Raw genomic sequence first — 124,541 nt, forward strand, 5'->3', positions numbered from 1 at the left:
ATTGTCCAATATTTTGAGAGATATTCTAGTAATTAGTTTTTTAATTTGTTATATTCAGGATATATGGATACCTATAAGATTATTAACCAAATTTTTGTATAACTCTTTAATCAAGTGCAAACACTGACTCTTAGTATCAATAGAAAGTTTAGGAAAAGGGTAGAAAACCAAAGACTGTTAGGCAGTGCTAGGAACAGCCAAGAATAGAGACTAAGAATGATCTGCTTAGGATACTGTCAACACTGTTAGACCCACAATTCTTCTGCTTCCCAGTGAATTATGTCTGGTAGTTCAAGTGTCTGCTAAGAGCAGGGAAAGAGACTTTCTGTTCCCCTCTGTCCTAAGGGACAATCTTTATTTTCCATGTCTTGGAGTCTTCCGTTCAATAGGATTTGGGTTTTGAGATACTATTATGATGATTTTTTTTTTAGCCACTGTTTATTTATGGTAAAAGAGACTATATTGAAGGACCTTCAGTGTTTCCCAAGCTTGATAATCTGTTAAAATGAAAACATTAGGTAATAATACTATAAAGTAGACATAGTACACAATTCAACATTAATCATGACATCCTTTTCAGACTCCCTTTCCGATACTTTGTTTTATATACTTTTCACGTGTTGACATGTGGAAACCTATCTTTTGACTTTAGATTTTATTGCTCTGTGCACATCATCTATGATTCAGTAAATTTTAACTGCAACTATAAATAACTCAATATATCTATATATGCACAATGATTTTATTATCCCTGCAAGCTAGTATAGCTCTACTTGTCATAAAATAGACTAGTTTCAGATTTGCAAGACTCATATTTATTAATTTACAAGTCAACACACATTAAGTATCTGCTCGATTTTCAGAGTGGAGTAGCATTTAAAGAAAAATAAATTGTTTGTTGATAGACAGGGAAAAACATATGGTATATAGAGCTCTTCAAATTATAAATCAGAGTAGAATTAAACCAAATTTTGCTTTGTGATTTTTGGCGTAAACATTATTCTCAGTCTCAGTGAAACATCTGTAAAATGGGAATTATATATTCTATTAACAGGGTTTGGTAAAGATTGAAGATTATCTAGGTAAGTCTTTTAGCATATTTTATTAATAGCTATGTTGTATACACCTGAAACCAGTAAGAAGTAAAACAAGATGTACTTACTCTTAAGTGTATTTTTTAAATGTTATAGAAATTATGATAAGAGAAAAATTTAAGAACTGAGGTGATCAAAAAGTCTTTGTGCAAGAACTGAAGCATGAAAGATGATTGGTAGATTTGGAGGATTGTTACTCTAGAAATAGTGACACTAAAATATCTTGAAACATTTTAGGAGAAATTTGACAGGAAAAATTCTGAATTTAATTTCAGAGCTGTTGACTTTGAAGGAATTAGGGGCACCTGAGTAGCTCAGTCAGTTAATCTTGATCTTGGCTGAGGTCATGAGGCTCATGAGTTCAAGCCTGCATCAGGCTTTTCTGTTTCTCCTTCTCTCTGCCCTTACCCTACTTGTGCCATCTCTCTCTGTCTCAAAATAAATAAATAAACATATTTTTTTTAAAAAATGCATTTAGATAAAAATGTAGAGTAGAATGTAAGGCATTATTGCAGTTTTGGTGAGGAGATGAAACAAGAAAAAATGTACAGTAGAAAGTTAGGCATACTAGAGTTTTGGTGAGAAGATGAGCTACAAAAATAAATTTAGCAGTTTTCAGTATAGAGATGACAATTGAAGGATGAGTTCTCTGAGGGATATGATGCTGAGAAGGAACAGAGCTCCAAAGTAATTTTGAAAGTCAATAAAACATATTATTTTTTTGCTGTTCTATCTTTTAAGATCTAGCTCAATATTGCCTTGACAATCATGAAAAATATGAAAAGTCCACTTTCAGAAAGTGAATATTGCTCCTCCTTAAAATTCTATTTGGAAAGCAAAGATGTAAATCTAGTTGTATTTTAACCAATATACTGGGGCAAAGAAATATTTCATTTATAGATCAGGTAGGTACATTTATTTTTCTAAAGTGATTTTCCTCCCACAATACTGAATATCTTCTGTATAAGAAATCTTTGAGGAACAGAAAAGTATGTTTATTTTTAGTAATGTCCACTTTCTAAAAAATGTCAAAGGCAAACTTTAAACTAAAGAGAATGTATTAGTTTCATGACCCTGAATTATAACTGACTAATTTCCAATAAAAACTTTTTGAATGCAGATAATTCCATTTTCTTATAGATTCTTATTTAGCAATTAATTGTGATTAGAGATAGCCATATTTATATTCAGTGCTTGTTCATAAGACAAGTTGTGTCTTTGAAATATGGATATCATAAAGATTGATATAGTCAACTGTTTCATTCATGATTAATTACTTTTAAGTTGCAGAAGTAATTTCAAGATTAGGGAACTGATCTGGGGCACCTGAATGGCACATTTTGTATCTCAGCTTATGATTGCTCGGAATATTTTTTCATCCAGGGATGTCCAGATTGTGGATTGTAATACATAGATGATTTGGAGTGTCAGTATATATGAAAAGGTGTAGTTGAAAAAAATTGAAAACAAGAAAGTTAGGCATTCTAACATTTATATCTGGATTAAGCCAGATAAGCAAAAATTTAGTTTTGAAATACCATGTTGTTTTAAAATTATTTATGGATTAATATTAATTATACTAAACATACTTTTGGCATTTTTAAATTAGGCTTATATGGGGGCCAATAGAAAAACCACACCAATGAAGCTCATTGCCTTAGAAACTCTGAACAATATGATGTAGTTTTGGTTACCTGAGTTTTATTTTAAAAATGCACCTGAAATAAAATATTTACACCCTAAGTACAAGGAATTGGTGTAAACTTCCTGAACAGATGGCTTTATTTTAGCTAATGAACTCTAGGAATTATATAAATGATTATGACTTTCATGTGGCATAAATTACCAGAGAGCATAGAACATATTTTATGGTTATTGATCTCAAATATTCAAGGAATTATGTCATCATTTTTGTGTTATCATCAATCCTGATTTCTTCTAATTGTATTTATTGTCTTGTTCTTATCATTCACTAATTATAAATATCATATTTTGTGATGTTTAATACATTTATATAAGCTCTCAAATTCTTTTTGTTATCACTGAGAGTTGTTTGTAAATAAATAAATAAGGCTACTTGCTAATGCACTCATTAATATTTACTGAGTATTTACTACTTGATAGACTACAATATGAGGAATACGAGGCCATATTCTAAGTGGTTTGGAATATTGAAAGATTCTTAGTAAGATAGTTGGCAGATATAAACAAATATTTGTAAAACAAATTAGAAAAGAAAGACATGAGAGAACATAACATACCATACCATATGGAGTTTTAGAGATAACAGAAATTGCTAATAGCTAGGAAAAGAGGTATGGAAAAGTTAAAAAAAATCTTCATAATAGTGAGACCATAAGTCTTGCTCTCTAAGAAGTAGTAAAATTTAAATACCAGTACTGTGCTAATTGGAATAAAATTCTTATAAATATGGTATATAGTTTACTTCTAAAAATGTTAACTTACATTTCTTACAGGTAGCAGCCTGTCCAAGTTTAATAAGGTAAATGAGAGAAATAAATTTCTTCTTACAAATTTTTGCAGGATAACCTTTCTTTTTTTTTTTTTTCACAATTTAGTTTTATTTTTTTATTATTATATTTTTTTTACAAATAGTTTATTGTCAAATTAGTTTCTACATAACACTCAGTGCTCATCCCCAAAGTGCCCTCCTCCATGCCCATCCCCCCCTCCCCCCCACATCCATCAGTCCTCAGTTTTTGTCAGCATTCAAGAGTCTCTCATGGTTTGCCTCTCTCCCTTTCCCCCACCATTTCCGCCCTTCTTCTCCCCCTTGTTCCTCCGTCAAGTTCCTCCTAATCCTCCTATACGTGCACACATATGATATTTGTCCTTCTCTGCCTGACTTATTTCGCTCAGCATAACACCCTCAAGGTCCATCCATGTTGCTACACATGGCCAGATTTCATTGTTTCTCATTGCCATGTAGTATTCCATGGTATAGATAAACCACATCTTCTTGATCCATTCATCTGTTGATGGACACTTAGGCTCTTTCCATGTTTTAGCTATTGTGGAGAGTGCTGCTATGAACATTGGGGTACATGTGCTCCTATGCCTCAGCATTTCTGTATCCCTTGGGTAAATTCCTAGCAGTGCTATTGCTGGGTCATAAGGGAGTTCTATTGTTAGTTTCCTGAGGAACCTCCACACTGTTTTCCAGAGGGGCTGTACCAGTTTACATTCCCACCAACAGTGTAGGAGGGTGCCCGTTTCTCCACATCCTCGCCAGCATCTAGAGTTCTCTGATTTGCTCATTTTAGCCACTCTGACTGGCGTGAGGTGGTGCAGGATAACCTTTCTAACAGCAGAGATAATGTTTTATTTTCTTTGGGGCTTTGTATTAGGTTTAGTTAAGTTTATTAATTGACTTTATCTAAATTTATTGTTTATTTTATGATGGACATGCTGTACTATATTATGGAGGATACAAATATAATGAAAGTAAAAACAAAGATAACCAAATGGTAAGTTACATATGACTTAATGTTCATTGTCTTAAACATTTTAATTAAAATAATTTAAGGGATGCCAAGGTAGCTCAGTCAGTTAATCATCTGACTTCAGCTCAGGTTGCAATTCATGAGTTGTAGCCCTACATCAGGCTGTGTGCTGTCAGCACAGAGCCTGCTTCATATCCTCTGTCTCCCTCTTTCTTGGCCTTTCCCCGCTTGCTCTCTTTCTCAAACATGGAGAAACATTAAAAAAACAAGTGTACAAAATACAACTTAATAGAAAAAACAACCAAGTGGCTAAAACTCCAGATACAAAATTCTTTAATGTCATTCCATTATGGCTAAAATTAATAAAAAGAAAATAAGAACAGTCCACCTATGTCTTATTATTTTTTTAATTTAGAACACCAGATAGCAGACATTAAGAGGATACAGTATTAAAAGAAGAAAACAAAAATCAAACAAAAACTATCTGAAAAATGAAGACTCATCCTTGAAATCTGTAGCATTGTGATGTTCAATGAAAAACTATCCTATTTCATCTTCCAAGACTTTTACTTTTTAAATTATATTGTCAAAGGTTTTGATGTGGACTACTTCTTTAAATCATGATTGATTTTTGTTTTGAGTTTTTATGAAATTCTTGTTTGCATTTTTATAAATCATGTGACATAATCCACTACAGTTGCCTGGAGTATATAATCTTAGCCACATACATGAGAAAAATAAATTTGTAATAAATTAACATACAAGCAAAATTATTTCTTTTCTTTTTTTTAAATAGCTTATTGTCAAGTTGGTTTCCATAAAACATCAAAATTATTTCTTTCTCCCTTTGTAAGAAAAGAAAAGAAAACAAAAGACACAGAAAGTCACCATTTGTATATTTCTTATTTTAAGACATGTTTATATTAAATAAATGGTACTTTGATTGGTTACATTGTAGTTGTGGACCCTGGGTCTTCTTCTAAATGATAAAAGAAAAGTTAAATCAAGTTACAATTATTGTCAATACGTTCTTTTTTTATCAAAGATAAGTAAAACCTGATGGTTCTCTTAAATAGCTTCAAGCATACATGATTTTACCTTATTTTGAGACTTTCAGTGAAAGCATTCAAAGTAAATGTCATACACATGACAATTTTCATCACACTCCCCAGATGCACTAGAAAGCTCAGCTCTCTCATGTGATTTAATGAGGGGAATATCATTGCTATAATGACGTGGCACAGGATTGCCAAAGAGAATGATTTCAACAGATTTTGTTTATCACCTTCCACCCTTGATATACGTTCTATTTTATTTCTTTTTGTTTTTTAAAAATTTATGTATTGTTTAATTTACCTCCAAGTTAGCATATAGTATGGCAATGATTTTAGGAGTAGATTCCTTAATGCTCCTCACCCATTTAGCTCATCTCCCGTTCCACAAGCCCTCCAGCAATCCTTTGTTTGTTCACCATATTTTAGAGTCTTTTATGTTTTGTCCTCCTCCCTGTTTTTATATTACTTTTGCTTGCAATCCCTTATGTTCATCTGTTTTGTATCTTAAATTCCACATATGAGTGAAGTCATATGGTATTTGTCTTTGTTTAACTGACTAATTTTGCTTACCGTAATACCCTCTAGTTCCATCCACATAATTGCAGATGGAAAGATTTCATTATTTTTAATTGCTGAGTAATACTCCACCGTGTATACATAACACATCTTTATTAATTCGTTGATGGGCATTTGGGCTTTTTCCATACTTTTGCTATTTTTGAAGGCACTGCTATAAACACTGTGGTGCATGTTCCCCTTCGAAACAGCACACCTGTATCACTTGAGTAAACACCTAGTAGTGCAATTGCTGGGTTGTAGGGTAATTCTATTTTTAATTTTTTGAGGAACCTCCATACTGTTTTCCAGAGTGATTGCACCAGTTTGCGTTCCAACCAGCAATAAAACAGTTCTTCTTTCTCTGTATCCTCACCAAAATCTGTTGCTGCCTGACTTGTTAATTTTAGCCATTCTGACAGGTGTGAGCTTGTATTTCATTGTAGTTTTGATTTGTATTTCTCTGATGATGAGTGATGCTGAGCATTTTTTATATGTCTGTTCACCATCTGGATGTCTTCTTTGGAGAAGTGCCTATTCATGTCTTTTGCCCATTTCCTCACTGGATTATTTGTTTTTGGGGGGTTGTCAAATGCTTTCCCTTCATCTATTGAGAGTTTCATGTGGTTCTTGTCCTTTCTTTTATTGATGTGATATATCACATTGATTGTTTTGTGGATATTGACCCAGCCCTGCATGACAGGTATAAATCTCACTTAGTCGTGGTGAATAATTCTTTTAATGTGTTGTTGGATCCAGTTGACTAGTATTCTGTTGAGGATTTTTGCATCCATGTTCATCAGGGAAACTGGTCTATAGTTCTCCTTTTTAGTAGGGTCTTTGGTTTTGAAATCAAGGTAATTCTGGCTTCACAGAAAGAGTTTGTAAATTTTCCTTTCATTTCTATTTTTTGGAACAGCTTCAAAAGAATAGATGTCAACTCTTTTTTCCCTGCAAAACCATCCGGCCCTGAACTCTTGTTTTCTGGGAGATTTTTTTATTACTAATTTGATTTCTTTACCGGTTATGGGTCTGTTCAAATTTTATATTTCTTCCTGTTTCAGTTTTGGTAGTTTATATGTTTCCCGGAATTTGTCCATTTCTTCCAGATTGCCCATTTTATTGGTGTATAATTGCTCATAACATTCTTATTTTTGTTTGTACTTCTGCAGTGTGGGTTGCGATCTTTCTCTTTCGTTCTTAATTTTATTTATTTGGGTACTTTCCTTTTCTTTTGATACACATTTATATTTATATGATATGTATATTAAATACACACACACACAATGGAGTATTACTCGGAAAGAAAAAAGAACGAAATCTTTGCCTTTTACAATAATGTGGATGGAACTAGAGGGTATTATGCTAAGCAAAATTAGTCAGAGAAAGACAAATATCATATGAGTTCATTCATTTGTGGAATTTAAGATACTAAACAGATGAATATAAGGGAAGGTAAGCATAAATTATACAAAAACAAGGAGGGGGACAAAACATAAAAGACCCTTAAATATGGAGAACAAACTGAGGGTTACTGGAAGGGTTATGGGTGGTGGATGGGCTAAATGGCTAAGGGGAATTAAGAAAGATACTTGTTGGGATGGGCACTGGGTGTTATACATAGGGTATGAATCACTGGAGTCTACTCCTGAAATAATTATTGCACTGTAGGCTACTAACTTGGATGTAAGTTTTAAAAAAAGAAAAAAGAAAATGTTTAATTTTAGGCTTCCATTTTGTATCATCTTTTGAACACCGTCCATTTTTCAGTAAAAAAAACCTATGTAGTCCTTCCTGGCTGCTTGAGGCTTGGCCACCATCATGAACAACATAGTAACTATCCAGACCACAAAGTTCATAACCAACCGGTTACTTCAGCAAAACAAATGGTCACTGATATTCTTCATCTTGGAAAAGCATCAAAACCCAAGACAGAAGTTCCAAAAAACTGGCCAAAATGTGTAAGATCACGGCAGATGTCTTCTTTGTATTTAGATTCAGAATTCATTTTGGCATTGGCAAGACAACTGTCTTTGGCATGATTTATGATTCTTTGGGTTATGCAAAGAAAAATGAACCCGAACATAGACTTGCCAGACATGCCTTCAGGAGAAGAAGCAGACCTCCAGAAGACAGTGAAAGGAGCAGTAGAGCAGAATGAAGAAAGTCAGAGGGACAGAAAACACCAGTGTTGGTGCTGGTAAAAAAAAAAAAGAAAGAAAAAAAAAGCTGGCAATTGGACAACAGAAGGCATAAAGATTCTTTTATCTGTGGTGATTGGGCAGAGTTTTCATGTGAAGATAGTGAACTAAGGATTAAAAAAAACTTATGTAAATTTACAGCCACAAAAATCAAACAATATAAAACAAAATAATAAAGGAATGACTTTGATTTTAAAAGATTCTTCCACTTACGAGGAAAACTAGAGTTGATGCTACTTGTCATATATGCCTATGAAAAATTTTTAATATCTCTTCATGAATAATATACTTAATTATCCAAATTTATTTTAAGTTGTGATGATTACTTAATATGAAACTTGTTTTACTTACTTCTGCTTTTATAGTTCTTTGGATATGTGTTCTCTAATGAGTGAACCATTTAGATGAATAAAAAATCCACCCAGAATTTAGGGGACTCAAATCTCCTTATTTAGTTAATGATATTTGACCTTCTATTTTAAGTTGGCGCATACAGCTAATAGATTATAGTATCTCTGAAAAAATTGTTTTGTTTGTAAAAAACTTGTTATTATAAAATCTCTAGGACCAGACTGTTCTTTGGTGAATTCTACCAAACAGTTGCAGAAGAAGTAATACCAGTTCCAATAAAAAATTCCAGGATAGGTAAGCATAGGAAGCCCTTCCTATTTCTTTTTATGATCCAGTATTACCCAGATACAAAAATCAGGCAAATATATTACAGGAAATTTTTTAAAAAACAGCCAATATCTTCATGAAAATAGACCTTAAAATCCTTAAGAAAATAGAGCAAATGCAACCAACAATATTGAAAAAAATATTGAAATATTGAAAATAACAATATTAAAAAAATGGATTTTTCTGGGAACAGACTTTTTTCTATACTTATAAATCAGTCAAGGAAATTCACTAGTTTGACAAACCAAACAGGAAGAATCATTTGGCCGTCTCAATAAATACTGAAAAAATTTTTTAAGAAATTTCAATATCCATTACGACAAACTAAGAAAATAAAGTAATTGCTTCGATGTGATAAAGAGCATCTATCAACAAACAAACAAACAAAAAACCTCTACAAACAGTATTCTTAATGGTGAAAGATTAAATGTTTCCCTCTCTGATCAAGAGCAAGGCAAGGATGACTGCTCAAATTGCTCCATTTAACATTTTACTGGATGTCCTAATAAGTTCAATAAAGCAAGGAAAAGGAATGGTAGGCAAATGGATTGAAATTAAACAATAAAGATTTCTCAATAAAAAGATGACATACCTGATCATCTATGTAAAAGTCACAATGATTCTACAAAATATTATGGGAACTTACTATGTAAGTTTAGCAAAATTATAGGATTGATATATATTACAGGGTTGATATATAAAATTCAACCGTTTTTCTATATTCTAACACTGAATATTTGAATTTGCAATAAGAAAATATCATTTAAACTACCACCATAAAACATAAAACACTTATGTATAAATATTAAATGTATTTGAGCGCATGGGTGGCTCAGTCAGTTAAGTGTCCGACTTTGGCTCAGGTCATGATCTTGCAGTTTGTAAGTTCGAGCCCTTTGTTGGGTTCAGTGCTGACAGCTCAGAGCCTGGAGCCTGCTTCGGATTTTGTGTCTCCCTCTCTTTTTCCCCTCTGCCTCTTGTAGTCTGTCTGTCTGTCTCTCTCTCTCAAAAATAAATAAATATTTTAAAAAATTTAAAGAAGAAAGTGTGGACAATATCTGCATGCTGAAAAATTCTGATGAAAGAAATCAAGGCCTAAATGGAATATATACCATGTTAATGGATTGAAAAACTTATAATATATAAGTTATATACTTATAATATATAAAATTTTCCTAAACTCACTTATAGATTCTATGTAATCCCAGGTAAAATCCCAGCAGGAATTTTAAGTAAAAGTAAGGAAACTTATTCTAAAATATACATGAGAAAAAGAGAACTAAAATAGACAAAACAACTCTAGAAAGGAACAAAACTAGAAGACTCGTCCTTCTGGATTACATAAGTAATTGTGAAGCAACAGACAGTATGGTCTTTAAGAAGGCTAGACATACAGATCACTGGAAAGAGTGGAGAGTCCAAAATGGACCCACACATATATGAACATTCTTTATTTATTTATTTTAAATGTTTTATTTCTAGGAGAGAGAGAGAGAGAGACAGCGTGAGCAGGGGAGGGTCAGAGAGAGAGGGAGTCACAGACTGAAACAGGCTCCAGGCTCTGAGCTGGCAGTCAGCACAGAGCCCGACGCGGGGCTCGAACCCACGAACCACGAGATCATGACCTAAGCGAAAGTCGGACGCTTAACTGACTAAGCCACCCAGGCGCCCCATGAACATTCTTTAAACAAAGGCGAAAAGATACTTAATGGATAAAGGATAGCTTGTTTTTTAACAATATTTCTGTGACAAATAGTTATTTATGTGCATGAAAATTAAAGTTTGCCAGAACTTCCACAGCATAAAAATTAAATGAACAAAGAATATGGTACTAAAATTATAAAACTTAAAACCAGAAAATTTCTAGAAAAGGAGAAAATATATATGAACATGAATAAGCACAGATTTCCTACATATGACACCAAAAGAATGAACCAATTAGTTTTTAAGCTTATTTTATTAAGAGAGAGAAGGAGAGGATGATCAGGGGAGGGGCAGAGACAGGAAGAGAGAATCCCAAGAAGGTTCCATGCCTTCAGTGCAGAGCCTGATGTGGGGTTCAATCTCACAAAGAGTGAGATCATGACCTAAGCCAAAATTAAGAGTCAGTGCTACCATCTTAGCCATTCAGGCACCCCTGAACTCATAAACAAACAGACAAATATTGGTCTTAAAACGTTAAAAACAACTGTTCTTCAAAAGACATTGTTAAGAGAATGAGTAACCAAGCCATAGAACATGGAAAAATATTTGCAAATTGTATATGTAATAAAATAATATAAAATTTTACTTAGCTATATGTAACACAATATATATGCCATAATTACATTACATATATATGTCAGTTACATGATCACTCATCTGATCCGTATGTAATAAACTATGTACATATAGGTCTTAAATGTATAATTTTCTCATGTATTTATGTATATATAATTATTATGTGTGTATTGAATTATATAACTGAGGATGAAATTTACACATAAATATTAAATATATTCATATTATAACATGTCAAATGTATGAAATATATATCTATACTTTCACATATATTTTACATATATTATGTAAATATAAATATGTACTTTGTAGGCTCATCATGCTAACTTGTACATTAACAGTTGAAAGGAGCCCTTGATTTAAGGTTTTAAATTTATACATTTAAATCATGATTTTAATCTCTGCTGCTTATATTTAATATCTACTGTCTCATTAGTTTTATATCTTTTTCTTTGCTCTCTAAATTCTAGGAAAGCATCTCAATTTATCTTTTATTTTCTTTGATTTAAATTTGCCAATATAAAAACTAACAACAATGGAAAGTTTTAAAATTTTTAAAAAAATTTTTTAGTTTATTTTTTGAGAGCAAGAGAGGAGGGGAGGGGCAGAGAGAGAGAGAGAGCCCAAGCAGGGTTCATGCTTTCAGCCCAGAACCCAACACAGAGCTCGAACTCATGAACCGTGAGATCCTGACCTGAGCTGAAATCAAGAGTGAGATGCTTAACCAACTGGATTCACCTAGCCCCGGGAATACTTTTAAAGGGATGCATATACCAATTAATAAAAGAAAAAGTATAAAAGTTTAAACCAAGATAGCAAATTTGAGAGTAAGAAAAATACATGAAAAAAGAGTCTCATTTTTATGATGGACTGTCAAAAACTTATTTTAAGTTTGACAATGTTAGATAAATTTTGTTTCTCCAAACAATATTGGCTTGATACCACCTGAATCTTGATAATAGTTCAGGGTGAGTTCTCAGCATTTGTGGTTTGGAATATTTATCCTTTTTCTAAAGTTTTAAAAAATATTTTAGTCAGAAATTAATAGAGACCACTAATAGGACTCCATTAAAAACAAATCTTTATATTTGTTTTATTTTTTTGAGGTTTTTATTTTGCCATTTGGCTCTTTATGAATCCTATTGTTCCATTTTTGTTTTACTTTTAGATAAATATTCACTTGTTATCTCATTGTCTTGATTAAAATAATTTATGCAGAATTTTAATTCCTTCAATATCTAAAGACATGAGTTAACATTTTTCCTGTGGAATATCTCCTGGATCTCAAACTTCATAAAATGTGTATATTTCTAATTGCATCACTAAGACTTTTTGCTTCAACAACATATTATTAGTCAGTAAATATATTATTAGCAATGCATTTATTAAGTAGTACAAATAAAGGAGGATAATATACCACATATGATCTGATGGGTGTATACTTATAAGCATTACTTGAAAAATTAAATGTAAATCCAATACTAAAAGTAAACTTGGATATCTTTTGATGGATAGAGACCAAGATAAATTGTATTTAAGAGTGGAAATGAAAGGCTCTTGCTAGGCCTTTATTGTAGAATATTGTATCCGTGAAAACAGGAACCTGAGTTTGGATTTTATTGTTTCTAAGGGTACCCAAATTTCACGTCAAGCTTCAAATTTCTCTAGAGTTACCTCAGGCTTGAAGTGTTCTCACTTGAAAATAAGATAGGGAAAGCAAAAAATTAACCATGTGTTCTTCTCAGCGCTTGCTCCACTCAGCTTTAGGTCTTTTCCTCTGTGCCTCAAAGAAGGTTTCTCCATGCTCATGATATCCTCCATTAACAGGAAGCATCTATTTCCTGTTTCTCAGTGTTTCTTTGGATTAGTGTCAGGGGGTGTCTTCTATAGTTCTCGTTCAGCATCTGTTTTAGGCAGGTGCTATGTCCCTGGGTCTCAAGGATGGCCACAATGATCTTACTCCGTACCCAGATGAAGAGACTTTTCCAGTGGTCTGGGCCCAAGACGTATTCCTGCCATTTCCTTCCGCTTCAATAGGTTTTCTTTACCTATTCCACAAAGACACTAATGTTTACTGTATTTTCTTAGAGTTTTAAGGTCTTTGCCCTGTGGCGGAGTTATGGGAGAAGGTAGAATATGTCTTTATTACAGTGACAGCCATCTCCTACTGTAGCTGCCTCCCCAGGGAGGATTTATCTATACTCTTCTCTCAGACCTCATTCTTATGCATAAGGAAAGCTTGTGAACAGGTGTAAATTTCCTTTATGTCTTTGGCTTCCAGGAGTATTCTTCTGATAGCCCATACTTAGCATTTAGCAATTTATTACAAATTTTAGCTGGAATCTCCTTTGTGGTGTGTATGGCACTGGTGTCCATATAATCCAGGTAAGTAAATGTTAATGTTCTGTGTCTCCTTACATTCTTCTAAAATATTTTTTTATCTTTTTATTTTTTTAAGAGAGGAAGAGAGACAGAGCACAAGCAGGAAGGGGCAGAATAAGAGGGAGACAGAATCCGAAGTAGGCTCCAGGCTCTTGAGCAATCAGCACAGGGCCCGACACAGGGCTTGAACTCACAAGCTGTGAGATCTTGACCTGAGCCAAAGTTGAACACTTAACTGACTGAGTCACCCAGGTGCCTCATGCATTCTTTTTTTTTTTATATTTTTTTTAATGTTTTATTTATTTTTGAGAGAAAGGGACAGCATGAGCAGAAGAAGGACAGAAAGGGAGGCACAGAATCCAAAGACAGGCTCCAGGCTCTGAGCTAGCTATTAGCAAAGAGCCCGACGTGGGGCTCAAACCCAGAAACTGCGAGATCATGACCTCAGCTGAAGCCAGAGTCTGCAACCTACAGAGCCACCCAGGCGCGCCTCATGCATTCTTCTAATTTAACTTGGAATTCACATTAGTAGGTTTACCTGTAAACCCATCAACTAACTGCCAGATGCGTTTAAAAAAGTTGTATTTTTACATATCCAATTTTTTTGTTGTTATTTTAAAGTGCTAGCATTGTGATCTTTCCAGATTTCTATATTCCAAGCAAAAGCCAGAATCTCCACATTTTGAAGTGTGAGTAAAATGAACTACTTTTTGAAAAGTCATGTTGCCAAAATTGATTTACCAATAAATAGGAATTCTTAACTTAGTGTTCAAGGAAGTTGTTGATGTATTATTTCTTCCAAAATATGCCTTGGTACAAGTTCTCAGTTTATTTCTGGTAATCTGGTGGCTATCCAAAACACTATCAGAGGTTTTCTGAGATATTTTCCTTGATTAGCTGGAAAACAGTGGAATAGTTAGCTATGTGTTTTATAGGTGACATATGACACATGGACTTTTCCTGGATTAAGGTTTTTTAAATATAATTCAAATAATGTAGTCCAAACCTAAAGTTAACCCCAGCTATTAGTCTGACTTTATATTGGAGCTGTTGATTCTCAGATGTTTAGAGGAAATAAATACAATGTTATTATTGTACCCTTTGTTTTATATATTCTGAAAACATCAGGAAAATTTGCTAATAATATAAAATTGTATCACTATGGCCTGTATTTTCATTTTAACTGAACACTTTTTTTATTGTGTCATAAATAATTTAATAACCTAAGATTTTTGTACCCAGTGCAAAGTTTCACACACTTTATGAGACAATGATTGTAGAAAAGGGAGTATCATTTATCTTCTTATCCTGCTTAATGCAGAGTTGGCATTTGATAGCTTATAAACAAGTTAGAACAGTCATAAAAATTTTCAAAAGGTAGAAATGTGAGAGAATGGGAAGAAAGGTTTAGTTCAATGGTTATTCATTGGCTTAGAAAACTTACAAGTTAAATAGGCTTTGAGCCTGTATTTTCCTCCTGAAAACTAATATTTCATGACAGTTTCTGATAAGGGTGAATATTAAAAGGAATATTGGAAAATACCTGGTATCATCTTAATTGAAGGTTTAGAAAGGTTATGTCTTGGAGATGCTAGCTCATAAGGACTACTTTATTACCTTTAAAAATTAATATTTATTGACTTAAAATTCACTTTACTAATTGCCAGTTAATAAATATTTTGTGACTTAGATTACATGGGTAAAGAAATAAGATGCTAAAGTGTTAGCCCATGTTTCATTAAGAATTTACTATCATTGTTTTAAAACCTTTACATATTTAGAATTGGAAATTTGTTAAACATGGAGTTCTATGCAATTTTTACTGATTGTTCATTCTTAACAATGTAGAAATTTCCTCAGAAGGATTTAGAAAGCAAGTTTCTAAGCCGGCTTCACTGTTCTTAGCTTATTTGCCAAAGAAATATGACCTTAAATCTCTAGTAAATATTTAGAAGAAGGTAAATCTCATAAATGCTAACTAAATGAGATTAATTTTAGACCAGCCTCTAGTCACTTTATTTTTATTTTTCTCTACTATTATTTATGATACTTCTTTTTCAGGAATGTGTACATTAAATAGCCAGTCCAGAGAAATCATGGTCTGTTTAAATTCATTAGTCTTTTGTCATTGCCTATTTTCAGTATGTGAATGAGTATTCCGTGTTTTAAAACCAGTTTTTTCCAGGGCCACTTGAGTGGCTTATTTGGTTAAGCATCTGGAGGTCATGATCTCAGGGTTCAAGAGTGCTAGTCACATGCTGGCTCTGTGTTGACAGTGTGGCTCCAGCTTGGGATTCTCTCTCTATTTCTCTCTCTCTGTCCCTTTCCCACTCTCTCTTTCTCTTCAAATAAATAAATAAGCTTTAAAAAAAGTCTACCTTTTTCCTACAATAAATCTTCTAGATTCAAAATATGGAAATAGAGTAAAGAATATTACAGCATTAACTAGTTGGAAATTTTAGGGCTGTTTTCAGGAACTAGATAGTATTTTTATTGATATTTGCAATATAATTTCAATGATATTTACAATATTTAGAATGAATTATAAAGATTATTCTCAAATTAATTTTAATTAGTAAAATATGTAAACTTCATAGCACTGATGGTATTACAGACAAAATATGTTTTTACATATAATATGATTGAAATTTAATAGGTAGAAGGCTATTTTATTTATTTGTTCCAGTGATGATTAAATGATAGGTTTTAAAAATTAACTTATTAGGATTTCTCTGAAAACTTATATTTGAAATGAAGCAGCCCTTCCATATTTAAGTCCACAATTCACATTTCAAGAATGCAGATTTGAAAATAAAACACAGATAACCTTTTCCTACAAAGGTGCCAAGCATGAATGAGACCTCTTTTCATTTTCCTTTCCTTTTTACAGTCATTTATAGTGATACTATTAGGATTTTTATTATTTTTATTATCTTAATAAGAATAGTCCCAGGACTTAATAGTCCCAGATGTTCATACCATATATGTGTACCTATGGTTTTCTGATTTATGAAAATACTTGACAAGCTATATAATGGAAGGCCAGAGAAGGTAATAAATAATACACATAATCCAATTAGCAGCCTCTTGATGCAGAGTGGACACATTTAGCATTTCATCACTGAAATTTATTATTCAATAGTCAATGTCTATTCTTACCATCTATATTAAATGTGTATAAAGTGCTCTAATTAATAGAATCAAATGTTCACTGACTCAAGGAAGGTAGATTATTTGTCTCTCATCGTATAGTTCAGAGGAAAGTTAATGATCTAGGGTGAAGAGGTAGTTTTTGTTTGTTTGCTTCAAGCTTTTTATTTAAATTTTAGTTAGTTAACAGTAGTGTAATATTAGTTTCAGTAGAATTTAGTGATTCATTGCTTACATATAACACCCAGTGCTCATCATAGCAGTGTTCCCCTTAATAGCCATCACCCATGTAGCACATCCCCCCACCCACATTCCCTGCAGCAACCATCAGTTTGTTTTCTGTAGTTCTGTAGTTTTCTGTTTTATGGTTTGTCTCTCTCTTTTTTCCCCATGTTCATGTTTTGTTTATTAAATTCCAGATATGAGTGAAATCATATGGTATGTGTCTTTCTTTGACTGACCTATTGATTCACATGGCATAATATATTCTTTTTTAATATTTATTTATTTTTCAGAGACAGAAAGTGTGAGCAGAGGAGGGGCAAAAAGAGAGGGGAACAGAGGATCTGAAGTGGGCTCTGTGCTGACCACAGCTAGCCTGATGCAGGTCTTGAACTCACTAACAGTGACATCATGACCTGAGCCGAAGTCAGATGTTCAACCAACTGAGCCACTCAGGCAGCCCACATAATATATTCTAGCTCCATCCACATCATTGCAAATGGCAAATTTCCATTCTTTTTTATAGCTGTGTGTATGTGTGTGTGTGTGTGTGTGTGTGTGTGTGTGTATACACCATATATTCTTTATCTGTTCATCAGTAGGTGGACATTTGGGCTCTTAACATAATTTGCTATTGTTGATAATGTTGTTATAAACATTGGGGTGCCTGTGTCCCCTCGAATCAGTATTTTTGTATCCTTTGGGTAAACACCTAGTAGTGCAGATGCTGAATTGTAGGATAGTTCTATTTTTAACTTTTTGAGGAACCTCTGTACTGTTTTCTAGAGTGACTGTACCAGTTTGCATTTCCACCAACAGTATAAGAGAGTTCCCCTTTCTCCACATATTCACCAACATCTGTTGTCTCCTCAGTTTTTAAGTTTAGCCATTCTGACAAGTGTGAAGTAATCTTATTGTGGTTTTGATTTGTATTTCCCTGATGAGGAGTGATGTTGAGCATCTTTTTCATGCGTCTGTTAGCCACCTGGATGTCTTCCTTAGAAAACCGTCTCTTCATGTCTTCTGCCCATTTCATCACTGGACTTTTGGTTTTTTGGCTGTTGAGTTTGAGAAGTCCTTCATAGATTTTTGGATACTAACCCTTTACCAGATATGTCATTTGCAAATATCTTCTCCCATTCCAAAGGTTGCCTTTTAGTTTTACTGATTGTTTTCTCTGCTGTGCAGAAGCTCTTTATTTTGATGAAGTCCCAGTAGTTTATTTTTGCTTTTGTTTCTCTTGTCTCTGGAGACATGTCAGTAAGAAGTTGCTAAGGCCAAGGTCAAAAATGTTGCTGCCTATGTTCTTCTCTATGCTTTTGATGATTTCCTGTCTTACATTTAGGTCTTTCATCCATTTTAAACTTACTATTGTGTATTGTGTAAGAAAGGGCCCAGTTTTATTCTTCTGCATGTTACTGTCTAGTTTTCCCAACAGCATTTGTTGAAGAGACTTTTCCCATTGGATAGTCTTTCCTGCTTTGTCAAAGATTAATTCGCCATATAATTGTGGGCTCATTTCTGAGTTTTCTCTTCTGTTCTATTGATATATTTGTCTGTTTTTGTGTCAGTAGCACGTTGTTGTGAGTACTATGACTTGAAGTCTGTAATTGTAATGCCTCCAGCTTTGCTTTGCTTTTCCAAGATTGCTTTGACTATTTGGGGTCTTTTTTGATTCCATACAAATTTTTGGATTGTTTATTCTTCCTCTGTGAAAAGTGCTGATATTTTGATGAAGATTGCATTAAATGTGAAGAGTATTTTGGATAGCACAGACGTTTTAACAATATTTATTCTTCTGGGCACCTGGGTGACCCAGTTGGTTAAATGTCTGTCTCTTGATTTTGGCTCAGGTCATTATCTTATGGTTCCTGAGATTGAGTCCAGCATTGCACTCTGTGATGACGGTGTAGAGCCTGCCTTAGATTCTCTCTCTCCCTTTGTCTCTGCCCCTCCCCCACTTGTGCACTGCATGATTGTGCTCTCTCAAAGTAAAGAAACCTATATATATATATATAGGCATATATTATATATATATGTATATATATATAGGCATATATTATATATATATGTATATATATATAGGCATGGAATGTCTTTCCATTTCTTTGGGTCATCTTTTCTTTCTTCAGTGTTTTCTAGCTTTCAGAGTATAGGTCTTTTACCTCTTTGGTTAATTTTATTCCTAGGTATCTAACTGGTTTTGGTGCAATTGTAAATCAGATTGTAAATTATATTAGTTATAACCCAAAGTGTATGTTTCATATGCATGATTTAACCACCATATGTTGGAAATTATGAGATGCACATTAGAAAGTCTAAATAGAAAAAAAAAATCCATAAAGACAGTAGTTGAACACTAATCTGTTCTGTTTAGTAAAAGTGTCAATCACCAAGTATGTTTCCATTTCACTGTTGTGCTGGCAACACTGAGTGTGCTTAGGATTCTAGTCTGTTTCTCTGCCCCTCCCTCCCTCATGCATGTGTGCTCTCTCTCTTTTTCTCTCTCTATCTCTCTCAAAAATAAATAAATAAACCTGTAAAGAAACTGTTCAAGGCAAAGGCCAGCTCACAGCACCAGACATGGGAACCTGGATATGAAATAAAAGGCATGAAACTTTCAAATCACATAAAACTTTTTAAATCAAGAAGACAAAAAGTATCACTTAAAATATGTCTACACATAAAAGAAAATCTACAAAATGATTAATTAAAACTTGACAGATTTACAGTTTCAGTTCAAAGATGTGAGAAACTGGAGTGTTTGATTTTACTCTTAGAAGAGAACAAAAAAAAATCAGACACATTGCTAATTATTTTGAACCAATCAAAATTTAAATTGCAGGGAAAACAACTTATCTGACTTTTCAGATTGATCCATATTGTTGCATGAATCAGTATTCATAACCTCTGTTGCTGAGTACTATGCCAGGTATTGATGGACACCTTGGTTGTTTCCAATTTGGTGAAATTATAAAGTTTCTATAATTGGTGTAGAAAATTTATAATCAACTTGTCTATATTTATTTGCTGGGATTTTTATTGAGATATTATTGAATATGTAAATATAATTGTGATGAACGACCAGTTTAATAAGTTTGAGTTTTCTAATCCATGAATACAGTTTATTTCTCCATTTATTTATGAGTTCAACTTCTTTGATCAATATTTTGTTGTTTTTAGAATAGAGATTCTGCAAATATTTGTTAGATTTATACCCAAATATTCATTTTTCATGCTATCATAAATTATCTATCCATTTATATCTATAAAGATATATATCTATACAGATATATTTATTTTATATACATATCTTTAAATATATATTTAGATAAAATATCTAAAAATCTAAAAATAATATAAACATTTATATGTAGTATATTAATATATAAAATATATTAAGTTTCAGTTTCCAATTGCTGGTATGTAGGAACATGATTGACTTTTGTACATTGACCTTATATTCTGTGATCTTGCTACACTCGCATCTTGATTCTGAGAATTTTGAATGAATTTTCCATACACATAATTGTGTGCTATGTGGATAGAGAGTAATCACTCATAATTTCTTTTACATTGGACTTAGTTCTGCCCACTGAGACTATCTAGAATGATTCTAATGTTATTTCCATAGCACTGCTCTTTGTATATTGGAAGTTCTCCTTTATATTCCACTGAGTATTGACAGTAGTCCATGCATTCACTTCTTTTACTCTTTCTCTTTAAACTCCTGTCTCAAAAAACTAGTTACTGTACTTTGTGTGACCACATTATTTTACTATATATTTCTTTGAAAAGGTAGTGTCAATTTTGTGTGCAGAACTCAGACACTAAGTACTTCAAATTGTAATCTATGATAACAGAGCTGCAGTAATGTTATTAGACTCTGTTAGGGCATATAAATCTGACAGTGACTCTATGTGTATATATTTTTATTTCCCCTTTTTAAAGAGATTTAGTCTTAAAAACATTTACATATTTGCCCACAGTTTTATACGAATATGTAGTACAGGTGGCATTTGCACCCAGGTCTCTTATATCAGATCCTTTGCTCTTAAACACTATACTAGCTCAAACAAGTAATGTAATTGTTGCTGCAATTTTGCTGTATGAAATGGTGCTTACAATATAAATTTTGATAATTAAATTTGTGCTATAAATAAAAAATATAGATAAAATGTTGATTTTATTTCTGAATTACTCATTTATATATCTCTACTTTTATATGTTAGTCTTATGGATTTGCTTAGTCTTTCAACCTTAAAGTTAATAACAAGACACAGGAAATAACTTTTATTTAATCATTGCTTTTTATATTATTGTCTATTTTATATCTGTTTTATTTATCTTCCATGAAATATTATCTTCTAATTGTCAGTTTCTGCAAATGTTTTCCAGATCTGGCTTACCAGTATGTTTCTATGTTTTAGAAACGGTTTAAATTTCACACAGTTAGATAAGACAAGTATTCAAACAATATCTAAATAGTAAAAGAAATAAAATTATTAAAAGAAAGAAAACAATATAAATAAATACTTTTATATTCTTGATGTAGTTCATAACTTCCAGAAATCAAAGGCTGTCTCAGGGCACAATTATTAATTAACTTAGATTCCTAGACAGAAATATTTATGCAACTATTTTCAAGGTTAAGGCTTTTTCCAATGCATGTTGAACAGAAGTTTATTAAATACTGACAGGCTGATGAAGGTGCAATAAAACTTTATGAGTAGCTCAATATAAAGCTAAGCAGTTTCCTTGATCGTTACTTTAACAGCCTTACCCAGCTCTGGTACGACATAGCAAACAGAACAGGCTATGAAATAAGGTAAGTTTACAGATCATATTTCTTTGTTACTTTCATGTTTCTAAGTAATTATGTATTCCTTTAATTCATGTTATCAATATTTCTATTTTCACTTGTTTAAAAGAAAAAGGACAGCATATTTTCATTTGCCATTTTACACATATAGCCCTTGTACTAAAACAGGAGAAAACACTTTTAAATTTTTAAGATATGAGAATATTTTCTTTGCCCGGCTCTTCATTATAAGTGAATCAAAGCAGATTTTGTTTAACTACTTCATATAGAAAAAAAAAAGTAAGAATCAAAAAATATCTTAAAACGTGTGGTCATAGTATAAGATTTTATTTAAGAAAAATATCTGTAGGCACAGTAGAATGCTGCAGTTCTTAAACATTTCATCTTTTCTAGCAAATCTTTTTTACTTCAGTCATTAAACTACCATCTAGTAAAGTATTACTCATTTTTAAAATTAATATACACAGGAAAGACATCAATATACAATTTCCCCAAACGTGTTTTGTTTAAAACTACTGTGATGTAAATGTGATCAATGTAATTACCACCTACAGCATATGAACAATTTTAGTGCTGATTCTTATGAGTACTCACATGAGTAATTTAATTTTAATACATTAATTTTGGTCTGATTCTTCTAGATAAAATAGGGTTGCTTCATAACAATGTGCATTTTTGTTTTTAGACTTTTCTTAACAAAAGAAAATCACAATCTTTATTGGCTTCTGATACCAATGTAAGTTAGTGCGTGAGACAAACATTTGAAGTTAAATATTAAATGCACCGGTGTCGTTTCTCACATAACATTGAGCAGTTGGGTTTCATTTTCTCAACAGCCTTCTATATCCTCTGTCGCTTTGATTAAGTCTAGTTTACATTTGGGCTCTTTGAAGATTACAGATGCAATAAACAGCTTACATATGTTTAATAGAATATCATATGTTAAAATTGAATGCTAATCTTTAAACATTCATTCGTAAGATATATTTTAAAAAATGAATTGTGTTTATATGATATTAGGCTCTGAACTACTTTTATGATTATTGCTACTAAGAATAGAACAATCCAATTAAGGAAATTGACATTTGTATAAAAAAGGGAAGTAGATATGCTGTGTGGTATGAGGATAGATTAACTCTGCCTCTAAGAGTAGGAAAGAACTCACAGGGAACATAGCATTTGAACTGGGCATAAATTAGAAGTGACCTAGAAAATCAGATATGGAAGGATTGAAGAAAGACTAAACATGTACTAAGAAGATATGTTATCCAAAAAAGATGTTGCAGTGTTGGAGATAAGATTAAGGTATAATTCTGAAAATATTTTGAGGGTAGAACAAACAGGACTTTTGCATAAATGAATGAAAGAAGTTTTTAGGTTGGGGCAATGGGATATGAACTGATCTAGATAATTACAGAAAAGTCTAGGGTGAGAGGCCAAAAAATTATTTTAAAAACAGCAATTTATAATCACTATATTGTACATGTGAAACTGATATTATGCTGTATGTGAAGTAACTAAAATTTAAGTAAAATCTAAAAAAATAAAATCTGCAATTTATTAAAGCATTAACCATGGAAATTCTAAATTCCACCTGGATATATGACATTGAATTAAGATTTATATAAAAATCATAGAATACAGAAAAGCCAGGGAAACTTGAAGATGAAGAGAGATGAGAAATGTATGGTCAAAACTAAATCAAACAAATAAAACTTAAGATAATTACTGGAAAAAAGCCCTTCCCAATCTACACTTAAGTAACCTCTGTATGCTAACTCGAATGTATTATCGGAAAATAAGTACATGTGTTTGATATGAGAGTTTAGTATATTTTATTTGCATTCTGTGGGAGAAACTTGAAGGTCATGCAGTTCAAATCTTTTTTTTATGACATCTCCCAAATATATACTGTATACATATATAATTTTTCATAATATATTTATATTCTTTCTACATATATTTACATTCTTTTCCACAATATTATAACAAAGCAGTGTTGGAATTTGAGATACAATTCGAGTAGAAAGAACTGGAGATTTTGATTTTGAGACAATGACTTATTTTCTCTAAGCTTGAAGTTCCTGACAAGCCAAATTTGGATAACATCACCTCATTCCTAAAATTGTGAGAATTAGGGAACACAGTGCAAGTGTTAGGTTTCTTTCACTTGAGAAAGGCTCTAAAATGAGAGAGCAAGTCATATCTGTTTAGAGATCTTTTCTTCCTTTTTTTTTACCCTCTTTATGTTTCATCTTAGTTACTACAATAATGTGTATCACAAATTCACTCAGTTTATTAAATACTGCAAATGTTGTTTACATTTTTGCCAGTGTTTATTATTTTAGATTATAAACAGAGCCATTTGGAGCTCTGCTTGTGTTGTAGCTAAAAAGAGAGGAATGTATATATACTTTTATGATAATGATGGTGGTGTACTGTAACTAAATATTTTACATTTTTAAACATATATCTTTTCTTTCTTTAGATGGCAAGGAAGAAATTTTCTGGATTAGAAATCTCTCTGATTGTCCTTTTTGCTATAGTTACTATAATAGCTATTGCCCTAATTGCTGTTTTAGCAACTAGGACACCTGCTATTGAAGGTAAGTAATGTTAAAAAATACTTACACATTATAGTGAGGTTAAAGAAAGATTACTCAATATTAGTTATGGATTTTTAAAAGTTATCTACTTGAGGTGAAACATGTGAAGAAAGATCTCTAGTAGGTTATATAATAACTCCAGGTTTTTTTTCTATCGCAGTTATTTCAGTTAAGAGATGTTGTAATTAAAGAATCTATCTGCTTTACTTTAAAAAAAATTTTAATGTTTTATTTATTTCTGAGACAGGGAGAGACAGCGTAAGCAGGGGAGGGTCAGAGAGAGAGGGAGACACAGAATCTGAAGCAGGCAGGCTCCAGGCTCTGAGCTAGCTGTCGGCACAGAGCCTGATGCAGGGCTCGAACCCACGAACCGTGAGATCATGACCTGAGCCAAAGTTTGACACTTAACCAACTGAACCACCTAGACACCCCAGGAATCTATCTGCTTTGATACCTTCCCACATTGTGTTTTTGAGAAATAGTGAATAGGCAGAGGGATCAAGGTGTTAATAATGGAAGGAGGAATAATCATCTACTGTGTTCAGTGTGATTCTTCTCATTAATGGGAAGACCTGAGTTTTTGCTCTGGCCTTCAGATACTTGGAAAAGTGAGAGTGGGGAGTGGAAAATCTATGGGACTGCCCTCTTTACTTTAGGCTTAGTTTTTTTGTTTTGTTTTGTTTAAGGAGAGAGGATGTATAACAAAAACAGACAGAAGGTGAAACAACACTTGAAATGTTTATCTTTTTTTTTCCTGAATATTTCTATCTCATTTACAGTAAATGCATACTACTCCTATCCACCTCACCTGCTTTCCCTTTTTTCATCATTCTCTCTAGACCAAATCAGAATTGGAAAGGATAATGTTACAAGGTATCTTCTAGTCTAACCATAGTTAATTTTCTACTGCTGTTAGTCATTTGTTTTACTATCTTCTAGTATACTGAAAACTCACTACATTGTGAAGAGATGAGTTATCAACCCATATCTGATTACTGGAGAGTACTTAGATAGAATTGGGATTTATTATTCTTTGCTGCTCCCTGCTTTCTCTTCTATTCACTTCAAAGTATTTTTTCCCTCCTACCTTTCACTTTTTTGCTATAATTCTTGTCTCTTTCTCTATATCCTTTTCCAGTTCATATTTCTCCATCTTCTTTCTTCATCTATAAACCACATTTTTTGTAAATATGGTGGAATGTACATTTTGTTTCCTTTTGAATCTACCTTTTAAATGCCATTTGGATATTTTCCTTTGATAACTAGGACTTGAAAATGTCAGTTCTTTATTAATGTAAAATTTATTTTTATTATATATACATTTATTTGTTATTACATTGTAAAGTATTTATTTCAACAATCTGAAAATATTAATTTAACACCATGTTTTATCTTATTGACCTCTTTATTTCCTAGCAATTAGTAGTTCTACTTCAAGTCCAACTACCACTCGTACAACCACGGTGTATCCCAGTTCAGGAAAGTGTCCAAGCGAGCTAAATGATCCTATCAATGAGAGAATAAATTGCATTCCAGAACAATTACCGACACAGGTCTGCAACAAAAGACTTTAATATCTTTTATAAATAGATATATATTATAGTAATTATATTAAGATAATTGTGCAATATTGGATCAATTCCATAAAGATGTAGCCATCAATTAGGCTGCATTTATCTTTTTATTATAGTTCTGTATAAAGAGATGAGAGATAATAGAAATAAATGAGCTTGCTTTTCTGTACTTCTATTCAATTTAAATTCTCCAGTTAATATTTTTTCATGCTTCACAACCTGTTGTTAATTTTAAAAACCTTTATGAAATTCTATCCTTCCAAATCTACTTCTTAAAAAAATTATAACCTTTGAGAGTATAGAACATTTGAGAGAGAATATGAATGCTCCATAATAGTATTCATAATGATGGCATTAAGAATTGTCTGTGCAAAGGGGTACCTGGATGGCTCCGTCGGTTAAGTGTCTGACTTCCACTCAGGTCATGATTTCAGAGTTCTTGAGTATGAGTCCCTCATAGAGCTCTGTGCTGACAGGTCTGAGTCTGGATCCTGCTTCAGATTCTGGGTTTCCCTCTCTCTGGCTCTCACCCACTTGCCTTTTCTCTCTCTCTTGCTCGCTCACTCTCAAAACTAAATAAACGTTAAAAACAATAAAAAAAGAATTGTCTGTGGAAAATAAAATAATACTGATATTTTTGGGAAATTATTATTTGTTTTTTTATTATTTGGTACTGTGGGAGAAAAAGCCCAAACGGAGAAAACTAAGGGTAAGTTAATGGATTCATGTAACCCTGAGGTGACTCTTAATCTTCATAACCTGCATGAGAATAGAAGTCAATGAAGGTGTGTGTATGTGTGTGAATGTGTGTGTTCACATTTTGCAATACTATGTAATCTATAATCTAATATCTATATAATGTAACTGTATATTAATCATTATGTATTAAATATTATATATATGTATTTTAATGTGATATGTGTATCTTTACACATCTTTATCTTTATATTATGTATCTCTATTATATACATCTATAATGCATCTATTATGTAGATCTATAATATATATTAAATCTGTAATAAACATATCTGAATCTCACCTCTCTCACTCCTCTTCATCACAAGCAGAATGAGTAAATGATATATCAATTTTTTCTATTAGCCTTAACCTATCATAGCTACCTCATGGTTAACACATAAATTTTCTGATTATTTGTTATGGGAAGTTGCAAATAGATGAGTTTTTCTTACGACAGTATTAGGAAGAGTTAGTCTTTATAGGTTACCTACTGATAATAGAGCTGGATAAATAGTGTTTACTGTGACACATTAAGATAATTGGCTAGATATTCTCTTTAATTGGCAGTGTATTCTGTTTAGGAAACAATTGAAGTTTAACACAGAATTCTATTAGGCACGATATGGGCTGCTGAAATCTTAAAGTGAAACAACATTAATTTTTTTTTTATATATTTTTTTTAATGTTTTTTTTTTATTTTTTTTATTTCTAGGAGAGAGAGAGAGACAGCGTGAGCAGGGGAGGGTCAGAGAGAGAGGGAGTCACAGACTGAAACAGGCTCCAGGCTCCGAGCTGGCAGCCAGCACAGGGCCCGACGCGGGGCTCGAACCCACGAACCGCGAGATCATGACCTAAGCGAAAGTCGGACGCTCAACCGACTAAGCCACCCAGGCGCCCCGAAACAACATTAATTTTTTAATTTATTTTGTGTACAGTCTGTATACTGATAATTTATTATTTAATATTATTTGTTAAGTTTTTAGTTAAATTCTAGTTACTTAACATATAGTGTAATTTTGGTTTCAGGAGTAGAATTTAGTGATTCTTCACTTACATGTAACACCCAGGGCTCTAGGGAAACAGTATTTAAAAGCTAATTGTTTAGGGTTTTGATGCCTATTAGTTTTTAATGTCAGCCTGTAAGGTTGCTAAAGAGTGTTTTCAATGTGAAACAAATTAAAGTTATGAATTTAACAAATTTCAGCTCACATGTATTTGTCATTTAAGAAAAGAAGGTGAACTTAATTTAACAGCAGCTATAATTCTATCCAGAGTATATCAGTCACCCTGGGCTTCTATAATAAAATGCTAGGCTGAGTGGCTTAAAAAATAGATGTTTATTTTCCCACTGTTCTGGACGCTAGAAGTCAAGATGCTACCTGGGTTGGTTTCTAGTGAGACATCTCTTCCTGGCCAGTAGACAGCTGCATTCTTGTGTCTTTATTTGGTCTTTTCTTTGTTCACGCACAGAAGGAGAACGTATGTATGTGACCCTGCTCTGGCATCTCTTTCTCTTTTTATGAGAGCACCAATCCTATCAGATTAGCTTCCCAGGCTTATGACCTCATTTAACCTTAACTATCTCCTTAAAGGCTCTATATCCAAATATAGTCATATTGGGGGTTAGGGATTAGGGCTTCCTACTTAGAAATTGTTGGGGGACGCAATTCAGTCCACAAAACAATCAATCTGCTATAACTATAGTAATAACTATATTATTACATGTAATTCTATATGTATACTCACATATAATAAAAATAAGAACAATTTTTTTGTATTATTATCTACCAAAGTTTATGAGCATTGAGGGATATTTAATGTGTTTTAATTTTTTGCTTTTCCAAATTAAGAAGAAAGAAAATTGAAGTTCACTCATGTTGAATTTAAGGAACAAAAGTAATGAGTAAACGGGAAAATAAAAGAGAGAGAGAGGTAAACCAAGAAACAGACTCTTAACTATAGAGAACAAACTGATGGTTACCAGAGGGGAGGTGAGCAAGGGGATGGGTTAAATAGGTGATGCGGATTAAGGAGGGCACTTACAATAAGCACCAGGTATTATATGGAAATGTGGAATAACTATGTTGTATACCTGAAACTAATTATGCTATATGTTAACTAATTGGAGTTTATTTAATTTTCTTAAAGCTTATTTGTTTTGAGAAAGGGAGAGAGAGAGCATGAGCAGGGATGGAGCAGAGAGGGGGAGAGAGAGAATCCCAAGCAGGCTCCACACTCAATGCGAAGCCAGTCACGTGGCTTGGTCCTGTGAACTGGGAGATCATGACCGGAGCTGAAATCAAGAGTTGAACACTCAACTGACTGAGACACCCAGGCACAGACACCCTGAGACTGAGACCACCCTACCCCATAGAGTTCTTGAAGGGACTGAACATGTAATAGCACAGAAAGCACTCAAATATTAGACATTATTAATAAGCACCTGTTCCTTCCAAGCAGCTGTCCTAAACAGCTGGCTCACTTAAACCGGATCGAGGCTTCATGGATCATTCACTATTTTGTTCTTCCCTCATCTGTTCCTCCTGAGCAAAAAGAATGATACTACAAATATCCAGTTACTTTCATGTGGTCAACGATTCTGGAAAGGGTTCTTTTAACTCAACAAAGATGTCAGAAGTGACTAATTGAGAATGACTGAGCTCACATCATAAAAATCAAATACTATTTGAACTAGTATTTTGGTGCGTACATGTGGTGGTATGAATGATATGTCCTCCATAAATTCATGTCTACTTGGAGCCTTATAATATGACTTTATTTGAGCCTGTGTGGTTCAGTCAGTTAAGCACCTGACTCTTGATTTCCACGCAGCTCACAATTTCACAGTTCATGGGATCGAGGCCTGCATCAGGCTCTGCATTGGCAGCACAGAGGCTGCTTGGGATTCTCTCTCTCTTCTCTCACTCTGCCTCTCCTCCCACTCTGTCTCTCTCTCTCTCTCTCTCTCTCTCTCTCAAAATAAACATTATTTGGAAATAAGATCTTTGCAGATGTAATAATATGTTAAATGAGGTCCTGCTATATTAAGGTGGGTCCTAAATCAAATGACTGGTGTCCTTCTAAGAGAAGGTGATAACACACAGAGAACCAAAGGGGAAAAGGCAGTGTGAAGATGGAAGTACAGATTTGAGTAAGGTATCTTTCAATCAAGAAATGCCGCATTTCCAAGGGCTATCAGAAGCAACGGATAGGCAAGTAAGCAGTCTTCCCTAGAGCCTTGGAGAGAGCATGATTCTGCTAGCACATTGAAACAGGACCTCTAGAGTCCAGAACTGTGAGAGAATAAATATCTGTTGATTCACACAATCCTATTACAACAGTCCTAGGAACCAAATATAGTACATTTGAAGGAACTTCATATAACTCCATTTTTTATTTTTTTATTTTAGCAAAATGTAATTATAGTTTGCTTACTTATTTTTTCTTAAAACCTTTACAGCTTCCCAAATCAGCTTATAATTCAGAAATTCTTCCTCTTTGCTTTGTAACAATGTTTAAAAAGCCCTTTATAAAGAGTACCATAAATGACAATTTTTGTGTAATTATCTCTTTGTATTGCTGGGAGTATTTATATAAGTAGAGGGAAAATTGCTTTATCAGAAGTCACACATACTTTAGATTCTGATAGGTAATGAACCCCTAAAATATCAGGTCAAGTTGTACTTCCTTTTGCAATGTACATAAATGTGTGTTTATACTTGTGTGTATGTGCATGTGTATTTGTATCTGAAGCCAGTTTAATTTGATGTTAAAGTGGGAGAGAAGTTAACATGTATCCTGTCAACTACTAAAAGTGTAGGCTTTAAACTATTTTTCAAGACAAGTAGGCAAGATGAAAAATGCACAGATGCTCAAATTATGAAAGTGTGTCACACTATTAAATTTAAATAGTAAGTAGATTTTTAATTATACCAATGTTAACACACAGAATTACCATGTGCCTCAACTTTTTACATAAGCATGTATAATTTTTTCCACTTCACATAATCTTTCCATACAGATCATAAAACTACTCAAGAGCTCAGTGTTTTGCTTTATTCTTTGAATGTAATGGCTACAACTAGTTACAACTTAGCACATAAATTAGTTGAACTATTTACCTAAAATATTGAACTAATAAGTGGCTGGAAATAATTGCCTTAAGTATTTTATGTAAGCTGGATTTCAGAGCCATGTCGTGATCTTTATCGCCTCACTTGTAGCTTGATACATAATTGATTGCAGAAATATTTCAGTTCTTCTGCATTGAATACATGACAACAGAATAGATTATAATTATTTGTAGGGCAGAAACTTTAAAAAAATAGGTGTAGTAGTATATCTTGGGATCTGGGATTGTGATACTTTCAGTTTGTTCTTTCTCAAGACTACTTTGGTTACTCAGTGTCTTGTGGTTCCATACAAATTTTAGTATTATTTGTTCTGCTTCTGTGAAAAATCTGGTTGGTATTTTGATAGAGATTGTATCGAAACTGTAGATTCCTTTGAGTAGTATACTCAAAATAAAAAATTAAAAGCAAAGAAACAAAGAAAAAACATAGGTTTACAATAATGTGTACAGATATGTAAATTTGATAAAATCACAACTCAGTATCAATTTCTGATAAGATGTAATTAATTAGCTTTATCAAATATTTATATATCTGCCAAGTGAAAGTAACAAGAGAATAGATGATTTTGTTTTAATTTTTTTTATGTTTGTTTTTGAGAAAGGGAGAGAGAGAGCATGAGCAGGAGAGGGGCAGAGAGAGGGAGGGAGACACAGAAAATGAAGCAGGCTTCAGCTTCTGGACTGTTGGCACAGAGCCTGATGTAGGGCTTGTACTCACTAACTGTGAGATCATGACCTGAGCTGAAGTCTGATGCTTACCCAAGTGAGCCACCCAGGTGCCCCAAGAACACACGGTGTTTTAACATATTATATTCTTGAAGAAATAAGCTTGTTTTCCAGACATTTAATTCAAACATTTATCGGAATGGATGTTTAAAAAATTGGTATTGACACTTGATAACAGTACTAATAATATGATTCCTTTTATAAATGTTTTCTCAGGCAGTTTGCTCAGCGAGAGGTTGCTGCTGGAAGCCATGGAATAACTCTGTTATTCCTTGGTGCTTCTTCGCAGATAATCATGGCTATAGTGTTGAGAGAATGACAACAACAAGTACTGGTGAGAAATATTCCATCATGGTGATCTAATATAACGTACTTAATTGGAAAACAAAAAATGTATTTAAAATTTTTCTTTGGAAAAGTATCTTAAATAGAATCAAATGGAAAATTTGTACACAAGATTGTTTAAATATGTTAGATCAAGGATTTCATTTTCGAATGTTTCTATCTTCCAAATAATAAAGGAAATTATTATTTGTAATCAAGGTAATACAATTTAAAAAATATGAAAATTATTTATTTATCTTTATAAATAAACTAATCACTCGGGCCAACTTTTTTTCTTCCTTTAAGGACTTGAAGCCCTATTAAACAGGATATCTTCACCTACGCTATTTGGAAATGACATTACTAATGTTCTCTTCTCAACTCAAAATCAGACACCTAACCGTTTCCGGTTTAAGGTTTGTGTTTTGATACTTATAAAGAGGAATGAATCATAGAAGGCAGTTGTGAGCACATTCTTCATCATACCAAGATATTTTCTCCCTTAAGAAATATTTATTCCAAAAAAAGGACTAATTAGACTAGTTATTCCACTTCTCTGAGCCTGTTTATTGAAATGTATCATAAGAATAGTTTCTCTGACAGTTATTTTTGAAAAATTTCATAATGCAGTCAATGTAAAATGCTGGATAGAGTACCTTGAGAAGAATACACACTCAATGAACTTTAGTAATCTTTATTACTCAACCACAGGCTATGATGAAGGATTACTTTAAAATTTAATTTGAGAAACCGTTAATTATGCTGTATAAATGTGACTTATACTTACTAGTTCTCTTTACTAGTACCCCTTTTATTCATGATTTTGAAGAAACTAATTCTTATTATTTTGTAAGTGAATCGTTTACTTGAATTTTGGATCTTTTAGATTTGGAAGTGAAAACAGCACCGTATTCTTTGTACATTACTTTCTTAGCAATTTCACAGCAATTAGCATTTTTTTAACCAAATGTAAAATTCTTCATGGGATTTTGAGGAGATGAACACTAAAAAGCAATGAAAATAATTAAAATCACAAAAATACAGTATTCAAGAATCAGTATTTACTAATACTATCATTAATTTCTATATATTTTTATCAGCCAAAAATATATTTAATATGTGCAGTACTTTTATGACCAATTCTATATTCCTTAACAGTTTATACAATTCTGGGCATAACCATACAATGTTAAAGTTACGTTTATAACTAGATTAATAACTCCTCTACTAAGTTATTAAATTTGGTATTTTTTATTCAAAGCTTGAAGTTGATATTTAATTCAGAATTGGAAAATGAAATCATGGTTTTGAAACAAATAGTGCTAATTTGTTTAATCTTTGCAGATTGCTGATCCAAGTAATAAAAGATATGAAGTTCCTCATCAGTTTGTAAAAGAATTTACTGGTACCACAGCTTCTAATACCTTGTATGACGTGCAGGTTAAAGAAAATCCATTTAGCATCAAAGTTATTAGAAAAAGTAATCAGAGAACTTTGTAAGTATCTTTTTGTACATTTCTTTAAGGTTAAATAACCAGTCAATTTTGTTCTGTTATAAAATTAGGAAGGGTCTAATTTTAAGGCATTTTCAGAAAGAAGAAATTTCCTCCCAAAGAGGGCAGATGTACATCCTTGTAAAGATTATACTGTAAAGCAGTTTTATTTTTTGTGGATGCAAGGTACAAAGGTGAATGAAAATGCAAAAACTGGGGCCAACCAAAGATGAAGGTAAAGAGCATCACTGATAAGCGTTTTAGTCCTCCTTGTATGTTCTGCATAGCTAGAACTCCTGTTTTGTCATTTCCCCATTGTTTATCATATTCTGTTGCCAATTTGTAGAATCAAAGTTACTATTCAGAAAGGAGGTAATTCCCATAGTGATAATCAAGTACTTCATATATATATATATATATATATGAAAAAATACATATATTTGAAAAAATATATATATCAAATTAAATATTGCCTGAATGCCTTCCTTATGAATGTATTTGGGGGATATTTGTGGCAAGGTGTTTAGTAATTTTTAAGATAAATGATCTCACATCTCTATGATGGTTACTTGAGCAAGGCACCTCGGTGGCTCAGTTAAGCTCTGACTTTGGCTCAGGTCACAATCTCATGTTTCGTGGGTTCTAGTTCCACATCTGGCTCTGTGCTGTCAGTGCAGACCCTGCTTTGGATCCTCTGTCTTCCTTTTTTTTCTCTGCCCCTCACTTTCTCTCCCTCTCTCACAAAAATAAAATAAGCATTAAATAAAAGGTTAATTGAGCAATTGTCAAGATTAAATCTCAGAAATTGAAGTATATTTGAATAATTTGCAATTGATTTGTGTTCAATCACAAAAGTATTAAATTCATTTAACATTTCTTGTAGTATATATTTGAGTTGCATCCAACATACAATCTTCTTCATTTTGGAAAAATTATTTTGAACTTAATTTTAATATATATGTTCGAGTTGTGAAAGCCAGGATAGTACTGTATTTTAAAATAGTGTCTTTGGAGCAAGGCAGAACTGGGATTGAAATCTGGCTTCACTCCTTCCCTGTTTGTTACCTTAGAACACAGGAATTAATTTCCCCAGTTTGTAATATTTTTAGAATGGACTGATAATGGTAGTTACACTTCAGGTCTGTGATGATTAAAGGAGAGGAAGCATACAAAGAATCATATTGGTGGTGATGAAGCAGATTGTTTTGATGGAATTAACCAGATTCTATTGATGGTATAATTCATGTATTCCTAAGAAGTGATCATAGCTCACATATATAAAATGCAATAAATATTCAGAATGGTGGTATAGAGCCTTATTTGGTAGAACATTTTACTCGTTTCTAGATCATTTGTTTGTTTATTTTATTGTACAGGTTTGACACCAGCATTGGTCCTTTGGTGTACTCTGACCAGTATTTACAGATTTCAGCCAGACTTTCCAATGAATATATTTATGGCCTTGGAGAACATATTCATAAGAGATTTCATCATGATTTATACTGGAAAACATGGCCAATTTTTTCCCGAGATCAACTGCCCGGTGATGTAAGGAACTTTTTGTATTTATTTATTTATTTTTGTAAAGAAAATCATTATATTGGAGATGTTGATTTTAGCCTCTTTGAACCCATCATTTATTTTATGTCAGTGATACCTAACCCAGGAGCTTGTTTACTTCAGGAGTGATGATTTGTAGTGAAATCTTAAATTAACTCAAAAAGCAACCAACAGATTTGGGGTACATGGGTGGCTTGGTCAGTTAAGCATACAAGTTTGGCTCAGGTCATGATCTCGTGGTTCGTGAGTTTGAGCCCCACATCGGGCTTTGTGCTGACACCATGGAGCCTCGGTCCAGGAGCTTTGGATTCTGTGTCTCCTTCTCTCTCTGCTCCTTCCCAGATCACACTCTGTCTCTCTCTCGAAAATAAATAAATATTAAAAAAATTTAAAAAGTAACCAACAAATATTTTGTTTAAAAAGGTAGTTTATGAATATTTTCTTTTGATTTTGATTTTTATATTCTAAATTTACCTTTTTAGTCATTCTTATGCTTAATCTTATGCATGGCTACTCGTTGAGCTAGAATAATTCTAAACACCGTGTTCTATATCACTTTGTATGATATGGAACCTCAAGTTGCAGTATTAAAAAGGGAACCAACTCCCTGTACAAATATATAAATTTATAGAAGATTATCATATGTTATGGAAGGGGAAGAAACAGACATAGATGTACAATATGATGTCTAATAGATAGGCATATCTGCCTTATCATTATACAGTAAGTCACTGAGAGTTAATTTGAACTTTAAACTCATATGAAATTCTTCCAAACTTCCCCATGCAAAATTAGTCTTCACTACAGGTTAGTATTTGTGTATATATTTATCTATACTTCTAAGATGAGATTCTTTAGGACAAAGTCCATATCATTAAAAAATTATTTCTTAGGGCCACCTGGGTGGCTCAGTTGGTTAAATGTCTGACTTCAGCTCAGGTCATGATTTCACAGCTTGTGTGTTCAAGCCCCACGTTGGGCTCTGTGCTGATAGCTCAGAGCCTGGAGCCTGCTTTGGATTCTGTGTCTCCCTCTCTCTCTGCCCCTTCCCTTCTCACACTCTGTCTCACTTTCTCAAAAAATAAACATTAAAAAATTAAGGAAAATGTTTTTAATTGATTCATGATTGCTTTGAGTCAATTGTTAGTGATTTTTAAAATGCCAATGCTATTTAATTCCCCAAAATGAATAAATGATTGTTGCCTTAAAGAGTCTCATTTGGTACAGAACTACTACTAATAAAGAGTCTACCATTCTTTTTTTTATAGACTAATTATCTTAATGAACACCAAATAAACACTAGGCTAAGAACTTCATAGCTATTTTCCATTCATTCTTTTTTTGGAAACTCCATATCCAATCATCCAGGAATATTTTTTTCTTTTGCCTTAGAAGTGTATTTCCAATTGTTCTCAGCTATTTCACGTACTCATGAGCTCTTAGCAAATGTACTGCAGAAGTTCTATGAGTTTGGACGTCATATGGACGTCATTGGACGTCTATGAGTTTGGAATTCCCTTCAGTTAGTGCTTTGGGCATTAGTGGGCCATAATGAATAAAAGTGCCATTTTCTTATCATGAGTAGCATATTAAAACTTAATCAGATAAAACATAAAGGAAAGTTAAGTAATCTAGTCATAGTATAATGAATATATCATGTTATATATTTTATATAGTAACATTAATAATCAAAATAGGTTAATTTTTTTGCCAGTGTTTCATATGGTATGTATAGTGGAGAAAATTAGTATAGAGGTATGAAGATTAAGTTAGAGAAATGAATTGGAATTTATAAAGGCCATGTTAAATATATAATATTTTTTATTTTATATATACTTTAAAATTAATTTTCAACTTTTTGCCTTACAGAATAATAATAATTTGTATGGTCATCACACGTTTTTCATGTGCATTGAAGATACTACTGGAAAGTCATTTGGTGTTTTCTTAATGAACAGCAATGCAATGGGTAAGAGTAATTTATCTGGTAATATACTTAAATGAGATTTAACTTGAAATGTTTAAACTGTTCTCTTTATTCCAATCAAAGATATTATATGTCTGAGTAAACCCCATTGTTAATGATTTCGTATGTGAAATTATTACAGGCATAGTCTGTAATTAGTAAGACAATGGAATTTTACATATAAATGCGTTTATTTTGGGGAAAGTGTACTATATTGTGATACTCAGGCACTTTCTTAAGAGCCTTCAGAGCAACAGTGAAACACATCCATGAAAAGGAATATTCCCATTCCCTCAGCCTCACTTGTTAAGATAAGTTAACATACCAATACCACACAAAAAAGGAAGGTCTATGTAATATAGGGAGAGAAAGAAGGAAGATTGAGTTTTAATTTATCATAATTCAAGTAATATAGAATCTGTTTTTAAATGTTGTGACTAAAATACTAATATTTAACATATGAATCAGTGATAATAAAAGGTTACAGAATTCAACGATGTCCCAACAAGAACAGTATATTAAATGGTTACCCAGGCAATTATTGTCTCTGTAGAGAAAAAAAATTATAGTTTTCTTTCTTAGAAGTTAACATGTGAGGATATGATCTTTAAGAGAATATTCAGTTAACATAACTAATTGAAATGCAATTTTAGAAAAAAATATTTTTGGGGTAAAAGGACAAATCCCTTGCTATGCAGTTTCCAGGAAGAGATTCTGCCAGCATCTGTAAAAGGAAACATCTGCGAGGTCCTACCATAAACTTTATAGATGGTGGTGTCCTACTTTTCTCCTATATTCTTCCTACCTACAGTACCTTATTTTACCTTAGTTATTTAAAAACAGTGCAAAAATATATGGTTAATATGAAGTACTTTAAATAGATGCTGTGGTTATTTTATCACTGTATGCATTTTTATTAATTATATATGCTTCTCTAATTTAATTTGTAGAAATTTTCATCCAGCCTACTCCAATAGTAACTTACAGAGTTATTGGTGGAATTCTGGACTTTTACATCTTTCTAGGAGATACACCAGAACAAGTAGTTCAGCAGTATCAAGAGGTATGTTTTACATCTATTTTAATAAATTATTTTCTACCATACTTTTCTTTCAACTATCATGTCTAATCTAATTTAAGATATCTGCAGCCTCTTAGCTAAATATATTTTTAAATCTTACCATTTTTCAGGTATGAGTAGGTAGTTTTTGTCTTTCCTATACAGTGAAGCCAATGTATATTTAAATGTCTATATTTCTGATTTCAAATTATTTCTTGGTTCTAGGTAGCTGAGTTCAGGAGTAGTTTTTTGGAAATGTTGCATATTAAATCTTTACTTATTCGTGGCCTACTTTGGTGGGATAAAGCAGAGGGAAGTATCTTCTATTTAAGGCTGAGGATAGGCAAGGGTGTGTAGGTCATACACCGTTTTGATAAAAATCCTAGAGGTAAGTGAGTTATAAGGAAGACTAGTAAAACTTGCTGTTAATGCATAGAAGGTAAACCCCAGGAAAATTGTCTCTGATGCTCAGGCTTAGAATGGAAGATTTTGAAGCATAGTCTGAAATCTTATATCTTCTGTCTAAGAAACTTTGCTTACCTGTTAAATAATGTCTTCATGTACCTAAGTCCAAGAAGAGTCTTAGAGAGATAAGGAATCCAGGGATACCCTAAGCCTACTTCTAAAATGTAATTCTCTATTTCTTCTATATAATTCTTTTATATAATTGTTCTCCTGTGACTGTTGGTACAGAATTCCTGGTGTTATTATGGAAAAATAAATTATTTTTATTGGCATAAGATTTAGGGATTAAGCCTATTTTTAAAATCTTGTTTTATTGATGTAATCTTGTTTTATTGATGTATCTTTTGATATACAATTCCCATTTGCTAAAATGCTCTTAAAGGAGAAGTAATTACTATCAAAACTTTTCTTTAATTAGGATCCAAACATGTGATATGATAGTAGATAGAGTTTTACACAAATAATTTACAGTTTCTGATAATTCCCCAATTTCTATTGAGAAATAGGAACTTCAGAAAAGATACAGTATTTACAGTATAACACTAAATCATAATTACAGTGTTAGGCTGGCCTTTATACAACTTTGCGTATAGTTACCACACCACCAAAACTGTGGATAGTACATTTTTGGAAAGAATTTGACATTGGATTTGTGAAATATCAGTTATTATTGTTGTCTATTACATGCTAAGTACAGTCTGTGGTCAGTAGTAAATGAGTTTGAGTTATGCATAACATATGAATGCTGCATACATATAATATGGTAGTGTGCTTGCTTAAATCATTTCATGAGTCATCTTCCAAAGTCTTGTATTTAAGCATTAAGATACAATAGTTGTGTAGAATGTAATACAGTAAATCACTGCAGCATTTAAATGAGGTTCAAGCTATGTAGAGAGTAGGCAAAAGAAACTTTATTGTTTGAAGAAAACCAAATTTTTTTCTGTATACACTAACTCTCTAGAGATCTCAATACATTAAAATTGAAAGCAACTTATTTGACTGGCCAAATAGTTTTAAAAACAATGTTTCTGTATAAAGCATAAGTAATATGTGAATTAATATCATATGTAATAATATTTTGTATACTTTTATGAAAAACTATGGCACGTATGTGTATACTACACACACAAAGAAATTTCAATTATACGTCCAAATCTATAATGAAATTATGTGAAACATAAGATGTTTGTGAAATGAGCTGAAAAATGCTATTTTATTCAATTTTACACTATTTTACTTTTTAAAGAAATGTAATGTTTAAATTGAATAGAATACAATAACCCAATATTAGTAACTTAAAATTTGTTACATTGTAGTTTTTAGACATACATGATAAGAAACCATGGGTTTATTACCTGGGTGGCTCAATCGGTTAAGCATCCGACTTTAGCTCAGGTCATGATCTCACGGTTCGTGGGTTCAAGCCCCCCATCGGGCTCTGTGCTGACAGCTAGCTCAGAGCCTGGAACCTGCTTCGGATTCTGTGTCTCCCTCTCTCTCTGACCCTTCCCTGCTCATGCTGTCTCTATCTCTATCTCAAAAATAAATAAAATATTTTAAAAAAAGAAAGAAACATGGAATATGTGTGTGTGTGTGCCTAAATAATAATAATAAAAAACTCATCATGCCAATATGGTTATTTGTCTTAATATAACCTAATACTCAATTTCAGTGAAAACAATTTACTATTACTTACACCTGTATTTCCATGTACAAAATAATGTCCTCTGTTGTGACAACACACACACTGATATTCTGTTGCTTGTGTGCACTGAGCTGTTTCAATATTTTGAAAATATTAATATTTCAAAGATGAGAAAAATGACAAAATATAAGGGAATAGAAATTGTATACTTTTAAACAGTTTTTTTTTTTCTTACAAGAGGACCGTTCATTCATTCATCATTCATCCTGTTGCTACAAGAAGTAGCAGTGTGGTGGGACAGTTTTCTTTTTCTCTTACTTTTTTGATGCTATTTTTGTATTCTCTTCTTTAATTTTGCATGCCAGGCAAAGTATACTTTTGCAAATGTTACTTTCTTAAGAGCTAACTTTCCAACTTTTTAACAATATAAACTGGGATGAGTGACAAAGCATAAAGTTAAATGTTTTATAATAAAATTTTACCATAAAATCTAGGATGCATTTTAGAATCCAGGTAACACTAATTCTCTGTTCAAAATATGTAATTTACATTTAATAAATATTAGAGATAACTGAATAACAAACATGTTAATAATAATTTTAATGCTCTTCATTGAAATTAATCACATTTCCATTTACTTCAAGCTCATTGGACGACCAGCAATGCCAGCATACTGGAGTCTGGGATTCCAGCTGAGTCGCTGGAATTATAAGTCACTTGATGTAGTGAAAGAAGTGGTAAAAAGAAATCGGGATGCTGGCATACCATTTGTAAGTGGGATGAAGAGTGTGTGAGATTGTATACCAATTTAAATATTGTCACATAATAATAAATGTAAGAAATTGTCAGTATTACACATTATAATATACTATATAATATGAATGTGGATTATTAAGAAGTGTTTTAATGATAAAGTATATTTTAAATCTATATACAAGGCCAGGTCTACTTGAAATTTTAAGAACTGAATATGACTCATACTAGAATACATGTTTAGCTGTGAACATAATATTCAGTTTGTTAAAATAGGTTATTTTTACAGCCTATATATTTCTTAATGTATTTTATGTAACATATAGGCTTTTTTTTCTATACAGTGATTCCCATATATAAAATATAGTACTTATCCAGTGATCATCATGAAACAAATGTGAATAATAACTTAATGTTCTTATACTTTAGAATTAGAAAAATTAGTTTATAAACAATTACATTGTTTTTAGTAAAATGGAAGAGATCTAAATTCATTTACTTTTTAATCATTACATTTATAAAGCATTGGACTTAAAGGGTGAAGTAATTAGAGTCCTTTCAGGACTATTTATTGAAATATACTCTACCACTTTTCAGGATACCCAGGTCACTGATATTGACTATATGGAAGCCAAGAAAGACTTTACTTATGACAAAGTTGCATTTAATGGGCTCCCTGCATTTGTTCAAGATTTGCATGACCATGGACAGAAATATGTCATCATCTTGGTAACGACATTATATATTAATATATTTTTAGTACTTACACATTTGTAACTTAATAGATTTTCTATAGTTTCTTCTTTCTATTATTAGGACCCTGCAATTTCCATAGAAAAGCTAAGCAATGGAGCAGCATATGAAACCTATGAGAGGGGAAATGCGAAAAAAGTATGGGTAAATGATTCAGATGGGACTACACCAATTATTGGCGAGGTAAATTGTTATATTCATTAAAATTGTGTTGCTTAGATTTTCTGTTGTGTAATGACAAAGCTTTTGTAAGTGTGTGTGTGTGTGTGTGTGTGTGTGTGTGTGTCTGTGTTTTTCAAATCTGGACTTAGCATTTTAACTGTGTAAAGAAATTTTAGAGGAAATATTTCTATATTTCTATCTCTAAAACAGTTTTTGTAAGAAGGCATGATTTTCAGTGCTTTACACAATTAAAACAAAATGAGCAAAATATGATAATTTAGATTATTACAAAATTCTGATATTTTGATGTAAAATAAATACTTCTCTAAATTTTTTACTTTTTTTAATTGTGTTCTTTTTTGCTAGATACTAAATTTTATGATTTATATTTAATCCTCACAGTAAAATAAATAGATACCTATAATTAGAATTCTTACTTTGTAGGTGAAAAAAGTGAATTTGGAAAAGGTATAGTAACTTTGCTAATGTTGCAGAGCTAATAAAGGACAGAGTTATGAAACAGACTAGCTCCCAAATGCATAATTTTAAGCAGAACATATATTATTTTGGAGAAAGCTTGGTACAACATAACAAAAACTGTAATGTCTACATACTCTAAATTGGTAATTCCATTTCTATAATTTATTCAAAGGAAATAAAGTAAGAGATACTGTCAGTTTATGAAGAAACAAGTATTATAGCTTTATTTACCATAATGAAGAATATACTAAGCATCACTTTTTATTGCATTCGTCAACATCAAAATTACTGGTGAAAGTCTTATTCAAATAATTATGAGCTTCATCAGGAAACAAAAACTGGATTTCTTTCTCATAATGCCTATTAATATCTCATAGAATATACTTTGTTAAACCTACTCCATTTACTATGAATAGATTGGATAGCCAATACTCATAATTTGGATATAAAACAATATTGTTTATTTCAGTTCATTTGAAATTGAATTTCTCTTGCCTGTAATTATTTTAAGTAAATAGGTAATTTGAAGAAGCATAAAGAGAGCATAATATGTATAGTGTTTAATAGCCTGAAGTCAGATATGTGATTGCTGTGTTTGAATTCTTTCTGTGCCACTTATTAGCAGTGTGATCTTGAAAAAATGTATTTAGCTTCTCCGTTTGTCATTTCTCTCATCTGTAAAGTGGGTTTAATTATAGTGACTAACTCATCTGTAAAGTAGTGATTAAAAAAAATTCCTCTCTTCTATAGTTCTAGTGAAGACCAAATCAGCTAGTAATTATAAAAATGTTTGGAACATTACCCAGCACCTAACAAATATCACATTCTCATTAAATAAATAATAAATATACAATGAGATTTTTTGCTTGAATTTCTTGGAAGCAAATGCCTTTAGAAATTAAATGTTGTGCTTTTTTTTTGATCAGACAATAAATATATTGTATGGGTTTTATTTGTTTTTAACTTAACCTATTAGGATGCTAAGAAATAAACTTAGTTGCAGTCAAAATAGCATCTTCATCCCATGTTCTTATATTTTTGCCTTCCTAAATGCCTTATGCTCTCTCTCTCTCTACTCTACTCTCATTGCATGCACTTTATTTTATATTTTAAAATGAATTTTAAAATAGGCCTAAGATTATTATACATATAGGTCGTGCATGGATCACATAAACTTAAAGAAATACAGTATTATATAGCTTTAATACTTTTTTACTACTCTTATCTACTCAATAACTTTGAATTATCATTTATTTATTTTCCATTTATATATATATATGAATGATTTATTCTTTTAGGTATGGCCAGGATTAACAGTATTCCCTGATTTTACTAATCCAAACTGCATTGATTGGTGGACAGATGAATGCAGCATTTTCCATCAAGAAGTGAAATATGATGGACTTTGGATTGTAAGTAGCTATTTTAAACCACTAATTTTGGACAATTAACATAGAATTATTTTTCTATAAAACAGTTATTATGTTGACAAGGTGAATTTTATAATATCAGTTGGACATAAAATTTAAAATGTTTATAATAGTTTTCAGAATGTGTAAATTCATACCTGTCATGTTCATGGGTTAGAAAAGATTTAGTTGTAAAAACTAAAAATTGAGAGTTTTCTTCTTCAGTGATACACTTTATAGAATAAATTTCATTTCTGTCAGTAAGGTGCCATATTTTTATGACTAATAATTTATGTTTGAAAAAAGTTAACAAGAAATAAGTAGTGCAATCCTGAAAACATTTGTTATAATCTACAGCATTGTAGCACTATGGATACATAATAACAAATAAGCACTCATCCTTTAAAAACTGTATTTTTAAAAAAATATTTTATTTATTTTTGAGAGAGAGATAGAGACAGCATGAGCACGGGAGAGTCAGAGAGAGAGGGAGACACAGAATCCAAAACAGGCTCCAGGCTCTGAGCTAGCTGTCAGCACATAGCTCAATGCGGAGCTCAAACCCACGAACTGTGAGATCATGACCTGAGCTGAAGTCGGACGCTTAACCGACTGAGCCGCCCAGGTGACCCTGTATTTTTTTTTTTTAAAAAAAACGTATTTATTTATTTTGAGAGAGACAGAGTGAGAGCACATGTACGCATGTGCACGCACATGCAAGTGGTGGAGGGGCAAAGAGAGAGGGATGAGAGGATCCAAAAAGACTCTGTACCATCAGCACAGAGCCCTACATGGAGCTCAGACTCAGGAACCATGAGATCATGACCTGAGTTGAAATCAAGAGTTGGACACTCAATCAACTGAGCCACCTGGACAACCCTAGAAGCCTTCTTTTTAGTAATTTATGGAATAGAACACATCAAAATTGAAATAGGTGAAGTGTTTTATCTCAAGATAAACAACAACAGAAACAACAAATATCCTAGATTATTGGTAAACCCATTAAAGAAAAATGATAATGTTTGAAAATTTCTTTGGATAAAGTTTTGTGTCTGTATCTATTGATTACTTGTTTCTGGGTTTACCAGTTAGAATGATACTGGATGAGAACCAGTTGATTTAGTGTCTCTTGTTATGGAAACTGAAACCACATTTGGTGAATGAAACTACTTGGTGGTCCCAGAACACTGTTTCAGGAAAAAAAAAATTCTAACAAACGTGAATACAGAGGAACATCAGGGACTTTGTTCAGAGTTATTACAATTGCACAGAATTTTGGAAGGAGATAAAGGATGTCTTAGAGATAGCTATTCTTTTCTTTGTCTCTTGAGTTGCACACTAGCTCTGCTTTTGTGAAATGCTCATTATTCATTCAGTGATTATTTATTTAATCAATTACTTAGATAAGTGTATATTTTGCACCATCAATATATCAGATATGTTGTGGAGAATACAAAGAGGAAAATTATGTTTTTAGCTAACAACATGGACCTGAGTTAGAGGTTAGCATACTCTTCAGGATTCTCGTGATGAATAGATTGAAGATGGAGAGGCTTTAGTTACTGGACACAAAATTAGTGAGGTCACAATAATACCTAGTAGCCAATGGAAATAACAAAAAATTTGCACTCCATTCTTGGTTTTGTTTTTAATTCCACCTCCAATTTCTTAAAGTTAAAATTTCTGGTTTTTTGTTTGTGCTAAAAAATAATTTGAATCCATTAGAGCACAGTTACAGTATAACTGACAATTTAGGAATAGTGAAAGAGAATCTGTGCTGTAGAAAGAGAATACTTCACTTATATCTATGAAGACAAATACAGTACCTGATATAACTCCAAAGAGAGGGAGGGATGAGAGAAGGAGAAGCATCTGAGAAAGGTAGTGCTGTTCTCATAGTAATACATAAGCATTTGACTAAGCTTTGAAAACAAAACAAAACACATAATAATCAGTACGTATTTAAAGCTCACTAAACATCACTAAGTTAATTTATATGATGCATAAGCTGTAGTTATTCTGCTTCCAGCTTTTGCTTGAATAATTCAAATCTTACTGATAAAATTCTGTCCTAAATTTTTTCACTTTCTTCAGATTACTCTGATGTAATGAATACACAGTAAAATAAAGTATTCTTATTTAACTGAAAACCTTTTTTTGTCAAATTTAAAAATAGTGTCATAATTTCCTAGATTTCAAATTTAAATGCCATGCTAATGTTTTTTTAATTTTAATTTAAAATTTTAAAATCACTTTGGAAAATGACGTGAGCTTAATTTTCATTGAAAAATAGATTTTTGTATATAGACATAAAATATACTTGAATTATCTCTTTTTTTGCAATACTAATACTTGAGAAATAAAAGCCTAAAGCATTTGGTATAATAAAGACTGAAGCTGTGATTTCAAAATAAATGTACCCAGTCAGAGTTTTTAAATTTCAAGGCTCACTTCCACTTTTCCTGAATAAATATATATATTGTTGTGATCATGTGGTTACTGTGATTTCATTCTTAGAAATCTAGTAAGCAGAATTCTTCTATAAAGAAGCTCAACAATTTAATACATAGTTCTAGGAAACTTAAAATTCAGTGAGAAGATATATCCAAATATATTCATGTATGCAGTTAACTAAGGGCTTATTTGGTTATATTCTTTCTACATTTTATAGGATTCTTCTAATCACTGAATTAAGTTTTAGAATTCTTTGAAAAATTGTTCTATTTTTATTTAGATTTGGTTTAAATATGATGTGATGAAATTATGAAATGCCAACAGATTTTTTTAAATGTTTTAATTTAAAAAGTTGCCAAACGTTTACACAGAATTTTCAATGGATTTTAAAGAAAAGAAACTTCAGAAACTTCTCTAAAAATGGTGTTGACAATTTCTAGGGATAATCATTACTCGATTTGGGATGATTTGAATGATACTTGAATATCTGTAGGTGTACTTATTACATATCAATTCACTGAGGCCTTTGCCTCGCAACTTCCACTACTTTGCGTCTGCTGGTTGTAATAGTAAAAATACTAATTGAGTTAATTTTTTCATGATATTAAATACATGTAGAATCATTTAAATAATTTGTATAAGTTAGAGTAAAATACTTTCAGAATTTTCAAAGTGTAAATTTGCAAATACATTAAAAGAGATAAAGGGATACAAATAAATTCTATTACATTATGTATAGTATGTATACATATATGTATACATATATACATATAAACACATATATAGATATACATATATGTGTATACATGTATACATCTTGCCAAGTAGACAGGATATTTTAAAAATAGGTCATCAAATAGCAAATATTATGTTTATATAAAATATAGTTACAATCATGTAAAAGTATTTAGTTTTTTTTTAGTAGGTTAATACATTTAACTTCTTGAGTACACAAGACTCTTTTCCCTTATATTGTGAACTGGTGAAATCAAACATTTGATTTAATCTTGTTTACATGGTTGTATGATAAAACAAATATTTTATTTTATTTTAGTTTTTATTTAAACTCCAGTTAGTTAAAATACAGTATAATATTAATGATTAAACACATACTTTTGATTAATTATTTCATGTGAAATAAATTAATTTCTCTTTAAAATTGTTTATTCTTAAATTACATAAATCATGTCTTTTTTGAGTGAATACTGGAAGATCTTGTGAATTTTATTGCAAATTTAAAAGTACATATTCAAATAAAATAACATAAATTTCATAGTTAAATGTTTTGCCTTATATTTTCTCAAAAATTATTATTCATAAAAGATGCTAAATAGTTTAGAAAAAGGGTCTTAAAATTTAAAGTTATGCAACTCAGTTCCCAATTATGAATTTCAGCAGTTGAAAACTGTTTTTAAATTTAATTTAATTAGTGGATTCATGAAGAAAAAGTACTTAGGTCCACCTAAAATTATTGGCTGTGTAACTATAGTCTATTTTTGTGTTGATTTTACTGGACATGGGAAAACAAAATTGAATATAATATTCCACGTAATTTCAATAAAATAACCCTAATACTGTAGTATAACTACATCATTTTTCTTCTTTGTGGCTGTTAAGAAAATATTTGTTTGGGTGGCAGTGCCTGTGTGGCTCAGTCAGTTAAGCGTCCAGTTTCAACCCCCCTCTTGATCTCACGACTTAGTTCCATTTGTTAGTTCAAGCCCCACATCAGGCTCTGTGCTGACAGCTCAGAGCCTGGAGCCTGCTTCAGATTCTGTGTCTCCCTTTGTCTCTGCCTCTCTCCCACTTGTGTTCTATCTCTCTGTCTCTTTCAAAAAAATAAGCATTTAAAACTTTTTAGAAGAAAATATTTGATAAATGAAAACATTTACCTTTTAATGATGAGAAATTTATTTTGCAACTTTAATTTTTCATATTGATTCCAGCTGGGCATTATGTGGATGGGGGAAAGAAGAGTAATAAAGAAAATTTATTTTTTCTGAAGAAAAACAAAATTAACAAGGGATTTGACCTAGTGTGAAGTCTTAGTGAGAGCAGAAACTGCATATTAAAGACATGTGGGAAATAAGTTTCACAAATGTGTATAAGTCGAACAGTACAATTAGCATAGAAGGAAAAAGAAATACATTATTTTTTAAGCATATGTAGTGTGACATGTAATTTTATATACATTACCTTTTTAGTTCAAAGGCTTTATTTTTTTTCTAATGTTTTATTTATTTCTAGGAGAGAGAGAGAGACAGCGTGAGAAGGGGAGGGTCAGAGAGAGAGGGAGTCACAGACTCTGAAACAGGCTCCAGGCTCTGAGCTGGCAGTGAGCACAGAGCCCGACGCGGGGCTCGAACCCACGAACCGCGAGATCATGACCTAAGCGAAAGTCGGATGCTTAACCGACTAAGCCACCCAGGCGCCCCATCAAAGGCTTCATTTTTTTAAAGTCATGCTCACAGAACTAGTATGTGGCAAGACAATTTCGGGGCTTGGGTTTACATGGCAAAAATCTATAAACACATATGCAAAATTCTGCCTCCAAGAGATGTTTAGGTCACTGGTTCTTATAATGTGGTCCAGCTGCCCTAGGGTTCCCTGAGACTGTTCCATGAATTCAGTAAGGTTCATAACTATTTTCATTTCATGCTAAAATGCTGTTTACCTATTTTCACTTTCGTTCTCTCATGAGAGTGTAGGAATGAAGGACTCTGCAAAAGATGCTGTGCCTCACGGCCAGCAATGCTCATCATAGAAACTTGATAAATGTCAGCTAAAATGAGCAAAGGATGGTAGATAAATGAATGTGCTAGAAGTGTGGTGCAATGGTGGACTCACAGTGAGAAAATCGATACAACTGCTTAGAATAATGACAGTAGCTTAATGCTTATAATGTTATTAATGTTTTGTAATTAAAACTAGGCAAATTAGATACATTTTGGTTATAAACAATGCCTACATCTCATCTAAGATACTTGTTACCACTTAAAATCTGCTGTTCTTTATGTTATATCCATCTAGGACATGAATGAAGTTTCCAGCTTTATTCAAGGTTCAAAAAAAGGATGCAATGACAATAAACTGAATTATCCACCATTTACTCCTGGTAAATTTTATTTGGTTATTTACTTACCATTAATTAAGATATTTTCCTAGGAAATTCTAGCATATATATTTAGATCACAAACCTTGATACAATTTTGAGTCCCTGAAATCAATGTATTTTTGTTTGTTTTTGTTTTTCTTTGGGGCTAAAATTTTTATGCTTAAGAAGAGAAGAATGATTTTAAATTTTGGCAAAGCTCATTGATTTATCTTTATCATGATACACTGTCCATGATCAAATAATTATTAAAAACACACAAAATTTGTTTGAAATAATAATTTAAATGATCACATTCTTTTTTTTTTTCCTTAAATATTTATTTCTAGGAGAGAGAGAGAGAGAGAGACAGTGTGAGCAGGGGAGGGTCAGAGAGAGAGGGAGTCACAGACTGAAACAGGCTCCAGGCTCTGAGCTGGCAGTGAGCACAGAGCCCGATGCGGGGCTCGAACCCACGAACCGCGAGATCATGACCTAAGCGAAAGTCGGACGCTTAACTGACTAAGCCACCCAAGCGCCCCATAAATGATCACATTCTTTTTATAACCATGCTGTGTGTGATTCTGTGCAGTTTTTAGAATGAACCTAATGTGACTAGTTACATGTCACATATTTTATAAAAAATATTTCACCATTAAAAGGGGGTAAAAATATAAGCAAGGAAAGATTTGCTCTTAGGGGAGAAGAGATAGCAATAAGTACATCTGAAGAAAGATGACAATAATTATGGTGCCACATAAGCCTGCCAGTTGAAGCACAATAAAAAATAGAAAAGCTGGGATTTGAATGGTTTGTAATTGTATAAAAGAAGTATATATATGTAAAATTTAATTATATCTGAATAAACCAACCTGTAAATCTTTAAAAAGGTATATATTTGTGTGATGTATAATGCAAATGGGTATCATTTGTATATATTATATTATATATATATAATTTCTAAGAATTTATTTAATACTGAACTTTGGAAGCAGAATATTTATTAATGTTTAAGTGCAAATCTTATAGTTAATCAACCAGAATTAGAAGGTGGGACCCCAATTAAAATTTAGTTTAAATTGTCTTTCATTTCCTTTTTAAAACTAAGTATGGTATTACATAGCACATTATTTAAGGATTATGAAGTTTAAAATGGAAACTATCTCTTAAAAAACATTTCTGATATATTTTTTTCTAAGATATTCTTGACAAACTCATGTATTCCAAAACAATTTGCATGGATGCTATGCAGACCTGGGGGAAGCATTATGATGTTCACAGCCTCTATGGCTACAGCATGGCTATAGCCACAGAGAAGTAAGTGCAGATTCACTCAGAAACCTCTTTCATACCTATTGTCTAGAAAGATGTTATAATATATTAATGTAGTTGGAAAATAGCATGAGTATGGAAACAAAGAAAGAGTATTTTCATGAAATCAGTACTTTTACTAATCCTCATGAATTTGGAACTTAGTTAATCAAGAACTGTGTGGTGTATGTATTTAGCTGTGGTTCCTTTTTAATTCATAGACTTAAATTACACTTTAAAATTTGATTCAGTTTGCTATCTCTGAATATAATCGTGTTCTAATTGTGAACTGTACAATTGGCCTGCGAAGTGGTGCTTCTAGAGCCGGTCTTTATTTTTCAAAATCATGGGTTTCAATTAAAATTGAGTTTTCTATGTAGTATCTTGCAAAGTAACTTTCTAATTCAGTGTGTTACTTGTATATAAAAAAGAAACAAGTTACCAAAAAAAAATTAAAAAAAATAAAAAGGAAGGAGACAATCTTCTCTATTGCCTACTCTTTTTCAAGCATTAGATAAGAAACTATAATGCAGTAGTCAGTAAAACCCAGATTCTGATCTCAATAAATTTTTAATCCTTTTCAGAATAAAATAAATACAATCAAGTTTAAAGATATGACTACATTTGTCTAGACCCAAAACATAACATGGTATCTCAACTCTTACACAGTATCTTCATAGTGTTTGCTTACTTCAGTTTTTAAACTCAGTAGAGCATTATATATTGAATTGTATAAAGAAATTCTAGAAACAAAAGGCAACAATATAGCTCAATATATAAAGATAGTAATATAGGAAAACCACCTAAAAATACCATTATATCTTTTTATTAAGATAGTCTGGATAATTATATATACTAAATCAAACTTTGTATCTTTTCCTGAATACTTCCTATGTACAGAAAAAAAGTTGTCCGTCATACTCAGGTACCAGTAATGGTGAGATGAATAATGCTAGTAGTTGTGTGTAGTAAACTTTTAGAAACAAACAAAATAAAATGCCTCTCAAATATGTAACTTTCATTCCAACATTACATGCTGATATTTGAAAATACAGACATTAATATGTCATTAGCATCATTGCACCTCAATAGTTGGTAGAGAGTTCAAGTTAGATTACTACATTTCATGTAAGAAAGAGATTTCAGTGAGTTTAAACCATATATTTTAAAAACGAATGTTGAGTGGATACCAAAAGTATGCCTATTTAATTTGGTAAAGGAAATCAAAGTCTGATTGCCTTTCTATGTTTGATTGGAATGTATTTAAGTAAATATTGATAGATGAATAAAAAATTGGTATGAAAGATGGATAAAAATTTATTTAAAAATATATCTTATTAATTAAATTGATTTTATTTTTAGAGCCTTGGAGAAAGTTTTTCCTAATAAGAGAAGTTTCATTCTCACCCGGTCCACTTTTGCTGGCTCTGGACGCCATGCTGCACACTGGTTAGGAGACAACACTGCTTCGTGGGAGCAGATGGAGTGGTCTATCACAGGAATGCTAGAGTTCAATTTGTTTGGAATGCCATTGGTAAGCAGTTTCATTCAGTGTCTTTTAGAAGGCCGTGAATTACTCTTAATTTTGTATTATGTAATCTTAATGATTTTCAGTAAAATGATTAAAGGTATGTTACAGAAAAATTCAATTTTTATTTTCAGAGAATTTATGAGAAAAATAAGAATATGGATGATGTCTATAACAATCTAGCCATTAGAATGAGAAAATAGAATAAATAAAATTCAAGGAAATCAAAATAATACATGAAATAAATATCTATGTAAACAAACATAGGAAAAGCTCATATAAAATAAAGTCTCAGGTGAGATGATAGGGAAAAATTCAAATGTATTGATAATAAAGGTAAATGTCAGAAGTCTAAATATTTAAAATATTAGATTGTCAGTTTAGAATAAAAACCAATAAAGCTGTTTCCTGTATTTAAAAGAAAAAAATAAAAGATAAAAAATAAAGACAGAGATAAGTCTCAAATTTTAAAAGCAGAGAAAATTTATTTTAGGCAACTCTGGACGTAAAGAATCTAATTAGTTTCTATATCAAGTAAAAAACGTGTGCAGTGTTGATACTGAACATGAAAGAGGGTCACTACATAAAAAATAATGTAAAATGTGGTAGGAAATTATAGTCAGTTGCTTACCTTCTTTCATATGCATAAAACAAAAAGAAAACCAAAAACCAACCAATAACAATAAAAACCACACACACACACACACACATACACACTCATGAGTCTTGACTTGGAAAAATAAAAAGCACATTATAAAACGATTCATGAGTCAAAAAACAAGCTGTATGGAAACAGAGTGGGGAATAAATCCTTAGAACTGAATGCTAGCAATTGTACTTCATATCAAACCTGTAAGATGTCAACTAAATTTGTTTTAGAGGAAAACTTATAGCCTTTACTGCTTAGATTAAAAACAAAGAAAGGCTGAATATTAACAAGTAAAGTGCATTACATAAGAAAAAGGAAAAGCAAAGCAGAATAAACCTAAAACAAGAAGTAAGCAGTTAAAATAAGAGAAGGCATTAATGCAGTGAAAGCAAAGTTTCTATAGAAAAATTAACAAAATAAAATTACATAGGTGACTTTGGAAATTTGAATAAAATAGACCAGTTGTTGACAAGCTTTGCCTAAAAAAGAAAGAAATAAGCAATGTTACAATGTATTTTAAGATAAGGTGTTATTTATTACAGCAGGTAATTAATGCACAGTTACCAGGAGTAAAAGTTAAAAGTAAATGGAGGAGGGTTTTAAGAAAATTTTAAATAACTAAATTAAATAAATGCCATGTTCATAGATAATAAAGCTTAATTTATTAGAAATATGCATTCTCCCCAATATATTATCCAAATTCAGTGATATTCCAACTTAAACTATAAAGTAAAATTTGGGAACATAAAAATTATTTAAACTTCATGTGGAAGACAATGTAATTTAAAGAAGTAGAAAAAAGCACAAGGATTCAACTTATCCGATAAAACAGTAATATAGCACAATCCTGAACTCTGTATATTCAAAGAGAATAATGTGGCATAATAAGGGATAGGCTCATACATTAATTAAATGCGTTAACTGATAACACTATCACTATAAAACAGTGAGGAAAGTATCAAATATTCATATGGATAGTTGATTATCCATTTAAAAAAATAAAATAAAATGTGTCCATGCCTCATAACATACACAAATATCAGTCCCAGATAGATTAAAAACCTATGTGTGAAAAGTAAACTTTAAACATATTAGAAGAAAATAGGAGTATCTCTGTGATGTTAGGTTAAGGGGTATTATTTCCTAAATAGATCACAGAAGACACAAATAATAAAGAAACATAAATTTGACTACAGCAAAATAAACTTCTGTTCATTAAAAGACTATTTTAAAAGTTAAAATGACATTTTCAATTCATATAACCAATAAATGACTGATATTCAATTTAAACAACCTATAGTAGATTTGTAGAAGGTAAAACAATGGGAAAATTAGCGAAGGATGTAAACAGATAAATCTGTAGAAAGAGAGAACAATATGGGCTCAGTAAAAATATGAAAAAGTTCCCAACTTCCAGGGTAATCAGAGAAATACAAGTAAAAATTTTGCTGAGGTATACATATCATATGTATAGGCAGCAAAAATTAAAATTCTGAAAATAACAGGAATTGACAAGAAATAGAATGGAACAAATTTTTATTAACTGTGACTGTGCTTACTAATGGTTACAACCAATTTTGATTAAATAATGTGCATTTCCAATAAACCAGAGAAATAAACTGGAAAATATTTATATATAAATATATATATAATACCATTGAGTAAAGGTAAATATATATCATATATATATATTTCTTTTGTTCCATATAATAATATTCACAAAACCTACATATAAGTTTTATAGGAGCATTTTTCATAGTCATGAGATCCCATATGATAGAAAACTAAAGCCACATTAACATAAGTGAATCTTATAAGAATAATACCTTGAAAAAAAATGAAATGCAATGTCATTCATACATTATGCCATTTATATAAAGTTAATAAACATGCAAAACAGTACTATGTTTGTTTATGTATATTACATACTATTTAGAAAAAAAAGAAGTGGCTTGTACACATTTACATAAATCTAAACATACTAAATTAAGGATAGTATTTTTTCTTGGAGGGTCCTCAAAGGAAGAGGAATGAAATTTTATATGTCTACATGTTAGATGTTAGACAACATTTTTTTAAATGTTTAATTTATTTCTGAGAGAGAGAGAGAGAGACAGCCTGAGCAAGGGAGGGTCAGAGAGAGAGGGAGATACAGAATCCGAAAAAGGCTCCCAACTCTGAGTTGGCTGTCAGCACAGAGCCCAACACGGGGCTCGAACCCATGAACCACTAGATCATGACCTGAGCTGAAGCCAGATGCTTAACCTACTGAGCCACCCAGGCGCCCCATCAACAGTCTTCTTTATTACTTTACTATTACAGTAATATATTATAAATGGAAAAAATCAAATCTTGGGAGGAGAGTTTTGGATTAAGAAACAACACATTTTAATAATATAAATTCACACTATACATTGAGTTAACAAGGATTAGATAAAAGGAGAAAATAAATATATGAGACTAATGCTGTAAGAAAAGGCAATTAAAAATGTGTAAGTTGATACAATTAGACTCAAATAAATAGCAAAAGTGGAAAATAAAAAACTAAGTTAAGGAAGAATATATGAAGAGAGTAAAACAAAAAGGATTGTAAGTAATGCAGATTAATCTGTTGAGGCATAAAGTGTGATGCCCTGGGCAAATTTGAGACTCTTTACACTATGAATAATAGATATATTTGTTATTTAGGTTGGAGCGGACATCTGTGGATTTGTGGTCAATACCACAGAAGAGCTTTGCAGAAGGTGGATGCAACTTGGAGCATTTTATCCCTTTTCCAGGAACCATAATGCTGATATATATAAGGTAAATGCCCCTTGGTCTCCATGTTTTGAAACAAAACCATATTCTAGTTTTAGCAATGCACTTAAATTTATATCTATAGAAGATAGGGCTGAAAGTCTGTAGCACAATTTGTAAAGGAGAAGTCCCCTTCTCAAGGCCTATAAATATTTTGTATATTTAAAAAATGATCAACTAAAGGAATCATGAAATGTAATGGACTCACAACACAATTATTTATTTAAGCCTAAAGCATATACATGTGCATTACATCATTTTAATTTAAACTAATTTAATATTTAAAATAAAAGTCAAAGGTTTTTGAGTCTAGATTCTTCTATTCCAACAATGTAAGTTCCTGGTAACTTTTCTTTCATAAAAAATGTAATGTAATATTAAGGATTTCCAGTTTTTGTTTTATTAAAGAAACACAAAAAATTCAAGACACTGGAAAAGTAGCTTGAGTCCAGAGTTTCTCTATAATAAGTAAAATTGGAATGAGAAGCTGAGGAAAAATAAAATTAACACTTAACAGACACATCTGAACTGGTGGAAATGGATGTACCAGGGCATACTGAAGTACCAGCCCTGGGAATTCAGCATGCTCTGGGCTCTCAGAGACATATTTCTCAGAGGAAGTGGGGAAATTAGGTGAGACCATGAAATCAATTAAGTGCATGTTAGTTAAGAAGTGATTCACTGTTCACACACTAGTTACACCTAGGGCCTGAATTCTGTTTGAGAAGGACAACCATGCAGAGCTCAGCCTGGAAGGAGGCATGACAGACAGAAGTAAGAGTCATAAATTAGAGAAAAGTCATTTCCTAATCTACTGACACATGCTTTCAAGAAATTTGTGCTCATAGGAGATACTAATATGAATTATATTTTACTCTGTGTTCATTTCTGACTTCCAAAGGCAAATGCTTGAGACACATATGGTAGAGATTTATTGGCGAAATATTTGCGAAGGATAAGGGCGGGGGGAAATGAAGACAGCCTTCATATCACTATAGGGGTTTGAATATGGTGACAATGAAAGCAAGGAAAGAGGGTTTTTAGGGAGAGTCACACACTGCAGCCCAATTCTAAGGAACTTTCCATTCAGCCCAGTGGTGAGTCCTCAGTGCAAAATTGACCTTGGAAATGTCCTGTATCTTCAATGAGTGGACCTGATAGTAATCCCACCATGTTCATTGATTAGCTGGGAGCAGCCAAAGGGAAATGTCTTCAGGGTAAACATGTTGGTTAATCAAGAGAGGCAGTAGCTGGTACCCTCAGTACAATTTTGCCACTCATAACAGGAGATCTAAGCGGGTTTGTTCACATCACTGCACCGAGACTAGGAGAGTCCGATGCTCTAGTGCGGGCTCAGCAGGAAAGCTGTCCTTAAGATTACAAGCCTATGTGCTGGCCAGGCTGCTCTGTTCCTGTATCTCTGGGCCAGTAGACTACCTGGGCTTTTTCTTCTAATGGCAAGGACAAGGCACAAAGCAGTAAGTCCCCAGGCAAGCACATTTCAAGCCTTCCCATGAATGTGTCACGTGTTCTACGGCTCTATTGGCCAAAATATGTCACTTAGCTGAGCACAAAGTCAAGAGGTGGGGAAGTCCCTCCACTTTTAGTGGTAGGGCTTAGAGTTCTACAGCCAAGGCTGGCGGTACAAGCAAACATGAAAACTGGAGCCAATAATTCAATTTACCACAAATAATATAGGTGAAAAATTCTTTGTTAAAATATCTTTTCATCTCTAACTCTATAAAAATGAAAAATACTCAGTTTAAAATAAAGTGTAATTAAGACATATCCAAATGAAAATACAGAAACTGAAAATACTTATATACTTTGATGATGAAACAGGGACAATTTCAAATTTTCATAAACAAACTAAAATGTATATAATTTGCATTTCAAAAATAGCTTAAATGCTTCTCTTTTATTTTCATTCACATTTTAACTTTTTAAATGTTAATTTCTCTTTTTATTCCATAGCATCAGGATCCAGCATTTTTTGGACAGAATTCTCTTCTGGTTAATTCATCAAGGCACTATTTGAATATTCGCTATACCTTATTACCTTTCCTATATACTCTATTTTACAAAGCCCATGCTTTTGGAGAAACAGTAGCAAGGCCAGTTCTTCATGAGTAAGTACTATGTCCAAGAATTTTATTTTTTTCAAGTAATATTCAGACATATATTGAAAAATTAATGGTGGGGCGCCTGGGTGGCTCAGTCGGCTAAGCGTCCGACTTTGGCTCAGGTCATGATCTCACGGTTTGTGGTTCAAGCCCCACGTCGGGCTCTGTGCTGACTGCCAGCTCAGAGCCTGGAGCCTGTTTCAGATTCTGTGTCTCCCTCTCTCTCTGACCCTTCCCTGCTCATGCTGTCTCTCTCCTTCTCAGAAATAAATGAAACATTAAAAAAATTTGTAAAACAGAAAAATTAATGGAGATTAATCAATTAAATAGATTCCTGCTTTTTGACATTCATATAAATCATTTGATGAACTGTGGAATAATAGTAGTAAATAAATATGGTTAATTTAATGAATTGTTCAAGATTAAGCTAGAAATGTGGGAATTGAATAGAGCTTAAAAGAAAAAATATATTGGGTAAATCATATTTGTAATATTAAATATGCAGTTATTGAAAACATATTATGTATATATTGTCAAAATCATCTAAGTATAGATCAAGGCTCTATTATAGTCACAGAACAATGAATTGTATTTGCCTTTGTACATTTTGAGCAAAGCAGTACCTTTCCTCAAGAAATTACTTTCAAATCCAGAGTAAAACAGGAGTTTATAATGAAAAACTTAAAGGGAACAGAGAAGAGTATGAAAGATTTCTGGTGCTTTATGAACCTATCTGAGAGAAGAAAATGAATTAAACAATAGTTTCTTATTACAGATAACAGATTTCTTTATCAAAAATGATAGATTTTTCTGAGCCCAGATGAACTGATGTACTCCCACCTTCCCTCCTTTCTTCTTTCTTGAGTGTCAGATGAACCATAAGGATATAAGAATCATAGATTCAAAATGACAAGTCAAGCAAGTAAAATTAAACCTAATAGTCACTCCTGGGAAAAAATGAAATGATAGTCCCAAAAAGGAATTTGGATAAACCTATTTTTTACCTTTATATTGTAAATATTGTCATTATGGAGCAAATTGTCATTATTCCTAGGTTTTATGAGGATACAAATTCCTGGATTGAGGATACTCAATTTTTATGGGGCCCCTCATTACTTATTACTCCGGTTTTGAAACAGGTAGGTTTTACAATTTTAATACATTTATTACTTTTAAAGGAAAACTTTATAACCAAATCCTCAGTAAATTATAAAAACAAACACGCAACTTGGTAATAAATAAACTCTATTGAGTACAATAGACTGTTCAACCTGATAAATGTTGAATTGTAGAGGAAATTCTACATGTATAATTCTAAAAACAGTGATGTATAAAAAAGTCTAAAAATATTAAAATGTTAAGTTGATTTATGCTTTTTAAATATGTAATGTATAACTGGTGAAAATGAAATTATATAAAATTAGTATAAACATTAAATCAAAAGCAAATAAATTATCTTGTTTTATTTTAGGGAGCAGATACAGTGAGTGCATACATCCCTAATGCTACTTGGTATGATTATGAAACTGTAAGTATCTTTAATGTAATACCAGACTCACAAGGATTATACTGTCAAACATCTGTATGTGGAAACTTAATTAATTCCAAACATATAGTGTATCTATTGTCAGTGTTTGTGTGATTACTATAAAAAAATGAATGATTCGGAATTTGAATAATGAGTAAAATTTGTGCCGGTATACGTTTGTTGCACATGAGCAAGTATTTGTTTGTTGCATGTGATTAATGTAAAGTTATATTATTTAGTATAAAATCGTATTTATTTTTAGATTATGGAAATAAAAGCCAGGAGTAACTTTAAGAAGGAGTGGTGACTTATTCTCATACTTTTCCAATTTTATATATTTATCTTATTGCCAGAAGAATTGAGTACTGAGCTCATCCTAAACATTCATTTTATATGGTACATTCAAAAGTTTGGGGAAGATTTTCATTTCGGCCTTGAAAAGGCAACACTGTAGCATTTATATACAACCTATTTTTTTAATTGACTAAGACCTTTTAAGAAGTATGTATTTTAAAAGGCATTATTTTCCATATTGCTGACTTTGGCTAAATAGACTCTATTTTTAAAGAAACATTGATTTTTAAAAGCTTTTTAAAGATATGCTTAATTTTAAACAAGAACAAAGAATAAAAGTAGGACTAATTAAGAATACTAATCATCGTTGAGGGGAAATGGATTTCTCTAAGTTGGGTTTTTATTTTGGGGGGAGAAAATTTTTCTCCTGCTTTGTTTAGTAAACTGAAAAGGGTTTATTTTAAAGATCAAAATCAGCATATTCATTTAGATGACATGAATTGCTCTCAGTAAAAATTATTTCTATGTGTAACTTTGAATTATTGTGAAATGGGATTAAAGTTTTTACTAATACTAAAAAGTTCTTTTTAACTTCCGAATATTAGGGTGCAAAAAGGCCATGGAGAAAACAACGTGTTAACATGTATCTTCCAGGAGACAAAATAGGATTACATCTTAGAGGAGGTTACATTATCCCCATTCAACAACCTGCTGTAACCACAACAGCAAGGTAAAATGAAAAATCATTAACTGAAATCTGAAGTATAAGTCAAGTTTTATTATTTCCATTTTTTAAGAATCAGAGATTAATATTTTGTTTTTTTTTCATCAGAAGATATTTGGTGTAGGGAGGGAATCCTTAAATATAATCATAATTTTTGGGGCGCCTGGGTGGCTTAGTCGGTTGAGCGTCCGACTTTCGCTTAGGTCATGATCTCGCTGTTTGTGGGTTCGAGCCCCGCGTCGGGCTCTGTGCTGACTGCCAGCTCAGAGCCTGGAGCCTGTTTCAGTCTGTGACTCCCTCTCTCTCTGACCCTCCCCTGCTCACGCTGTCTTTCTCTCTCCTAGAAAAAAAAAAAAAAAACATTAAAAAAATATAATCATCATTTTTAAAAAGATTCAAATTATATATTATTATAAATTTATTGATTTAAAGAGTGTACATAATTAGATTATAAATTTATTTCTTGTGTCAAAAATGTGCTGACATTCCTTATAGAATATGTATAATTAAAGTTAATTGCTTATTCTTAATAAAAATATGAGAAATTAAATTATATAATTTTGAAAATATCGGTGGCCTACTTAGATTTTCAATACATAAATGATACAATGTTTTTCTTTCTGCTGAAGTGTTTTACTTTTAACTTGATAAATGAGGTGGATAATTCTGTGTAGGGAAAGAACAAGATAGAAACAAAGTTGTTCACTAAGAATAAATTCTGGAAATTTAGAAAACAAAGAAATATCTTGAAAATTCTGCCACTCCAAGGTTGCAGTATTCGTTCTGAGTACAAGGGCACAGGAGGTGTTCTATTGAAACCACATTATTTCCTCATATTCTGCAATGGTCACTCTCTATTCCTTATCCTGCTGTGTTTTCTTCATAACATTAAGAATATCTAGAGTCTTATAGGTAGTGTGTTCATTCTCCTAGACTATAAACCCCATGAAGGCAGGGACTTAACTTTTCCTTGCTTTAGTCCCCAAACTGGGGAACATATAATAACACCTGGCCCAGAATCTGCTCCCTGTTTTCACTAAATATTTGTTGAAGGAACACAAATATGAGTGAATGAATGTGCTCTAGTAATTTAATTATTTTGGCATTCTACAAGTGATTATTTTCAGACTGTAGCTGTTTCATGACTGTATTCTCCAACAAATATGTTATACTCTAGAGCTATAGTGAACAAGAAGAGCATACACTTTGGTGAGTGTACACAGGATGGAATGAATATATTTTACATAGAGCAGGCTCCTGGACTGCATAGCTTCAGGGGCACTATTTAAAAACCTACAGTAATAGATAACGAAGGAAAATTTTATCTAACATGTCTCATGTTAGAATTAACTTAATTTTTAAGGTTATTAGATATTCCACTAGGCATTAAAGTTTTTATACTGAACTTTTCATTTTTATGTATATAAGATGTAGCTTTGATAAATTGCAAGGAAGAGTTAATTGAGGTATGGCAAATACATGTTAAATATATTCTGCATTCATAAGGTATATTGAATTTTTCTTGTTTGAATTGAAGTATCATTATACTGTTTCAATTTTGCTTGTGTCCTACTTAGCCTCCAAACAATTCCACATTATATTTATTATTTATTTCTAAGCATATAAATTTTTTTCTCATGGACAAATTATTAATAAGTATAGACATGAATTTTATTCATATCAATGTTCTCACATGACTGCATTACTCCTACAAATCCATTAGGTTGAAATGGGCTTATTTATAGAATATTTCACTATCATAAATTTACTTTGAATCACAAATGCTCCCAAACTTACTTAACAGCCGAAAGAACCCTCTAGGACTTATAGTTGCATTAGATGAAGCTAACACAGCAAAAGGAGACTTTTTCTGGGATGATGGCGAAACTAAAAGTAAGTCTCAATGTGATATGCTTTTAAATGTTCATTCTGATGCTGGGAATATTTGCCTTTATTGATATATGCATCTATTTAAAAAGTGTCACAAGCTTTATTTTAGTTCTTGTTTTTATCTATTTTAGGGTATAAGGTTACATTATGAAATCTAACATTGTTTTTTAAATTATAAATATTAAATTACAATACTTAGTTTTAGCTATTAGTTCATTGTCAAGGTCTTTGACAAGGATAGATATCTTTATTAGATTATTATTTTTAATTAAAGTAGTTAATAAATTCACAGATATGCAAATTGTATCATATTTTCAACTCTCAATGATTGTAATGGTTACAACTCAAATTTTATTTCTGTAAAAAAGAAAGAAAACAAACATTTAAAAGTTTAGTTAATTAATGTTAAATTATTTAAGGTAAAAATGTTGTCATATAAATGTTTCACAATTTAGTTTTTGTCTTTAATTTTATTTCATGAGCCTCAAACTTGAAAATTCAGTACTCCAAATAAATAATAAAATGAGGCATTTTTTGCTAATATAGAATTATGCCATAGTAAAAATATCTTTTTAGTCAATTATAATTACACTAATAAATGTGTTAAATTTCATTTTATCTCATTTCTTTTAATTGAAGGCTGTTATATGTCTGTTATATATGTGTGTGTACAAAGAATTATAGTTTAGCTCCTATTTTAGCTCACTACTTCTCAGATGTATTAAATATTCCGTATGTCTTTATATGTATATATAACATCCCACCATCTCTAACTTAACTTCAAGAAATAGTCTATGCATTGGTGTGCTCTCTTATAATCTGAAAATATGGAATCTATTAAAACATTCATATTACTTTTTAAGCCTTATCTATAAAAATATAGATTACCACAATATATCTGCTCCACCTACAGTCTTCCCTTGTCAGTTGATGATAATTTCATCTCTACGATGTGCCAAAAAAGTTTAGTTGACCAGTTTCTCTCACAGCCAAGGAATTTCTCTTGGCTCTCCTTTGACCTAGTTCTCTCATCGGTTCCACCACTATCATCACTATCTTTCATTTTAATTGCTGTAATAGCTCTCTAACTGGTCTGTGTCCATGGTTCTTCTCAAACTCCCTTTACATTTTATTTACAATACAGAAGGTAGGATAATGCTTTTAAAAATCATTCAGATTATCACACCTCCACTCAAAACCCTCTAATAATTCTCGTTTATTCAGTTAGGAACAGTACTCTTTACCAAGACCTAGACCACTGACCGTGATCTGTGCTTTTGCATATGTGTGCACACAAGCATGTGCACATGTGTGCACGTGCGCGCACACACACACCATTATCCCCTACTACTCTCCATTTCTCATTCTACTCCAGCACACCAGCCTTCTTGCTCAGTTTCAAATATCTTTGAGCCTAAGCTTGAACACTAGGGTGAGCTCTGTTATGAGAATAGGATCCAAACATTTACTACATAGAAGTTACTTAAGATTGGATTCCTGCTGAACTAAATTATTGTGATCATCAATTAAAGAATGTTGTTTTAATCATATCTGTGTTGGTAGGATGTGGGGCTTCTTTTTAAGGCTATTCTTTCTCAAATTATATAAATATACCAAAATAGATTTCTTTCTACTCATGAAAATGAATGTTGAAAATTTACTTTCATATAAGAATATGGTTAAAATATAGAGATGTGATTAGTCATCTAATATAGTATCTATATAGGTATGTGCTGTGAAAACTTAAAGTCAGAATTTTCTAAACAATCAGTGTAAATAAACGTGAAAACAATGAAATGACCTTGAATTCAGTTTGTGATTTTTATTTCACTAACTATGATAAGTTTTAGGTAACTTAAATTACTGAAAAAATACTGTATTTTAATTCTTGAATTCCTTTTACCCTTTTTCACTTTGTTTCTTTCAAATTATTTTAGCCGTAATATTCAGTTTCTCTGTTAAAGAAAAATAGTAATAAAAAGGTTTATTATGTATACAGTGTAGAAAATCATTGCCTTCTTAAATTTCCTCCTCAAGGTTTATTTCAGTCTTTAACATGTTTCCAGATTCACTTTATCTCCTCAAATAAAAAAGTTAAGATACAAAATAAAATTGTGGTGTGCCGCATCTTCCAAAGTTAACTGAATGTTACATGGTTTACTAGAAATAGATAAAATATCATTCAAAATAATGAACTTCTGTACATTTTACTATAAATTTTTCTTTCTCTTAATTTCCATAAGTACCTTAGCCTTCTCTGAAAAATTAAATGAGGCACAACTGTATCATTACCTTTACTTACTGGGATAATAAACTACCAAGAATATTTTGTGTAGAGGTAATTAAAAACCTTAATTTGAAAAGATAAGCTTTTTAATTTGCTTCATTAATAAAAAGTATTTTTCATATTTCTTAATTGTTATATAACTGTAAAAATAGAGAACTTAATGATAATTACATTTTGAAATGATAACTTTATTTTTTATCATTTCAGATACCGTACAAAATGGCAACTACATTTTATATACATTTTCAGTTTCTAATGTAAGTATTCTTCTTGGATACACAGCTAAACATTATCTTGTTAATGTCTGGGTTAGGCCTTTATAATATTTTTTTGAAAAGATGTCTACATTTACCTCCAGTTTTCCATAGAAATAATTGAAATACATTGTTAAATTTTTAAATTTAAATTGTTAAACTGTAAATACATTTTTACTTTAAATTTTAACATTTTTATATAATGTGATGATAAAATTCATGCACAAGAAATCTTCAGACATCTTAAAAAGTTCTATGTCTGGTTTAAGAAACATGACCTAGAAAAATAATGTCAACCTATTTGGAAAGGTTTTGATATATCAGTCACAGCAATAATTGTCATGGATTTTAAGTGAGGGTGAAAAGTCTATATACAAGCCTAAAATTAGAATAATTAATAGCAATTTTTTTTTCAGATATTGGTTTTCTTCTAATATTCTTTGTGGCCAAAGCTGTTATTCTTCATCGTTAGGCCTAGAATGAGAAGAGATTTTTATTAATTGCTTCATGGGTAATTTAGGTTATCTTTGAAAATAAATTTTATGGCATGTTTACAAAAAAGTGAAAAGATTTATTAATGAGTATGTTCACATATGCTGCATGGATGTGGAGAGCTAGAAGGAATGGACGGATAGAAGATTGGTTCTTTTTCTGCTTCACGCTTGTATATTTGTATTGTTATTTTAGATTTGTATCCAATGACCTTCTACTTAATATACACTATTATATACTTTTTCAGAACAAATTAGATATTATATGCACACATTCATCATACCAGGAAGGAACCACATTAGCATTTGAGACCATAAAAGTCCTTGGGTTGATAGATTCTGTTACACAAGTTACAGTGGTGGAAGATAATCAGCCAATGAAAGTTCACTACAATTTTACTTACACCGCTTCCAACCAGGTAAATTAAATCTTTAAAAATATTTCAGCTGTTACATATTCTCACCTTTAACACAATATAACCATTCAGATTTTGTGACTTTTGTCTTCATGATATTACTTTCTATTTTTCTTTCCCTTTTGCTACCAATATTCCATTTTAGGTCATTCCAATTTATATTTAGATATTAACATTAATGGGACTCCTTGCTCTACTTCTCTTTATTTCATTTTATCCTGGATATTACTTATATGTACCTTCTTAAAAATTTTAATGTCATCTTCCGACCCTGAACTCTAACTTACCTGTTGCATACAGTAATCGTTCTAAATGTTTTAGCTTCACATTTAATACTCCACATTTTGACCTATCTGTAGTCAATTACTCTCTATGCTTCTTCTTTCATGAACTCTCACTGTCCTTGATGTATCTTGTATCTTTTTCATTGAATTGTTGTTTATACTCTCCCCTTCTAGCACAATTGTAATTTTTGTCCCTCTTAAGATATATACTAGACGGTCACTAGGCTGGCTCAGTCAGTAGAGCATGTGACTCTTGATTTTGGGTTGTAAGTTCGATCCCCACATTGGCTGTAGAGGTTATTTAAAAATAAAATCTTATATGTGTACTCAAGACGGAAAGGGAGTCATAGGATTGGGCTCAAATTCTAGCCCTGCAATCTTTGCACTTAAACATATCAAATTAATCTCTTATTATAACAGCTTCCTCATCTGTAAATGTAGTATTCAAATCATAATGTTGCTTTGGGTAATCTATTATTACATTTAAAATGTAGGCCATAATAGTTTAAAACATCAAAGTGATTTTAATGCCATTTATTTTTCCACCATTCGTATAAACCCTAAATTATCAGTAATATCATCATAAATTCTAAATTATTTGCGATATAGAAAATTTTCTTAGAGTGATTTTTTTTCCAACACTGACCCAGAGTTTTTCACTTGGCAATTTCCATAAAAATACGTGCCGGTTAATTATTTTTGTTGAGTAAATCTATTATAATTTATATGTAGGCCCATTGAGAACTTTATGATTCTAACAAAGATTATCAAAAATCATTTTATTCTGAGGTGCCTGCGTGGCTCACTTAATTAATCATTGAGTTCATCTCAGGTCATGATTGTGCGATTCATGGGTTTGAGCCCCACGTCAGGCTCTGTGCTGACAGCTCCAAGGCTGAAGCCTGCTTTGGATTCTGTGTGTCTCTCTCTCTGCCCCTCCCCTGCTCACAATCTGTCTCTCTGTCTCTCAAAAATAAATAAATATTTAAAAATGTTTTAAATTATTTTATTTGGTTTTAGCATCTCAGATTATATCTGTATCTGTATCTATGCTTATGTAAGATTTACACAGACTTATAGATACACCTTCCTAATTCTGCTGTACTTAGATTGATCTTTGATGAAATTTCATTCCTTGATGAGTCATCTTTGATGATTGATCTTTGATGCATATATAGTTATGAAAGTAAGTTGATATCAAAAAGGAAGCTATGCAGATGGAAATCTGGAGTAAATTTTGCCCGTATTATTCTCAAGGTATATAGACAAAAGAAAAAAATGATTTGGAAAATACTAATAATAGAAACAATTATCTATTATTGTATATATGTATGTAATTATTCTCTTATTTTTTTTTCTTTTTTGCATCATGTCATGTTATCTCCCATCTAACTCATCCCTTAAATATTGTAAGCAGTGGCTCAAATGAAAGACAGAATTGAAGAAATAAATATTTCCCTCCTCTGACTCTGGGAGCCTCCATCTCAACCTAAGTGGTTAACTTTTCCCACCCTTTTTCTTTCTTGAGAGAACTAACATTTCTTTCACACCTAGTATTCCCCAGGAATTGTATTAGGTGCTTTAAATCACATTTACCATTCATTCTTTAGAGCATTCCCTTTTAGTAAGGTCCATCATCCTTATTTTACAAAGGGAGGAAATTGAGAATAATATGGGATAGACAATTTTCCCCTAGTCTCGTAAGCATTAAATGGCAGAACTGAGAATTGAACCCATTTAGCAATAACACTTTTCATCAATATTCTACAATTTCTCATAGTTCCTATCTTAAGTTTTCTAACCATTTCAGTGGCGCTTCATGTTTTCTGCTTTCTCTTCTGTTCTTTAAGTACTCTATTAAATATATGAATGACTTAATTTAAAGAATTGCTGTGGTTGCTACATTTTATAAATGTTAAGCATTTTTAAATCGTCCAGTGCTCATAAATATTCGTTAATGTTTCTTTGTCTTCAAAGAGTCTCCTAATTTACAGTCTCAACTTTAACCTTGGAAAAAACTTTTCCATTCAATGGAATCAAAATTTCTCACAAAATGAAAAGTTTACTTGTTATCCAGATGCAGACCCTGCAACTAAAGCAAAGTGTGAAGAACGTGGCTGTTTATGGGAAACGGTACTAAGAATTTATTTATGATTCATAATATGGCTTTTACATAAACATCTCAATGTAAACACTATATATTATAATTTTAATTCTACAGCATATGAACTAAATTCAGAGGCATTTGGAATTTGAAATTAGAACATCTTATAGGCAATTTATTTTTATCATATTTTTATCATAATTCTCCAAAGACAGCTTAGTAAATACCAGACTAAATGGATGTGTAACTTGCTTTCCAGGCACTTTGGGTAGTGTGCCTTACTTTACTTAACAAAGTATGCTCATTTTACTTAATAAAATAGTACTATTTGTTAAACTTTCCTTAAATGTTGGTTGTAGCTGCCTAGCTTAATTGACTAAGATATTATGCCAGTAGGAGACAGTCTTTCAAAAGCATTGTCTCAAGTTGTTAAAACTTTTCAAATTATTGGGTGGGTTATACCAGTTCCACTAAGGGATAATTTCTAGCCAGTTATTTTAGTCATCCATTCAGCAAAATTATGATTTGGATAAACAAGACACAATTTATTTGTCTTTTACAGAAAAAGAGTCCCAATCCTAATATATTGGCCTCCCAATGTCATCAGTGTCTTATATTTATCATTTATTTTTTATCCTCGAGATTGTATTATGTCTTCTGCCATTACGTATGCATTCCAGGGCCAAAGGAGGGAGGGATTAGGATATCTTATTTTAATCAGCTTATACCCTTTTCTTTTAAGAGGGTTTTAGAGATCCTATACAATTTCCTCAAAAGAGATTGGGATGTAGATGGGCACATTGCTTCTCCCAGCAATGTAATAATATAATAAATAAGAAAAATGGGAGAATGGTCTATTGTAAGGAAACTAGCCCTCCCTGCCACCATTTATCATTGTTTTTCTTAGGTCCTAGCTTCCACCCCTATATAACAATAGTAGCTATGATCTTTGACCACAGTCCCTATTCAAATACTGGACAGGATGTAATTGATCAGTAAAAAGACTAGTCATGAAATAAGGAATGATACAGTTTCATTATAAGTAAAAGAAAAAAAATTTTAAGAACAGGTCTTTCTGAGGGCTGTTATAGAGTCATCTTACACATAAAATAGTCAATATGAAGACTGAGAACAAGCATGGGATAAAAATTTATGAGTAATATACTTAGTTTTTGCAAAGACCACAGAATCATTTTATTTTTTGTTGAAAAGCTATGACATTTGATCCTTTTCTCTACTGCGTATTTCTTTAGAGTCAAAATATAAGTATTCTATATAACATTTAGTATACGGTATTTGGGTTGCATAATAAATATTTATGCTGTGATTGCAATTTAATTTTAGCATTAAATAATAAAATTTACAAATTATACAACATGTGATTAAACAAATCTACCTTATTGTTTTGTAGAGTCCAATATTACAATGCTTATGATTTCTGGCAATGAACATGTATTGTGTTTTTAGCCTACCTATAGATCCCAAGCACCTGCATGTTACTTTCCTAGACAACACAACCCTTATTTAGTCAGTACAACTCAGTATTCGTCAATGGGTATAACAGCTGACCTCCGGCTGAATACTGCAAGTGCTCAAATAAAGCTACCTTCTGAACCCATCTCAACACTTCGTGTGGAGGTGAAATATCACAAAAATGATATGCTGCAGTTTAAGGTATGTTTGATATAAAGTATCCCAATGCAGGATTTATCTCTCAAGACAAGAGATTCTGAGTAGATTAGATACTTGGATTTTTAATGTAATATTAAGGATTATTAATTGAGTTGTGAACATTTTGATTTTATAAAAATATTTTTTCCTAAACAACTCATAGATAGGTGCACCATAAATAAAGCTTCTTATTTTTGCAACTCTGTAAATAATTAAACAAGTAGTGGTGGTTTAAAAAATTTCAAATTCTTGCTAAATGCACAAGTTACTTAGAATTGGAGTATGATGATAGTCCCACAAAGATCAAAAAAACAGAAAAAAAAAAAACCCAAAGCAAGATATTTTACTATTTCCATTATTTTTAAACAGTGACCTGAATTTTCTGACCAATGCAGTAAGACATAAAAAAAAAAAAAAAAGTCTTTCAACAGATATTCTTAGCAGTTTCTTTTTTAATTGAAGGACAGCTGACACACAATGTTACATTAGTTTGAGGTATATAGGATAGTGATTTGACAAATCTGTAGCTACCATCATTCACCCTTGAACTTTATTACAGTACCGTTGACCACGTTCCCTATACTGCACCTTTCACTCCTGTGATATATTCACTCCATAACTGGAAACATCTCTTTCCCACTCCTCTTCACCCACTTTGCTGATGCCCCTGCCCCTTCCCCTCTGACAACTATCAGTTTGTTCTCCTTATTTTTTGCTTAAGAGCTCCAAGGGAATCCATTAAGAAAACTTAAAAATGATAAGAAGATCAAAAACTCTAGATGTAATATCTACGAAAAATGTTTTGGCATATTCTATTATTAACCATTTAGAAATTGAATTGGAGGGGCGCCTGGGTGGCTTAGTCGGTTAAGCGTCCGACTTTCGCTTAGGTCATGATCTCGCGGTTCGTGGGTTCGAGCCCCGCGTCGGGCTCTGTGCTCACTGCCAGCTCAGAGCCTGGAGCCTGTTTCAGTCTGTGACTCCCTCTCTTTCTGACCCTCCCCTGCTCACGCTCTCTCTCTCTCCTAGAAATAAATAAAAATATTTAAAAAAAAAGAAATTGAATTGGAGGCAAGTCGCATTAGCAAAATCAAATGAGAAAAACAATAAAAAAAAACAAAAAATATATCAAAAATCATAGGATTAAATTGGCTGTTTATAAGAAAAAATTTAAGAAGTATTGAGATATTAAATAAATACATTTTAAAAAGAAAATTTAAAAAATCCTAATTAAGACTATTTTTTTAATTAATTCATTTTCTTTAAGTTCATCTGGAAAAATTAACATATAATGCAATAGTTAAAACTCAGCAAAAGGGGAGATGATAGAATTTACAGAATTAAAACGGTATGAATTTGGGGCACCCAAGTGACTCAGTTGGTTAAGGGTATGGTTCTTGATTTCAGTTCAGGTCATGATCTCATGGTTTGTGATTTCAAGCCCCACAATGGCCTCTGTGCTGACAGCATGGAGCCTACTTGGAATTCTGTCTCCCTCTTTCTCTACCCCTCCCCAGCTTTCTCTCTTTCTTTCAAACTTAAAAAAATAAATGAAATAAAATAAAAAATAAATGTTTTTATTTTAACATAAAATAATAATAGAGTACACATTTTGGCAAAAATATTAATTAGTACACCAATTATGGAAAATAGATATCAAAGGACCTTACAAATTTTAGTATCCTCTGTCTGACCTAATACTATCACTTCTAAGAAATCTACTGAGAAAATAAAGACATGAATAAACAAGTTACCAATAACAATCTTTATCGGATCAATCGTGACCAAAAACATTGAAACAAATTTTGTGTCTAACCATAAAGTGGTAAATAATTTTGTGTAACCATATAAGAAAATATTTACCTCCAAAATCTTGTTTTTGAAGATTTCTCAATATATGAAAAATGAATTATAAGACATTAAAAATGATAAAATGCAATTCATAACTTGATCCCATTACATACATATGTATATATGTGGATTTCTGTATACATATATGGGCAATGGATACAGAATTAAGAATTACATAAATAAGTATTCTAATATCCCATCTGACCAATTTAAATTATTTAATGATTATTTGCCTGGTATTTCAGCAATAGAGCAAAACATATTTATTTTCATTATTTCTCTGCAATAGATTTATGATCCCCAAAATAAGAGATATGAAGTTCCAGTACCTTTGAACATTCCAGCCATGCCAACAAGTACTTATGAAAATAGAATTTATGATGTTGAAATCAAGGAAAATCCTTTTGGCATCCAGATTCGAAGGAGAAGCACAGGAAGAGTTATGTAAGTGATTGAATTATTTGATATGAAGAATATTTTGATTGTAGAATGGGGTGTGGGACTAAGATTATTTTCAGTGTGCTAGAGTATCATCACATTAAAAAATGGTTCCAGTTCTATTAAGTAACTTGACCTGTTTTAACATTAAAAATATTTTTTTAAATATTTATTTGGGGAAGGGGCAGAGAGAGAGAGACAAAGGATCTGAAGCAGGCTCCCACTGACAGCAGAGCCTGATGCTAGGCTCAGACTTATGTCCGTGAGATCATAACCTGAGCTGAAGTCAAAGTTGGATGCTTAACCCACTGAATTACCCAGGCACCTGTGTTTTAGCATTTTAAAACTAAAAAACATCACGCTCATGGGTCTATCATTAAGGATTAGTAAAATTTCATCTAAATTTTGGATATGATTGATGTAATTATTATCACACTCATTCAGTTAATCAAGTTGAAAACCAAAACCAAGATTCCTCTTGAAAAGTATGAATGTTGTAAAATAAGTTAGGTGGAAATGTGTTATGTAAATATTTAATTAGAAATCAATTGAAATTAAAGTTTATTAGTTCTGGATTCTGATAGAGTTAATACTATCTCTGCCAGGTATTGATGAAAATAAATTACAATATGTACATCTCTCTATATTTTTATGAATAGATGATTTATGAATTAATAATTCTATGAATGAATAATTTATATAAAAAACATTTTATTTTAGTAAAAAGAAGAGGTTTGTAGACAGGACATAGTATATTAAAAGATATTTTATGTAATTTAAGATTACCATGTCACTTTTTAGAAGATGTTGTCAGGTGGTCTTCAGGAATTATCAGGGTAGATACAGATAATGAAGAAAAGTATGTCTGTATTATTTTAAAAATTCTTTTGCTATGATAATATTTTTGTTTTAAAGGATAAATGAAATCATTTTGTAAAATATTTCTGGTACAATGGCATTACTTATTTTTATTTGGAAATGCTATTTTTAGTAAATACTTTCCCAAATCATTAATATAGAAATTTAAATATCTCTCAAATTCTTTATAATTCTTATGTTTCTTTTCCCTGACAACTTTTATTTCTATTCCTCCACCTTTGTTTTTACAAATGACTAGAAATACAAATCATTTTTTGGATACATTTCATTTTAAACGATAATTTTTATAAATACACATCGGAGAAAAATTATTAGGAGTAATAACTAAGGAGAGCTTGGAATTAAAATGTCCATCATGCCTTATAGTTGATTTTGATTTTGATTTCATTTTATTCTATATATAACAGATATTTACTTTGATTATCTCAAGGGAACAGGAAACAGAGAACTTTTAATTTCTAGGACATATATTACTTCTAGGTCATATATTATTTATAACTTTATATTTTATTTTAAAAAGCAATATATATTTAAAGGTAAATATATAATCATATTTATCATATAGTTTATTTTATTAATAATGCTGAATAAAGACACCTATTTTAGATATTTTTTAACCTAGTCAAAAGAAAAATGTATTGGGATAATTATCTTCATTTAGTATTTGAGTACAAGGTATATAGAGAAAAATATTATTTGTTTTCATATCATGTAAGAATTACCATTATTATATTTGATACTACTTTTTATATATTTATTGAATTTGAATTGTTTTCTTTTCAGTTGGGATTCTCACCTGCCTGGATTTGCTTTTAATGACCAGTTTATTCAAATATCTACTCGCCTGCCATCAGAATATATATATGGTTTTGGGGAAGTGGAACACACAACATTTAAGAGAGACCTGAACTGGCATACGTGGGGAATGTTCACAAGAGACCAACCCCCTGGTGTAGGTACCAGTATTTGACTACTCCATAAGGCAACTATGACCATGATCAGGATGGCCACCTCTTTGTAGGCCTATACTCAGTATTAAAGTTATAACAAGGGGGCTGGAAGTCTCCAGACCTGCTATAGTGATTTAAAACAAACAAAGAAACAAGCCACAACAAAGTGGTGAAAAGTACAGGACTGGATAATACTGGTTAAAGCACAGGATTGGATAGATAGTATCATTGATTACAGTGAAAAGGGAGGTTGTGACCCATTCCTTACCCTCTCTCTAAATTGTATAGAAAGAATATTCAAATTCAGAATCCCCTGCCAAGTCTACTTTTATTTTCAGCTTTTAAAAATAACTGACTAGGGTCCTCCTTGAATTTATGTATTTATTTTTACTCCTTTGATATTGGTTTAATGGTAACTTTTTCCTTAATCATACCCAGATATAGCTGTGCATGTTAGGAGGCCATACTGCTAGTTACATGTTTTTATATGCTCATGTCACTTTTTCCTATGTTTTCTCTTAGTAATGAAATACATTTCATAAATATTCAATGCATTACACAACTAATATTAACTATAATTATTCTAACCACATCAGAAAAACACACTTTAATAAAAATACTAATTTCTATTTTCACATGTGATATGTATTAAAGGATATATTCAGTATGAGATTATAAATGTGTATACTGTTGCAACTATTTTTTATTGTTAGGTGCTCAACCAATTTTTTTTCTACCATAATATTTCAAACTTAGGTTATGCAGGCTGTTTTTCATTTATATCACTTGAAAGAATATGTTTTATAGAATGTATTTCTTTAAAACTATTCAACATTAGTATTGACATTAATAGGTTAATATCATTTTGATTCTCAATAAACAAATTTTCTTTCACATGCTCATTAATTAGTGGGATACAGTATGGGTCAAAGATGTCAGTTTGAATAGGAATCATCAACTTAATGATGATTAAGTTTCATTACCCTGAGTATAGATTTTTTATTCCAGAAATATCTAAGTAAAACTAAATTAAATGCTTTATAAATTATTATAGAAACAAGATATTATCATTTAAAATACTATCTTATAATATCATATAAACTTAGATATTATTGTAATCATTTTTCAGAAATTTTATTTTTTAAAAGGAATGCCAATTTATAAATAAATTAAGACACATGTCCTATAGAAAGAAACCCAACTACACCAAAACCAATTTTTTATATCAGTTTACGTATCTGTACGTGTCACAAATTTGTATATTCATTTGCATACTCTGAAGCAGTACAGGTTTGAATAATAAAGAGGTTATTTTCTAAAGGAGATATATTTATTTTAAGTATAGTTTTGTGTACAAAGAAGGAAGCTTTAAATTCTTACAGGCTCAATTTTATAATGAATTTAAGTTTTACCTTGACAAAACTCATATGCTATTACTATTTAAGTACTATATATTATGTTTAATGTTTTTATTTTAGTATAAACTTAATTCCTATGGATTTCATCCATATTACATGGCTCTGGAAGATGAAGGCTATGCTCATGGAGTTCTCTTACTTAACAGCAATGCAATGGGTAAAACAATCATTCCTTGAATTTCTCATAATTTATGTGTCTCTTTAATAAATTAATTAACATATATATGTGTAATTATATTTTTGATTTTCAGATGTTACTTTTCAGCCAACTCCTGCTTTAACTTACCGCGTAATTGGTGGAATCTTGGACTTCTATATGTTTTTGGGCCCAACTCCAGAAGTTGCAACAAAGCAATACCATGAAGTATGATTGCACATTTTAAAAAACCAAAAATTTTTCTCTGTAATATAACATAACTCTCTTAGTTCACAAATAACATTGTTGTTGTTGTTTTTTCCCCAAAGGTAATTGGCCGGCCAGTCATGCCACCTTACTGGGCTTTGGGGTTTCAATTATGTCGTTATGGGTACAGAAATACTTCAGAGGTTCAGCAAGTATATAATGATATGGTGGCTGCTCAGATCCCCTATGTATGTATATCAATTTTTAAAATAATGTTAAATCTGTCATGTATAAAAGCAAACTGAAATAAGTATGTATAATTTAAAATTATTTTAAGGATTTGGCAACAATTCATGTTTAGATTTTTAATCGCACCTAATGAATTGGTCATGAGATTTTCATAGTGTTATTAGACTGCTGAAGGAAAAGAGATAATACCATCACGTTTTCTCCCTTCTCTCTAGTTCCATGATTGTGAGTTGTACTAAACAAGTAACTGTGCACTTGGTTCTCTCTAATAAACTTTGGGGTGGCAGAAGTAATCAGGTGTATTTCCCATATTTTCTTTATATGGGAGTAAGAGTCCACAGAAAGCTACTTCATCAACTGAGGTGACAAATTACAGAGAAGAAAATTGAGATGAAACTGAGTGATGTTTACCTTGAAATAGATGATAGTTATAATGTTGGAACACAGAATTTGAACACTTGCAGAATATCCTCATCACTCAATATTGAGAAAACTAAATATTACTGAGTCTCTAGAAATAATAGTCTCTGTGATTTTATTTTTTAGCAAGATTAAGGAATCCCAGGGGTCTTTCTGGGAGCACTTCAATAGTGACATCTAGAATACTTGGTATATAAGAACTTAATGTAAGAAAAATGAAAAGATCTCATTTAAGACATGGTACCTGTAGTAGAATCAAGTATGTGGCTCTTAAATACATTATTATGAGGAAATTAATTGTATAGGTAGATGATACAGAAATATGCATGTGGATTTTTTTTTATAAAAAGGGAAGTATTCTATTATAATGTCTACTATGTCAGCCATACTTTTTATAACACGTAAGAAGAAGAAATTGAATTAATGACTATTAACAGAAAATAATTAACAAATTTATTATTTTAGGTCTAAAGTGAAGATGTCATGATAAAATTTGAACATTTATTAGTTTAAACATGTTTGTAAATATGTATCTGTAAGGAGTATGATTTTGATATATAATAAAAGAATCTTATAATTGACAGATTTAATAAATAATTCTTCTCTTTTGGCAATATTGAAATTATTTGAAATTATTTTCTATTTGCTTTATGGTTTCAGAAATAGAACAATGCTTTTTTCTGTATATATTATACAAAATTCCAAATTGCCATTTAACATAATTTCATAGCCTCATGAATCTTTTCCTCTTGGGTCTTTCTATTTTCTTTAGAAATTACATAAAAAGGATACTGATCTGAAATCATCTTTAGAAATCAAAGTTGTTAAATGAATTGTTAACAGAACATTTATATGAACTTTTTCATGGAATAATTTGCATATTTATATAGTAGTTTTATTTGTTGAACATTGTGTTAATTGATTAATTCTCTTTAGGATTACATGAAAAGGCATTCAAACTTTCATATTGCTGTTAGTTTTATAACTATGATAGAAAGTGATGCACTGACTCCTGTGATTTTTACCATACTACCGTAATCTTCATATCTTTCAGGATGTTCAATACACAGACATTGATTACATGGAAAGACAATTAGACTTTACAATTGATGAAAACTTCCGTGACCTTCCTGAATTTGTTGACAAAATTAGACAGGAGGGAATGAGATACATTATTATCCTGGTTAGTTTATATTTTATATTTTATCTGGGTCTTATTATCTTCGTATTAAGATTTCTCTTCTAGAATGAGGTTGGGGGGTGTTTCAAAATAGAAAGACAAGTACTTTAAACTCCCACATCTAACTCTTTCTTTCTTTAACACTTTTATTTACATGGCTTGCTACCAGGCTACCTTTAAATTTTGGTATTTCCTTAGAGATCTAAGACTGAATCTGGAAGTCGAAGGCAAACTGTCTTCTAATAACCATTGAAGCTACAAAGTGAGCTCAATTTATAGAAGCTATCGCAAAGTTATGATGGATTTTCTATTTCTATACAATTCTAAAATCATTCTTTGGGATTGCTTCTTATGCTTGTCATGTTTAAAAATTTGGCTTCGAGTTAGTGATTCAGTAGAGAGAATATTTTATCAATATCTTACTGGAGGCAAACTAGGCAGCCAGTAATCCCACTAGGAGGAATAAAAACAAAACAAAAAATGCTAGTAATATTTCTTGAAATCATAGCCAATATATTTTCACAAGTCCATAAAATTTCCTTCTAAGGAATTTAGGGGACAGTCTAGCTGGAACACTGTAGTTGACGCTGTCAGTCTATTTGTTAGTGTAGGTGAGAGCACAGTAAATGATAATGTAATGGTGGAAAATGATGTGTCATAACAGTGACCCAAGTGGCTGAACTTTTATTCCAGAGTTACCTGGTTTGTATTTCATTTTAATTTCAGGATCCAGCCATTTCAGGAAATGAAACAAAGCCTTACCCTGCATTTGATAGAGGACAGGAGAAAGATGTTTTTGTCAAATGGCCTAACACCAATGATATTTGTTGGGCAAAGGTATGGAATTGATACCCCGAAATAAATTAAGCATAAAAATGTTATTTCATTGAAAATTTCTATTGAATAGAAAAAACTGTTAAAGCCTTATTCAGAGGGAGAGACATATAATACAGAAATGTAATGATTTAGTAGCTTATAATTAAAATAATATGTACTTTATACAAATAAAATTTGAGTTCAACCCAAATTATTAGAAACAGAAAGAATTTATATCACTCATATGTAAATATTATTTGTTTCATCTTTATATTGTCTTTTACTGCATTTTAAAAATGTGTTTTATTATAAAATTACTGTTTGGAGATGGTTCTTCATTATTCTACACTGCAAGTCATTTAAATGTTTCTACTTCTTTCTTTAATAAAAGAGGCAATATTTTTAAGAGCTATACTTCTATTCCTGACTTGACCAAGGAATACAATTTACTGTATTTCATTTAAGCAATAATATGCAGACCTGGGTATATTAATATATTATAGAAAAACCCCGATTTGGCTTATATATAAAAGAGTAAACAAAAATCCATTAGTCATAACAAGAATGAAAAAGAAAAACAAACTAAATTCCATAATGTGAGACATGAAATGCAGTGTGGAATTCTTTTTTCTCTTGGACCAAAAATAGGACATTAGTGATAACAATGGTGAAATTCAAACATGGCCTATAGATTTCTAGGTTTGGATAATTGTAGAGAGATTATAAATGTGTTAACATTAAGAGAAACAGAGTGAAGGATCTAGAAAAACTCTAGGTATAATATCTGCAGATTTCTGTAAGTCTGAAAATATTTCAAAACAAAAAGATAAAATAGAAAAAAAATCCTACGATAAACTTAATGAGAAGTCATAACATTTTAAGAATCATACAAGTATAGAGTATAGCATATTAACCACAGAAAAGGCTTTTTTTCCTTCCTACTTTCTTCTCATTTTATATGTCTATACACTTTCTTAGATTTCTGTCTCTGTTCCATTCCTTTAAAGAACTACTCCCTATCAGCAGCTAATCCTTTTTAGGTAATTAGTCCTTGGGGCTTATCTACATTTTTTAAGTGGAACTTTCTAAAAGAGAAAGAGAGCTTTCAGCATGATTAAATTTGGACTCTGTTTTGTGTGTTTGTTGTTGGGATAGAGGAAAACATTGGTAGATGGGGAGGCAGGGATGGGGGTGAGGGCTTGGAAGGTGAGAGAGAGATGGATACAGTACTAATTGTGAAAACTAAGAAGATATTTTCCTCAAAATGGCATTATCCATTAGATCTTCAATTCCTTTTAATTAAAAATATATTTATATGTAATACTAGAATAATTGTAGAAACAATTTTAATATACATTATATTAAATTTAGTTTATGACTTTATATTATTTCTTGACTAGAACTTTTGGTTACATTTATTACTATTTTAAAAATTTAATGTTTATTTAATTTTGAAGAGAGAGACAGAATGTGAGTGGGGGAGGGACAGAGGGAGAGGGGAAGACAGAATCCAAAGCAGTCTTCAGGCTCTGAGTTGTCAGCCCAGAGCCTGTCGCAGGCCTCAAACTCACAAACTATGAGATCGTGACCTGAGCTGAAGCTGGACGCTTAACTGACTGAACCACCCAGGTGTCCTCTCCTTTTTTTTTTTTTTTAATTTTTTAATGTTTAATATGAATAGTTTTTAAAACCACTACCTTCTACTAAGGTTGGTATTCTTTTTCTTATTTGCCATATTAAAGAGAAAATTAATATGGAAGATGGAAATGGTTTGCTAATGATATATTTCCAAAACACAAACTGAAAAAAGCAATTAAAGGAAGTACCGATCTATGCAGTACGAGCTCGAGTATACAATCTGCCTCCAAAACTCTATTATACTTTATTTACAGCTTAGTCATATCATACTGATTTTATTTTGAACTATTTTCCCATTTCTTCTTTCTCTGTAGGTTTGGCCAGATTTGCCCAATGTAACAATAGATGAAAGTCTTACTGAAGATGAAGCTGTTAACGTAAGTTTTAATTGATTGAATACACAAGTAAAAGAAGTTCAGCACTTGGATGTCATGATCATTTTGACCAATAATTCAGTTTGAGCATTTTCTTTAAAAAAGAAATGGATTGTTTTAAAATTCTCTTATGAGACCATATTTAAATCATAGAGAATTTAATTTTTAATTTTTTGAGGAATCTCCATACTGTGTTTCTTAATGATTGTATCACTTTGCTTCCACTACTAATAGTGGACAAAGATTCCAATTTCTCCATATTCTTTCTCAAACTTGTTGTCTTGGTTTTGGATAATAGCCATCCTCACAGGCATGAGGTAATATCTAATTGTGGTTAATACATTTCCCTGAAGATAAGTGAATTTGGACATCTTTCCATTTACCTGTTGGCCATTTGCCTGTGTTCTTTAGAGAACTGTCTATTCAAGTGTTTGCCCATTTTTTGAAGTTGCTTGGATTAATGTTTTTCTTTTTCTTTTTTTTTCTTATTGAGTCGTACGACTTTCTTATATACTTTGGAGATTCATACTTTATCTGATATACAGTGTTTGAATATTTTCTTTCATTCTCTAGGTTGCCTTTTCACTTTGTTGCTCATTTCCTTTGCTGTGTAGAAACTTTGTTTGATGTAGTATGTGTTTACTTTTGCTTTTGTTGCTTGTATTTTTGGCATCATATCCATAAAATCTTTGCTATGACCAATGTCATGAAACATTTTCTCTTTATCTTTTCCTAGAAGCTTTTCAATTTCATGTGTTACATTTAAGTCTTTACTCCATTTTGAGCTGCTTTTTGTATACGATGTGAGATATACACCATATACACCAAAAGGGTCCAATTTCATTCTTTTACATATGTGTATATCCAGTTTTCTCAGCACCATTTGTTGAAGAGACTACCCTTTCTTCATACTTTTGGCACTCTTGTCAATGATCAGCTGACTATATATGTATGGATTGATTTCTGTATTCTGTGCCATTAGCCTAAGTGACTATTTATTGTGCATATATCATTCTGTTTTAATTTCTGTGGATTTGGAGTATATTTTGAAATCAGGAAATGTAAAGTCCCTAGCTTTGTTCTACATTATCAAGATTACTGTGGCTATTCAGGGTATTTATAGTTCCAAATGAATTGTAGAATTGTTTTTTCTTTTTCTGTGGAAGATGTCATTGACATTTTGATAGGGGTTGCATTGAATTTATGGATTTCTTTGAATAGTACAGGGAATATCTTTCTATTTGTTTCTGTCTTCTTCAGTATCTTTCACCAATGTGTTATAGTTTTCAGGGCACAGTGTTCTACTTCCTTAGATAATTTTATTCTTAAGAATAAAATTGAACCTATTATTAGTAGTAGTATTTTATTATTTCTGTTGCTGTTGTAAATTGGATTATTTTCCCAATTACCTGTTCTGATAGTTCATTGTTAGTGTATAAAATGAAACTGATTTTTGAAGTTGATTTTACATCCTGCAACTTTATTTGTTTATTGGTTCTGTGGGGGGGGGCGAGGGGGGTTGAGTGTACACACCTATGCGAAAAACTCAGGGTTTTTTTGACTGAGCATGATATTAGCTGGGGTGTTTAATATATGATCTTTATTATGTTGATATATTTTACTCTATTCTTAATTTTTTTAGAGTTTTCATTATGAAAGGGTATTGAATTTTGTCAATTTTTTCTGCATCGTTTGTTCATGTGATTTTTTTATCCTCATTGTGTTAAAGTGGTATATCACATTAATTGATTTTCATATGTTGAACAATCCTTACATAACAGGGATAAATTTCACTTGTTCATGGGTTATTACCTTTGTAATATACTGCTACGTGTAATTCTCTAGTATTTTGTTGAGGATGTTGCATCTGTATTCATGAAGGGTATTATTCTGTAGTTTTTCTTTTTCTTGTGGTATCTTTGACTTTTGTATGAAGGTTATGTGGGCCTTTGAAAATGCATTTGGAAGTATTTTCTCCACTTCAGTTTTCTGGGGATAAATTTGGAAGGATTGGCATTAATTCTTACTTAAATGTTTGGTCCACTTCTCTAGTGTAGTGTTTTGGTCCTGGACTCCTTTTGTAGGAGGTTTTTGATTACTAATTCAATCTCCTTACAAGTAATTGGTCTTTTCAAATTTTGCTGCATCATGATTCAACTTTAGTAGGTTGTAGGATTCTAGGAATTAAATATTTTTTCTATGTTATCCTCTTTATTGGTCGGTAATTATTCATAATAGTCTTATACTCCTTTTTATTTCTATAGCATCAGTTGTAATGTTTCATCTTTTATATCTTATTTTACTTACTTGACTTTTCTCTTTTTTTTTTTTTAGTCTAGGTAACAGTTTGTCAATTTTGTATGTGCTGTCTACAAAAAAATAAATTTATATTTAAGGACACACATAGATGGAAAGTGAAGGGATATGAAAACATATTCTATATAAATGGCAACCAAAAGAGAGCAATAATTATATCAGAAAAAATAGACTTTAAGTCAAAAACTGTCACAGGATACCAAAAAGACATTATTAATGATAATAGGTACAGTTCATCAAGAAGGTATGACAATTATAAATTTATATGCACCCAACATCAGAGCACTTGACTATATAAAACAAATATTGACAGAACTGAAGGAAAAATACATAGTAGAACAATGTAGAAGTATTAATATTTCTCCTTCAATAATGGATAGAACAAGCAGACAGAAAATCAACAAAGAAACAGTGAGCTTAAACAACACTATATAGAGACCATATGGACTTAACAGATATTTATGGAACATTCTACCCAGGAGTAACAAAGCATCCAATAGCTATCCAATAAGTTGCAACACAAATCTTAACAAATGTAAAACTGTTGAAGTCATACCAAGTATGTTTTTTGGCCAGTGAAAAGAAACTAAAATCAAAATCAAAAGGAAAATTGGAAAATTCACAAATATGTGCAAATCAAACAACACACTTTTGAATAGCAAGTGCACAAAGAAGAAATTAAAAGGGAAATTAGAAAATATGTTGAGACAAACAAAAATGAATATACAACACACCAAAACTTATGGGATGCAACAAAAGTAGTACTAAGAGAGATGTTTATAATGATAAGCAACAACATCATAAAAGAAGTTATCAAACAAATATCCTAACTTTATACCTCAATAAACTATGAAGAGAACACATTAAGCCCAAAACTAGCAGAAGAAAGGAAATAATAAAAGTTCAGCCAGAAATAAATGAAGTAAACAATATCAAGACAATAGGAAAAAAATCACTGAAACTAAGAGTTAGCAGTCAATATTTTAGGTAGGTTAAATTATAATCATTAAGTCCTACAAGTTCATGTGTAAAAAATTAGAGGAGATTCTTACTCTAAAACTTACCAAATTATTTCTAGAATTGAGCAAAAGAATTACTAAACAATGTTCTTGAGGAAAAAAGTCAATGTCTCAATTGCAGGTCTACCCATTACTCTTGGGTAATAACAGCTACAGTGGAGAGGAAGACATGGCTTCTATATATAGATTTGGAGGGGGAATGTCCCTTCAGTTTACAAAGGTTCATGTATAATCACAGGAATAATCTAACACAAAAGGTATAGATAGAGAATCTTGGATCACATATAACTGATGACATTTCCAGTCATAACTAATGATTTGTATTAAAGGAATGAAAGCAGCCATCTAAAAGAATAAAGCAAACAGAAAAATGAATAAATTGTGGAAAGAGCACAATAGATCTTAAACAAAACATGATGTTACTTTTCTTATTTATTTTTCATTATATTCTAGGGACTTAGCATAGAAAATATTTGTTGACTATAAACCCACTGAGCCTTCTTTCCTTATGATTAAAGGTATTACTGAGCAAAATGATATAATGAAGTTCCCTTCAGTCCTAAAAGTATCTATGATGTATGTGTTTTATAAATCCCTATATTCCCTACCCTTTGCATTATCTCAGTGCACAATGCCATCCCATACCCTATTCATGAAAACTATCCTGGCAGTTACTACATAGTATTAAAGTGTGACAGGAAAGCATGCAGGTGATGCTATGTTTTTCAGGCAATTGGTTTACCTGTTGTTCAATTCTCAGCTAGCACACATACTTTGACCTTGGAATTTATATGGGTAGGCTAACAAGTAGGAGATTTCCTTGATAGGGAAAGCAGTAAATCACTTTTTCTCTGTTTAGGTGGGAAAGATTAGATGTGAGAAAGAAAAACAGTTGAGATAGTAATGTGACATGTTATTGGTCCCAGAAGGGTAGAAAGCTGGATAAACAAAAGTTTACCAGATAAATGGGCTGTATGAAGGCATTTTTCTTACCTATCATCTTCCAAAAAAGTACATCTTAGTATATGGCTCTACACAAAAAAAAAATTCCTAAAATTATAAAAAGCACTGAAAATATATTTGTGTGTTGTGAACTTTTTTTTTGACGATCCATAAGGACTCCAATGCTGTTGCCTTTTCTCTCCGTATATCTCTCTCTCTCTGTTTCTCTGTCTGTCTTTCTCTCTTTCTCTCTTTTTACTCTTTATTGTTGTTGGGGTGGTTAGAGGGAAATAATATATATTAATGAAATTAGAGTTGGCATCAGGTTGCCTTCATTATCATTTGTGCACAACTTGTGAATCTGACAGTTAAATATTGGACTTAGACATTCATTGTCTCTCTTTTGAATTTCTACATGTAGGTATGAATTTTGTTTTTACAGGCTTCCAGAGCTCATGTAGCTTTTCCAGATTTTTTCAGGAATTCCACAGCAGAGTGGTGGGCAAGGGAAATTACGGATTTCTACAATAACCAGATGAAGTTTGATGGCTTGTGGATTGTAAGTAAACTTTAAGCAATATATGTTTTAAGTTGTTATTGTTTTAATTTATTGTGTAATGATTCTACAGAATTCTTACTAGATTCTAATAACATCAGCAAAGTATTCTTTGTAAAACTTAGCCCACTCAGCCTGGGTGGCTCAGTTGGTTAAGTTTCTGACTCTTGATTTCAGCTCATGTCATTTTCTCACAGTTTGTGAGTTCAAGCCCCAGACAAGGCTCTGTGCTGACAGCACCTAAGAACCAGTGCAGCAGGCTCCTTCTCAATAAGACCAACACAAACACCCACACGCATCATATTTCCTAACCATTGAGTTCTGCAAAGCTTCAGTTCTAGTGGAAATAGCATAAGGTTTCTTCTAACAAGCAGATCAGAGCATACCTAGGTAAAACTCACCATACTCTAGGCAAGGTTCAAACACTCCCCACTGCAGGCAAGAAGAACTCTGCAGAGGATTGGCCTGAGGGATTGAGCAGCCATAACACATCAGCAGAGTGAATGCAGCACACACTGGAGACACTTCATGAAGTGCCAGGACCTGGACCTTAAATAATTTCTTCTTTAAAAAGCCATTACTCTCAGGAGCAGGAAATATTACAGGCTGTCCTACACAGAAGAAGACAGAGATTTATACAAAATGCCAAGATGAAGGATCCATCCCAAAAGAAAGAACAAGAAAAGGACACACCAGGGATTTAATCAAAACAATTATAAGTCATATGCCTGACCCAGAATTTAAAGCAACAATCATAAGCAGGGCTTGAGAAAGCATGGAAGACATTAGGGATACCCTTACCACAGAAATAAAAGAGTTTAAAATAAATCAGGCTGAAATGAAAAATGAAATAAACAAGAATCAAAATCAACAGTATATAATGACTACAAGGAAGAAAAAAACAGAGGAATGAATAAGTGATATGAATGATAGAATTATGGAAAATAAGCTGAACAAAAGAGGAAACGAAAAATGTTGGATTATAAATGTAAATTTAGGGATCTGAGTGACTCCATGAAATGTAATAACATTTGTATTACAGGAATCTCAAAAAGCAGAGAGAAAAGGGGGCACATTTATTTGAGAAATTATAGTTGATCTGGGGAAAGAAAAAGACTTTTAATTTTTTTTTAACATTTACTATTGAGAGACAGAGAGAGACAGAACATGAGCAGGGGAGGGGCAGAGTGACAGGAAGACACAGAATCTGAAATAGGTTCTAGGCTCTGAGCTCTCAGCACAGAGCTCGACGCAAGGCTCAAACTCACAAACTTCGAGATCATGACCTGAGCTGAAGCTGAATGCTTAACCAACTGAGCCACCCAAGTGCCCTGGACAGTCTTCTAAATTGAGGAGGCAGAGAGAACTCCCATCAAAATCAACAAAAGCTGGCCAACTTCAAAAAACATTGTACTTAAATTTGCAAAATACAGAGATAAGAAAAAAAAATACTAAAAGCAGCAAGACAAAAAAGTCCGTAACTTAAAGGGAAGACAAATAAAGTTAGAAAGTATCTCCACAGAAAATTGGCAGGCCAGAAGAGAGTGGCATGATGTATTTACTATACAGAATGAAAAAATATGCAGTCAAGAATACTCTCTCTAGTAAGGCTATCATTCAGAATAGAAAGAAAGAGAATGTTTCCCAGAAGAAACAGAAACTAAACATTTCCCAGAGTTGATGACCACTAAACAAGCATTGCAAGAAATATTAAAGGAGACTGCATGGGAAAGAAAGACCAAACGCAACAAAGACTAAAAAGGAACAGAGAAAATCTCCAGAAACAACAACTTTACAGGTAATGCAGTGGCACTAAATTCATATCTATGAATAATCACTTTGAATCTAAATGGAATAAACGCTCCAATCAAATGACATGGGGGGAGGTTATCAGAATGGATAGAAAACCAAGATTCATCTATATGCTGCCTGCAAGAGACTCATTTTAGACCTAAAAATGCCTGAAGATTGAAAGTGAATAGATGGAGAACCATTTACCATACTAATGGATGTCAAAAAAAGGCAGAGTAATCGTACTTATATGAGACAAACTAGATTTTAAAACAAAGACTGTAACAAGAGATGAAGGGCACTATATCATATTAAAGGGGTCTATTCACCAAGAAGATGTAACAATTTTAAATATTTATGCCCCCATCTTGAACACACTAATATATAAATCAATTAATAGCAAACATGAAGAAATTCATTGATAACAATACAGTGATATTAGGGACTTTAACACCCCACTTACAGCAATGGGCAGATCATCTAAGCAGAAAATCAACAAAGAAGCAATAGCTTTGAATGACACACTGGACCAGATGGCCTTAACAGATACATTAAGAACGTATCATCCTAAAGCAGCAAAATACACATTCTCTTTGAGTGTACATGGAAAATTCTCCAGAATAGAGCAACATAGTAACTCAAAAATCAGGCCTCAACAAGAAAAAAAAAAAAAGATAAAGATTGTACCGTGCATAATTTCAGAACACAACACTAAGAAACTTGAAGTCAACCACAAGAAAAAATTTGGAAAGACCACAAGTACATGGAGGATAAAGAACATTCCATTAGAAAATGAATAGGTCAACCAGGAAATTAAATAAGAAATTTTTTTAAAAAAGCATGGAAACGAATGAAAACAAGACAGTCCAGAACCTTTGGGATGCAGCCAAAATGGTCATAAGAGAAAAGTATTTAGCAACAAACACCTACCTCAAGAAACAAGAAAAATCATAGAAACAGCATAACCTTAAACTTAAAGGAACTAGAAGAAGAACAAGAAATGAATCCCAAAGCCAGCAGAAGGAAAATAGTAAAGACTAGAACAAAAATAAAATGCAGAACACTTCTCTCATTGTACATAAAACTCCATCTTATTGAACATAAGGAGGAAAAGATTGAGAGAGAAGAAAACAATAAAACATACTCTTAACTATGAGAACACACTGAGAATTGTTGGAAAGGAGGTTGGCAGGGGGATAGGTGAAATAGGTTATGGATTATAGGAACGGCACTGATTGTGATGAGCCCTGGGTGTCATATTGTAAGAGATGAGTCACTAAATTCATCCATACCTGAAACATAGATGATAGATAAAGATAGATAGATAGATAGATAGATAGATAGATAGATAGATAGATGATAGATAGATGATAGATAGACAGATGATAGATAAGTTGAGTAAGTATGTTTTCAGTATGTGTAAACAATATTATGTGGTTTAAAAAAACACAAACCATTGTTTTTTGTTTTTTGTTTTTCAAAACCAATTGGTACAAGGAACTGAGGCAGGAGAGGAGAGAACATGGAAGAATATACACTACTATAATTTAATTTTCTGTCTAAAAACAATTCACTTTTTATGCGTGTTATATCTACAGAGAAAAGTAGGACATTTTATGTTTTTAAAAAGGAGTTATGAAATCTAAAAAAGAAACACTAAGTTAAATTAACTCTTTTATTGAGGTGTCTTATGGTTTTGCTTTAGAAGAGTAAATGTGCCATTACTCAAATATGCTGCTTTAATTTATTTGCGACCTGAATTAGTTCCTTTGTGAATATATTCTCTATTTTACTTTTCTTTTACTTTTCTCTATTTTTTAGGATATGAATGAACCATCAAGTTTTGTACATGGATCAGTTACTAATCAATGCAGAAATAAAGAGTTAAATTATCCACCATATTTCCCAGGTACACTTTAGTTGCTACACCTTTGATGTTATTGCTATTTATTAATCAGGTTTATATGCTTTATGATGTAGGGAACTGGATTCACATTCTTAATTCTCACTACTCATCTACACATTGAACCACACCTCAACCCATTCCTAATTCTATTGAACACTATTTGGAAAAGAAAAATCAAGAAACATGTTTTATTTATATGTACACATTCCTGCACACATTTGAAATTGTTACTTTGATTTTCCTAAGAAACTTCCGAGATTTGAAAATTGTCAATATTTCTTAAGATTAAAAGAAAACTTTTTTAAATATTTATTTTTAAATTTTTCTTTATTAGAAAAAAATGAAACAATACTAACAGCACTTCTTTGGTTGTCCTTGACCCAGGAGAGAAGGGTCCAGTTGCTCAGTATTCATCCTCATACTCCATGTACTGTTGATATCTAAAGTGATGGCAAAACTCTGAAATAAATGCATCATTAGCTAAAAGAAAAAGAGTATCAAATAATAATGTTATAGCATTGCCTGGTTCTTAACCCCAGGGCTTTATGTAAACGAATAGATTTTTTATCAAAATCTAATTAATCAGTATGTCTCACCTGAGTGCATAAAATACAGTAGACATTTAGGAGTATGCTTATTTTTCAGGGTTTTATTAATTAATGTTAATTCATAACATTTTTATTGCTGAATACAGTAAAATTTTTCACATTTTTTTAGTTCAGTTGTAAGGGCAGTCAGTTACTATTGCAGATTATTTTTCACTTTTAATTAGCAGAGACAAAGTGTACAAATGATTAAAAAATCAATATTATTTTAAAACAATGGTTAATGTTTTTGCCAAAAGAATTTACAATTATGATTTCGACATTCAATTATAGGGTAATTTATAATATATTAATATGCTTCCATTGATTCTCCCCAGAAATCACAAAAAGAACATTCGGGTTACATTTCAGAACTATGTGTATGGAAACTGAACAGATTCTTAGTGATGGGTCATCTGTTTTGCATTATGATGTCCACAATCTATATGGATGGTCACAAATGAAACCTACTTATGAGTAAGCAATGTTCATAATTATCTTTTTTTGACTCTTTATTATCTTTTAGATTAATGTGACCTACTTTCAGAGTTCTTCCCTGCTGGCCTTTTCTGGTAGTATTTTCTTACCCAATATTCTCTGTAACTTACTTGGTCCTTTATGGCACTTAGAATTATTAACTCTCTCTCTCTCTCTCTCTTCATCTGTTTCATTTATCACTGATTTAAACTTTCATCCCATTCCAAAAGGAATCCTGAACAATGTTATTTTGTTCTTTCCTAGCTCTTAGTGGCTGTGCTTAACATAGAATAGGTATGCAATAAACAGTTGTGAATGTATAAATTAGTAAATAATGTATAGTTTGATGTCATTAATTAAGGCCTAATTAAAATTAGGGTAAATCTTTTGTTTAAGTGCAATATTACCCAATTAGAATGTGTATAAGTGAACTTGATTTAAACTTTTATGTGAGGCCGGTGATAATGGAACACAAGCCATCCTTTGAAGATCAAGTCTCTATTACCACTGTCCAATAACACTTTTTGCAATGATAGAAATGTTTTATAATTCTGGGCTGTCCAATATGATATCTACTAGTCATATGAGGCTATTGAACAATATGACTTCTGTGACTCAGAAATGGACTTTAAAATTTTAATTTTAATAAATTTAAATTTAAATTAGTCCCATGTGCTGATGTGCACCATATTACACAGTGCAGCTCTAGGTCACTGGCTCTTATTTACACAGTATAATCACCTGGAGATTTTTAATAAATATATTGATTAATTGATCTGTACTATAGCCTAAGATCTGAATTTTTAAAATAATATTTATTTAGTTTTGAGTGATAGACAAAGCATGAGCAGGGGAGGGGCAGAGAGAGGGAGACACAGAATCCGAAACAGGCTCCAGGCTCTGAGCTAGCTGTTAGCACAGAGCCCAATGTGGGGCCGAACCCACAAACCATGAGATCATGACCTGGGCTGGTCTGACGCTTAACTGACTGAGCCACCCAGGTGCCCCCATTTTACTCTTAAATAACAAATATTATAATGAAGTGATCAGTACAACCTTCCAAAGAACATTTTATGTTTTAAAGACATAATACATTTCATTAGTGTTAATTTTTGCTCCTGTTCATAAAGTTTTCAGTAAAAGTTTTATTTGTTATTTAAATTAAGCAGATTAATAAATTTTAAATGAGTTGAATAGCTCAGTTTACACTTTACATATGTTTTAGATACTTTCTTAATATTTAATTTTTTCAGTTATATTAGAAAAAATTATTGAACTCTTGTTCAAAAATTTTAGAACTAAATATAGTAAAATTTTTAGACCTTGACAAATGTAAAAGGATGCTATTAATAAATTACATTTACATTTAAGCAAAGAATGGAAAGTAAAGACTTTTTATTTACAATTGGAGAAGAATTAAATAATTAAAGACATTTTGTTTCTTTAAGTTACTCAGACTATAGCATTTTATTGTCCCCTTTTTTATTCATTTTTTTTTCTTTAAAAAATGCTACACATTTGACATTCAACTAGTTCTTGCTACTGTGCTCTCCACTAAACATGTCACAAACAAGCAAACCAAGGAAAGAATACAATGAGGTGATTCAGAAACAGGAGAAAAATAATCAGCTTGAGAAATTGCAAACAATTTTAGAGGTCGGACTTTGGATACCAGTTGCAAATCAAAAGTTTCATATGTAAATGCCATACAAAAACTTTCAGTCTTCAATAGATCAACTTCTCTTATTATTTAAAATTCAGTGTTGCACTGAAACAAAGCCTATGCTTCAAATGTATAAATAAATACACATTAAAAACTGCCTCAAAGTGTGTGCTCGACTTTCAAAGAAATATTCAAGGATTATATAACTATATATTCCATATTTTCAACTTCAATAATACCTGAAGTGAAATTAGAGATTACTATATATTTTTCACTAGAGAGAATGTAGAAAAATCAAAATCTTTGTCTCCTTTTAGAAATTCAGGTGGTGTTAAAGATAACAATTTTTAAGTAAATGCCCCAGATTTTTGTAATCATAATTTAGAATGGAATAAAATAATCAATAAATACAAGTTATTTTCTTAGGTATTTCTATAGACTGAGCTAGATGGCAAATTAAAAAATCACATTCTATTTCTTTCTATTTTTAATGTATCTAACTTGAAAAATATAGGTGCTTTTTTGAGTGGGAGAATTATGTACTATCGAAAGTGACCTCTTGCAAATATTTTAACAAAAATCAGTTTCGTAGATAAAAACAAACAATATAGTCACACTTCCACTAATTTGGACATTTTCCTGTTTATAACTGTAACTTCTTATTAATTAGCTGTTAGTCATCTGAACAGACACTGAACATATGTCTCTTATCATTAATTCCTGATTAATATGGCTGAGTTGAACATTGATCTAGCTGGTATTAATGCTTATTAAAAAATGAGATCTGGGGCACCTGGGTAGCTCAGTCGTTTCAGCTCTTAATTTCAGTTCACGTCATTGTCTCAAATCTCATGGTTCAAGCCCCACAGCTCACTGACAGTGTGGAGCCTGCTTGGGATTCTCTCTCTCTCCCTCTCTCTCTGCCCCTTGCCCACTCATGCAAGCTCTCTCCCTCTCAAAGTAAATAAATAAACTTAAAAACATTTGAGATCTGAATCCATAAACCTATTTGCATGGTTTAGCCGTTCATGTTATCTTCTTAATAATGGAAATTTCAAATTTAAGTTTTTATTATACACTCAAAAACAATGGAAATATTTTAGCTTACAAGAACTTGTTATTCCACTCTAAAACTAAAACTGAAATTATATTTTCTCATCTAATGCTAAGCCTATTTGAGATGTGAAGTGGGTATGTTACTATTTCTAATGAATTTTAACATGTAATACTGAATGATTTGTTTGCCAAAAAGTAATTCAATAAAATATCTTTAGTTTTCAAAGAGTTTGTTTAAATAAATGAGGAGAAAAATACTCCTGTAATAACTTTATTTACTCTAAGCAATACTAGTCAATATTCTAAAATAATTTAATGCCACCTAATCAGAGACATAAGTTTCTGAAGCATAGTTTTCAATTGATTTCATCAGTAAGTAAAAACAAAGGCAAATTGAATTAATTTCAAATTATTATCTTTAGTAACCGTGATGAAAATAAATATATCAATATTGAAGATTTAAAATATATTTAAAAGTTTCAATTCAATATTCCCCTTTTACATTATCCACTTTTGTAATATATATGAATAGTTTTCTAAAACTAATTTTTTAAAGAAGGCTGTTTTTCTCAATAATTGATATATTTAGAAGTTTTTACGTCCTCTTCTATACAGTATTCATGTGGTGACTAAAAACACACAATAAAAATACTTCCATAACACAACATTATAATCGTTTGTATTAGCTAAATTTTTCAAAATCAAGCGGTAACAGAGGACAAACTGTCCTACAGGTGAAAAGTTTTTCTTAAAATTGAGCTAAACTCATTACGACCAAACCATTTGTAAAGTTAGAACCTGTCAAAAATATTTGGAAAATATTTCTAGTGATGGGATTTTAAATTGTATTTTCAGTGACAGCAAGTGATTTCCCAAAGTTTTGTTCTCTATTCTGTGAAAGGTTACAGAGGAGATTCTTCTAATATAAGAAATTAAATTTTCCTTAAGAGAAAATTATTATAAAAATAGCTAATGCAGAATTCTTCTCAGTCAGATATCTAATTAGGCATACATTCAGTTATTGATTTAAAGCCTCAGTAAAGAATTTTTGCAAAAGTAAGACATATAGCAGAAAAAAAGAAATTCTTTAAGAGTATATATTTCTTGAATGTTAAAATTTGAGACAACTCTATCCCATATAATTTTTTATCAGTAAATAAAATCAATTCTGTTTAAAAATTAATTAGACTATATATTTCACATATATTTTTAGATTGATCATCTGTTCTTTTATTCTTGATATAAATAACCATTTTTTTAAGTTTATCTATTTTGAGAGACAGAGAAAGAGAGAGAGAGCCAATGGGGTGGGGCATAGAGAGAAAGGGACAGAGAGAATCTCTACTCAAGCAGTCTCCACATTGACAGCACAGAGCCTGACACAGGGCTTAAATTCATGCTTCATGAGATCATGACCTGAGCCTAAATCAGGAGTCAGTTGCTTAAGTGACTGAATCACCCTGGTGCCCCAGTAATCAGTCATTTCTTATTAAATGTCAGCAAATATATGTAATGTGTGTTACATATATTTATGTACCTAAATATAATAGATCTTTTATATTTATTATAAAAACTTAAGCACTGAAAATGATTTCTTTATTGATCTTTTTAAACATAGACATATATACAAGTAGGAAATTTTAAGTTAGCAAATACAATATGGTGTTTATTACTAACAGACAGTTCAATTTACCATATTATATCTATTGAAAACACTTTTAGTTTTCTGTAATTTTGATTTGAGAAATTCATTAATTCAAAAACTTCTTGAGTTACTGTTATAAGCCAAAACTGTATTAGGTGTAAAAAGTACAAAGAAGATTAAGACATTATCTTTAACTTCAAGAATTTCAAGGTCTCACTGAAGAAACTTTATATATGAAGAAATCAGTACAAACACTGTGATCCATGCTGTAATAAGAAAATGATTGTAAAGTCTGCCTAATTAGGTTTTTGAAGTATCTCTTTCCCTAAAATAGTTCTATACATATGCAGTTGATTTCAAATAATATAAAAATAAATATTTTACTTCCAATTAATAGTGGAAATTTTTTCAGGGCACCCAGGTGACTCAGTTGGCTGAGCATCAGACTCTTGATTTTGGCTCAGGTCATGATCCCAAGGTTGTGGGATTGAGCTCCTCACCAGGCTCCAGGCTGGACATGGAGTCTGCCTCAGATCTCCATCTCTCTCCCTCTGCCCCTCTTCCTTGCTTACACATACACTCTCTTTCAAATAAAAACAAATAGTGGAATATTTTTTTCTACTTTTGCTCATATAGTATCACAGAGAGAGAGGGAGAGAAATGCAGATAATATAAAAATAATGAATTATTGTATTATTTTTAGCACTAGAATATGTTTTAAAATGAATAGTAAATCATTAAGGTCATTGTTCCAAGACTGAAGAGAGGAGAAAACAAAAAGAAATATGATATAATTTGTAAAATTCATTCTCTTGAGATCTGACTTTGGATAGATCTATGCTTGAAATAAAACTACTTTTATATTCAACACCCAAAATTTCACTCTCTCCAATCTCCCTTCTAAAACAGGGAGTACTATGGCAAAGATTCTCTGTTGAGTAATGTGGAGATTAATTATTGACATGCTATAATTGAGAAGGGTTGGAGCATTCAATAGTTAGAGCCTATTCAAGGGAACATATTTAAGTAGAATAAAATGAATCTATTAGAAAAGCCCTAAAGATATCATTAGTTACTTGATTTGATAACTTCAATAGTTGACCTAACTTGTATTCATTGAACAAATAAAGGCCACTTAGGCCTGTCAGTCTGATAAATGTTGAAAGGGAAGAAAAATGTCCTTTATGTCTATGAGAATTTTATAGTATAAATGAAAGAAGACTTATAAAGAACTAGTGTAATAAGAGATAACAAAGACACCATAAAAAAAACACATCTTTTTAATGAAGTGCTCATAAGTAGAAATGTCTGAAAAGTACCTCATGTAGGAACTCATAGATTCTTCTCCATCAATGTCAGTGCATTGCAAAAGACAACTGGCAAAAGAGGAATTGTTATTTCTCGCTCAACATATCCTACTGGTGGACAGTGGGGAGGACACTGGCTTGGAGACAACTATGCAAAATGGGACAATTTGGACAAATCGATCATTGGTACGTGAGTCCCCATCTTTATCATTACCTTTGCATTCTCTGTTAAGTATTCACTTTTTCTAGTAATAGTGTATATACCTCATAACTCCTTCTCAGAAACATGTTTTTTGCATCCTATTTAATGACAAATAGCATCATGAAAATGCAGTGGGCCATAAAGTAGAAGCTGGAATGTTTTCTAGAAACTAATGATATCCAACAAGTTTATTTTAAGACAATAATTCTGTCCCTTTTGGTCTCAGCTCACTGGGAAAGGGCAGTAGCTGGAAAAACAATATGTAGAGCTAAGAATAGAAATGGGTAGAAACTCTAGATTCTAGGGAATAAGAATCACTCATAGATGCTAAAGACTGAAGCATTTCTTTTTTTTCTTTTAATTTTTTTTCTAATGTTTTTATTTTATTTCTGAGAGAGAGAGAGAGACAGCGTGAGTAGGGGAGGGTCAGAGAGAGGGAGACACAGACTTGGAAACAGGCTCCAGGCTCTGAGTTGGCTGTCAACACAGAACCCGATGCGGGGCTCGAACCCATAAACCATGAGATCATGACCTGAGCCGAAGTAGGACACTTAACCGACTGAGCCACCCAGGTGCCCCAAGACTGAAGCATTTCTAACGAAATTTTGAAAGAGTATTTTGACAGTTGTTAGGTAAATAAGATATTATCATTTTAAAGAGGAAACTGATACTTTTTGTTTCAGATCTAGTCATAAAAGTTCTTTATTATTTATTTTTATATTAGTGATTAAGGAAAACAATCAATGTTACTACTTTAAAAGAAGAGCTGGGATATTGTATGAATCCTTTTTATTGAAGTGATCTCAGAGGATTTTATTTAATAAGGCTAATTATTATTTTTTTCAAATAATGAGGCATATGGTTAAATAATTACATAGACAGCCTTTTATTTTATTTTGTTTTCTAAGCATCATCTATACAGCAACCAACCAGATCACTTCTGTACCTTTAGCTTACAGGTCTACTTTTCCTCCTTTCCAAATGAAAGTACTAACCTGACTTTTTCTTTTTTTTAATGTTTTATTTTTATTTTTGAGAGAGAGTGTGTGAGCAAGGGAGGGACAGAGAGACAGAGGGAGACACAGAATCCAAAGCAGGCTCCAGCCTCTGAGCTGTCAGCACAGAGCTCAGTGCGGGGCTTGAACCCACAAATGGTGAGATCATAACCTGAGCTGAAGTCAGATGCTTAACTGATTGAGCCACCCAGGCGTCCCAGCTTTAAAAAATGAAACCAAGGCAGCACCTGGGTGGCTCAGTCAATTAAGCAACCAAATCTTGGTCAGGATCTCACACTTAGTGAGTTTGAGCCTGACATTGAGCTCTGCTTGAGATTCTTTCTCTCCCTCTCTCTCTGCCCCTCCTCTTCTTATGCTCTCTCTTTCTTTCTCTCTCTTTCTAAATAAATAAGTAAACTTAAAAACATACAATTAATATTAAAAATGAAACCAAGGAGAACACTGCCATTTTTTCTCATGCTATAATGTATTTATAACTATTTTGTGCCCTAAATATACCATCTTAAAAGTGACAAAGAAGCATAGTGTCTTATTTTTATAAATGTCATTAGCATTATAACATAACATGAATATTGTAAGGGGATATGATAGATATATTAATAATCTGAAAAATGTTTCATTAGATTAGGGATTATTAGAAATGGAACATCTTCCTAAATAGAATCATCAAATATCAAAATATATGATATAGTATCTTTCTAATTTTTTTCGGGATTTTTTTTAGGTATGATGGAATTTAGTCTTTTTGGAATTTCGTATGTAAGTAGCTCTATTTTGTTTATCTTTATAACTTATAATTTTTAAGTAAAAAACATTGAAATTAAATATAACAATATATTTTAGACTGGAGCAGATATCTGTGGTTTCTTCAACAATTCAGAATATGAGCTCTGTGCCCGCTGGATGCAACTCGGAGCATTTTACCCATACTCAAGAAATCACAACATTGCGTTTACCAGGGTATGTAATTACCACATATGCTCTTATTCCTTTCCTCCTACTAACATTGGAAGTTTTTTTTTTTTAATGTTTTTTTTTTTTTTTTTTTTTATTTCTTAGGAGAGAGAGAGAGAGACAGCGTGAGCAGGGGAGGGTCAGAGAGAGTGGGAGTCACAGACTGAAACAGGCTCCAGGCTCTGAGCTGGCAGTCAGCACGGAGCCCGACGCGGGGCTCGAACCCGCGAACCGCGAGATCATGACCTAAGCGAAAGTCGGACGCTTAACCGACTAAGCCACCCAGGCGCCTCTAACATTGGAAGTTTTGAATAGAACTTCCCCTGCCTGGCTGATTTCCAGTGCTTGCTTTGAATGAACACCTTTACATTTACTGAGGACATCGGAGCCCATCACTTTGAGAATATTCTGGTTTGGGTTACTCTTCTTTATACTTTGAGGTGTAGAACTTGGTTAGATGACATACGTACTGCTGTTCTATATAAATTAGCCAGTGGGGAAAAACTGCTTCTGTAACTTCTTCCAAACTGAGACAGAACAATAAAAAAATCAGCTTCAAACTAAATTAGAAGTGAAAAGTCATTTGAAATACTATCAGTGCATGAAAATAAGCAGATTTAAAAGGCGAATGTTAAGATTATGAGTTGAAAATTTGAGGAAAAAGGAATTAAGAGAGCTAATTCTTGTGTGGTGGCACAACTCTACACTTTACTAAATTGTCTGAAGATTTTTGAATAAGAAGGGTGACTGTATTAAAAGTTATGGAAGAGTATGAACAGTTAAAGGCAATACCCAAGAGCTTAATTTTGTGATACTGACTTTAATGAAGAAGTGCAGAAGAGGAATTATCAAAAGTGCCTCATGGAAGAGTTCCAGACAGAACTGCTCTTTGAAGGATGGGTTCTAACTGTAGTAACTCAATGGTGGATCTCATCAGGTGCTGTGAAATCTTTGTTTCCCTCCTGGGAAATTTTTGTTAGAATAGAAGGGAAGATTTATTTTAGAAAATGAAAATCTATACAAGGATAGAAGGCAGTATGGGGCCACATTTTGGAAGAATTTGAAAGTTGGGCAATAACAACATAACTTGATGAAATAGGAATATTTTAACAGGAAAACTTGCTGTCAGTAATGCAATTTAGAAAGCTGTAATATTGGAACAGTGGGATGAATTAATAAAAGCCTGGACAGCCATTTATTCAACAAGTATTTATTAGGAGGCCACTATTTAATATTTACAAAGTCCCTACCCTAAGATTCATAAATTGTAGGCAGGATAGAGATAATAGGCAATTATGTGTGTGTATATGTCTGTGTATATACGTATAAATCAGGTAAAAATAAATGTATATGAGGGAAAGCTAGTGTAAGCTAAATTGACAGCGATTTGCGGGATTCTGATTTAGAAAGGGTATCTAGGGAGGTGTTCCTGAGAGGGGCACAAAAACCATAAGCAATATAAGGATATGGGGGAGGAGAATTTCAGACAGAGGGAGTCAGTGAAAACTCCAAGATGGGAAGGTGGTTGGAATTTTGGAGACGATGAAATAGAGGAGGAGGAAAAGACTGAAGAAGAATATCTCTGTAAAAATCTGCAAAACAGAAGGCTCAACTTGTTTAATTTTGAGGTAGTGTAATTGAATTTGAGAATGCATGGTTTAGGGGCACCTGGGTGGCTCAGTCGGTTATTCAGCTCAGGTCATAATCTCATGGCTTGTGAGTTTGAGTTCCACATCGGGCTCTATGCTGACAGCTCAAATCCTGGAGTCTGGAGCCTGCTTCAGATTCTGTGTCTCCATCTTGCTCTCTATCCCTCTCCCATTCACGCTCTATCTCTCCTTCAAAAATAAACATTAACAATTTTTTTTAATGTGTGGTTTAGACTTAAATGCTTGTATATCAGCTTGTCAAACCTAGTGAAGTCAGCTAGTAACAGATAGGATCTTTGCGTCTTTCTTCTTACTTGACTTTGGAACTAGTAACAATAGGATCTTATAGCTTAATAATTCTTGGACCATTTTATTTTCAAAGTTTTGCCTATTCTAACATTGTTACATATTGCAAACAATCAACCATCATTCATACTTTCTAATCTAAAGTTTATTAATCTAAATCAAGCTTACTGAAATCTAAAAATGTTGGAATCTTCATAGATGTGGCCAGCTCATAAGGACCCCCTTTCCATTAATATCAACAAAAAACATGAATCTATTGACCCCTAGATTATGTGGCAGCCTTGTTTGTTCCCTTAGCACACATTAAAATATAAAATACTAATTGCCTTCCCTATTATTTTCTGAGTAAGTGCAACAACATTTTTTAACAAGCTTTTAATCTTTCCAGTATCAATTTTAATTTTTTACTTAGAGTATGTATTTCAGAGCTGACCTGGGCATACTCTTCTTCCTTATTCAGCATTAATTAGGTCTTTTCTCTCTTCTATTCTCTTCTTTAATATCATAATTTATCCATTTCTCATGAGTACACATAATGTGGAGGGGGTCACCATGATAGGCTCTGCATATGTCTGTTTATTTCAATCCACTTTTTAAAAATTTGTTGATGTTTATTTATTTTTAAGAGAGAGAGAGAGCACAAATGGGAGAGGGGCAGAAAGAGAAGGAGAAAGAAGATCCTAAGCAGGCTCTGTGCAGAGTGCAGAAATCCTTATGCAGGGCTCAGCTCAGACTCACAAACCGTGAGATCATGACCTGAGCCAAAGTCAGACACTTAACCGACTAAACCACTTAGGTGCCCCTATTTCAATCCACTTTTATATAGCATTTCATTGCTCTACTAGTCTTTTTACCCTGTCTATCAATCACTATGTTGTCACCTATTCAAATTGAACTGTTCTTTACATATGTTGACCTAAACTAAATCAAGCTACTGGTGTAATTTGCATTTTTCTTATTGAAATATTAATATTCTGTCTCCATTATATGATAGTAATACTATTGCATAAAATTTTTGGGAAGAAGGTATGTAACACATATGGCAATGAATGAATATTATTTTCTACTTTTTATTCTCCAAAAATGTATTTGAAAATTGTGATTTAAACCAGGACAAAAGCTTATGATTATTTCATTCTGCTTTATTTCAGAGACAAGATCCTGCTTCCTGGAATCAAACTTTTTCTGAAATGTCAAAGAATATTCTAAATATTAGATACACTTTATTACCCTATTTCTATACACAGATGCATGAAATTCATGCTCATGGTGGCACTGTTATTCGACCCCTTTTGCATGAGTAAGTGCACATCTTCTTTTCTGCCAAAAAGAAAATAAGTTTCATTTAATTTACTTAATAATCTCTTATAGAATATTTGAAACTGGAAACATTTTCATTGTTATTTTAGTATACATGTTGGGTTAATAGACATTTACATAAGTGAGTCTATTAATAAACAAGATGCTATGAAAAATGAAACATTAATCAGTTATTAAAAAGTAATAATTCTTGGGGGGCCTGGGTGGCTCAGTCGGCTGGCTGCTGGACTTCGGCTCAGTTCATGATCTCACAGTTTGTGGTTACGTGTCCCACATTGGGCTCTGTATTGACAGCTCAGAGACTGGAGCCTGCTTCAGATTCTGTGTCTCCCTCTCTCTCTGCTATTCCCCAGCTTGTGCTCTGTCTCTACTTCTCTCTCTCTCTCTCAAAAATAAATAAACCTTAACAATTTTTTAAAAAAGTAATAATTCTTAGAAATAACTACTGTACACCCAGAGTTAATTTAGACTTATATACTTATTGTATTGAATATTTTTAAAATGGAGGCAAGTAATGCTATCTTTATGTTATGATTTGATTAATTAAAGTTTAGAGCAGTTAAATAGATCTCCCATATATATATATATATATATATATATACCTTACTGAAGAAAACCATCTCACGTCATCCTGGAGGTGTATTATAGAGTACACTAGAACAGTTCTAACATTCTCCTTAGAAAATTATTTTGGATTCAGTTTTTTTTTAATGTTTATTCAGTTTTGAGGAAGAGAGAGAGACAGAGTGTGAACTGGGGAGGGGCAGAGAGAGAGGGAGACACAGAACTCGAAGCAGGTTCCAGGGCTTGAGCTGTCAGCACAGAGACCAATGTGGGCTCAAACCCAGGAACCGTGAGATCGTGACCTGAGCCGAAGTCAGACGCTTAACCGACTGAGCCACCCAGGCGCCCCAGGATTCACTTCTTAAAGCTCAAACTGATATATGATTAAATCTTGACATTCTATTCTATGGAGTATAGTTGCATAAATTTTAGCCTGTCCTATTTTTAAGGCAAATGCAAGACAATCCTGATTGCTGATGCCACAACATCAGCAACACAAAGCACAACACAAAGCACAAAAAAACTCTTTGAAACAATCATACTTCTTATGTACCTTATATTACCAGAGTAATTGAGTGAGGTGATTTGTTAGGTTGCAGAACTAATAAATCAGTAAAAACATTTGGCACATATTTAAGAAAATAAATAATAGTACACAAGGCAAAATGACAAAAATAACAAGTTGATCAATATGCCTTCTGTTCTCAGAATAGAATTTTAAGAAATAGTAGATAGTCCTATATTCATACTATCCTCTAGTTACTTTATTATTTACCATAATCCATTATTTTTTGATAAAACTTTGTTAATATCTTGCCTCTCCTACTTCCAGACTTTCCCCTCTTGTGTTCTCCTTATTTACTTCCCAGAAGAGTCGAATATCAGCTCTGGACTGAATCTCTAAACAGAAACATTATTATTAACTATGCAGACTCTTGTCCTATTGAGAACATCTGGGCCTTTGTTCCCACGGGAAGTCCATGAAGGAGTAAATTCAGAGTCCCACTTGGCATTAATATCAGTTTATAGTATACAGCAAAGTAAAACAGAAACAAAAGAGCAAACAAACGAAAATGTACAATTCCACTTCAATTAGAGAAAAAATGTGGATATTTAATAGCGACTGTTCTCAAACTATGAAAAACAGATTCTGGTGTTTCCAACCATTTGTGCCTGAAATTCAGAAATATATTAAGTTAAACACACCATTCAATGAGCTTTAAGCAGAATAAGCCAAATCTTTTTGAATTAACAAAACAAGGTTCTTAGAGCACACCTTACAGTTCTCTTCCAGATTTTTTATAACTTTTGCTTCCCAGTTTGTTGATCTACTAGGCAAAGTTAATATTTGTACCTCTTTGAGTTCTCTTCAAAAGTTTCCCATTCAGTTGGTCTTATAGAAATTCTCTGCATTTTGAAGGAAATTTAGTTATAGTCCAGATTTACTCACAAAATATTATACTATTTATTGCATATTAAATTTGAAGTGATAGAATTGTTTTTGATTTATTTATAGTTTGGTTTTCATTTCAGTCCACAAAACTCTATACTGCAAAATGTGATTTGAATAATTATTTTATGATATTCAGATGACATAAAGTTCTTTGATTTAATTATTATTCATGAATATTTTGTCAAGGTTCTTTAATGACAAGCTAACCTGGGATATATTCAAGCAGTTCTTGTGGGGTCCAGCGTTTATGGTTACCCCTGTATTGGATCCTGTAAGTCCTATCATACATTTTTGTTCACTAAATAGTTTCATACTTGGCTTATATGTTTTCAATGACTATATCTTTAAATTCCAGGATAGGAGCACTGTAGAAGGCTATGTCCCTGATGCTCGGTGGTTTGATTATCATACGGTAAGTAGTTAAGGATTCTGGGGCATTGACTAAATGGAAATGAGCAACAATTTGATCCTAGTCTTTTCATTAGAGACATACATGGTTTACATTACACTTAAAAAGAGTAAGATAATTCTTGCTAATTATAGCTGAATCAAATTAACATACAGTGAGAGTTAGTTTATGCCACCATCTTTAGTTATGTAGACATAGATTTATTTTAATGAATAAGCATAGAGAGTGCACATTATACACAAAAAGTTCATTGCCTTTCATTGAATATCCAAAATTATCATTAAAGGTAATGTTGTCCTTCCAAGAATAATGTATATGAAAAGTCAGGAATAACTTTTGTGACCCTCAATACCCACACATTTTCTGCTGGTGAGCATCACAAAAACAAATAGTGGTAAATTACTTTCAAAGCTATTAATAATTAAGAAGTATATGCTTTAAACAATACAATTTCCTGAGTGAGTGTTTTATTAATTTTTAAATTAAATGTATCATTTGATTTATAAATGTACCTCCTCAAGTACCAATATTGCCAATGATTCCATTTCTTGCTGTTTGTGTTCTTCCTTCCAACCCTTTCATTTCCAGGGCCAACCTCTTGATGTCAGAGGAAAAGTTCATACATTTGAAGCTCCTTTATATAAAATAAACCTACATGTCCGTGGTGGATACATCCTACCATGTCAAGAGCCTGCTCAAAACACATTTTACAGGTAAGTGAAGTGTTTACAGAGCTTAGATTAAATTTTAGATATGTCATAATAGAATTGCCAAGTGCTGAGAAAGGTCTGAGGTTTTTCCCTACTTCCAAGCTTACAAGTTATTTTGTAAGCTAGTCTGCCACAGTGTCATGAATTTTGGGTAGGAGACAAAGGTCTGTCTTACTCAAGGCATAGCAAGAGATGTAAACTTTATGTTTGCTATTTTCTTTGCCCTCAGAGTCCCATGGGGATGACACATATAGTACTGGCCTATATGCCTAGGCAGATGCTACACATGTAGGAGGTTTGTGCCACAGCTAAGGAACTCCAGGCTTAGGCACTCAATCCTTTATAATGGGCTGCAAGCAAATCTCTTCATTCTTTACTTCCACAGGAGACTTTGCATTTGTTATACTGGCCAGTAATTTTTTTTAAGTTTACTTGTGTGTGTGTGTGTGTGTGTGTGTGTGTGTGTGTGTGAGAGAGAGAGAGAGAGAGAGACAGAGAGACAGAGAGACAGAGACAGAGAGAGAGAGAGAGAGAATCCCAAGCAGATTCTGTGCTATCAGCCCAGAATTCAACTCACGGCTTGATCTCACAAATGGTGAAATGGTGATCTGAGCCAAAATAAGGAGTGGGACACTTTAACCCACTGAGCCACACAGTCTCCTTGGCCAGTAAAATTTCTTTAATTAATTTAAAAACAACACTGCCCTATCTTCCAATACTGTCTGTTTTAAAAACACTCTTATTAAAAATTTTCTCTTTTTTATTTAAATTTTAGTTAACATACAATAAAATATATAGTTAAAAATATAACTCCATATATAGTTCTAACAATATAACTATATATATAATCAATCATATATAGTTAACAATAAAACAATGTAACAATATTAACTATATATTATATGTTAACAAACTAAAATTTAAATTATATATACTCATGCTAAGGCTTGTTAACATCTTTACATGGAAAATATCAAGTTCTGTAGAGATTTGAACTGTAGATGTTTTTGGGTATTTTAGGAACTTCCATGACAGTACAACCTTCAATATTTGTGATTAGAAAAGGCAATTGTAACTAAGCATAATTGTCTGAGAAACCCTTCCTTAGCAATAGGAAGTACAGTGAGCTATTTAGTTCACAGCTGGGCTATGCAGGCACAAGCTTCGGAGAGATTGCCCCTTTCAAGAATAGAACTTTCATACTAATCTTCACATTCTTATTAGTAATTTCCAATAATAACTCAGTGATTTATGTATGGAAATGTGAAGAAGGCTTAAAGAATTTCTTTTTAAAGAAATTTAAAAATGCCATTAATATAGTTTCATGTTTAATGGTCAGTGACAGGATTAGCAAGAGAAAAAATAAATAAACATATCAATAAACTTAATATGGTTTTAACTATTATAAGTGGGGCCCCTTTTGATTTGTTACAATAGATCAAAAGACATGCATGTCATTTTCTATTAAATGTGAAGGATTTTATGGTTTATATCATTCCGAATAACTCATTACAAAAGTAAAGCCCTTTTATTTTCTTTGCCTAAAACAGTTTGTATTCTCCTTAATTGATAATCTTCTTTGTTTTCCTTTGGGTACTTATATGAGAGCCATATCATAACTAAACATATGCTACTCTATAAACATTGGGTTTATGTCTTTATAAACATTAACATTATATGTTTTTTTAGCCGACAGAACTACATGAAGCTCATTGTTGCTGCAGATGCTAATCAGACTGCACAGGGATCTCTGTTTTGGGATGATGGAGAGAGCATAGGTGAGCGGTCCATTTAGTAGATAAATGTAATTGATGACATACATATTACCTAATGTAATCTAATGTAATTTACATATCTACTATCGTACTTTGGAGGCTGAATGAAATAATATTATCTAAAGCTAAAATCACTTAATAATTAGCTGAATCAACTTAAAAACTTAGTGTACTAAAATTAAAGACTTTCATCTTATCCTAAATATAGTAGATACCTATGGTAAATGTCTGGATATCTAAGAGATGTGTGTGGACAGAGATGGTATACGGATCCTGTTTTACTCCTGGAAGTTAGCCCAGGCCATTCACAATAGGCTTTCAATATGGTCTGCCAAGCTGAAAACCCATGTTCCATGTGCACATGGTGATGCATAAAGGATGCCTCTAAAATATGACTCAAAACTCAATATGATCAAAACTCAAGTTTGATTCTGTATTTCCTGGCTATATTTTATTCAATATTTTTTACATGAAAACTTTAAGGATTTAAGGTTAGATCTATGTTTATGACTATTTCTTAAGACCAAATTGAGCCGCCAAGCCTCCAGCATTGTCCTCAGAATCACTTGCAGGAGTTTATTGAAAATGCCCATCTGAGGACCATTTAATTTCCATCAATTTGGGGAGAGGCCAGCTATCACCTAAAGGTGATTATTATGCTGTTAATTAAACATTCTTTGTGGATTAGGTTTATTGACTGTCATTAACAATGCCAACTCTACTAGAATGGAGTTCTGAGTATTCACTTAGCACAATACACATAGAAACTACCATTTATGTGGAGCTGTCATTCTCATGGAGCAGTTCACTGCAATTTAATTATCTGCGGAAGGCAGATCTTTCATTACTAGCAAATACATATATCTTGCATCTTTTTAGGTAAATCAGAATTAATATTTTGCAATCCTAAGAAATAACAATCTATTTATTAGTAAATTAGTATATCAGAAGATTTATTAAAGAATCATATTGTTATAGGCAAGAGTCTTAAAAAAATAAATCGTTTCCTAGTATTTTGTGATTTAAAGTGAAGAATCTACCACTCTTAGTTAAAATCTTGTTTTTAGAGTCCTGACCTTTGTTAATACAAAAACAGAGTTTGTACTAAGTTTGCAGCCTTTCTCAATTAGGTCCAGCAGGTTGCACTTTGGCCTACAGCTTCTCAGGGTTGTAAAGTTGAGTTATGCATAATTTGAAACCTTATCTTGGAATCTTTGAATTTAACTATCTAACAAAATAAGTTAACTCTTTTTTTAAGTATTTTTATTTCTCAGAGAGAGAGAGAGAGAGAGAGAGAGAGAGAGACAGCATGAACAGGGGAGGGTAAGAGAGAGAGGGAGATACAAAATCTGAAACAGGCTCCAGACTCTGAGCTAGCTGTGAGCACAGAGCCCGACACAGGGCTTGAACCAACCACGAACCGTGAGATCATGACCTGAGCCCAAATTGGACACTTAACTGACTGAGCCACCTAGCCGCCCCTAAGTTAACTCTTGAACAGAAAAGGAGACAACGCTCCCCATAGAAATTTTTCTGTAGCTTTACGTAGCCAACTAAGATAGATATAGATGAAAGAACTTGGTATGACCTTTACCATATTAAAGCTTCATGGCAGATTTTTTTTAATTACTGGAAAGTAACAACATAAGTCATATATTAATTTCTGATCCCTTTATATAAGCATACAAAATTGTTTTGCCCAATTATATTTAGGGTTTTTTGGTTATATTTCACAATCTCAGTATGTTTGTTATAATTAAATACAAAGATTTCAGATAATCCCTTGACATTTCTTGAGTAAACAGCAACAACAATATACAGCAAATACTTAGAGTGTCTGGATTTAGTAGACCAGAATTTCCAAAGAAGTTTTCTCTCACAGCAAGATCATCAATCTAGTTGATAGGCGCTAATTTTTTCCCTCCTGTAAGTACATTCACATTTTATAATACATTATTTTTGGCTGACATATGTTTTTTATCTCAAAGAAAATCAAAGATAAAATACAGCAGTTTCTCCTTTTCCACAGTTTTGCTTTCTGTCATTGCAGTTACCCACAGTCAACTGTGGTCCCAAGGCAGATAATTCTTCTGACATAGTGTCAGAAGGTTGGTAGTAGTCTAACACTATGTCACAATGCCAAAGTCATTCAGCTCACTTCATTTCATCACGTAGGCATTTTTTATCTCACATTATCACAGCAAGGATGAATATAGCACAATAAGACATTTTGAGAGTGAGAAAACACCGTCAGATAACTTTTATTATACCATATTGTTATAATTGTTAGATTTTTAGTTACTGTTACTCTATTACTGTTGCTAATTTATAAATTAAACTATGTCAGAGGTAAGTCTTTTATTAAAAAAGTGTAGTGTATACAGGGTTTGGTACTGTCTGTAGTTTCTGGCATCCACTGTGGGGAGGGTGTCTTAGAATGTACCTCCCATACACATAAAGGGGAACTATTGTAAACTTATCTTGAAACTTGTGTATATTAAGTACATTTTGACCATGCTAATAAAGTTGTAGATTAGTAAAATCTTATTTTGTCCTACTTATCTTTTTTAAAAAATGTTTGTTTGTTTGTTTGTTTGTTTTGGTAGAGAGAGTGCACGCAAGGAAGGGGCACAGGGAGAGGGCGAGAGAGTCCAAGCAGGCTCTTCACTGTCAGTGCAGAGCTGTACATGGGGCTCAATCTCACGAACTATGAGATCATGACTTGAGCTGAAATTAAGAGTTGGGACACTTAACTGACTGAGCCATCTAGGCAGCCCAGTCCTACTTATCTTAATGAAATAGATACTGTTTCTCATTTATGAAAAACAACAAAACTGCCCATATTTTCCTAACAATTATCACTTTTGTGTTCTTTTACCTCATGGTTCTATACTTTAAACAATTGCTCTTAAAAACTTAAGCTATGTTTGTAAACTTAAAAATTAAGACTAAAATTTTTACCTCAAAACACATTTCAAATCAGCCATGCATACATTAGTACATATAGAAAAAATATTTTAGGAAGAACATAATTTAATTTTCATATAGGCAAAATTAATTGCAAATTAAGTAATTTTCAAAGAGTTATTTAATATAATGCTGGCATTTATAAGTTGGAAAAGGAAATTAACATTTGTTACTTTCTCAATGTTATTTTTTTTTAAGTTTGTGTATTGATTTTGAGAGAGAAAGAAAGTGCCTCCACTCACGCATGCGCCTGTGGGGAAGGGCAGAGAGAGGCAGAGACAGGATCCCAAGCAGCTTCTTGTGCTCAGTAGAGTCCAAAGTGGGCCTCAGACTAATAAACCATGAAATCCTGACCTGACCCGAGGTCAGGAGTCAGATGCTTAACCTCCGGAGCCACCCAACTGCCCCTCAATGTTATTTTAACACTTGTTTCAGCCATGCATTTGTCTCTACTTTTGCCTTTCTGTCGTACCCATGCTTGTTTAGTTTTACTTATAAACACATCTTAGAATTCAGGGAAATCTAGACTTATTTCCAGCTTTTGTTAATAACTAGATGATTTACTTTCAGCCGTTTATTTAACTTCTCTTGGACTCACATTCCTCTTCAACCATAAGAATAGTAAAACAACATATCTCTTAGAGCAATGTGATAAAGTACTTAGTGTTTGACAAATAGTACTAAATTTTAGCTGTAAAATTACTTTAAAATTAATTTTAAATATGGCAAATTATATTTTTATAAAGAAATGGATATAAACCCTGCATTTTATCATTTTGATTTCAGTAGACCTATAATAATCTCTAACAATTGAATATTTTTCTTAAATGACACTAGAATACATCACCATTATTTTTATTTTCCTTTATACATATTATTTTGTTGTCCGTCATTGAAGTGACCAGTAAGTGTCCACCACTATCACCACCCAATTCTGTTCATTCTTGTACTTCTTTCACCCTCCCAGCGGTGTTTAAGGTGATTTTAGACCTGTCACCCTTTCGTGTTACCCTTCTACATACAAATCTGCACACTCCTGGCCTTTTGTAGCCCTCTCTGGTGGCTCATCCTTCATATTTTAGTCCTTGGACTATGTTTGAACAAGTTAAATAAACTTAGAGAAAAATTTGATATGTGTTGATGGTATCTGATACCCTTTATACTGGTAAAGAGAAACAAAACATACTAGTTTGTACTATTTTTCTTCTTTGGAAATATAAATATATTACCTTTTATTTTTTCTACAGACACTTATGAAAAAGACTTATATTTTCTAGTACAATTTAATTTGAACAAGGTATGTATTCATGCCAGATCATTTGTATGCGATTGTGTTAAATAATAGTTGAAGTTTCATGACATATTTTATATTTATTTAATTTATATTTTCATATTTCATATTTATTATATAACGTACCTCACTTCAAATATATGAGTAAATAATTTGCTATACTACGAAATACACTTTGGTTAACAGACATGTATTTTAAAAGATTTAATTGCTTTTGAAAACGAAGGGTTTATATTACTTCTTTTTCTGTGTCTTTATAGAATACCTTGACAAGCACTATATTGAAAAATGGTTACATAAACATAAATGAAATGAGGCTTGGATTCATCAACATATGGGGGAAAGGAAAGACTCCTGTTAATGAGGTTAATCTCATCTATAATGGAAATAAAGTGGCAGTTAGATTTACTCAAGAGCCAAACAACGAGGTAAGCGACAAAGGAAAAAACATTTTTTTTTTAAAATTTTTTTTAATGTTTTATTTATTTCTAGGAGAGAGAGAGAGAGACAGTGTGAGCAGGGGAGGGTCAGAGAGAGAGGGAGTCACAGACTGAAACAGGCTCCAGGCTCTGAGCTGGCAGTGAGCACAGAGCCCGACGCGGGGCTCGAACCCACGAACCACGAGATCATGACCTAAGCGAAAGTCGGACGCTTAACCGACTAAGCCACCCAGGCGCCCCGGAAAAAACATTTTTTAATAGAGTTTTTCAAAATGTCTATATGGATGTCTTCTATTTCTTTTCCTAAAGAAACATACTTATGGTTAACTATGACACTACGTTGTTTATTTATTTTCATTAAACTTCCTGAACCATCACCATTATTATCATCCTTAGTAACGTGTCATATGAATCAACATAATGGCATGTATGTTACAATTTTCCTGACATAATCTAAGCAAGATAAATTTCCATTAAGCCTCTAAATCAGTTATCGCTATATGGTAAAGTGCCTTAAAATTTATTTTTTCAAATATAAAAATGTCTACATTTAAACATTTAATACATCTTAGATAAAATATATTTGGAAACCCTTGCAAGGTTTGCCTATTGGCACTCATGAATAATTTGACACACAGTTGTATGAGGATATGGTTCATATGTTAAATAAGGTATCAGGATTTTTTGTTTTAGTCCTTTTGCTGCCAGTAATTAGATTTTTACTTTGAACAAATAATTTTAAGCCTTATTTTTCTTTCAAATTAAATGAGAGTATGCAAGTGAACAATCTCTTAAGCTTCTTCCAATTTTAATTCTGGAATCTATGTCCTGAAAAGGTAAATTTCAAAGAGCATATATTCTAGAAAACAGCTAACTGTCATAACTGATCCAAGTATAAGGCTATGTCTTCGCTGCTAAACCTGTGTGTGTGTGTGTTTGTACTTTTTGTGTTTATAGCTAAATAAAAATAACTAGCTGTCAATCAACCAGTCGCTTCATATGAACCTAATTTACAAAATAGCCAGTTGTGTGACTGACTTCAACTTAAAAAATAATAATTTTGTCTTCGACCACAGTCTTAGTTCCATATAGGTTTTATAAATATGAGAGATGCAGAGCACCTGAAAGATCATTTCATCCAGTTGAAACTTAATTCCTGTCCTACTGTACTACTGCTTTGTAGCCAAGTATTACTTCCCCTTTAATATAGAACTATGTCTTAATTACTATTTTGGTGTCAAAATAATTTTTTGACAATTATATTTATATCAAGGTAAGAAATTATATCAAGGTAAGAAAGTTAGAGTTTTATATATTTAATGTCCTTTCTTGGTAATAAAAAAATTGATTAGCACAGTGCCCTGCTCTCATTTTTCTTCTTTTTAAATTTTTATTAATTTATAAAATTGTATAGTAAGCTCATCACTGATTTAGTCCAGTGGCATCATATGGCAGAAACTGAGTTCTGCAAGGAGAAAATTAATTCTCCAAGAATAAATGGTTAATGATTATCAGTCACAATTTGCAATCCGTGTTTTTGAATTGCCCACTATTCAATCAGAATAAAAAAGGGTGATTTTCCATATATATTTTCTTACTCTGTGCTTACTACAACATTGGTAAAAATAAAGCTCCTAACTTTTACTATTAAAAAAATAATAAATACAATCAGGTGAACAATGTCAAATACGGTATTTTAACATATCAAGTATTTTTTCAAGTTCATTTTGACCAAATACTTGGCATAAAAACACATCATTTATAAAGAAAAGCTCATTCCACTGCTTCCAGACCCATTCACAGGACATTTTAAGTATTAAGAAAAAAAATTTACAAGTTTCATTATCTCAGTGAATGCAAAAGATGATTTTAATTACTAACAATTGATCAGTTCCTTCTAAACTCATTTAAATAAAACAAATATTTATGAGCACCTACTGTTTCCAACCTTTCTACATATGTGGGAAAACTAGAGAGTGGTCAATTTCTTCCTCTATCCTGGTTGCCCTTCTCCATAGGTGTGGGAATTATATGCAAAGCATGATTTAATTGCTCTATCAATATAATTTAAAAACATTTTCCTAGCAACAATTATGTTTTGTTGTCTTTTGTACAGTATTAAAAGCTATCTGATGTATTTGTTGCTTCTCAGTTTTGGTAAAATGGAACTAGGTTAGATTTTGGTGTAAGATGGGTCAGTTTCAAATCTTGCTAATTTATATTTTAAAGGCTTACTTAACTTTTACCTTTTAAAATCTTCTGCTATACAATGTGGGAAATAAATCCCAGAATGGTGTGCTTTAGAAAAGAATATATTTTATAAAGTCCATATAAAGAGTGCTTGATATTCAGTAAGCAGTAAAGGAATGTTGACTGTTCCTTTTCTTTTGCATATTTGATAATTGAATCTAAACTTTCTAACCTAAGGCACAGAAAGTCATGTGAATGTATTGGAGAAAAAGCAATGATAAGGGCTAACGAAATCGTCGTATCGTAAAAACATTACAGATGATTGACTACAGTTGCTTAGTCACCTTCATAATTAGTCCCTACGTGGTCTAATTGAGATTCTGTCCAATGAAAGAAAGTAGCACAACAAAATTGAAATTATTGGCAATAAATTCAGCATCCTAAACCTTTAGGGATTTATGCAAAAGAAAACATATTTCTAATGTAATGTGTGTATGTAAATGACTGGCTAAATTTGAGGGCAGGAAGCACAGTGATTTATCTAATGCATTATAAATTATACCATGTTTCAGAATATAGAAAAAGAGTAAAGTAATAGAAATCAAGATAAATGGTTAATAGTTTTAGATTTTCACAGTCTTTTCACAACCATTCCACTTACCTGAGATTTATTTTTATTTGAATTATGAGTGGGTTGGGTGAGATCGTTGGTGAAATAATTGTGAGCTCTCTGGAATAAAAATTCATCAAAAAAAAAGAGAAACAAAGACTATCCTGTTACTTAGAGAAAATGTATTTATGGAAATAGTCTGTTAAAAAAACAAACTCAACACTCTTCTGATTAAATAATAATTATCATTTTGCTTTCCTTTTAGATATTAAATATTGATCTGACAGTGAATGGTGTTACTCTCAATGAACCAATAGAAATCATCTGGTCATGAAGATCACCATCAATCCCAGTTGTCCAAAGGAAATTAACACCTGGATTTAAGATTCACTGTACTTATAGTTTTTCCCTTTAGTTGGTTTCTTATTTATGTAAAATATGATTTTAATAACATCTATCTAAAGTTATTCCACTGGGTACATTGATATTAATACTAATTTATTTCATTAATGTGTTTTGGATCCAGTTTATTTAACATATTTAGTAGGATTTAAATAGTTCTAGTTACCTTGCTAAGTATCAGCCAAAAACTGTAAACTAGTTACTAAGGATACATGTGTATAACTAAAATATAATTTTAAAAAGTCATTATTTGAATCAAATTTTTGTGTAATTTTACACAGTATTTTCTCCAACGTTTAGTAAATTTAAGTCAGGTAGCAACAGTTGTCATCATATTTAATTATTTCTTAGTATGTACATTTAATTAGAACACAGAAAATAAAATGTACATAAGTATAGAAAATATCCATTTCTCTTTATTTTCCAAAAGAAAATGGTCTTAGTTTAGGCTGCTGTAACAAATTATCATAGACTGAGTGGCTTAAGGAATAAATATTTGTTGCTCATTGCTCTGGAGGGTGAAAAGTCTGATCAAGGTACCAGAAGATTTGGTGTCTGGGGAGGACCCTTTTCCTGGTGTTGCAGATGGCCCTCTTCTCCTTGTATCCTCACATGATGAAGAGCAGAAAGGACACCAGCTCTCTGGTGTCTCTTTTTACAAGGCATTAACTTCATTCATCAGGGCTCCACCTTCATGACCTAAGTACTTCTCAAAGGTGCTATATCCAAATGCCATCATTCTGGAGATGGGGGTTCAACCAATCAATTTGGGAGGGACACAACCATTCAGTCCAAATATTTTTTTAGCTTTATTTTTTCTTTAAAAATTTTTGTTTATTTATTTTTGAAACAGAGAGAGAGAGAGAGAGAGAGAGAAACATAGTATGAGCAGGGGAGGAGCAAAGAGAGAGGGAGACACAGAATCTAATGCAGGCTCTAGTCTCTGAGCTGTCAACACAGAGCCCTACACATGACTCAAACTCATGAACTGTGAGACCATGACCTGAGCTGAAGTCAGATGCTTAACTGACTGAGCCACCCAGCTGCCCCAGCTTTGCTTTTTATACAGGAAAATATTATTAAAGGTTTTTCTATTTAGTTAGTTAAGTAAACCATTCTAACTCATTCATGTGGGTTGGAAGGCTCTAAATCGTGATCTAAAATAGTATTCATTGGTATTTTTTAACAGTTAGGTTTCTTTGAATTTACCTAATCAAGTAATATCTATAACTTGGATACAATTCTTTTCTAAATAAAAATTAAAACATATTATAGTAGAGTATTTAAGACAAACCATAACTCAGAATATAAGAACTTGGGAAATAATAATAAGACTAATAATGGCTATTATCAAAAAGACAACAAATAACGTGTTGAGGATGAGGAGAAAAGACAACACATGTGCTCTGTTGGTGGGAATGTAATTGATTTGGTCATTATGGTGAAACAGTATAGAGGTTCCTCAAAAAAACTGAAAATAGAGCTATCATGAGATATAGGAATTCTACTTCTGGGTTATTTATTTGAAGAAAATAAAAAAATTAACTCAAGATGTATACACGCCATGTTCATTACAATACTATTTACAATGGCCAAATATGGAAAAAAATCTAAGGATGAATTGATAGAAGAATGGGTAAAGAAATTGTGTTATATGCAAACAACAGAATATTAGTCAGCCATTAAAAAGAATGAACTCTTGTTTGGGCCTTGAGGGCATTATACTAAGTAAAATACATCATAAAGAGAAAGACAAATACCATATAATTTCTCTTATATGTAGACACTACAAACAAATAAAATACAAGTTCATAGATAACAGTGAACAGATTGTTGCCAGATGTGAGGGAGGGATGGAAGGGAAGGTGAAAGAAATGGGAAGAGAGGGTCAAAAGATGGAAAGGAGAGGAGAGGAGAAGAGAGGAAAGAGGGAAGGAAAGGAAGGGAAGGGAAAAATGATAGAGTATTATTATAATAGAATATTTAAGACAATTCATACCTCAGAATACAAGGAATGGGGAAACAATAATAATGGTAATAGTAATATTAACAACTTAAAAATAAATTGAGCTTACTACTAATAAACATTATAGCAGTTAAAGAGAATTTAAAAATAGATTATAAATTCTGAAATCAGGTGCTGACAATCATTACAGATGGGATTATAAATTAACATTGCCATTTTTAAATGGCAGTCATGCAGTATTCAGTAAAATTAAGTTTGTGTATCCACTATGACCTAGAGGTCCACTCTTGAGATACTTTTATAAAGGCATGCAAAGAGATATATGCAAGCATATTTGCTGCTTGTTCTTGAAAAAGAAAAAAAAATAGACATGGACTGCTGTCAGCTTTGGGTTGGCTTGGTTCTAAGAATTAACCCATGGTGTTTTACTATTGAAAATAAATATTTTCACAGACATCTGACCACAGTGGAACAAAACAAAAACAAGACTACTCCATAATAATTTTTGAGGACAGGAAAAATTTTAAAGACTCTCCAAATCACAAAAATACCAAATACTTGCTTCTCTGAACTAACAAGAGTGATCTGTTTTTTTGTTCATTTGTTTTTGCTTTTAATCTATTGTAGCTGTGGTCCTATTCCATTCCTTCTATCTCCTAGAAAAAAAATGCCAATTTAAAAGAATCACTTTTGACCATGGTAGCAAAGAAGTGGAGATAGTGTCTGTCCTAATAGAGCTCTTAATGACAATAGTCTTTACGGATCTTAAGTCACTTGGTAAGAAGAAATTTTGGTCTCCATAATGAAATCAAGGAAAACATGTTAGCTTTAAAAATAAAGTTAATTTGTGTCATGTGCCTATTACTCCAGCAATTGTATTTAGTTCTCAATGTCATATTTCATATATGAGAGTGTGAAGGCTTCCAGATATGTATTTTAAGAGAGAATGATAAGTTATTTGTAGCTGTTCACATGAAAATGAGACTCCTATACTTGTCTTTCCTATACTTGTCTTTCCTAAGCAACCTGAGGCCATCTATGCCTCTGTTCTGTATCACTGCCATTTCACCTTATAATGTCTTCCACAGACACTAACTTCCTCTTGTCTGGGAAGGGAGAACTGATTTACCCTGGGGAACTTCAACCTGTCAAAACAATTTTTCCCGCATTAGTTTTCTACTGCTTTGTAAAAAAAAATATCACAAAGCTACCAGTTTAAAAGAATACAATTTTATTAGTTCACAGTTTCCAATGGTCAGAAGGTCAGTCACCGGCTTATCTGGCTCCTCTACTTAAGGTTTCACAAGGCTGAAATTAAGAGGTTGGCTAGGTTATGTTCTTTGTCATCCTGAGGCTAGACTGGGAAAGAATTTACTTCCAAGCTCACTTAGGTTGTTGGCAAATTCATTTTCTTGCATCAATAGGACTGACGACCTGCTTTCTTGCTGGTGGCCAGCTATAGGCTGCCCTCACCTCATAGTGGCCACCCATAGTTCCTTACCATGTATGCTTCTTTAACACTGCCACTTCCTTAGCGCAGCAAGAAGAATCTCTGGAGCCAGTCTGCTAATAAGGTGGAGTGTTGTATAACAGCATAATCACGGGAATTACATCTCATCAACTTGCCATATTCCATTGATTAGAGTAATTGACAGGACCTGTCCACCCTTAAGGGGAGAATATTACACAAAGGTGATTTCCAGGACGTGATGCTTATGAGAGTCATCTTATATTCTGCCTGCTACACTCTTAATCTTATCCAAACGCCAATCAGAATATTATCAAACTGATAGAAATAAGGATTCCCCAAAGATTCTAAAAACCATACACCAAAGACATGTATGTCCTTACTTGGCAAACTATTATAAGCACTCTAATAATCAGTTAACAAATATTTACTGAATACCAAATACACATAAAGATATATAAGACATCATGTTGGCATTTGGAACCACATTTCAGATGGAGACAGAAACTTAGCATGTACTGGCAATCAGTTTCTTATTCCTTAAAAGCCAGCATATATTATCAACACTGAAAACAAGTGTTCAAAATGAGTATTCTGCAATTAAAAACTGTTTCACTAAGGGGATGCCTGGGTGGCTCAGTTAGATAAGCATCTGACTTCAGCTCAGGTCATTATCTGTGGTTCACAAGTTCAAGCCCCGCATCAGGCTCTGTGTTGATAGCTCAGAGCCTGGAGTCTGCTTTTGATTCTGTGTCTCCCTCTCTCTGCCCCTCCCTCACTAGTACTCTTTCTCTCAAAAATAAATAAGATCATTAAAAAATGTTGAAAAATAAAAATAGACTTTCACTGAATGTATAATAGCTTCACATTATGATGCTTTCTGCATAATATAACTTTTCTTGCTTTATGTTCTTGCCAGTGAGATAGTATACAAAATACAGAATAGTACGGACTAATCGTTTAGAAATGTAGCCCCCTAAGGAGCCCTAACACTTGTGCAAAGCCTTCTCTAGATAAATAAATAAAAAGATATAGCAAGCTGAGTCTTCTACACCATTTTTATTTCATCCATATTAACTCTGGTTTATGTGACATATATTTGGCTACCCAATGAACATGAAATTGAGATTCAAACAGATGAGTTTAAATTTGGCTTCCAGCATTTAGTGGTGTGATGTGTAGTGGCTAGTATCTGCTGCAAAATCTTGTTGAACGTCACTGTTCATAAGTAGTGACTTACGGCTGCATTTTAAAACACACAAGTTATGGGCACATGGGTGGCTCGGTTGGGCTTCTGACTTCAGCTCAGGTCATGATCTCATGACTTGTGGGTTCGAGCCCTGCGTCGGGCTCTGTGCTGACACCTAGCTCAGAGCCTGGAGCCTGTTTCGGATTCTGTGTCTCCCTCTCTCTCTGACCCTCCCCTGCTCATGCTGTCTCTCTCTCTCTCTCTCTCAAAAATTAAAAAAAAAAAAACCCACATGAGTTATAAGGTAGAAAATACATGGCATTCACTATCTTCCCTAGTGATTCACAAAATCAATGTTGCAAATCTGATTTAATAGCTAAGAAGATTAATTTGGTGATGATTACATGAAGCAGACTTACTTTGTAGTAATCCAAAATAAAATGACCTGTACATTAAAAAGCCTTATAATTTATATTTCAAATCCCTCTGCAGTCTATTATCTCCCCTCCAGTTTTATGTTCAGGTCCCCATTGTTTCTAATCTGGATACATTGTTTTTAGAGCTTCATAACTATCTCTTCTTGCTTCCACTCTCATCTCCTCCAATCTTTCCCAATTACCACACAATGCCGAAGAAACCTATACTACAAATACCATTTTATTTTATTGATCACACTTCTTCATTGACTCCCATCAAATAAAATCTAAATTCTAACCACTATACACAAGCTTCTAACTGAAAATTTAAAAAAAAATAAAAACAAAAATGTAAAGTTCTAATAAGACAAAATTAAATACTTAGGAAAGAAATATCGTATTTTAGATAAAGAAGTTTAATTTTAACTTAATCTCTCACACTTATTGTGTTTCTCCTTCACACTTAGAATGCTTCTTTCCACTTTATTCTGTAGCAAATTCCTATCATCATGTTATAGTTAAGCTTCACTGTCAAATTAATGGGCACTATTTTCTTTTCTTTTTTTAACTTTATTTATTCAGAGAGAGAGGGAGAGAGAGCACAAACAGGGGAGGGACAGAGAGAGGGAGACAGAATCCCAAGTAGGCTCCACACTGACAGTGCATAGCCCAATGTGTGACTCAAAACATGAACCGTGAGATCATGATCTGAGCCAAGATCAAGAGTCAGACACTTAACTGAGCCATCTAGGTGCCCCAATGGGCATTATTTTCTAACTCCTTGAAGCAAAATATTTCCTTCATGTTTCCATAGTACTGCCTGTATTACATTGACTTTAAAGTGAAATTGGCTATTTATATGGTCCAATTAGATTGTGGGTTTTTGAGACCAACGAACAGGGATTGTTTCCCGTCTTCCATTGGCTGACTCAATACCTAGTAGTAGATGCTAATAATATGTTGAATAAGTGCAAAAAAAGGAATGAAGTTAAAATTTTTATTAAGCTCTTAATGTTTTAATGGTAGAGAAGCTAAATCATCAATTAAGGCTTTTTCCTGTGGCCAGAATCAAAAGAGAATAAAATATAAAGTATGAAATATCAGTTCTTACTTTTTTTCTGGATCCAGAAATTGCCAGTAGAAAAGACAAAACTTGGGGGTGGGGGAAGTAATCTTGTACCATTTTCCCAACTACAGTATTATAAAAACCCAGAGTGAAGAGAAGGATGGATGTTTATACTACGGGATGAGAAAAAAAGAATGAAGAATTTCTGACTCCATACCCACTGGGAATTTTGAGAGGAAACTGATTTTCAGCTTAGGTGAAGGATGGGAAGCTGTCGACTTGCAAAGCAAAGATCCAGCTTGCACTCCTGAGATTCTTTGAGTTCCTGGGTAGTAAAACTGTCTCATTGTGCCCAGTGATGCAGTTGAAAGGAGGCAGAATCCCAGGCTTCTAGGCAGAGACATAAGTACCAGGAGCCAATGGAAGGAACCATATTGCTGAGGAAGCAAAAACACAAAGCAGACCCCTATGTTCGCAAAAGCTGAGGGGCCTCCAGGTCTTGAAATAGATGAAACAAAGCATGTACCTATCAGCAGGTAATCTATTCTGTCCTTGAATTACCACTATTTGTTTTGCTTAGGGGAGAGAATAAAGAGTGATTCATAATAAAGCTCTTATTTTCTCAGATGAAATTTGTGTATTTCTATTAAAGGTAATTTTTTTATTTTGAGACACAGAGAGAGAGAGGATGGGGGAGGGGCAGAGAACGTGAGAGAGAGAGAGAGAGAGAGAGAGAGAGAGAGAATCCCAATCAGGCTCTGTGCTGTCAGAGCAAAGCTTGATGTGGGGCTCAAATTCTCAAACCACGATATTATGACCTGAGCCAAGATCAAGAGTCAGATACTTAATCAACTGAGCTACCCAGATGCCCCAAAATGTGTGTATTTCTTACAGGATAAACATAGGAGATTGACAGAATGTTAAAGTAAATTTGAATCTATTGATTTTCAATGTATATCAGTTTTGCAATGTTAATACATTTTATAACTGTTATCAAGATACCCTTCACAAACCATAAAATTCATTTTTTAAAGCGTAAAAGTCGATTCTTTTTACTATATATTCACAGAATTGTTCAACCATCACCAGTATCTAATTTTTGGTTGTTTTCATCATCCCCCATACATATTAGCATCCACATTTCATTCTACCCTTCCTGCCCCTGCCACTAATCTACTTTCTGTCTATAGAATTGTTCATTCTGGACATTTTATATAAATAAAATCATACAGTACGTAATCTTTTGTGACTGGACCCTTTCACTTAGCATTATGTTTTCAAGGTTCATTTGTATTGTAACACATCCACAATTTAGTCTCTTTTATTGGTGAATAATATTCCATTGTATGAATATACCACATTTGTTATCTATTCTTCAACTGACAGACATTTGAATTAGTTCAACTTGTTGGCTATCATGAGTAATGATACTATAATAAAGGCATACATATTTTTGTACAAGACATACATTTTCATACTTTTAGATATACACCTAGAAATGGAACTGCTAAGTCACATGGTAATTTTGTGTTTAGCATTTTGAGAAACTTCAAAGATGTTACAAAGTGGCTGCACCATTTTCTATTCCTACTAGCAGTGTATGAGGGTTTTAATTTCTTCCTGTCCTCACTAACACTTGAAATTGTGTGTCTTTTTTCTTATAGCTAATCTAGGGGGTGTGAAGTAATATCTTACTATGGTTTTGATTTACATCTAAATTGATAAATGATGTTGAGCATCTTTTCATGTGCCTTCTGGTCATTTGTACGTCTTTGCAGAAAGTCTATGTGACTTCTCTGAGTATGTGCACACATGCATGAAGGTGTATAAGGTATAATATAAGTGTATAAATAAATTGCCCCACTAATAAATGGACAATTGATTTTTTATTTAGGTGAAAGTACAGTTCATAAAAAATGGCAATCTTCTTAACAAATGGTTCTGAAACAATTGCCAAGCATTAAAAATTTATATTTTGGATCATATTTAAAAATTAACTCAAAATGTTTTCTCATTTTCCTCTGCTTACTCGGGACTTCTATGTTCCAACTTCTTTCTACATTTCTTGGTTCCAGTCCCAAATTAAAAATGGTATAGCTATTGGTCTATTCATTTGATGCTATGTGAAAAATAACCTCAACATCTTGTGATTAAAAAGAAAACAATTTTAGTTTCTTTCATGATTTTATGAGTTTGTACTGTATGTCATGTAGTGCATCAGATTTAGGTTGAGACTTGCATCATTTGAAGGCTTGATTGCATATAAAACCAAGATGACACCCTCACTTATATTTGGTGTCTCATTGTTCATCTTCATGGCCTATCTTTATAGTTGAGTTGCTTGGATTTCTTAAGTAAAAGCTCAGAGGTCAAAGAGATACAAGGGATACAATAGTGAAAACAGTGACAGATCAGCTTCAAGGAGGTGAAGGAATATACTCTCTCCATGGAGGAGTGCCAAATTGGTAAGCTACCAGATCTGTGAGCTTTATATTCTTTCCTCCAGCCTCTCCTTTCTGTAGCTGACCTCACTGCTGGCATTGAAAATCTTCATTGCCTTCTAGGTATTAATTTTACTGTGATTTGTATTAAAAGAAATTACATAGGAAATTTTTAGATACATTAAGGAAGATTCCATTATTAGCAAATTAACTTGTACTCTATTTATTTATCAATGATCTCCCTAAATAATTTGAGGGTAAAAACATCGTAATGAAGCACACAAAAAATAAATGAGGCAATAATGTAGAAATTAAGTCTGAGCTATGTAAATATTGTGCATATTTCTGTTTCCTCTGATTTTCTCTTACAACATGAAATTATGTCATATCTAATGTATTTTCCTCTGATTACTATGTCATTCAAAGGGAAATTTTTCATTTCACATAAATAGAAGTAGTATGTGGGAGGTTGATAGATTAGGAAAAAATAGATGGGATTTTTAATAAGTAAAATAAGAAAATATGGTTTTTGTTTGTTTGCTTGCATAGATTTCATAAAGTTATGCTAGATGAGGAGATAGCCAAGAATAAGGGAGGGACAAACTAATCAGTATCAGACTCTCTGCAGATAACAAAACATGTTTAACTTAGTCTCTGTGAAGTTAATGTTTTTATCTGCATCAAAGATGTGAGAGCAGATGCATGCTGCACCGAGGACTTCCCTCAGTTCTTTTGGTTCAACTAGATGGGAAATAATGAGACTCACCTTTTGAGCAGATGACAAATTGCAGAGGAGAATAAGGTGCTTTTATATTAGGGTCATTTCAATTTTTTTAACTTCAAGCTTTTATTTAAATTCTAGTTAGTTAACATATATGGTAGAATTGGTTTCAGTTGTAGAATTCAACGATTCATCACTTAAATACAACCCCAGTGCTCATCACAAGTGCCCTCCTTAATATTCAACACCCATTTAGCCCATGGATGCATGTTTCAAACTTAGTATTATTATTATATTATTATTAACATTTATAATTAAATAATTATTAATATTATTTTATTTGCCCATATATGTTATACTTTCAATATACAATTCTTAATTTCAGGCATTGAATGACATGATGATCTAATCAATCAATAAATTCTCTCGTAATCTCTCTTGAGAGATTGTAGTATCTTATGGTTACTGAATACTATGGTTTGTAGTTGCTTATTGATATGGTTTCCTTTATTATTCTAGCCTATAAAATATATCTTTTGTTTTCTCTCAAAATTTAAATATTTTTTCTACTTCTATTTTCTTTTAATGAAATTGTTGTCCTTTCTATTCCAAGTCCTTTCAAGTTTGAAAAATTGTTTGAAATGTGCTCTTTAATAAGATTATTTTCCTTCAGCTTCTTGTTTGTTTTTATAGCTTTTTGTCATAGTCTTAGATATTTCAATAACTCTGTAAATTCTCTAAATAGCTGGATACAGCTTTGTTCCTTTTTAAACTCGACATATCATTTAGGACCTGAAATTATCAGTCTTTCAGTCAAATAATTATTCCCTCAATAACACAAATTTTCACCTTTTATTCCTGATTTATATTCCTGCCAAATGCCTGCTTAAGCTTTTCCCTCTTTGACATATTAATGGTATATACCATGTTCTTTAATGTCACTTCAGTAAATAGTCAAAGGTTCTTTGATGTAACTTTTTGTTTACTATGGATCTGTATATTGGTTTACTTTAGTTATGAATACTAACAGTGTGTTGTGACTATTCACATTTTACTTTCAAAATAGGACTGAAATGAAATAGGTTAACTGGAAAAGAAAACACGTATTGCTGTGCTTTATCTATCATCAGCGATTTTTTAAACTTATTATCAACAGGTATTTCATTTCTTATTAGTAAGTTTGAAAAAATATAGGTGGGGGAGGGGCAAGATGGCGGAGAAGTAAGCAGCTCCATACTTGCACTTGCGCCCATACCTCACACAGAAAAGAACTGAAGCCATCGGAAACCTTACGAAACCTGAGAGATTGGGAGAAAAAGGACGCCGAATACACTGAGAAACCTTCTAATGTGAGTGCGAACTGGGGAAGATAAAATCGGGCCGGGATCGGAGACTCCAGGGTGGGAGGCGATCCCCCTCTACCCTCTATGGGGAGTGAGAGGGGAAAAAGAGAGAGTCCAAAACAGAAAAACCTCTGCTCGGGGAAAACCCTCCGCTCGGTGCATAGAAAGACCATACTTGCCAAATACCTGCACACCAGGTCCCCTC

At 32.3% G+C, this 124,541-nt stretch overlaps 1 protein-coding gene and 1 pseudogene across 1 annotated transcript; both read left to right on the top strand.

Annotated features, from left to right (window-relative positions):
• Nucleotides 1-7,989: 7,989 nt before the first annotated feature.
• On the top strand, nt 7,990-8,424 carry LOC120247213 (annotated as a pseudogene).
• Nucleotides 8,425-21,848: 13,424 nt separating this feature from the next.
• Nucleotides 21,849-113,830, top strand: SI (sucrase-isomaltase). The gene is made up of 48 exons (XM_039255023.1): nt 21,849-21,909; nt 24,392-24,509; nt 25,926-26,062; nt 31,896-32,013; nt 32,310-32,419; nt 33,348-33,499; nt 34,873-35,044; nt 36,926-37,025; nt 37,973-38,085; nt 40,840-40,965; nt 41,546-41,677; nt 41,765-41,884; nt 43,642-43,755; nt 49,237-49,321; nt 50,497-50,614; nt 51,971-52,142; nt 55,474-55,590; nt 57,559-57,713; nt 58,762-58,846; nt 59,179-59,235; nt 60,135-60,259; nt 62,058-62,146; nt 64,638-64,687; nt 65,424-65,594; nt 67,853-68,008; nt 69,447-69,653; nt 71,791-71,945; nt 73,602-73,770; nt 75,247-75,343; nt 75,438-75,550; nt 75,652-75,777; nt 77,253-77,381; nt 78,105-78,215; nt 80,147-80,209; nt 84,926-85,042; nt 88,652-88,739; nt 89,659-89,797; nt 95,521-95,654; nt 97,411-97,445; nt 97,530-97,646; nt 100,747-100,895; nt 103,119-103,203; nt 103,288-103,344; nt 103,930-104,054; nt 105,741-105,829; nt 110,041-110,090; nt 110,345-110,512; nt 113,590-113,830. The coding sequence occupies exons 2-48, from the start codon at nt 24,392-24,394 to the stop codon at nt 113,656-113,658; spliced, it is 5,484 nt and encodes a 1,827-aa protein (XP_039110954.1). The 5' UTR covers nt 21,849-21,909; the 3' UTR covers nt 113,659-113,830.
• Nucleotides 113,831-124,541: the final 10,711 nt, after the last annotated feature.

The sequence above is a fragment of the Hyaena hyaena genome, unplaced genomic scaffold (genome assembly GCF_003009895.1).
Source record: "Hyaena hyaena isolate Hyena2069 unplaced genomic scaffold, ASM300989v1 scaffold_507, whole genome shotgun sequence".
Lineage (NCBI taxonomy): Eukaryota > Metazoa > Chordata > Mammalia > Carnivora > Hyaenidae > Hyaena > Hyaena hyaena.

Excerpts from the sequence above, each read along its gene's own strand:
- SI (XM_039255023.1), top strand. The coding sequence starts at position 24,392 with ATGGCAAGGAAGAAATTTTCTGGATTAGAAATCTCTCTGATTGTCCTT. Across the intron at positions 78,216-80,146 it reads ATGATATTTGTTGGGCAAAG|GTTTGGCCAGATTTGCCCAA; the intron begins GTATGGAATTGA and ends CTTTCTCTGTAG. Across the intron at positions 88,740-89,658 it reads TTATCCACCATATTTCCCAG|AAATCACAAAAAGAACATTC; the intron begins GTACACTTTAGT and ends GATTCTCCCCAG.